This window comes from Zalophus californianus, chromosome 1 (assembly GCF_009762305.2).
Source record: "Zalophus californianus isolate mZalCal1 chromosome 1, mZalCal1.pri.v2, whole genome shotgun sequence".
Classification (NCBI taxonomy): Eukaryota; Metazoa; Chordata; class Mammalia; order Carnivora; family Otariidae; genus Zalophus; species Zalophus californianus.
The window spans coordinates 11392293-11532631 of NC_045595.1; the positions used below are offsets into that span (position 1 = coordinate 11392293).

At 50.8% G+C, this 140339-nt stretch overlaps 7 protein-coding genes across 8 annotated transcripts in view; 2 read left to right on the forward strand and 5 right to left on the reverse strand.

The window, feature by feature from the left end:
• The first annotated feature begins 14741 nt into the window (after positions 1–14741).
• Positions 14742–17623, forward strand: LOC113916089 (olfactory receptor 1I1). The gene is given in 4 exon segments (XM_027581951.1): positions 14742–14904; positions 16684–17132; positions 17134–17405; positions 17407–17623. Coding segments are annotated over 4 exon segments (1101 nt in total).
• Positions 17624–27066: 9443 nt separating this feature from the next.
• Positions 27067–33994, forward strand: SYDE1 (synapse defective Rho GTPase homolog 1). The gene is made up of 8 exons (XM_027585133.2): positions 27067–27205; positions 28791–29132; positions 29233–29877; positions 30031–30245; positions 30877–31003; positions 31215–31375; positions 31968–32193; positions 32554–33994. The coding sequence occupies exons 1-8, from the start codon at positions 27118–27120 to the stop codon at positions 32955–32957; spliced, it is 2208 nt and encodes a 735-aa protein (XP_027440934.1). The 5' UTR covers positions 27067–27117; the 3' UTR covers positions 32958–33994.
• Positions 33995–34003: 9 nt separating this feature from the next.
• ILVBL (ilvB acetolactate synthase like) lies at positions 34004–43899 on the reverse strand. The gene is made up of 16 exons (XM_027585134.2): positions 43730–43899; positions 43057–43201; positions 41628–41829; positions 41375–41502; positions 41149–41287; positions 40943–41054; positions 38204–38303; positions 37969–38066; positions 37714–37850; positions 36584–36718; positions 35425–35539; positions 35154–35323; positions 35007–35077; positions 34852–34923; positions 34567–34672; positions 34004–34450 (listed from the first exon to the last, which is right to left on the reverse strand). The coding sequence occupies exons 1-16, from the start codon at positions 43858–43860 to the stop codon at positions 34272–34274; spliced, it is 2040 nt and encodes a 679-aa protein (XP_027440935.2). The 5' UTR covers positions 43861–43899; the 3' UTR covers positions 34004–34271.
• A 23344-nt stretch (positions 43900–67243) lies between these two features.
• On the reverse strand, positions 67244–68501 carry LOC113916088 (olfactory receptor 10T2-like). The gene is made up of 2 exons (XM_027581949.1): positions 68460–68501; positions 67244–68197 (listed from the first exon to the last, which is right to left on the reverse strand). Exons 1-2 carry the CDS (start codon positions 68499–68501, stop codon positions 67244–67246), a joined length of 996 nt encoding a protein of 331 aa, XP_027437750.1.
• An 18381-nt stretch (positions 68502–86882) lies between these two features.
• Positions 86883–119546, reverse strand: NOTCH3 (notch receptor 3). Its single transcript, XM_027586918.1, has 33 exons — positions 119400–119546; positions 116775–116853; positions 113422–113564; positions 113004–113342; positions 112789–112911; positions 112470–112703; positions 111691–111846; positions 111415–111600; positions 110624–110737; positions 110099–110212; positions 109310–109543; positions 109080–109190; positions 108395–108587; positions 108167–108318; positions 107828–107941; positions 107213–107368; positions 105875–106100; positions 105232–105433; positions 104940–105093; positions 104329–104513; positions 103622–103754; positions 103276–103533; positions 103075–103193; positions 102130–102695; positions 100119–100451; positions 98256–98410; positions 97901–98123; positions 96776–96860; positions 94436–94598; positions 93038–93342; positions 92622–92769; positions 89790–89887; positions 86883–88976 (listed from the first exon to the last, which is right to left on the reverse strand). The coding sequence occupies exons 1-33, from the start codon at positions 119512–119514 to the stop codon at positions 87924–87926; spliced, it is 6969 nt and encodes a 2322-aa protein (XP_027442719.1). The 5' UTR covers positions 119515–119546; the 3' UTR covers positions 86883–87923.
• Positions 119547–129790: 10244 nt separating this feature from the next.
• Positions 129791–134540, reverse strand: EPHX3 (epoxide hydrolase 3). Of its 2 annotated transcripts, XM_035726070.1 has the most exons (9): positions 134460–134540; positions 133940–134220; positions 132748–133291; positions 132429–132514; positions 131934–132091; positions 131720–131848; positions 130772–130875; positions 130542–130678; positions 129791–130448 (listed from the first exon to the last, which is right to left on the reverse strand). In XM_035726070.1, the coding sequence occupies exons 3-9, from the start codon at positions 132988–132990 to the stop codon at positions 130223–130225; spliced, it is 1083 nt and encodes a 360-aa protein (XP_035581963.1). In that variant the 5' UTR covers positions 132991–133291; positions 133940–134220; positions 134460–134540; the 3' UTR covers positions 129791–130222. The 2 variants fall into 2 exon arrangements, with proteins under 2 accessions (XP_035581963.1, XP_035581964.1); XM_035726071.1 differs by lacking the exons at positions 133940–134220; positions 134460–134540 and having other exon boundaries at positions 132748–132936; positions 133191–133205.
• Positions 134541–136406: 1866 nt separating this feature from the next.
• BRD4 (bromodomain containing 4) overlaps positions 136407–140339 on the reverse strand; it is a 90257-nt gene continuing 86324 nt past the window's right edge. The window contains 5 exon segments of the mRNA XM_035726073.1: positions 136407–137976; positions 138292–138532; positions 138650–138855; positions 138993–139123; positions 139244–139618. Coding sequence (XP_035581966.1) covers positions 137908–137976; positions 138292–138532; positions 138650–138855; positions 138993–139123; positions 139244–139618 — 1022 coding nt within the window. The 3' untranslated portion in view covers positions 136407–137907.

The window sequence follows — 140339 nt, forward strand, 5'->3', positions numbered from 1 at the left end:
CCCTGCATCAGGCTCCCTGCTCGGCGGGAAGCCTGCTTCTCCCTCTCCCATTCCCCCTGCCTGTGTTCCCTCTCTCGCTGTGTCTCTCTCTGTCAAATAAATAAATAAAATCTTTTAAAAAATAAAATAAAATAAAAAACTCCAAGAAAAACCCATCCTTAAAAAAAAAAAAGCTATCATACCTGGTGCAGAGCAAGATGGCCTGGATTTTGTCTGGTCTCAGGAATTCAGCTGGTTAAGGATCAAACCATTCTGAACACCTACGAACTCAACAGGAGATCAAAGAAGAGAGAAGCAACAGCTCTCTGAACAGAAAAGCAACCACTTTCTGGAAGGTAGGACGTGTGGGGAAGTGAAACCGAGGCGATATTCGGGAGGAGAGACGGCGGGGGAGGGGCCTCCGTCTGCCACTTCTGGCAAGTGCTAGAGCCGCGGAGCACAAAATCGGAACTTTTAAGTCTGCTCCGCTGAGGGACATCACTCCAGTGGCTAAGCAGGGGCTGGATCCATCGCGGGACAGTGTGGTCCCAGGACCCTCGGGGTCACAGAAAGACCGGGGGTGCCTGAGTGCGGCAGAGCTCCCAGGTATCGGAGCGGGGAAGCCGGCTGCAGAGACGGAGCGAGGCGCGGGCTCTCAGCTCGGGGTTGCCATAAACCGTGATCCGGGGCCCAGTCAGGCCACTGCGCCTCCAGCAGGGACCCAACAAGCGGCAGAGCCGGGGGAGACTCCCCTTCCTTCCCGGGGAGGAGCGGCGCGGGAGTGCACTGCAGGGATCTGCTGGGTTTGGAGACTCCACACGGGGTCGGGTGCCAGAGATAGCAACGCTCGGTCACAGGCCTGGTGAGCACGGAGTGCGACCGGAGACCGGGGACATGGGAGTGACTGGCGGCTTTTCTCTGAGGGCGCACTGAGTGGTGGGTACCCGAGTTCTCAGCTCCTATGGGGCAGAGATTGGGAGGCCGCCATTTTCACTCTGGTCCTCCAAAGCTGTAGGTAAAGCTTGCAGGGAACAAAACCTCCGGAGAGCAAACCCGAGCAGATTATTTAGCACCCCCCCCCCCGCAAGGGCGGGGCAATTCCACCTCCGGCAAAGACATTTGGGAACCAAGGCAACAGGCCCCTCCCCCAGAAGATCAGCAAGAACAGCCAGCAAGCCAAGACCAAGTTTACCTATTGAGGAGAACGGCAGAACTCCAGCACTAGGGGAATACTGCACATAGAATTCATAGCTTTTTTACCATGATTCTTTAGTCTTTCAAAGTTAAATTTTTTTAACTTTTTTTTTTATTTTTCTTTTTCCCTTTCTCAAGCAACATCTTATCAACGCTTTTTAAAAAATATTTTTTATTTTTCATTTTTATTTACTTTAAATGGTAAATTGTATGGTATGTGAATTATATTTCAATAAAGCTGTTTAGAAAAAGGGATGAGCACTGGGTGTTACACGCAACTGATGAATCATTGATCACTACATCAGAAACTAATGATGTACTATATGTTGGCTAATTGCATTTACATTAAAAAAAAAAACTTGAGTGCTTTGCAGTGAAGAAAATCAACCATGTGAAGGAGTTCATGTGCATTTCATGTAACTTCTGAAATGATATGATAAAAGGGACACTTCACCTCTGGTGTATTTTTTCCAAAAATCCATAACCCCAATCTAATCATGAGGAAGATATCAGACAAACTCAGATTGGTTGACATCTCATAGGCTGCCCAACTCATCGTCCTCAAGACTGTCAAAGTCATGAAAAACAAGGAAAGACTGAGAAACTATCACAAACTGAAGCAGAATGGAGAGACATGACAATTAAATACCATGTGGTACCCTACGTCGGAGGTTGGAACAGAGAAAGGACAATATTGGAAAAACTGGTCAAACTAAATAAAGTCTTGAGTCTCATTTTTAAAAAATAAATAAATGGGGTGTTTTCATCCCCAATTCCATAACACCATGCTAACGATGAGAAAAACATCAAATAAGGGACAAACCTAAAGTAAGGGACATCTAACAAAATATCTGACCAATGATGCTCTTTTTTTTATTAAAAGATTTTATTTATTTATTTGAGAGAGACTGAGAGATAGAGAGCATGAGAGGGAAGAGGGTCAGAGGGAGAAGCAGACTTCCTGCTGAGCAGGGAGCCCGATGTGGGACTCGATCCCGGTACTCCAGGATCATGACCTGAGCCGAAGGCAGTCGCTTAACCAACTGAGCCACCCAGGCGCCCACCAATGATGCTCTTTAAAACAGTCAAGGTCATGAAAGACATGACAAGACAAAGAAATTGTCATAGATCGGAGGAGACTAAGCAAACAAGATCATAAACAAACACAATGTGGTATCCTGCTTTGAATCCTGGAACAGAAAAAGGACATGTGTGGGTAAATTGGTGAACTCTAAATAAAGTCAGTAGTACTGTGTCAACGCTAGTTTTAACAAATGCACCTGGGTTACATAACATGTTAACATTAAAGGAACAGAACATAAATTCTCTGTATTATTTTTGTAACTCTTCTATAAATCTAAAAGTATCCCAAAACAAAGAGTTTAATGAAAACAAACAAAAATTATAACTGGAGTAGTTTTTGTTTCCCTGACTTAACCCTGATTGCTAAAGAATGTAATCATCACTGAATATAAAGTAGGGAAAGTAGACCAACAGTTTCTAATCTATGTAAATGATTTCAACAGTTTTCATTTGTTGCTATTAGCATACAATGTAATTTCCAAGACATGATAAAAGATTGGCAAATCATAAAATTTTGTGCACTGCTTGCTATTTGTGCAAAGATAATTTTTTCAGCATTTTAACATTTCATTTAAATGTTTTATTGAGATAATATTAACATCCAGCACTACATAAGTTTAGGGCATACAGCATAATTTCTTGACTTACATGTATTGTGAAATAATGACCATAGTAAGTTTAGTTATTTCATGTAGATACCAAGAAAAGAAGAAAGAAGAAAGAAGAAAGAAAGGAAAGAAAGAAAGAAAGAAAGAAAGAAAGAAAGAAAGAAAGAAAGAAAGAAAGAAAGAAAGAAAGAAAGAAAGAAAGAAAGAAAGAAAGAAGAAAGAAAGAAAGAAAGAAAGAAGAAAGAAAAAGAAAGAAAGAAAGAGAAAGAAAGAAAGAAGAAGAAAAAAGAAAGAAAGAAGGCGAGAGACCAGGAGGGAGGAAGGAAGGAAGGGAAGGAGGGAGGGAGGGAGGAAGGAAGGGAAAGGAAAAAAAAGAAAAAGAAAAGAAAAGAGAAAAAAAATTTTTCCTTGTGATGTGAACTCTTAGGATCCACTCTCTTAACAACTTTCAAATACACCGCGCAGCAGTGTTAACTATGGTCCTCACGGTGTATATTACATCCCTAGTACTTATTTATCTTATAACTGGAAATTTGTACCTTTTAATTCCTTTCCTCCAGTTCCCCCTCCCCACATGCCCCACCTTTGGTAACTACAGATCTGATCTCCTTTTCTGAGTTTGGTTTTTGGGTTTTTTGTTTGGTTGGTTGGTTTTTAGTTGTTTTTGTTTCCGTTTTTGTTCTGTCATGTTGAATTTTGACATTGTGCTTAACTGGAGAAGAATTTAAATTTTTGCTCCTAGTGCTTGGGGTTAGAACACTATTGTGTCAAGATGAATTATCATTTGGCCACTCTACACCATCCCGGGTGGGTTTAACTCTTTAATAAAGGCAACATATCTACTCCTTTAGACAGATTTTCTGTGAGGCAAGAAAACTAGGGAACAGATACTGAGCATTTCCCGACTACACCCAACATTTTCCCACTGATTATTCTACAGAATAGGGTGAAGCCAGAGTTGGTGGGAAGACTGAAAGAATAATCCTCCCATCCAAACCACATAATTAAAGAATGTTTGCACACCCAGAAGACGCACCCCTGTAGTTTACATCAATTATGCATATATCCAAATGTGGTTCCTATATTCCAGTTTCCCAAACTTTGATCTTTTGCATGCTACCTTCATCCCATATCTACATATCCCTGCATTCATTATTTCATTGATTTTTTTAAAGGATTCATTTATTTATTTTATTTATTTTTAAAGATTTTATTTATTTATTTGAGAGAGAGAGAGCACGAGAGGAGGGAGAGCCAGAGGGAGAAGCAGACTCCCTGCTGAGCAGGGAGCCTGATGCCAGACTCGATCCTGGGACTCCAGGATCATGACCTGAGCCAAAGACGGTCGCTTAACCAACTGAGCCACCCAGGCGCTCTCATTTTTTTATTTAAAGGCAACAGCTATCCACACAATACAATACTATTTGTCATTAAAAGGGACAAAGGACTGATTTGGGCTACAGCACGAATGAACTTTGAAATGTTATGCTAAGTGGGAAAAGCCCTTATTCTATGATTCGATTATATGAAATGTCCAAAATAGGCAAATCATAGAGACAGAAAACAGATTAGTGGTTCCCAGGGGCTGGAAAGGAAGAAATGGGAATGACAGCTTAATGGGTATGCGTTTTCATTTTGGGCTGATGAACAAGTTCTAGAATTTGAATACACCAAAGGCCACTGAATCCTAACATTCAAAGGGTGAGTTTATGGTGTGTGAAATATATTTCAGTACAGTTGTTACTTAGGAAACTATTATGATAAGTGGAAAGTCAGTATCTCTGGCCATAAATAGGAGATAAGCATTAACATATTATTCAGCCCTGAGAAAGGAAATCCTGCCATTGTGACAACACAGATGGACCTTGAGGGCATTAGGCTAAGTGAGATAAGTCAAGCAAAGAAAGACAAATAGTATATGATATCACTTATATGTAGAATCTAAAAAAGCTGAACTCAGAGAGAGTAGAATGGTGGTTACCAGTGGGAGTGGGGAATTGGGGAGATGTTTTAAAGAATACAAACCTGCAAATAGTAGATAAATAAGTTTTGGAGATTTAATGCACCACATAGTGATTATAGTCAACAATACTATATTATATACTTGAAAGTTCCTAATGATGTATTATATATTGGCTAATTGAATTTAAATTTTAAAAAAAGAAAGTTGCTACAAGGCTAGATCTTAAATGTTCTCACCACAAAAAAAGAAATTATAATTACACAATGTGGTAAATGTGTTAGCTAATACTACCATGGTAATCATATTGCAATATATAAATGTATCAAATCAACACTTTGGATATCTTACAAAATGTTCTATGTCAATTACATCTCAATGAAAAATACATACATACAATAAAATTTTAAATGTTGAAGTATGAACCCCCAAAAGTCATCTCAAAAGTACCACCAATATAAGTTCCATAAAATCTTTCGATACCATGACCAGTATCCTGGTCTATGCCTCTTTGTGCACATGAACAAACATTTCTCTAGGGGAAGAATTGCTAAGTTAAAGGTATGAGCACTTTTATCTTCCATATGTTTACTCATTCACTGCATGAAAATAATTTATCAAGCCCCTATCAACCTATCAAATGTCAAAGACTGTTCTAGGTACTGGAAATAGTGTGGTTGACAAAGCCCCTGATGTTATGGAACTTACATTCTCGTGGGGAGACTGTCAATAAACAGATGACACTACAATATGATTTTGGATAGTGCTGTGTGCAATGGAGGGGGAAAAGGCATTGTAAGGGGTTAAAGAATGATGCAGGAAAGATGATTTTTTATTGTGGTAAAATACACATAACATAAAATGTACCACTTTAACCATTTTGAAGTGTACCATTCATTAACATCAAGTACATTCACAATGTTGTGCAACCATCACCTATATCTAGTTCCAGAACATTTTCATTTCCCCAAAAGGAAACCCCATGATGCCCAGATGGGCGTGGTCAGGGGGGGTGATATTTGAGCAGAGATCTATCTAAAGGAAGAGCAAGTGAGAATCATGTGAAGATCTAATAGTCTTGGCATGCTACCTTCACCCCTTACCTACATACCTCTTCACTATTATTTTGTTAGTATTTTCCTTTAACATAACTCTTTTCTTTTATTACTTAGAAACAAACTGTTACCCATGTGATGGAATATTATTTGGCAGTTTAAAAAAAGAATAAAGAACCTTGAAAACATTATGTTCTTAAAGGGGAGACCACCCTGCGGTTTGGGACCCACAGAGAAGCAAGGACCCACGGGCAGAAATGTTGAAGAAAGAGATTTTAGCTTAACTTCAAGAAGAATCTTATCACCCTACAAACTACCCAATTGAAATCATTCAGCTCTGAGTTTTGAGATCTTCCTCCTCACTGACTCTGAAGCTATTTAAGCAGAGCTCACCCACAGCAATCCACAAAAGAGGCTGTATAAATCACAGGCAAGCACATAAGGAATTCTTCTGCATTAGCTGTCAAAGCAATGCAAACTCTACCAGTCCTACAGGGATCTGTTAAAACTCTAACAAACTGGCACAAAGTTTTATGAACTAGTAGTAAAACTCCTGGTGGTAGAATGATGAGATAAACTGCTACAACCTTTGGAAAGCACTAGATTTGTCAAAAGCTATAAAAATGTTCTCTACTTTTGATCCAGTAATTCCACTTTGGGAAGGTTATCATAAAGAAATAATTCAAAAAAAAAAAAAAAAAGAAGAAGAAGACAATTTTAAGTGGTTATTTCAGCCTTATCTATAATTTTAAAAAGCAACAAAAAGGTTGAGTAAATCATCATTTAAGCACTCCATGGAACATTAAGCAGCCATTAAAGTGGTAATCATAAAGAGTATGTAATAGTGAGAGAAGAAAAAGAGTGAGCACGAAATGTAGGGTAAGAGTAAGCTCAGAGGAAAATAATATGCTCCATGCATTTCCAACCAAGCTCAAAAAACTATGCATATGGGCCAAGAGTAGAAGGAAACCAATTGTGCAAAATTCTCCAAATACAGCATGATTTTCTTACATGAGCTGTTTCCTCTGCCTTGAATGTTCTTACACACACAGACACACAGATGCACACATTCATATGCACACATATAGATTCATATATACACATATGCCCACACAATACACACACACATACACTTCACACACATACACACAAGTACACTATACACATACATAAGCATACATATACAAACACAAGTATATACATTCATATGCATACATAGACATGCCCACCCAACACACATACACATACATACGTACACACATAAGTACACATCCACATACACACTTGTGCACTCATGTGGACTAGGGGCTGAATTGTGTCCTTCCAAAATTTGTATGTTAAAGTCTTAACCCCCAGTACCTCAGAATGTTACTGTATTTGGAAATAAAGTATTAAAAGAGCTAATTAAGGTAAACTGAAGTCATATGAATGGGCCAATACGTGAATAATCCAATATGGCTAGTGTCCTTATAACAAGAGATTAAGACAAGGACAGTTACAGAGGAAGAACCATGTGAGGACACAGGGAGAATATGGCCAGCCACAAGTGCAGGAGAGAGGCCTCAAGAAAAACCAGCTCTGTTGACTCCTTGATCTCAGAGTTACAGCCTCCAGAACTGTGAGAAAATAAAATTGTTGTTTAAGCCATCCAGTCTGCAGTACTTTGTAATGGCAGCCCTAGGAAGCTAATACACACTCACATACACCCACACAGTACAAATACACACATATGTGCACATTCAAATACACATGTGTATTCATATACACATCTGCCCACACAATACACACTCATGTGTACACATTCACATACACACGTATGTACTCATATATACACATATGCCCACGCAATATACATACACACTCTCTTCTCCTTCGAGACCTGACTCACATCACCACGTTTGTGAAGCATTCCCTGACCCTTTCAAGTATATGAGTTGCTTCTTCCTCCAATATCTAACACTTTAGAGACCTCCCTTCATTCATTCTTTCATCCCACAAATATCAGTTGAGCACTGACATTCTTCCAGGAGCTGAGAATAAAGCAGTAACCAGATGCAATCTCTTCTCCCTGGCACTTGCCAGGGATAAGTTATAATGCTTATCTCATTGTATTGGAGCTCTTTGTTTGTATGCCTGTCCCCTTCCTCATGCTATGAGCTCACAAAATATCTACCAAATGATATCTGTATCAGAAGAGTAGGGGACTTGATGGATTTCTGTTGACCTCATCAATAGTTGGATGAATACATTTGCCAAAATGTGTGTATGTGAATGTGTACTTATGTGTTTGTGTATGTATACTTAGGTTGGTGGAGATCCAGATTCTGTGGTTTGTTAACTTGGATTCTTCCAAAAGCAGACACTAAGACAAGATCTTGGGTGCTTATCTCTGTCAGGAGATGGCAGGGGGGGGGAGCAAAGTGTAGACACTTAATCCATCTTTCCTACTGTAACTTTGGTTAACATAGAGAACAACAGAGTAGGTTGTCAAAAGAGGTCATCATTAGAAATGATCTAGCAGAGTTTGGTGCACTGACCAAGGAAGATGGAAGGTTCCGGACTGAAACAGCATGCAGGGCTAGGAAGTTCTGAGTGAGATGCACTGACAGTGTACTGAAAACCCACTCAGGACAAAGGATCGAAACTTGGGAGGTAAGAGGATGCACAGAAACAGTCCTGAGAGACAAACAGCAATAATTATCAATTCTTTTTCACAGATAAAGAAACTGAGACTCAAGAGATGACACCACTTGCTTACATTTTTGCAACAAATAAGGAAGAGGAGTGATATTCTAACTGTGGTCCGCTTGCAAAGCCAGATCTCTTCCTGTTCAGCCCACTGTTGTCAATGGAAAAACCTAGAAGTGCCTGATTACAGCAAGAAATCCTTAAAGGACTGTGTCCCTAGTGCTGAAATGGCCCAATACCCCCACACACATCGCGCCAAAGGCATCAGCCTCTAGAAGCCCAGAGGTACAAAGTTACAAAGTCAGAGGTACATGGTAATTGGCCAGCTTTGCACAGTAAGGTGTGCCTGCCACCTGCAGGAGAGCCAGGACACAGCCTTGCTCAGTGCCCTTCTTTACAACCATGACTTCTACCTATGAGCACCGTATTGACCGACAGCAACACCCAAAATTAAGGAGAAGCACAGTCTGAAACTTTCTACTTTGCCTCAAGTGAATCAATTCCTCATTGACTATATATGTGGCTATAATCAATCAAACTGATGAGAATAGCCATTCTCTTTCCCTTTCCACCCAGCTAGACATTACTCCTTCTTGGCTAGATCTGACTAAGGGCTAGGACTTTGAGAATGCAACACTGTCGGTTGAGATCTGGGGCAACATGTCCTGTGCTGGAAACACAAGCAAGCATGCTGAGCTCAAGAAACCACCAAGGAACTACAGTGCAATGACCACAGGCACTTTTATTGAGTGTTGACTGTATGCAATAACTGCCCTATGCACTTTACATACATTGTGCCATACAAACCTCACAACCTGCCTACGAGGTGAGTAATAGTATTATCCTCATATCTCAAGTGAGGAAAGGAAGGCTCAGTTGTATTTAATTACATCTCAAGGATCTCACATCCACATCCACCAAGTGGCAGAGCTAAGGCTTGTCTGAGTTTAACCACTATACTTTTCTGCCTCTCAACATTCCCAGAGACCAACAGGCATATACAGGAGAAGGTGCCTAGTAGCATGGAAATAGACCAAACAGACTGAGCTCTACCATCCTCCAACTGAGTGACTGAACCAAGCTCTCACAGAGAATGTTTATTGAGCACTTATGATGTAGATGCTCAGGCCTTTGGAATATTTTATTTATGACGCTCACTCAAACACTGGGTATCAATTTTAGGGATCCTTTCCAAGAAAAAGAAACTCAATTCAAAATATCTTACCCAAGTTATACTGCAGAGCAGTGAAAAGAGGTAAACTACTGTTATACACAGCAACTGTAATGACTCTCACAAATACAATGTTAAGTAAAAGACAACAGGAAAAAAATTATACATGACTGTGTTTATTGTTCAAGAAAAGGCACACTAATCTAAGGTGTTAGAAATCCAGAAAGTGGTTATCTTTGAAGAGAAGAGATGAATAAGAATGTGGAGTCATAGGGGCGCCTGGGTGGCTCAGTTGGTTAAGCGACTGCCTTCGGCTCAGGTCATGATCCTGGAGTCCCAGGATCAAGTCCCACATCGGGCTCCCTGCTCAGCGGGGAGTCTACTTCTCCCTCTGACTCTCTCCCCTCTATCTCTCATTCTCTCTCTCTCAAATAAATAAATAAAATCTAAAAAAATTTTGGAGTCATAAAGGGGCTTTGGGGTACTGAATAGATGATTGATATAGATAGATGATAGATGGATGGATAGATGATGATAATAGATAAATAAAATATATACAGTTTTATATCTAGTTTCTTACAAATATGTGTATATAAAATATATATACTAGTACATATATAGTTTCTTAAAAGCTTAAACATACACTTACACAACCCAGCACTCATGTTCTCAGAGATATAAAGACGTATGCCCACACAAAAACCTGCACATGAATGTTCATAACAGCTTTATTTGTAATAGCCAAATTGGAAACAACCTTTTGTGAATAACTGGAAAACACATTACAGTTTATCTATACCATGGATACTACTTATTCATAAAAAGGAAGGAACTATTGATACATGCAACCACTTAGTTGAATCTCAAGAATATTATGCTAAGTGTAAAAAGCCAAGCTCTATCAAAAGCCTGCACACTGTGTGATTCCATTAATATATCCTGTTGGACGTGACAAAGTGTGAAATAATATGTGTACAAAGTATTCTTTTTAGCAAAGACTGGAAACATTCATCAAAAGAAAATTGATAAAAAAAAAAAAGGAAAATTGCACTCCTGGGTATTTACCCCAAAGACACAGATGTAGTGAAAAGAAGGGCCATATGCACCCCAATGTTCATAGCAGCAATGTCTGCAATAGCCGAACTGTGGAAAGAGCCGAGATGCCCTTCAACAGATGAACGGATAAAGAAGATGTAGTCCATATATACAATGGAATATGACTCAGCCATCAGAAAGGATGAATACCCAACTCTTGCATCAACATGGATGGGACTGGAGGAGATTATGCTCAGTGAAATAAGTCGAGCAGAAAAAGTCAATTATCATATGGTTTCACTTATTTGTGGAACATAAGGAATAGCAGGGAGGACATTAGGAGAAGGAAGGGAAAAATGAAGGGGGGAAATCGGAGGGGGAGATGAACCATGAGAGACTATGGACTCTGAGAAACAAACAGGGTTTTAGAGGGGAGGGGGGTGGGGGGATGGGTTAGCCCCGTGTTGGGTATTAAGGAGGGCACGTATTGCATGGAGCACTGGGTGTTATACGAAAACAATGGATCGTGGATCACCACATCAAAAACTAATGATGTATTGTATGGTGACTAACATAACATAATAATATTAAAAAAAAGAAAATTGGTATAGATTGTGGCACCATCTACTCATGGGAAATAAAGAGCTGTAAAAAAAAATTAAGGCTATGAAAATACCACCAAAATAAATTAAGTAAGGGGTAGACTCTGGAAAACAGTATGGAGTTTCCTCAAAAAGTTGAAAATAGAGCTACCATACGATCCAGCAATTGCACTACTGGGTATTTACCACAAAGATACAAATGTAGGGATCTGAAGGGGTACGTGCACCCCGATGTTTATAGCAGCAATGTCCACAATAGCCAAACTGTGGAAAGAGCCAAGATGTCCATCAACAGATGAATGGATAAAGAAGATGTGGTATATATACACAATGGAATATTATGCAGCCATCAAAAGGAATGAAATCTTGCCATTTGCAACGACATGGATGGAACTGGAGGGTGTTATACTGAGCGAAATAAGTCAATCAGAGAAAGACATGTATCATATGACCTCACTGATATGAGGAATGCTTAATCGCAGGAAACAAACTGAGGGTTGCTGGACTGGTGGGGGGTGGGAAGGATGGGGTGGCTGGGTGATAGACATTGAGGAGGGTATGTGCTATGGTGAGCACTGTGAATTGTGCAAGACTGTTGAATCACAGATCTGTTCCTCTGAAACAAATAATACATTATATGTTAAAAAAGAAGATAGCAGGAGGGGAAGAATGAAGGGGAGGAAATCGGAGGGGGAGATGAACCATGAGAGATGATGGACTCTGAAAAACAAACTGAGGCTTCTAGAGGGGAGGGAGTGGGAGGATGGGTTAGCCTGGTGGTGGGTATTAAGGAGGGCACGTTCTGCATGGAGCACTGGGTGTTATACGCAAACGATGAATCATGGAACACTACATCAAAAACTAATGATGTCATGTATGGTGATTAACATACCATAATAATAAAAAAAAATGTAAGGGGCAGGAGATAAGATGAGTACTGGGTGTTCTGTGCACTGATGAATCACTAAATTGTACCTCTGAAATTAATTTTAAAAACACTAAAAAGAAAGTAAGAAATGCAAGATGTAGAACAGTATTATAGTATGCTACTTTTATGTACGAAAAGAGGGGAGAACGTGCGTGTGTGTGTGTGTGTGTGTGTGTAAAGAGACTCTGGAAGGTTACATAAGAAATCATTAATAGGGGCAATCCATTGAGGGGGCTTGTTCAGAACTGGAGGGACGGGGACCTAGACTGTACACATTTTAAAAGAAATTTTTTTAAAGACAACAGAAAGCCAATGGAAGAGAAGGTAAAAATAAAAGGATTCCAGGAGATAGGGGAGCAGAAAGTAGGGTCATGATGTGAGCAACCCAACAAAGGCTCACCAACATTGTTGGTGGCAAGAGTAGAACAGAGATTCCCTAATCCCCATGCAAAGTGTACTTGGTAGGGTTAATGAAGACTGAGCCCTTCATGTGGCTGACAGGAGGGCATCTTTTTATTATTATTATGTTATGTTAATCACCATACATGACATCATTAGTTTTTGATGTAGTGTTCCATGATTCATCGTTTGCGTATCACACCCAGTGCTCCATGCAGAACGTGCCCTCTTTAATACCCATCACCAGGCTAACCCATCCTCCCACTCCCTCCCCTCTAGAACCCTCAGTTTGTTTTTCAGAGTCCATAATCTCTCATGATTCATCTCTGCCTCCGATTTCCACCACCCCTTCATTCTTTCCCCAGGAAGGCATTTTTAACAAGGATGTGGTTTGAAGTCAAGCACAGCATCTGATCTATGACAGGTGACAGGAAGTGTTTGATAAATTCATTCATTTGACCTTATTGACTTCTGACTTTCTAGGAGCTTTCCTTGGCAAACCAGACTGCATAATTCTCTTCCTTGTTGAATTCCCATCATGATAGAATGAATGAAATGACATTGATTCAGGCATCTGAGTGCCCTGTGGAGGGTTTGGACCACCAGACTTCCCTGCCTAGGAACTGCTATGAGGCTCAGTCTGGACTAGGAGAGGATTTGGCAGGGGGGAAGGGGAGTGTTCAGTGAGAGTGAATCCCTGGTGACTTTTCCATCTCCTCACCCCTCCGTCATCTGAGAGTGCACATACCCCAGGGAATAAGCCACATGTGGCAAGAATAGAAACAAAACAATTAGCATTTTCTTTCTTAACACGGAGCCATGGGGATAGAGTCCCCAAGAGCCCCCCAAACTGTAAATATCCTACTGCGTCCCTGGCCCCCTGCTCACCTGCCCCAGGCGGGGCCAACACATCATTCCCCCCACCCAGACATCAGACTTGCCCCAGCCACAACTTGAGTGGTCTCCCTCTGCCCTTCCTGAGGGCTTAGCATGACCTCAGGACCTTCTAGAAGTCAGTGGAGAAGGAGGTTTGCCAAGACCATCCTCTTGGTGATACCATCCTCATAAGTGGGTGAGGGATGGGGAAGGAGAGTGAGCTGGACGGGACTGGGAAAGGGGAAATCCTTCCGTTTCTGGATACCCAGAGAGAGAAGTGCCTGAGACCAATTCTACACCCTCTGAGTGGATAGAGGGCACAGAGGGCACACCCTCTGTAGCAGGTCATGAGAAGAAAGAACAGTTAGAGTCTGCAGTTGAGGGACACCCACACAAATGAGAGAGATTGAAAAACAGCTCTCTCCACTGTAGGTGGTGGTTCTCCAGATGTGGTCCCCTGCCTAGCAGCATCAGCATCCCTGGGAACTTCCTAGAAGTGCTGATTCTCAAGCCCATCACAGACACTCCAGGGCATAGCTCCAGCCCTCTGGGAGACACTGATACAGCTCAAGGTTGAGAACCACTACTCTAGTGCACCCAAGGACTTCATGTCAACACCCAAGGACAGCTGCACATGTGTTGCCAAGAAGGAACTCTCAATAATGTATGCAACCCAGAGGAACCTAAGCATCACCTTACAAGGCCTCAAACAGAACTCTGAAAAATCACGATAAATAGTAAAATGTTTGGCTAACGATCTCTTGAGGTTACCAAAGAGGATATTATGCTGTTTCCCTTCCTGAAAGCCCCCTTTCAACACCTCTTCCACCTCCAGGGGTCCTGCTCTTCATGGCAGATATTTGCATCCCTCCCCTTGTTCTCACAACACCTCAGGGTCACCTATAACCTCTCCTATACACACCTATCTACCTATTGTGTTCTCCCATATACATCCTGATCCCCCTTCAGCTAACCTTAAGTCTTTCTGGAGACCAGCGTTCCTTGGAAGGCAGAGTGATGATAATTTTAGATGCTTGTGATTGAATGGTTTTCCTAGCAAGTATTGACAGCAGAGTTTAGCTTTGAAATGCCTCTTCTCATGAAGCACACTCAGAGAAGCAATGGCATGTGAAAGAATAAAAATAAATCTGTCCAGATGGGACATGATGCAGGTGCAAGCTGAGGGCCCCCTAGCATCGCTCTCAGCCTGGCTCCTCGTGGTCAGGTGTGGCCAACACCATCTCCCTCTCCTGGATGTTGAGAGACCTGCACATAAAGAACCTGTGACTCCTAAGAAGGCTCAACACTCTGCGTTGGTGCAGTCAGGTAAGTGCCTGGCTCTTGGTTTTGGCTCAGGTCATGATCTCATGGGTCTTGAGATCAAGACCCGTGTCAGGCTCTGTGCTCAACACAGAATCTGCTTGAGTTTCTCTCTCCCTCTCCCTCTGCTCCACCCTCCAGCTCACTCTCTCTCTGAAATAAATAAATAAATCTTTAAAAACAGAAGAAGAAGAAAAAGAAGCCTCAACACTCTAAGATATGGTCACTAAACACCTCTGTTGTGTTCTTGTCCTCAATTGCCTTTAAGACATGGGGACCTAACCAGGTAAGCAATGAGTTAAAGAAGATCCTCTCTTTGCTGAAAGGAGTCAATATTGAGGTTTTACAAAAACGTGGTGAGTCATGCCATGCTGGGCTTTTTCTATATCATCCCTGTATCGTAAGAGAAATATGTGGCACCTAACACACTCTCTATAAATGTTCACAAGTGAAAGGAAGAATCACTGTGCACACCATAGGATGGAGACCTGGAAAGGCAAATGCAACCAGGCTTTGGCAGTCTCATGTGAATGGGATAAACATATGCTTTCTTTGGGCTTTTGACATGAAGCTGCTCCTAAGTCCCAAACTGCTGAAGCCAAAGCAGAGAGGAGTTCAAAAGTCACCTCTGATTCTGCGGATTAAAATGGCCAAGGATGAACCCCCAATTCCCTTCTAAGTATGTGGGGAAATAAAACCAGGGTCATACCCATTAGCAGTGTTAAATGGGTGAATGAGAATATTATCACAACATGCCTACATGTGGACATTTCTTTAAATGTTGGTCTCACATTGGTCACTATTTTCATATCCATTCATAGCAGAGTGTTCTTTTATAAACTCACTTTTTTGTCATCATATTTCTTACAGGAATAAGCACATGGCACACTTTGCTTTCCATCAAACAGGCATTTGGGTGTATTTTTGTCATTTTTATGAAACCATCCAGGCTCTGTCTGGGAGTTTTATTTTGAATAAACTTCTTAAACAGCTGTTTGACATGCCATAACAATGTATATTTTCCTGAGGGCAAAAAACTCTTTCAATTTCTAGTAATAGCCTCTCTAGAACATAAGAAAATATAAAAAATGTTGTCCTGCAAAGCTACTACTAATGGCAAAATATACTTCCAAAATACCATTAGCTTTAAATCTCCAGATACTCTTTTTTACCATGAAAGTTTTCTTTAAAATCTCCATTTAACCAGCTTTCTGGATTCATCCATTGTCTCTATGTCCTCCTGAGCACGTATTGGGTGCTGTCTCACAAAGAATGAGAGGGGGTTTAGTGTAGTGATGATGTGGCAGAAGATCATAAAGTGCTCCCAAATAAATTTGGCCGTCATTGGAAGCAGAGGAAAAGTGTGATCTGTCTTTGTATCCTTGGTCATTAACCTGAAATGCATGCGAAAATTGTATCGTGTGAAGGAAGGATGAAATGGACGGAGGGGAGAAAAGAGAGAAAGATGAAGGGAAAGAAAGACAAGGAAGAAAAGAGGCTGATCAGGTTCCCTTTCCCTGTGCTGGGTTTCAGTTTAGGCTTGATTCAGCTTAATTTTGTTTTCTGCGAAGCATTGCTCCACTGAAAACACAAAGTTGTCTCTAAACAACTGAGTTAGGTTTTTGAGATGCAAACTATCTCAGGCACGGATGGGTTTGTTGGGGAGAAACAGAAACCCACAGATTTTCACAGAACTCTGCAATCTCGGTGGGGGGGGCAGGTCTGGAACTCCATCTCTGACTCCCAGCTTTGTGTTGCTTTCCTCTCCCCTTTTTTCCTTTGCAGTAGACACAGGTTGTCCATGGAACCAAAAAAAACAAACAAGAGTCTCAGAATTCCTCCTTCTGGGACTCACAGAAAAGCCAGAACTTCAGACTCTCCTCTTTGGGCTGTTCCTCTCTGTGTACCTGGTCACCATCTTTGGGAACCTGCTCATCGTCCTGGCCATCATCACAGACTCCCGCCTCCACACGCCCATGTACCTCTTCCTCTCCAAACTGTCCTTCGTCAATACCTTCTCTTCCACCACTGTCCCCAAGATGCTGGTGAACCTTTGGACCCAGACCCAGGCCATCTCCTTTGTGGGCTGCCTTGCTCAGATATACACCTTCCACCTGTTTGGGACCATGGACAGCTCCCTCCTGGCTGTGATGGCCATTGATCAGTTTGTGGCCATTGTCTACCCTCTACGCTACTCAGTCATCATGAGCCCTTGTGTCTGGGGGTTGCTGGTTGGGGGGGGCATGGCTGATCACCAATCTCCAGTCACTCGTGCACACCTGCCTCATGGCTCAATTGACCTTCTGTGCTAAAATTGACCGAACCCCCCTCTTCTTCTGTGATCTCATGCCCCTGTTGAAGCTCTCCTGCTCTGACACACACACCAACGAACTGGTGATTTTTGCTTTTGGCATCATCATGGGCATCAGCCCCCTCTTGTGCATCCTCCTCTCTTACACCTGCATTTTCTGGGCAGTCTTCAAGATCCCTTCTGCTCAGGGCAAGTGGCTCGCACCTCACTGTGGTATCACTGTTCTATGGCACCATCTTTGCTATATACTTGCAACCCACATCTCCTGCCTCCTCCCAGAAGGACAAGGCAGCTGCCCTGATGTGTGGAGTGGTCATCCTCATGCTGAACCCCTTTATATACAGCCTAAGGAACAAGGACATGAAGGCAGCCCTGAAGAAGCTCATCGGCAAAGCAGTCTCCTCTCAGTCCTAGAGTAGAACAGTTGTTGGGTACTTAGCATGTTCCAGAACCACTGTTGGGTGGTGGGAACACAGAGATATGTCCCATCCCTTTCCTCAAGGTGTTCAGAATTGAGTGGGGGATAGAGATATGTAAATAAATCATTATGGCACACCATGGTAAGTGAGTCACAAAGACGAATGAAAAACTGTGGGAACCCAAAGGGAGAGGTGTGCATGTTCCCCATGATTTCTCTTCCCCATGAAGATCAGAAGGCTTCAAAGAAGTCTTAAATTGGTCTTCTCTGGGGTATTGAGCTTATGGGATTGCTACGTGGGTAATATAGTTGAACAAAAGATTGGCTACACCATTTTTTTTTTGCTACACCATTTTAATATTGATAAAGACAACACATATTAGCCAGTTACATCACCATGCTTCCTAAGGGACCTGAAGAAGGACAGTGAAAGCATCTGTTGAGATTAGCTCACTTATTATTCGCTTCAGCAGCCACCAGCCTTGGCTTCACGGGGACCTTGTAACCACCTCTTGTGCCCATGACTATGGGGATCTTTGTCATCATCAGGCCTCCTGTGTGCACCTTCCCCACCCCACCCGCCATGTATTGGATCATAAGAGGCAATGACATTTGGCTCCCAGGTATTGTGATTCAACAGGTTGGCACTGAGCCCTGGAATCTGCCTTTTTAAAAAGCTCTCCAGGTGGCCCTGAAGCAGGGAGTACATAGACCTCTGTCTAAGGACACAGGCCCTTGGACTAGCTGCAGAGTCCATGTGTTTCTTGTGATGTCCATCACCTGACTTCGAACCCAATCTGATTCTACAGGCACAATTGGAAACAAGCAGATAGGATGGACTGGAATGCACGGACAGTTAGTGTTGGGAGGTGAATTGTGTCTCCAAAAAAGATGTGTCGAAGTCTAACCCGCTAGGACCTCAGAATGTGACCTTACCTGAAAATAGGGTCTTTACAGAGATAATCAAGTTAAAATGAGGTCATTAGGATGGGTCCTGATCCAATACGACTGCCAGTCTTATCTAAAGGGAGAATTTGGACACAGACACAGGTTCTACAAGCCAAGGAGCGCCAGAGATTGCCAGCAAACCACCAGAAGCCAGGACAGAAGCATGGAACAGATCCTCCCTCACAGTCCCCAGAAGGAACCAACGCTGATGATACCTGATCTCAGACTTCTGGCCCCCAGAACAGTGAGACAATACGTTTCTTCTCCAGTTTGTGGTGCTTTGTTATGGCAGTCCTAGCAAATGAGTACAGTGAGTTTAGGAAGGGCTGGCATCATGCAAAGACCACATGTCCTCAAGTCCATGACTCACTACATGTCTGGTTAATAGTCTGGGTTACAACTGGAGGAAAAGATGAAGGATTTAAGTTGTATGGATTCATTTTCTGGGTCTCAGTGGGATGACAATAATGACATTTATTGCATGCTGGGCACGTGCTAAGCCCTTTGTATGCATTATCTCATTATATAGTAAACAACCCTAAATAGGTGATATAAGTTCCTATTTTACAGATAAGGAAGCTGAGGCTTGCAAAATGAAACTGCCAAAGTTCAAACAGAGGACGCATCCCAAAGTCCCAGATCTTAACATCACATGATATTGTCTAGATATTGGAGCCTAGAGCAAGGATGTGCAAATTATCACCCTCCGGCCAAATCCAACCCACGGCCTGTTTTTGTATGGCCTGCAAGCTAAGAATGGTTTTTATATTTTTAAATAGTTGGGGGAAAAAATAAAAGACTATTCTATGACAGATTAAAATTATATAAAATTCTAATTTTAGGGCTCACAAAGTTTTATGGGAACACACCCACACCCATTAATTTATGTATCATCTACAACTGCTTTCAAATTACAGAGCAGAGTTGAATAATCTTGACAGAGACTCTATGGTGCACAAAGCCTAAAATATTTACTGTCTGGCCATCCACAGAAGGAGTTTGCTGACCCTTTTCTATAGAAGAAGATACTGATACTCAAGTAGATCCGTGAGCCAGAACATCAGCATCATGGGGATTTTGCTAGAAATGAAGACTCAGACACCATCCCAAACCCCTGAATCATAGTTTTAACAGCAACCCACAGGGCTTATATGAGCCTTAAAGTTTGGGGATCACAGGGATATGTGGGGGGTGGAAAGAAGGACTGTAGAGATATGGGACCCAAATAGGCCTTCAGTTCAGAGATAAAGGAGAACCGGACTTGGGGCATTTTTCCATAGACATTTTCCGTTTTTCCCTACCATAGGCATGGTCCTGGAGAGGAAGGTCCCAAAACCACCCCAAACGCTTTGAAAGAATTACAGCTACAGCTTGATGACATGGCCACCAGGTGGCGATAGTGCTGTTCACAAAATGGATTCAAAGCTTCTCTATTTCAGAAACATTTATCCGGGCTGTAAACCGGCCCAGTTCCCCTACCGCAGGGGTAATCGTCCCCGGGGAGGCAGAGCATGTGCAAAGTTCCCGTGGTGGGACGGAGCCTGGGTTGTTCAGAGAAATCACGGAGAGGTGTGTCCCCAGCCTACAGCAAGGGGAGTGGGGTGTGTGGGAGGTTATGGGGGACAGCAGGGGTCACCACGGGGATTGGTCCACAGGGCAGAGGGGACCATGACATTAAGCAGGGATGTAGGGAGGGGCCCAGAATTAATCCACTCATGAGTCATCCCATGGATTGGGGGTCAGAAAACCTTCTATAAATGGCCAGATAGTAATTATCAGCTTTACAGATCAGACAGCCTGTCATAATGACTCATCTCTGTTGTTCCATCATGAAAGCCACCATAAACAATACATCAAAGAGTAGCAATTGAAACTTGAATTTCATATCGTTTTACATGTCATGAAATAAAGTCCTTTTTTTTTACTCTTGCAAAAAAAAAAAAAAGAAGTGTTGACATCATCAAAATGATTCAGAAAGATTCTCAATGTATATCTACCTTCCATGTGCTTCTCTCGCCCCAGATTGTAGTGGTAAAATAGAGTATGTATAAAATATATTGTAGAAGTGGAACTGCCTGTTCGGGTTTTAGTGACTGGCGTATGTTCACTCCTTTTCTCCCTTCACCCCAGAAACCCTCCCACATACTTGCCTTAGGTTCTAATTTGACTACCTGGCAACATGGGTTCCCAAATATCTCAACTACCAAAATATTTCAACTGTCACCCATAAAAAGGAAATCAGGAGGAAGTTTTCACCTTCAGTATCAACCGGCTGGGCTCCAGGATCTCAGGAAAAAACCTCATTAATTTGTGAGACAGAAAATCCTGTCTCAAATCTGCCATCCAGTGTGAGCTTTCTAACATTACATATAACTGGACACATTAATCCTACGGTTACCACTAAGGCTCCCTTCATAGACACTAGGTTTAAAGTTTTAATTATCAAACAAAATTATCAAAAGTAGCTCATGAAATGTTTTCTTTTGATTTGTTTCCAACCATTTTTTTAAAGATTTTATTTATTTATTTGAGACAGAGAGAATGAGAGAGAGAGAGCACATGAGAGGGGAAAGGGTCAGAGGGAGAAGCAGACTCTCTGCTGAGAGCGGGGAGCTCGATGCGGGACTCGATCCCGGGACTCCAGGATCATGACCTGAGCCGAAGGCAGTCGCTTAACCAACTGAGCCACCCAGGCGCCCTCCAATCATTTTAAATTTTTAAAAATAGTTCATAGTTCAAGAGCCAGATTTGGCCCACAGGCTCTGGTTTGCAAATCCTGGTACACATGGATGGGAGTGACAAGAAGCAGAGAGACCAACAGGGACCAAAGAGTGAGAAGTGGAATGGGCTGAATCCCAGGACCAGAAAATGAAGGGATAGATGGTGCCACAGGAACTTTGCATAGCTAATGCCTCCTCAGCTTTGAGATTCAAGGCAAGCCCCACTTCCTCAGAGAAGCCTCTCACCCGCGCCCTACCCCCGCTATATCAGTTGCCCAAAGACATTCACTAGTCCTCATTCTCCTCATCACATTAGTGACTTTATATTCATTTGTATGATTCTCTGATGAATGTCTATTTCACCCACTTAACTGTGAGCTGAGAGCCGAGAGACCATGTTTTCTTGCTTATCTTGCCCAAATCCATACAGCAGCCACTCAAAATATATTTGTTGACTGAGCAAATGAATGAATGAATGAACAAATGAATGGATGAACAAATGAATGAATGCAGTACAAAGGCAAGACTCTCGGAGGTAGCCTGGGTTGGAACAGAGACATCTAACAGTCAAGATTAAGTTGCTGTGATATGCAGTGTAAACTCACCTTCCACTCCCCCAGCCTCAGTAAAACCTGTCACACACCCAGAAACCTTGGTGAAATCAAGGAGAGAGGCCAGTGCACCTCATCCTAGAAACCAGGAAGAGCAAGCTCACAGTGAAGCTATTTAATTCAGCAGTAACAGGAGACCATGAGAAAATAATCATCTAGTAATTCTCCAAAATTTCAGCAAGGGTGTCAGAAGGGGCTTGAGCCCATTTATCGGGGTCTGAAGGAACAGAGTGACCCTGTCCAGTATTAGAGCACAATAACACTTCTTTCCCTATACATGGGATTTTGTTGGGTGATTCAAAGCAATTTTGGAGACTCAAACACTGAGACTCAGAGAAGGAAAGTGACTGTCCCAAGGCCATATGCTAGATCAGGGCCGAGGGAGTATTCCAATCCAGTGTAGTGTGACCCGAAAACCTGACCCCTCCCTCCACCATGCTGGATGGCCTCCCAGGTGAGTGACTTACCCAAGGTCATGCTGCAGCCCCATATGGGGCTCTGGGGGGCAATAGGTGGATCAGCTGGTGGAAAAGAAAGCCACTTTCAGCAAAGGATGAGAAAGGATGCAGCAAGGCTTCAGCCTCCAGGTCCTGGAGGGGAAGCTCATACTCCCAAATGAACATTTGCTAGGGATTTGGGGAGTCACTCCTATCTCTGTGAACTTGTGTAGTGGGAGGTCCCCAAGACCACCCTCAGGTTCAATGATTCACTAGAAGGAGTCAACAGAACTCAGCAAAATTGTTATATGCAGTTTATTACAGGGAAAGGATAGAGATTAAAATCAGCAAAGGTAAAAGGCACTTGGGGCAGGGTCCAGAAGGGACCAGCCACCAGGGGACCAGATGTCCCCTCCCTGTGGATTCATGTGGACAGCATTTAATTCTCCCAGCGATGATGTTTGACCACACACATTGTATACTGCCAACCAGGGAAGTTCCTGAGTCTTCTTGTCCCGAGAGTTCATCGGTGTTAGTTTCCTACTTCTGCCATAATAAAACACCACAGATGCGGTGGCTTCAACCAGAGAAATTTATTTTCTCAGTTCTGGAAGTCACAAGTCCGAGATCAAGGCATCGGCAGGCTTGGTTCTTTCCGGGGCCTGGTTCTCCGTGGCTGGTAGATGGCCATCTTCTGTGTCCTCATATGATCTCCTCTCTGTGCACACATCCTGTGTCCAAATGTCCTCTTCTCATGAGGACACGAGTCATACTGGATTAGGGCCCACTGTAAAGACTTCACTTGATTTAATCACACTTTAAAGGCCCTATCTCCAAATATGGTCACATCCTGAGGAACTGGGGAGGATGGGGCGGTTATCAATTTGGTGTAGACACAATTCAGCCCATAACAGCCACAGAGACACGGCTGACTGTCCATGTGGCTGACCTTGGTTTCTCAGTCTCTGGCCCCTTCAGGTTAAACTGACACAATGTGGCCCAAGGCCCCCACTATAAGTCACATTGTTAGCATGGCCTCCAGATGTACAAAGAGATTCTTATCAAGTAGGATACTCCAAGGGCTTAGGGGCTAGCTCCCAGGAGCCAGTCAAGGGCCAGATGTTTTTGTGGAAGGGCAGTTGAGCCCAGAGCCCTGGGAGAGAGGAGGGAGGAGCTAAGGAATGACATGGGGTCTCCGCCTGGCCCTTCCCACCCCTGGCCACTTGCCCCAGCTGACCAGTTGGTCACCCCTCTCCAGGCTGCCTCCCTTTTCTCTGGCACAACCAGAGGTCCTGCAATCTGGACACCACGGCAACTCTTGGCATGGCTTGCTGAAGTCCTGGGGTATGTACAGGGGCCTGTCCAGCAGGAGAGCCCAGCAGACCTACAGCTGATGGAAGGAGGGCACTGTAAGGGGGGCTGGAGGCTCTGCTGCACCTCAGCTTCAGCTCCACAGCTGGCCTGCTGGGCTTTGCCAAGGGCCACTGGGAAGCTCTGGTCAAGATATGCTGCCCCACTAACTGCCTGCCAGGTGACGCCATATCCCACCTGAGGAAGCTGCTGCATGGTGACGTGGTGACTTGGCCACCCTCTCTCCCTCTAGCTGCTCAATGCTGCCCTGGTGGACATCTCTGGGCAACCACCTCTTCCTTGGCTCCTGTAAGGATGGACTTTCAGTCAGGCAAGGGCCTCTTCACCCTGGAAGGTGCCTGACACAGGCACAGGGTCACCTGGGAATGACAAAAGTGGGTAGGGAGAGCTGGGAGCCTGCTCCCCATGATCTTCTCCAACTTCCATTCCCAAGAACTAAGGATCCCAGGGAGATGGCAGACAGGAGGCTCAGCCCACAGACACGTGCCCCGCCTCCATTATCCCCACCCCCACAGCCTTGGTAACAGGCGTGGTTATCCTTCCTTTTGGATGGACAAAGAAACTGAGGCCTAGAAAGAATGTCTGCATTTGGGGTCCTCTAGAAGCTGACCCTGAGACAAGGATTCAAGTGCAGGGAGTTTGTTTGGGAAGTGATCCAGGAAATGCTGGAAGGGGGTGGAGAAATGAGAAAGAGAAGGGAAGGAAGTCAGTAAAGAGTGTACTGATATTCAAGTTTCCAGTGGCAGCTGGAGCTTGGTCCCATGGGGACCTGGGGGGGTCGATGTGGAAGATACACCTTCAGTCATCCCACATGAGGGGTGAAGGAGCTGGAGTTCATATCCACCAACCCCCACTGTCTGCCACAGAGGTGCAGAGCTCTGCTCAAACCTCACCAGCCCCCTCCACCTGCATTTCTTCTTTCAACATTTTGCTGGGGGCTAGATTTATCCATCAGGCACCATAAGTACTGTGCATCCTGTCTGCAGCCAGTGAGAACATTTGGGGGAAAGACTTCAACTACCAAAATCCAGACTTCACAAAATGTGAAACTCAGTATTCATAACCATTTTATTAACACTTACCAAGAACTTCTGGTTGCTGAGAAAGAATCATAGCCAACAGTGAATTAAATGAGCTAAATAAATTAGCCAAATGAATGTAACAGGAAAAGTAGGGAAACACTGTTAAAAGAATATTCTGTTACCAAGAATAAATAAATAAGTAAATATAGATAGATAGATAGATAGATAGATAGATAGATAGATAGATAGATGCTGTGTGAGTGGTTTTTAATCATTTGATGTGATATGGGTGGGGCCAAGGGCTGCTCTCATCCCCATATCAGCCTCCAGCTTCTCTGAGGTGCTGGGATACCCTGATGGGCCCTCCTTTTGTCCCCCTTGCCTGGGACTTGTGAACAGGTGTTGTCTTGACCCTGACCTCTTCCCCACTGTCAGCAGCTACCTCAAAGACTCCTGGGGTGCATCCCACCACTCTCTAGCCTGACTCCTCCCGAACACATGTCCAAGAAAAATGAACAGAACCTGAGAGACCCATGGGACACTGACAAGCATACTAACATATGCATAATGGGAGTCCCAAAAGGAGAGAAGAGAAAGGGATAGAAAAAATAGTTGAAGAAATAATGGCCAAAAAAAAAAAAAAAAAAAAACTCCCAGAGTGGATGAAAGATATGAATCTGCACATCCAAGAAGCTCAACAAACTCCAAGTAGGATAAACACAGAGATCCGCTTTGAGATATGTGATAGGCAAACACACACAATCTCCGCTATGCAAGCCTCTTGGCCACCCCCTTCTATCCAGGCCTCTGGCACCTGGCACCTGATCTCTTACTTGAACATTCAGCAATGAACTAGACAGATGTGCATCGGGTGGAGTCCCAGTTTTGACAAGGACACAGATAAACTAGAACAAACACTGAAGCTAATAAGTTCAAGCCATGAGAGTGTTCAAAGAAATGAAACACGATGAGGTAATAATGAGTGGACACTGGTGGCCCTCAAGGAGGGCCTCCCAAGGGGGTGCTTTTGAAACTAAAGGATGAGAAAGAGGCAAATTCAGGAAAACCAGAGCTTCCCAGACAGAGGAGACTACATGTGCAAAGGGCCTGGGACAGTACAGTTTGATGTAAAGGAGTACCAGAGAGGAGGTCACGGTAAGCAATGGGGACGACAAAGGAGATGAAGCTAGAAGTCTTACTGGGAATCTTTATTCTAGGTGGGGTGAGCAGTCATGGAAAGACTGCACAGCAGGGGTGTGTCATAATCTGGCTTCAGTTTTGAAGTCCACTCTTAAAGAGAAGGGAATGTAGGAGTGAAGCAGGTTAAATTTTCCAAGACGGCCACAATATCTCCCATTCCACATCCTCTTCACAAGGTCACCTTGACATAAGGCCCACTGAAAGGGGTGGGGTCTATGTCCCCTTCTCTTGAATCTACAGATTCAAGTGACAGAAGTGACACAACATGACACCCAAGGCTGGGTTAGGAAAGGTAATGCAGCTTCGGTCTTGTTGACTTTCGTGCTGGGTGGCCATCCAATGAAACCTGACCACCCTGACTACTGACCTGCTGGTAGGAAGCCCAGGCCAGAGGGAGAGGCCCATGTAGCTGGCCCTAGTCCAAAGCCTGTGAAGAGGTCCCAGCCCTCAGCTGTGATCAGTTGCAAGCCCTGGGAGTGAACATGCCTGCAGATGATTCCAGTCCCCTATTTGTTGAGTTACCCCTAAACCTCAAAGCCTTTCCAACCAAGGAGCAGAAACAATCAAAATCAGCTCTGTCCTGCCTAAATTCCCTATCTACAGCATCTGTGGGCATCATAAAATGGCTTTTACACCACTAGTTTGGAGATGGTCTGTTAAACATCTGGAGTAACTGGAATTTAGGGGATGGGAAAATTGGGAGAGACCCAAGTGGCATCCAAGAGACTAAAGAAGAGGAGGTGTCATGGAATGAACGGAGTGAGGCCAGGGCTTGCACCAGGCTGGAGCAGTAGGTGGGGGAAAGGGGAGGAAATACGTGCGGGATGCGTTTTGAAGGTAAACCAGAAGAGAACTTGCTGTGTTCGATCACCAAAGGAGGGGGTGGGTAAGAGGGAAGACTAGGGCTCAGGACTGTGCCAAGATATTCACAGTTGGAGCGAGGAAGGCAGCATAGAGCCCCCATCTCCTCCCCACCAGGCCCGGGCGACTACATATCCCAGCATCGCTCGCTCAGGCCGCGGGAAGGGGAAAAAAAAAAAGTTTGGGCCAAGCATTCCCGGAATGCGCTTCCTGCTGGCGCGGAGCGGGGGGCGGGCGGGGAGGTCCGGGTGGGGCGGGGAGGGCGGGGGGCGGCGCGGCCGGAGCCCGGGGCGCGCACTCGGCCCGGCCCGGGCCCCAGCATGGCCGAGCCGCTGCTCAGGAAAACCTTCTCCCGCCTGCGGGGCCGGGAGAAACTTCCCCGGAAAAAGTCGGACGCGAAGGAGCGCGGTGAGCCGGGGAGGCGGCCGAGGAGGGGGCGCCGAACCCCGCCCCGTCCGGGAGATGGTCCCGGAGCTCCAAGGCGGGACGGCTGGGGGGCGAGGGGGAGCCCCGCGGAGCCCCAAGCGGCCCCGGGTGGGGGACCGAGAGCGGGCAGGGGTCCTGGCAGGAAGGGGCTGGGCGGGGGCGGGGGGGGAGAGGGGGCGCGGACCGTTATGTGCGCCTGGCTCGCGATGCCGGCGCTGCGGGCTCCTTGCGAGGCCCGGGAGGGGGCCTCGCCCCTGACAGGAAATGGGGCCGAGACCGAGCGCCTGGAGGGTGGAGGGGAGGAGGAGTTGGGAAGCTGGCAAACGGGCCCAGTCAGGCCAGGCTGGGACACCCTGCGCCCTGGAGACCCGGGACGGGAGATGGGTAGCGAACTCCTGCAGAGGAGAGAGAGAGGCGGTGCATCAGCCACAGTGGCCACCCCCCAGCCCCCTCCCACCTATTAACCAGTGACTGCAGCTGCGCCCACCTTAAGCAGCCCTAGGAAACTGTCCCTTTTAGACGGGCGGGGAAACTGAGGCACGGAGCAGTTGGGTCATTTGACCAGAGCTAATGAAGTGACTTAAACAGCTCTTTGGACATGCTACTAATAGAGACCCCCGAGACAGGGTCCAGGGCGTTGGAAATCAGAGTTGACCAGAGGAGGGAGTCCACCAGCAAACTGGAGCTGGGAGCTGCGTGAGACGGAAACTCCGGGAAGGAAGGAGTTAAAGGAGGGAGGCCTGACGACTCGCCATCTGACCTTCCCCCCCCCCCCCCCATCCTTTTCCAAAGATTCCCAAGGTTCCTAGAGCAGAGAGAAGGGACAGGGGTGCCCACGCACAAACACAGACAGGAAACAGCCCAGGATGTCAGAGAAGGGAGAATGGAGCAAAGGGGAGGCCCCAAGGCGTTGACTGTGGGGATCTGGACTGGGTTGAGAGACAGGGCCCACTCCAGGATGGGAGCAGAGTCTAGAAGACAGGCAAGGGGTGGCGGGTGGGGGGAGTGCTGTAGAAAGGGGGACCCCAGCACTAGTTGTCAAGCCTGCTCCTGTCTTCCAAAAGGAGCAAGCCAGCCTTCACTGTTGGCTGCGTGCTTGACCATAACCCGGATGCCTAGGAAGTAGTCCCCATGAGCTCTCTGATGCCTCCCTGGAGGGGGGCATTGAATCTCCCCATTTCACAGGAGAGCACTGAGGCTCAAAGATGGAAAGCAACTTGCCCAAAGCCACCCAGTAAGAAAGGACAGGGCAGAGCTCCATGCCAGGGGTGGGAGGTAGAGCTGAGAATGCAGGGCCCAGGTCTGGAGAAACCCCACTGGACACCTGAGGTTGAAGGGCAGAGGGACACCGTTTGGGACCCCAGGACCTAAGAGGGGGTGGGCTTTAAGCTGGCAACCAATGAGATTGCTGGCCTGTGCCCGCCCATTCCAAACAAACATGTGGAGTGAGTGCCAGTACTGTGTGCACCCCAGCCCTGGCCCCTGCTGGGGAAAGAGCCAACAGCCTGGGGATGCACTGGGGGCAGCAGAGGGGTAGCTGGGTCTCACTCCCCTTGCTCTCTGCCAGGCCGCCCAGCCCAGCGCCCAGAGCCCAGTCCTCCAGAGCCAGAGCCCCAGGCTCCCGAAGGGTCCCAGGCTGGAGCAGAGGGGCCCCCAAGCCCTGAGGCATCTCGAAGCCCAGCTCGGGGGGCCTACCTGCAGAGCCTGGAGCCCAGCAGCCGCCGATGGGTGCTGGGTGGGGCAAAGCCACCGGAAGAGGCTGCTTTGGGTCCCAGGGCACCTGGCAACGGGGAGCCCGCTGGTGAAATCTGGTACAACCCTATTCCTGAGGAAGACTCCAGACCCCTGGCACCTGAGCCCGGGGGACCACAACCAGGCTCAGCTGAACTAGAGGGCCCGGCCTCACAAGGTGAGCACAAGCCTCATACCTCCAGCCCCCCAAGATGACCACAAGCCTCACCCCTGTCCCAAGCCCAGGCTTCTGAACCCTGAGATCTGCTGTTCCCCAGGCACAGCCCCTGCCAGCCCCCCAACCAAAGCCTCCCGCACGAAGTCCCCTGGTCCAGCCAGGCGCCTCTCCATGAAGATGAAGAAGCTGCCTGACCTGCGGCGCCGACTGAGCCTGCGGGGCACCCGGGCTGGCCGAGAGCGTGAGAGGGCTGCCCCCGAGGGCTCCGTCATCAGCCGTTACCACCTGGATAGCAGTGTGGGGACCCCGGGACGGGCAGCAGGGGCTGGGGCCACACGGGGCCCTCGGGCCGGTTACCTCAGTGATGGTGACTCACCGGAGCGCCCGGCAGGGCCCCCATCGCCCACTGCCTTCCGGCCCTACGAGGTGGGCCCATCAGCCCGAGCACCCCCCGCCGCACTCTGGGGCCGCCTCAGCCTACACTTGTATGGGCTGGGGGGGCTGCGGCCGGCACCTGGGGCCACCCCAAGAGACCTCTGCTGCCTACTGCAGGTGGATGGGGTGGCCCGGGCCCGAACGGGGCCACTGAGGGGGGGTCCGGACTTCCTGCGGCTGGACCACACCTTCCACCTGGAACTCGAGGCTGCCCGGCTGCTGCGGGCCCTGGTGCTGGCGTGGGACCCCGGTGTCCGGCGGCACCGGCCCTGCGCCCAGGGCACTGTGCTGCTACCCACAGTCTTCCGAGGTAGGATACCTGGCTGCAAGGGAGGAGCGGTGGGCACAGGATGCAGATCTGCCTTTCCCCCAGAGTGTCCAGGGTGGGGGTGTGGCTTGGAGCAGGGGGCCAGGGCATAGGAGCCTGTGGGGCCAGACCCCACAGATCCCCTTGTGTCTTCAGGCTGCCAGGCCCAGCAACTGGCAGTGCGCCTGGAGCCCCAGGGGCTGTTGTACGCCAAGCTGACCCTGTCAGAGCAGCAGGAAGCACCAGGCACAGCTGAGCCCCGAGTCTTTGGGCTGCCCCTGCCACTGCTGGTGGAGCGGGAAAAGCCCCCGGGCCAGGTGCCCCTCATCATCCAGAAGTGTGTTGGGCAGATCGAGCGCCGAGGGCTGCGGGTGAGCCCCCTACCCCATTCCAGCTGGCCCTCAGACCTATACCCCAGGACACCCAGCAAACAGAGGCCAGGCCTTCCCCACACACCTGCCCTGCCTGGGACACAGCTAGCTCCAATCCCAGCTTAGACAAGGGCGGGAGGCTCCCCTAGACCATAGCACCCAGCCCAGAACCCATAGGTCATCCAACCGTTTAGTAATACATGGTCCCAGATCTTCTGGAGCTCAGAGTCTGATGGGAGAAAAGACATGATTCCAGTGACTCACAAGTGTAAAACTGGGGCTGGCACAAGAGTGAAGAAGCTGGGAGAGCTTAAACAGGATCTGATGCTGGTTGGAGTAGTCAGGAAAGGCTTCCCAGAGGAGGTGACAAGTGAGCTGAGAAGGAGGGTGGTGCCAGGACGAATGATCCAAGCAGAGGGTTTCCAGGGCCAGGTCGTTCAGGCAGCCAGGTGGGGACCCCATGACAGGTGTCAGAGGAGCAGGAAGGCAGCTGGTGAAGCCACAGCCAGCCCCCAACCCCTCAGCCCACTGCCACCCTGACCCAGACCTCCAGACCTCCAGCCCCCACTCCACCCGGTCCTGATCAGTTTGTAGCACAGGCAAGAAGATCTCTCTGTGTCGCCACCCCTAGGTGGTGGGGCTGTACCGTCTGTGTGGCTCGGCGGCCGTGAAGAAAGAGCTTCGGGATGCCTTTGAGCGGGACAGTGCGGCCGTCTGCCTCTCGGAGGACCTGTATCCTGATATCAATGTCATCACTGGTCAGCATGCCCTTTCTGTCCCCTGCCTGCTCCCTATTCAAACTTCAGCTCAAGGGAGTCCCTGTGGCCCCTCTGGGACCTCACCCTTTCTGTCTGGCTTCGTTTTCACTCTCCTGTGCCTGTCCCTCCTCTTCCCCCTCCCAGCCCCAGCTGACCCCTCCGGCCTCAGAAGCCAGGGGTGCCCTGACCAGAGTGGGCCCTGTGTCCACAGGCATCCTCAAGGATTATCTTCGGGAACTGCCCACCCCGCTCATCACCCAGGCCCTCTATCAGGTGGTGCTGGAGGCCATGGCCCAAGGACCCCCAAGCAGGGCACCCTCCAGCACTGAGGGCACCCGTGGGCTCCTCAATTGCCTGCCAGATGTGGAGAGGGTAAGTTGGACCTGCTGGGAGTGGGCAGGACTGACTGGGCTGACACCAGTAGAGTGTTTCACCCACACCTGAGCCCATGATGTGCATGAACTTGTGGCATTGTCACAACCCTAGAAAGTAGGTGCTATTGGTATCCCCACTTCATAGCTATGGAAACTTAGGCCCCGAGCAGTTAAGTGAGTTGCCCAAGGTTGCACAGCCAGGATATCACAAAAATGCAGGCTCTGAATACAGGTCTGTCAACCTACCACAAGGGAGGTTCCTGGCTGTGGGATCCTGGAGAAGTCCTGACCCCCTGTGCCTCAATACCCTCATGGGGTATAAACCCTAAAATAGGACTAATGCTAGCCCTGCTTAATACAGAGAGGAGTGGGTTCAAATCCAAGCTCTGCCATTCCAAAGCTAAGTTGCCTTTGTCCTCAGTCTCCCCTCCAGCAAAATACGATTATAATACTTATATCAAAGCCTTAGCGCAGCCATCAACCAGCTATGAGATCTCGAGTTTCCCCACTCCGGGCCGCCTTAGTCTCCCTTCAGGTTTGACAGGGGGGTCGCTTCACCCGCCTCATGATTCCCAACCATCTTCTCTCAGGCCACGTTGACTCTTCTCCTGGACCACCTGCGCCTCGTCTCCTCCTTCCACGCCCACAACCGCATGACCCCGCAAAACCTGGCCGTGTGCTTCGGTCCCGTGCTGCTGCCGGCGCGCCAGGCAACCGCCAGGCCCCGCATCCGCAGCTCTGGGCCGGGCCTCACCAACGCAGTGGACTTCAAGCGCCACATCGAAGTGCTGCACTACCTGCTGCAGGCCTGGCCAGGTGAGCCCGCCCCTGGCCCGCGCCGCCAATCCAGGCTAGGCCGCCGCAGCGATGCTTTCTCGGGCGACCAATCAGAGTCTGGGACTTCAGGCGTGCCACGCCCCCCCTCCCCCCGGCGTGGACCCTTGCGTAAACCGGTACCTGGTAGCCTCAGCAACCCGTTCAGATTGAGCCAATCCATGCTCGACGCGGTCAGAGGCCCTGCCTCTTGACCTGCCCATCAGAGGGCCGGGTGCCTAAGCAACCAGGTCCAGCTCGGCCAGTGAAATCCCGATGCGGTCGCTGGTCGGGTCTCCCGTCGGGCCAATCAGGGCTCTGGCTAGCTAGGCAGCCATTCACGAGCACCGCTCTTCCCCGCAGATCCCCGCAGGCCCCCGGAGCCTCAGGACCTCGCCCCGTACCTGCGGCCCAAACGGCAGCCGCCGCTGCACTTGCCGCTCGCCGGCCCCGAAGTGGTGGCTCGGCCCCGCGGCCGGGGCGGCCCCGAGAGCCCCCCGAGCAATCGCTACGCGGGCGACTGGAGCGTGTGCGGACGGGACTTCCTGCCGTGCGGGCGGGACTTTCTGTCCGGGCCGGACTACGACCACGTGACGGGCAGCTACAGCGAGGACGAGGACGAGGAGGCGGGGGAGCCGGCGGGCGCCGCAGACTTCGACGACGACTTCGAGGCGCCCTTCAACCCGCACCTGAACCTCAAAGACTTCGACGCCCTCATCCTGGACCTGGAGCGAGAGCTCTCCAAGCAGATCAATGTGTGCCTCTGAGCCGGGCGGGGCGGGACCCCGGTCACGAAGGGCCGGGCTCCTGGCTGCTGAGGCGGCGCCCCGGCGACGGAGGGGACCGGAGGGGACCAGACCGGTCGCCCCGGGCCCCGGTTGCTGGGGAGTTGCCTAGTGACCAGCCAGCCCGTTGCTGAGAATCATTCCTCGTTTCCAGTGCTCAGTGGTGGGGCATTGGTTGCAAAGCCTGGGGACTGGGGACTTTCGGGACCAGCTGTTGGGGACATCTTTTCTGAGTACCAAGGGCTTCTCCCCTTGCTGCCAAAAGGCACTTCTCCCGCTTGCTGGGCTGGCCTCTCCTGCCCCTCCCCCCTTGGCCAGGGAATCACCTGTTACTGTGAGCATCACCCCGGGATGGTGAACACCGACCCCCCTTCTTCTACACCCCCAACCCCCCCACCCCATCAGTCTTCTTGCTGCTGCCAACCAAATCAGTATTAGCTTTAAGCACCGCACTCTGCTTCTCCCTGCCCTCGAGGGTCCAAGGACTATCATGAGGTGCTATTTGGGGCAGGGTGAGGGAAAGCCCCTATCCTGGGCTCTGGCTGGATTAAGGGCAGCCCAGGGCCTTTAGAAAAATAGCTGGTTTCCCTACCCTGTCTTCCAGGGAAAGCCCCGTGATTGCCTCAAACCAGGAAATGGAGATAGCAGAGTCTGGCCCTTCCCCTCCCCTGTTCTTCCTCCACATCCCTGAAGAAACTGAGCACTTATAAGACCTCCCTTTCGGAGGGGCCCCACCTGAAATGTCAGGCTGGGGGCACTTTGGTACGGAACATATTTATTGCCTCCGTGCGTGTGTGTCTGTGTGTGAGGACTAGTGTGCATGGACACGTCTGGGACAGGTGTATGGGGCTCTTTCAGGGACCTATGAGGGGGAAAGAATTTGCAGTGGCCAGGCACCCTGAAATCCCCAGTAATGGAGCCTCAGTGGTCCCCAGAGTTCCAGTGGGAGAGTAGGTCCCCTCCTGTCTCCCCCTTTTCCCTCACTTCCATCTTTGTGGACAATAAATCAGTATGCACAAGTTCTGGAATGAGTGCTGGGGCCCACACGGGTGGTTTATTCAGTGTGCCCGAGAGGAAGGGAGAAAGGGCAGTTGTGCCCAGAGAAAAAGGCCCAGGAGCTCTCCAGTGCTGCCAGGGAACCTCTCTGAGCTCTGACCGCCCCAGCCCCTGTCTTCAGGGAGGGTTGTAGAGTCACTGGACCTGATCAGCCAAGTCCAAGGCAGGCAAGGAGGAGACTCTAAACCAGCCAGGCACAGTCCAGGGGTGGGAAGGCCAAGGGTGCTGACCCATGAGGCCCTACACAGCAATGGAGCCATCTCGAAAGTCTGTCCTCCCAATGAGGATGTTGACCACAACCGGGTGGCCACCTCGGCACTGCTGTTGAGCATCACGAAGCACCTCGACCACCTGATCTTCTTTCTCCCGTGAGAGCAGCAAGCCCTGAGCCCCAAGTCCCATGGCTGCCCGGTGATAATCTAAAAGGGGAAGTCAAGTGAGATGGTGGCAGGGACCTAGGACACCATGCAGTCAGCCCAGGAGAGGAACGCATGAAACAGCTTCACCCTCTCTCCACCCTACCCCAGCTTCTCACCAGTGTAAGCCAGGCCACAGGCCACATTGCTGCCCAGAGAGGGCACCTGCTCCCGAGAAATCTGGGTCCAGCCAGCATCATTCCCTATCAAAGCAATCACTGGGATCTGCAAAGAAAGGATGAGGCCAGGCCACAGCCTTCAGTTTTAAGGCTTGGCCAGCCAGAGGACAAAGACAGGGACAGGACCTTTGCCAGACAGAAGCAGCTCCCTCCCTAGCCCTGCCCACCCCGATGACCTCTCCCAGAACCCCAAGCTCCGAGCTTCCCTCTGGGCAGCTCGATCACCTTGTGCCTGACGAAGGTGTCAAATTCAATGAGGCTATAGCCAAAAGCTCCATCTCCAAACAGGCACCACACCTGAGCAGGGAACAAGGCTGGTTGAGTGGCTCACTGCCCAGAAAACCCACTCACTGCCCCCCGCCTCCAGCACCCTCACTCACCTCGGCATCCGGCCGGCACAGTTTGGCCCCGAGTGCAAATCCTGCACCAACGCCCAGAGTCCCAAAGGCCCCTAGGAAGACCAAGAGCAGGTGGGTGTAAAGGGGCCTGGACAATGCTAGCTGTCCCACGCACAGGCCCCTCCTTACCAGGATCGAGCCAGGACAGGGGACCACGGGGCCGCACCAGGTGGGCAGCAGTACCCACGAAGTCCCCACCGTCGACCACCAGAATCGAGTTGTCAGGCAGAGTTTCCTCCACCAGCTGCAGTACCCACACTGGGTTCAGGTGCTGGGCTACAGGCATCAACCCCTTCTCCCTGCCATGGAGCGGCACACGTCAGCAGGGCCAGCAACAGAGCCCTCCAGGAACCCACAGTCACACCCCCAGCCCATGCGTCCACTCCACCCCGGTCCCCACCGAAAGGCCTGCTCCTTCTGCTGGTCAGCTTGCCGAAGCTCCTCCGTCCAGTCTGAGGCCCACGTCTGGCCCTTAAGGCCCTCCGCCAGCCTCACCACAAAGGAGCCCACGTCTCCTAGGGAAGGAAGAGGGTACAGCTGCAGGGAAGTGGCCTCCTGCCCTTCCAGCATCAGAGGCCCAGTGACAGCAGGAATCCAGTGGCAACATTCCAGCAGGAGACAAGGAGGCAGGCCGGGGATGTTCCTAGGGCAAAACAGGTAAAACACACCCCAGAAGTCTGCCAGAACCAGGTTAGGGCAGCCAAGGTGAGGCAGAGAGCAAGGCCAGAGAAGTGAACGTTTAGGAAGCACGAAGTGGGTTAGAATCCCAAGCAGCCTTGTTGCCTGCCTCCTCCTCACCCCCCAGATCAGGCAGTGCTGTCAGTCCTGCCTCTAAAACACGTCCCTCCAAACACCTTCATCAGCCAAGCACGTCTCTCCGACCCAGACATGCAGAGTGCTTGTGAAGTGACCGAGAAATGGGCCAGTGATGTACTTTTCATCTCGGTCTTAGAAATGATCCCATGGAGGCTCAGAAGCGGAGTCTGTCTTCCCTGTCTGCTCCCACTCCAGGCCTCGTCCTTTCTGTCCTGGCCCGGGGTTAACGGGCCCCTGGCCTCCACCTGCCCTCTCCGACTCACAGCCTACCAGCTACTACAGTGGACCTGCCCAAACACGAACGCAGCAATGCCACTTCTCCGCTTGATGCAAGAGTTCCGTGTAGCACCGTCAACATGCTTGGAACAATGGGCAGAGCAGAGCACATAAAGGCTGTGGGAGCAGACTGAACAGGGATGGCATGACAGGACAACAGAGGCCTCGGGGGCCCAGGAAGAATATCTCTGTCCTCCAGGCAGCTGGCAGCATGGGAAGGTTTGCAACCACGGGCAAGATCACATGCACATTCCCAGGCCCTCCCTCTTATGCACGCCCCACCATTTGTTCATCCAGAAGCACCCATCAGTCTGAGAGCCAAATGTGTGTCCCTGGCTGACTGGGTGCCACCGGGGCAGGGTCTGGGCTTTGCTCACCAGCACCTGGCTCAAGCCAGCTACAGCAGAGGTCAGAAGACAGGGAAGAGCATATATGTGTTTGGGGCGGTGGGGGTCCCAGGAGCTCACCCTGCACGGCTTCCTGGGGCTTCCAGAACATGTCTGAATTAAGCAACATCTCTTTCCGGTTACGGCTGACAATGATGATCTTGCTGCTGCGGCTGAGGACACGGCCATAAGACAGACGGAAGTCACACACGGCTCCTGGAGTGGGGAATAGGGTCTCAGTGGCTGGAGAGCCAGTGTCCCACCACCTTACTTAATCCACCACAGCAAGCTAAATGCAGAAGGGCCCCCATTCTTCCTTTCTCACTCTACCACTACCGACTGCAGTGACTTCACAGCTCCGCACCCCTCAAATCTGGGCTGGCCTCGGGGACGTGCTCTGGCCCATAGAGTGCGGCAGGTGAAGGCAGGCGTTCCCGAGACCAAGCTTCAAGAATTGTGGCTTCTACTGTCTCTCTTGAAAAACCTTGCTCTCCCATCCCTGCATGTTTCTCATCCTCCACCAAGTGAGCAAGCCCGGGCTAGCCTGCTGGATGATAAGAAAGCTGGACAAAGGGGTAGGGAAGAGTGAAAGAACTCAATTATCCCTGCGAAGGCCATGTCAGCCTAACCTGTAGTCAGCCAAGGCCAAGTATACGTGCCAGCCCAGCCCAGATCAGCTCAGATGCCTTCTTGCCTCTCCACCTACAGACTCATGAATGAGCCCCATCGAAACCAGAAAAGCTACCACCTAACCTCTAGGTGGACCTTAAGAAATGATAAGTTCAAGTCACCGAATTTAGGGATGGTTATTACACAACAGAGAACTGAGAAAATTATTACGTGTGGGGCAGGACTCCAAATACCTCACATGAAAACGTACATGCCATGCGTGTCTGTGCTACAGAAATCCTGTATAAAGCATACAAACGCAAATGCTGAACATAAACACTGCAGGTGCCCGCTATCCGTGCACTCTCCTCTGTGTGAAACTGAGTCCTACAACACAGTGGCAACCTTGCGAGAGTTTGCCTAGGCTTCAAAGTACACGGTCGTCTAAACCCTTGAAAGGGGAAGGGGTGGGGCCCAAGATAAGACCGTGGGTGATTATGAGGGTAGGGTGCCAGGAAGTACCTGACTAGGAAGGTCAGGGTCACAAAGGGGGGGGGTGCCTGGAGGGAGGAAACAGGAAGAGGGCAGAGGCCGAGGCCCACCTGCCAGAAGGACAACGTCTGCTTTCTTCAGGGCAGCGCTACGGTTCTGCTGGATGTGGAGGGGGTGGTTGCGGCCCAGCAGTCCTCGCGCCATCCCTCCCAGGAAGCAGGGGATGCCAAGGGTCTCCACAGCAGCCCTGAGGGTCCAGGCAGAACAGAGGTGAGTGTAGTCTCAAGGGCATGCCCCAGCCCACACGGCAACAGGAGACCAGGGACCAGGTATTTGAGAGTAAGGGCAGGGCTAAGCCTTCTCACCGAAGTTTGTCAGCAGGTGTCGGAGGCAGCAGAGCCTGGCTCCCCAGCACAATAAGGGGCCTTTTGGCTCGGCTCAAGATTTCCATACAGCGCTGAACCTGGGATGAGAGATGGGGCTCAAAGAGCCAACCGTGTGAGTCACCATCAGCCCCCAAGATCAACGCCCCAATACTGACTCAAAGAGAGACCATCCTGCCAGGTGGGGGTCCTCAGCCAGGGAAGAGAAGCAATTCACCTGCTGGGAGGATGCCTGGGGAATGTCCAGAGGCAGAGGGCCCTCAGGCTGAGGCTCCCAGGCTCCTGCAAAGAGGTTGGCCAGGTAATTCTCTAAGTACCTGCAAAGGTGAGAGGAAGAAGCGGTTACCAGGATCAGTGACAGGGGCTCCAGGAGCTGGAGGAGGCCATGGTCTAGCAGGGAAGTGAGACAGGCACAGGAGTGGACCAGGAGAGGCACACGCCAATGGCCAAGTCTCCAGGAGCCGGTTCCCTTCAGAAGCTTCTGGCGACTACCCAACCGGACACAGACCCTCAGAAACAAGTGACACAGGCGTGGAGTACCACGATCAGGGCCACGGACGGCTGCAAGGGCAGCCACATGCGGCTCCTCTTTCTAGCTGTGTGACCTGGCAAGTGACTTAACCTTTCTGAAGTTAAGGTAAAATGTAAAAGGGAATCTCCCTTCCAAGGTTCGCTACCTATCCATCCAGGATATGAAGCACTTTGCGAAACACTGTATCAGTGAGGCTACTAATATCCCTAGCACTCAAGCCACTTTCTCTGGCTCTGACACCTCCTTCTGTCTCTTTACTCATTGGGTCCTAGGGCCCCGACCATCTGTGTGGGCCAGTGCGGGGCCTGGAGACAGAGAGATACCTCCTGCCCAGCTCTGACCTCCCTGAGGAACACTCAGCCCAACCAAAAACAAGACACGTGGGCGTTGGCAGAAAGCAGCCATAGCCTGAAGCTTCTGTTTCTCTTTTAAGGAGGAACCAAGATTGTAGACAATGAGAAAAGGCCAAAGAAGGAACCAACATAAAAAGAAAAGGCAAAGAAAGGACTAGGGGCCGAGTAGGGGGAGCCCGAGAGAGAGGAGGAGAATGGAGGGGCGCCTGGGTGGCTCAGTCAGTTAAGCGTCCACCTTCAGCTCAGGTCATGATCCCAGGGTCCTGGGATCGAGTCCCACATCAGGCTCCCTGCTCAGCGGGGAATCTGCTTCTCCCTCTCCCTCTGCTGCTCCCCCTGCTTGTGTTCCCTCTCTTGCTGTGTCTGTCAAATAAATAAAATCTTTAAAAAGAAATTTTAAAAAATTAAAAAAATAACAAAGAAGAGGTGAATGGAGGATGGGGGGGAGCAGGGCAGGGAGGGGGGGACAGCAGCAGAGAGACTGCTGTCACCGCCACAGAATAAAACTGCTTGACACTTGAGCCTCCCTGACCGGGTCACCAGCCACTTCCTACGTGTTCAGGACTCCTGAATCCCCCTCTGTATTTGTGGATCCCTAACCATGTTGGAGAAAAGATGGGAGACACCCTGCCTCACACCTGATAGGGACACTGGACTCTGACCGTATCCTTATTTAAGAAAATAACAGTTAATTATTCACTCCCGCATTTTACACTATCAAAATGACCTCGTTTTATTCTTCACAGAATCTTAGTCTGGAGAGAAAAACAAGCAACGCTCCCCCATTTTACAGATAAGGAAGGTGAAGTCAAGGAAGATTAAATGATTGCACTGTCCACCTTAAACTTCGCCCTGTGTTATCTCAATTAAACTGGTGGAAAAAAAGAAAGGCTTCACCGTTTGCTCAAGGTTAACACAGCTAGTTAGCCGCAGTCCTGGGATTTGGACCCATCGCTCTGGGCTTTCACTTCATTCATTATAGACAGCACATAGCTCTGTGGACAAAGCACCGAGGGGTCCTCCAGGCTGAATCCTTGTGTGCCAGTAATAAGCTGGGTGACTTCATGCCAGTGATTTGGCCCCCTTGGGGCCAGTTACCCAATCTATGAAACACCCATAATAATACCTTTCCATCTTGACTCAGGGTTGTTATAAAAGACACATGAATAAAACTGCTACCCCGAGCCAGCCCTCAAGGTGCTGTCTCTCAAGGGGGCAACGGCCTGCCTATCCTGGTACCTGCTAAGTATGGCACTCGCTAAGTATGTGGTGGAAGGGGAACGGAAGATGGAAGGGCAAACACAGGCAAAGGGAAGGGATAGAGGGGAAGGAGAATCGACTCTCTTTCCTGTGCTGTCAGCCAGGCCCATCTCAGTGGTGACCAAAAACAGATCTTTTTCATATACCTCTGCCTGGGCTGGAACCCCTTTCTAGCCTCTCAACTGAAAGAGGCCCCCCTCAAGTTTGTAGCTCTTCTAGGAAAACCTTCGAGCTTATCCCTTATCCTGGCCAGATGGAGGTCCCAGCACTCACATGTGATCCATCTGTGTCTCTGCATCTCACGGCCACCACCCGGATCCAGGCCACCACTGCCTCTCATCCCAAGGCCCACCACACCTCCTCCCTGGCTTCCCAGCTTCCACCCAACTCCACAGTCCATTCTCCAAGAGCAATCAGAGAGAACATAAAAACCTGAATCAGGGTATCCCATGCCTCTGCTAAAGGCCCTGTAATGCTTCTCAATGGAACTCAAATTAAAAAAAAAAAAAAAAAAAAAATCCAGGTCCTCCCAATGGCCCCTGCTGGCTGCTCTGAGCTCAGCCCCTGCCCCTTTGCTTACCTGCTGCTGCCACACAGGCTACCTTGCTTTCCCAACCCACCAAGTTTGCTCCTGCCTCAAGACCTTTGCATATGTAGTTCCTCTACCTAGAATGCTCTTCCCATGGCTGCCCTCCCCCCACTCAATTGACATGCAAGCCGATGAATGGTCAAAGGAGAGACAGATGCTGGCAAGAAGTTACAAAAGAGGGCAGGGGGCTGGAGAGGGCATGGTGGGAGTGGGGCTACTCACCAGGAGACCAGTCGACCCATGAGGTCCTTGGGCGGATTGGCTGGCACCACCTCCTTCTGGACCATGAAGTAGGGGTACAGCACATCAATGGGCAGCTCCACAAACACTGGGCCTGCAGAGGGGCAGGGAGGATACTGAGCCTGCCATGGCTCCCTAGACCCAGGACTTAGGGCCTGACCACTGCCCAGCACATGCCCCCCACCTACCTGGGGTGCCTGACTGGGCAGCAGCCATCGCAGCCCTCAGAGTGGGCACGATGTCTCGCACCCTCCGCACAGAAGCACAAAACTTGCACAGTGGCCTAAACAGGGACATCTGATCAATGGCCTGGAGTGCACCCCGGTTCTGGTGGAAAGAGAGGCATCCAGAGAGTCAACACATGAGCCCTCTGAGGCTCCCTGGGGCCCCCACCACCCACCAAGGACAAGGCACCTGTAGGAGCATGCTGGCAGCCCCACCCAGAAGCAGGACTGGGGACTGAGCTATCTGGGCGTTCTTCATTGCAGTCACCGTGTTGGTGAGGCCAGGGCCTGCTGTCACTGCGGCCACACCCACCATCCCTGAAACACAGAATCCATCACAGCCATCTGTGCCCACCGTCCTTGCCACCTCTGAAAAAACTCCGCCCCTCGAAACCTCCCATCCCATTCTCCCCAGCCCTCAGCCCTCTCTGCTCTGCCCTCACCGGTCAGGCGGGCCACGGCATCGGCGGCAAAGACAGCTGTGACTTCGTGGCGTGTGTCCACCACACGGATACCCAGCTTCTCGCAGGCCACCAGCAGCGGGGAAATGTGCCCACCGACCAGTGTGAAGAGGAACCGCACGCCATGGGCCCTCAGCACAGCTGCCACGTTTTCCCCGCCATGCTGAATGCTTGCCTTGTCCACCTGGGCCCACAGAGGGGGAGGAGCAAGATTATCAAGGACCAGAGCAAGGGCACCAGGGCAGGGAGGGAGAAGGCAATCTCGCCCCCCCAAGGAGGGGGGCAGGACAGAGTCAGAGAAAGTCTGATGTTGGTTAGGCACCTAACATACCATGTGCCGGGTCCAGAGCAACAGCACATGTCATCCTATCAGATCATCTGGTGATTATAACCCTTTGCAGCTAAGGTGACCAAGACTTGCCCTAGCAATAGTCAACGTCCCATACAACCAATGCTCTTAAGTTCCCTCTTTCTGTTACACTGCCTGTCTTGAGGGCAGTGGGGCAATCAGGGTGAAGGAGAGGAAAAATGGATCCCGAGAACCTGAAACAGTTTGGCTAGGGGCTACCTGCTGAGATTCCAGAACTGCCTGCCCTCCAGGGCCTGGTAGCCTGACTGCTGATTCCAGCCTGCTAGACTTCCTCCCACTCACTAGGAGGCAAGCCCAGTGGGCAGGCCCAGCTGACTTGCTACAGCCACCAAGCACCTGGCACACCAGCGGCTTGCTGGCAGAGATCATGCTGAGGCTTCCCAGACCCTGCTTCCTCACTGCCCTGCACAACAGAGGCCTCTGCCTTAAACCTCCACAGATCCTCAAGGCTACTAGCCTTGCTCCCGTTGCTCCTGGTGAAGAAAGGAAGGACTGGGGAAGGAGTCCGGGAACGGGCAGATTCCTGAGGGAGGAGCCAAGAAGTTCAGAGTGAGGTCTCTGGGGTCAACTCTTCCCAAAAAGATCACCTATGGCAAGTTACCACACAAGCTATCTTGAGCCTGTTTCCTCTTGTGGAAAATGAGGGCAGAAACAAAAGCAACTATTCAGGGACGTGTTGAGAGGTACATGACAACTGTCACAGCCCCCCCTCAGGTGCCTGCCTTTGGCCCACTCTGACCACACCGGATTTAGGGAGCAGTGCTCTGTGAAAAGGGCTCGTGGCCACTGGGGAACGAATGGGCCGGGCGCTGAGTCAACACGCAGATACTCCAGATTCTCTCTTCCTAGAAGCCAAGTCCAGGGCCTTGTCTGCAACCCGGCAATGGGGACAGGGAAGTGCATAGAATTTCCCGACCGAGCCCCCCCCAGATTAGTCGGGCCTCACTTTCTCCGCCTGCAAAATACGTGAGGTACAGGAAGTGCCAGGAGCTCGTTCCTTCTTTGGCTGCCCCCAGCCCCCGCTGATCTGTGACCCCGCACCTTGTGCATCAACTGATAGAAGAGCCCCAGGCGGTGCGCGGCGCCCAGCAGAGCAGCTACTAGCGTCCCGCAGGCCAAGAACAGCAAGGAGGGGAAGAAGTTCCCAGCAGGGGTGGCGGCCGCGAAAGTCTCCATGACGCGGCACCTGAAAGAAAGGACAGGGCCAGCAACTGGGTGCAGAGATCTTTTCCAGAAGGTACGCCCCCTCCCGCACGGGTGCCGGGCCACGCCTCTCCCCCCCCCCCCGTTCTGCGCGGCCACGCCCCTTACACAGCCTGTCTCCGGACGATGCCACGCATCTAGAGAACCAGGCCACGCCTCCTAAGACGCCAGCCCCCCCCTTACGTCACCACCACCACTGAAACTAGGCCACCACAGGTCAGTGCGGCCAGAACGGCCTCAACATAGCTTTTAACACTTACCTACTTCTCCACGAATTGGCGGGGAGCCCCGCCTCTCTTTTACACCTGGATCCGAATCTCAGCCCCTAAGTTGAGCCCGCACACCTCGCATCTACGTCACCTAGGACGAGGCCACGCCCCCAAGCTAGAGTGCGCCCCTCTCCTAAAGCCAGACTTCTGCCCACTGCAAGCGCCGGAACTCGACCCTACACCCCAGGCCGCGGGTCGAGGTCAGAAGGCTTCTCCCACCCCCGGGGCACTCTGGCCTTCACCTGCGGGAAAAGGCGCTGACTCCAGAGGAATTCGGCGCCCTTCGTGTCACGTGACCCAAGCCCGAGGCCTTTGGGGGGGGGGGGGGACTGGGCCCGGAGCTGTGGCCGTGCCCCTTTCTCTTCACTAACATCAGCGATACCCTGTAGACCGGCCCGACGCGCGTGCGCAGAGCCGTAACCACGCTCTGGGACACAAGCACCTCCTATAAGGACCCTGTCCCTACTGGCCGCTCGCGCACAGGCCCCGCCTTCCCCGCCTCTCATTGGCTCGCCGTTCAGGCCTAACACTTTTCTTTACAAGAGGCCACGCCCCTCGGCGGCTTGCGGGAGCCGAGACCTCCTGGAGCGGGCTTTCCGCGGCCTTCCATTGGCCCCCACGTTTCAGCCTGTAGTCTTCGGGCTTTCCGAGCCCGCCTGCTTTCACACCAGCCGTGCCGAATGCCCCTTCAGATGAGCTGGACGTGATCGTCACAGGCCGCTCCCCAGAAGCCACCACCGGGAACACGTCCTAAACAAGCCCCGCCCCCTCGCTCGTAGGTCCGCCTCTGCTGTTAGCCCCGCTTTCTTTCCCGACCTTTGGGGTTTCTCAGCTCAGAGTGCAGGGTAGTGGACATTCCGAAGCCGGAAGGGCCTGGTTCCAGCCGTCTGGCCTCTGGAAAATGATCTCCCCATCAGCGAAGGGGATGTGGCCAGAACGGCCGCATGAGCCCTCTTTCTATTCCCTCTAGAACCCACTCCAAACGGTCTCTCCCTGCCACTCTATGAGAGCTGTTAGGAGTAGTCCAACAGTCTCCAAGCCGGTCCCTCTCCCTTATATCTCTCATCTGCCCGCTCAAGCCCACTCTCCCTGCCAGTAATTAACAGGATAAAATGCAAACTTCCTAGAAAGGCCTTCTAGGTCCAATTAAATTCCCAAAGCCAATAATGAAATAGTGATCATTACTTTTCATTAAGCACTTATTACATACGAGGGGCTGTTCCATACACTCTTCACATCTACTCATTTAATCCTCACAACAGCCCCGTAAGGTAGTTTATATTATTAATATCCCCATTTACAGATGAGGAAACGGAAGAGGAGGTTAAGGAACTTGCTCAAGGTCACACAGCTTGTAAGTGAAAGAGGCACAACGTGAACTCAAGCACGGCTGCTGGCTGACTGGGAGCACCTCAGAAACAGGTACTGTGCTTCAACCACTTGGCTTCCCCATGCCTGTCACAGGGTGTAACATTTGGGACCCACCCGGACACCCTTGCACTTAACACTGCATTTTATTCTAAGTGAGTTGGAAAGCAGAGAAGATTTTGAACAGCGTAAGTCACACAAAACCTGCACACTGTTATTCATAGGGGCTTTATTTGTAATAGCCAAAAACTGGAAAAACCAAATGTCCCTTGTGAAAATTAGTAAAAGGAAACCTCATTTAAAATGGAGCTGGGAGGCTAGAAGGGGAGCTCGCACGCCCTACCACTCATCATCAACTGCAGACCTAGCAGGAAGAGACTTACCTTGTAAGTCTTGAGAATGCATACTATTGTACTACTCCAGCAGGAGAAAGAAAGGTTCTCCTCCTCCCCCAGCAGCAGCCCAGCTAATGAGGGATGGTGACAGCTCAGCTAATGAAAAGTCACTATTCTTGGAACTCCCAGTTTACTCCAATGAGCTTTTGGGTTATAACAGCTCCTCCCAAACCTCCCTTTTCCTCTATAAAAAACATACCTTGCCTGTGTTCTCCAGATTTGCCTATAATGTTGCTGTAGCTTGTGTATCCTGAATTGTAATTTTCTGCTATCCCTCAATAAGCCCAAATAACTGATGGTTTTATCTTTAAGATTAATGCCCTCAATAGGTGAATGGTTCAACAAGCTGTGGTCCATCCCTATCATGGAACACTACTCAGCAATAGAAGGACAAACTGCTGAAACACAAAACAACTTGGATGAATCTCAAAATAATTATGCTCAGAGAAGAGATTGTGGTTCCCAGAAGGCAGGGTGGGAGGAAGGAATAGAAGGGAAACTGGTCAAAAGGTACAAACATCCAGTTAAAAGATAAATAAGTCCTGGGGATGTAATTTACAGCTTGGAAACCACAGTTAACAATATTGTATTGTAGGGGCACCTGGGTGGTTCAGATGGTTAAGCGTCTGCCTTCGGATCAGGTCATGATCCCAGGGTCCTGGGATCGAGCCCCACATCAGGCTCCCTGCTCAGCAGGGAGTCTGCTTCTCCCTTTCCCTCTGCTGTTCCCTCTGCTTGTGCTCTCTCTTTCTCTCTCTGCCAAAAATAAATAAAATCTTTAAAAAAAAATATTGTATTGTAGATCTGAAAGCTGCTAAGAGAGTAGGTCTTAAAAGTTCTCATCACAAGAAAAAAATTGCAATGATGTGAGGTGATGGATGTTAGCTTATTGTAGTCATCATTTTGCAATATATATGTATATCAAACCATTGGTTGTATACCTTAAAGCATAATGTTATATATCAGTTATACTTCAATAAAAACGGGGGGTGTGGGGGCAAGAAAAGCCAGAACCACAAACATCAGTCATAATTTATGTTTAATTCTGGCAAAGGTCTGTGGGATTGTATGTTGCATATGTTATTATTCCTAGACAGACTCTTGAGTTTCTATTTGAATGTTCTGGCCTTTTACCTTTTGATGAAATCAATGATATTTTTGGTGAAATCGTTTTAAAGAATGAAGATGTTATAAATTATACATCAGATTAATATATCAAATATCAGCATTCCTTATGCTGGTGTCATATAATCCTGACTATTTAAAATTATTTTAATCTCCGAAAACATTTAATTTTTTATGTTGAATGGAATACCATTTCTGTAATAGAGAAATAAGATACTATTAAAAAGGTTTACTTTAAATATCACTTATCCTTTAATTTTAGAAAGGCTATTAACTCTGTGTTCTCAGATTATCATTACAAATCAAATTATGGGGGCCCCTGGGTGGCTCAGTTAGGGTTAAGTTAAGCGTCTGCCTTTGGCTCGGGTCATGATCCCAGGGTCCTGGGATCGAGCCCCTCATCGGGCTTCCTGCTCAGCAAGAAGCCTGCTTCTCCCTCTCCCATTCCCCCTGCTTGTGTTCCCTCTCTCGCTGTGTCTCTCTCTGTCAAATAAATAAATAAAATCTTTAAAAAAAAGATTTTATTTATTCATTTGAGACACAGATACAGAGAGAGAGAGAGAGAGAGAGAGAGCATGAGCAGGGAGAGAGGCAGAGGGAGAAGGAGAAGCAGGCTCCCCGCTGAGCCAGGAGCCCCATGTGGGGCTCGATCCCAGGACCCTGGGATCATGACCTGAGCCAAAGGCAGATGTTTAACCATCTGAGCCACCCAGGCGCCCCCTGGGCAAATTATTTTTAATTGTTGAAATATGTAAGCAAAAAGAAGAGCTTGCCTGCTTTTAGGAAAAAAATAAGTCAACAAACAGACCAAGTAAGTATATTTGATAAGTTTAAAGTTACCATTTTTTTCTTTTTAGAGTAATTCACTAAGCAGTGTAATTAAAACAGAATGAGAGTTTGTGAAAATTTTTATTTTCACTTAGAGATGAAAATATCGGTGATAGTGCCAAACTATATCTAAGTCATAGCCAAACAAAAAGAAACAAAACCCAACACACAGACACAGTATATTAAGATTTTAGAGACTACTCTTAATCTTAGGAAATAAACTGAGGATTACTGGAGGGGAGGGGTGTGGGTGGATGGGATAATGGAGTGATGGACATTGGCGAGGGTATGTGTTATAATGAGCACTGGGTATTGTATAAGACTGATGAATCACAGACCTGTACTCCTGCAACAAATAGTACATTATATGTTGATTTTTTAAAAAACTACATACTGGAGAAAAAAAAAACACTAAAAAATATCCACAAGCTATACATGTGCACACACACACACACACACACACACTCTTATGCTGAGTGAAAGAAGCCAGTCTCAAAAGGTTACATGCTATATGATTCCATTAATATGATATTCTCCAAGTACAAAACCATAGTGAGAGAGGACAGATCAGGGGTTCCTGAGGAAAAAGGAAGGATGTGACTATAAAGGGTGTAGAATGAGGGAGTTTCTGAGGTGATGTTCTGTATCAAGATTATCGTGGCAGTGGCATGTGTTAAAATTCATTGAATTAAAAAAATCTATTTTAATGTATGATACTTTTAAATTTGGGGCCCCTGGGTGGCTCAGTCAGTTGAGCGTCCAGCTCTTGGTTTCGGCTCAGGTCATGATCTCGGGGTTGTAGAATCCAGCCCCACATTGGGCTCCACACTCAGCACGGTGTCTGCTGGAGATTCCCTCTCGCCCTCTCCCTCTGCCCCTCCCCCCTCTCTATCTCTCTTTCTCTAAAAATAAATAAATAAATCTTCTTTTATATAAATAAATTATACATATAATTTCATACATATGTGTGTATAGGGATAAATATTAAACATACACAATGTAAATAAATAATTTTTAAAGATACACTAGCAGAAATAAGTCAGACTGAGAGAGAGAAATACCATCTGATTTCACTTATTTGTGGAATGTAAAAAACAAACAAATAAAAAAAGAATAAACAAACAAAAAGCAGAATCAGACCTATAAGCAAACCAATAGTTGCTAGAGAGAAGGGGGATGGGAGGATGGGCAAAATGGGTGAAGGGGAGTGGGAGGTACAGGCTTCCAGTTATGGCATGAATAAACCACGAGACTGAAGGGTACAATACAGAGAATACAGTCGATGATATTGTAGTGTTGTCCAGTGACAGACAGTGGCTACACCTGCGGTGAGGACAGCGTAGGGTACAGAGATGTGGAATCGCTATGTTGTACACCTGAAACTAATGTAACATTGTGTGTCATCCTCAAATTTTTAAAAATGTAATAAACAGGGGCGCCTGGGTGGCTCAGTTGGTTAAGCGACTGCCTTCGGCTCAGGTCATGATCCTGGAGTCCCTGGATCGAGTCCCACATCGGGCTCCCTGCTCGGCGGGGAGTCTGCTTCTCCCTCTGACCCTCCCCCCTCTCATGTGCTCTCTCTCTCTCTCAAATAAATAAATAAAATCTTTAAAATAAATAAATAAATAAAAATGTAATAAACAAACAAAAGATCCACTAGCATCAGACTGAATTGTTTTTCCTTGAAGTAATCAGTAGCCCTGAGAGAGAATTAGAAAAAGGAATGCATTTCTGCCTGGGTAATGCAAAGTTTTCTTTAACGCCATCTGCAGGAAATGTTACTCTTATGTGCTTCACATTTTGGGAAACAGTGACCTTGCCAGACCTTCATAGCCTCATCAAGCCTATGAGCTCCAGAGACAGCATACAGCCTGAAAATATCCAAGAGAGAAGAGATCATCAGTGTCAATTCCTCCATTTAATGACCTCTGAGTCACAGAGAAGGGGCAGGATCTTCCCATGCCCCCACGAGTGGTTCAGGGGTGAACTAGCACCCAGATCTCCAGATTCTGGTTGAGTGGACAGTGTTTCTAAATGTTCACACAGCCTTTGAGAGGGAGCGCAAGGTGCCCAGAGCTCCTTCTAAATTGATGGGAGCCCCCAAGCCTTGTTTCCATCTGCTTGAGCCAGAGGCAGCACCCCTGGGGCCTCCAATCATCCTCAGGAGGGGCAAGTCATACAGAGCAGCTTCTACATCAGCACCTGCTGCTTCACCTTGTACTTTTAGGTTATGAAATTGGCTTCTTTCCTTCAACCTCATGAGCCAACATCCACTGGCTTCAGACTTTCTGCAGCTTCCCCACCTCTCTGAGCCTTCACAGAATTGAAGAGAGTTGGGGCCTTGCTCTGGACTAGACTTTGCCTTAAAGGAATGCTGTTGTGGTTTGATCTTCTATCCAGACCACTCATACTTAGCCCACATCAGCAATAAGGCCGTTTCGCTTTCTTATTACCCGTGTTTGTTCACTGGACTAGCACTTTAATTTCCTTTGCATCACAAGTTGACTGTTTGGCACAAGAGGCCTCACCTCCAGCCTCTCTCTCTACCTGCAGGCTGCCTTCCTCACTAAGCTTGATCGTCCTAGCTTTTGCTTTTAGGTGAGTGATGTGTGACCCTTCCTTTCACTTGAACACTTAGAGATTACTGTAGGGTTGTTAATTGGCCTACTTTCAATATTGTTGTGTCTCGGGGAACAGGGAGGCCCAAGGAGAGGAGAGAGATGGGGGACCAGCTGAGCAGTGGAGCCGTGAGAACAAGCCCAATTATTGTTTAGGTTTACCTACTTATATGGGCACAGTTCATGGCACCCCAAAACAATTATAGTGGTAGCATCAAAGATAGCTGACCACAGATCATAGTGATAGTGAGAAAATTTGAAATACTACCAGCACTAGCAGAAACTGACCCAGAGATGTGAAGTGAGCAAAAGCCGTTGGAAAACTGGCGTCAGTAGCCTCTCTCGACACAGGATTGCCGCACACCCTCAATTTGTAAAAAGCACGATGTCTGCAAAGCGTGGGGAAGGGAAGCGCAGTAAAGCTACGTGCAATCAAACGAGGTATGCCTGTGCTAAGTTTTTGGTAGTTTTTAGTAATTTGTGAATCATCTGATTCCCAAATCTAAAAGAAAAATGGAAGCATCATACAAAAAATTTAATGTGCTTAACATGACCTTTAAAATACAAATTGAAAAAAAGACAAGAAGAGAAAAGAGAAATTGAATTTCAACATTCTAGGGTCAGCTTTATTTGTAATGGTCAAAAACTCAAAAAACAAAACAAAACGTCCCTCACTAGGTGAATGGCTAGACTGTGCTACAACCACACCATGGAATACTCTCACAGTAACATCTGTTACACATGTATATTATATTATATTGTATCTTATGTTACGTACTATAAAATTGAAGGCAATTATTATTGGCAGAGAGGAGAGGTGTAGTCTTCAAAATGCACCCCACCCAAATGTGTCCCTTCTTTAGTCATGCCCAGAGGCTGAAGGGATTAAAAGAACTTTCCATTCTCAGAAGGAACATTTCAGGAGTAGATAACCATGAACACACAGTATCTAGAAATTTGTCCAAATTTTATTATTCTCTTGGTTCCTCCTCAAATCACCTGAGATGGAAATCTGAGAATTTCTTTGCTCTACTCTCCCTTCCACTTCTCATCCCACATTTCTTTTGGGTCGTGTGTGATCTCTCGGTTCCACAGGGTCCTGGCCCCCAGTGAACTGGTGAAGGTTGCTAAGAGAACACACCATGTGGGACTGAATCCCGGTTTGGGTCTTCATTAGCTGTGTAACAGGGGGCAAGTTTTTTAAACTCTCAGTGTTTCTCATCTTGATTCTTGGAAGGATACAAGTAATGTGTTGCTACTTGTCTGCCAAAAATTATTCTCACCTTCCTCATTTAAAAATAGAACTCCCAGGAGGTGCTGGGCTGGCTCAGTCAGTAGGGCTGTGAGTTCAAGCCCCGTGTTGGGTGTAGAGCTTACTTTAAAAAAAAAAATTTTTTTAAAATAGGACTCCCAAGATGTGGCCCGGCACATGGCGATCCACCTAAAAACCATGTGTCCAGACACCCTTGCTGTCTGCCTCAGGGTCATAGTTTCGGCCAATGGGACAGGAACAGATGTGACGACACTGTGCCCGTAAGAGGGAGGGGCATGTGATCCTTCGAGCCTTACACCCTTTCCTGTCGCCTGGGATGTAGATACAATGGTTGGAGGTAAAGAACTTACTTTGGACCCAGGGATTGAAGACATGGTTTATAAGGAAAGCAGAACCAAGGAGAGGCGGAGCAAGATGGCGGAGGAGTAGGAGACCTAGATTTCGTCTGGTCTCAGGAATTCAGCTGAATAGGGATCAAACCATTCTGAACACCTACGAACTCAACAGGAGATCAAAGAGGAGAGTAGCAACAACTCTCTAAACAGAAAAGCGACCACTTTCTGGAAGGTAGGACGTGCGGAGAAGTGAATCCGAGGCGATATTTGGGAGGATAGACGGCAGGGGAGGGGCCTCCGCCGGCCGCTTCTGGCAAGTGATAGAGCTGCGGAGCACAAAATCGGACCTTTTAGAAGTCGGCTCCGCTGAGGGACGTCGCTGCAGTGGCTAAGCAGGGGGTGGAATCCTCCCGGGACAGTGTGGTCTCAGGACCCTTGGGGTCACAGAAAGACCGGGGGTGCCTGAGTGCGGCAGAGCTCCCAGGTATCGGAGCGGGGAGGCCGGCTGCAGAGACAGAGCCGAGGTGCGGGCTCTCAGCTTGGGGTTGCCATAAACTGTGATCCGCAGCTCAGTCGGGCCACTGCTCCTCCAGCAGGGACCCGGCAAGCGGCAGATCCGGGGAGACTCCCCTTCCTTCCTGGGGAGGAGCGGCGCGGGAACGCACCGCAGGGATCTGCTGGGTTTGGAGACTCCACACGGGGTCGGGTGCCAGAGATAGAAACGCTCGGTCACAGGCCGGGTGAGCACGGAGTGCGGCCGGAGACCAGGGAGACGGGAGTGACTGCTTTTCTCTGGGGGCACACTGAGGAGCGGGGCCCCGAGTTCTCGGCTCCTCCGGGTGGAGATTGGGAGGCCACCATTTTCGCCCTGGTCCTCCAAAGCTGTACCGGGAGCTTGCAGGGAACAAAAGCTCCTGAGAGCAAACCCGAGCAGCTTCCTTAGCCCGGACCGACAAGGGCGGGGCAATTCAGCCTCCGGCAAAGACGTTTGGAAACCACAGCAACAGGCCCCTCCCCCAGAAGATCAGCACGAACAGCCAGCCAAAACCAAGTTTACCGATCAAGGAGAACGGGAGAACTCCAGCGCTAAGGGAATACTGCACATAGAATTCATGGCTTTTTTTTACCATGATTCATTAGTTCATCAAAGTTAATTTTTGTTAACTGTTTTTCTTTTTTATTTTTCTTTTTCCCTTTTTCAACCAACATCTTATCAATCCCTTTTTAAAAAAAAAAAAAAAACATTTTTTTTATTTTTCATTTTTAGAGTCATATTTTATCCCTTCATAGTAGTTACCCTTATTTTTGGCATATATATATATATAAGTTGTTCTCTCTTTAAAATTTTGAGATACACTTTCTTCTAACAGATCAAAATATACCCTAAATCACTAGTGTATGGCTTTGTTCTAGTCTCCTGCCTGATCACATTCTCTCTCTTTTTCCTTTTTTTTTCTTAAATCTTCTTTCTTTTTTCAAACAACTTCTTATCTTATCAAGTCCTTTTATACAATCTTTTATAATTTTCATCTTTACACTCATCTTCCATCCCTTCATTGTATCAACCCTTATTTTGTACATATATGTCTTTCTTCCTTTAAAATTTTAGGAGGCACTTTTTTCTAACAGACCAAAATACGCCCAAAATCTAGTGTGTGGCACTAATCTATGCACTAGCCTAATCATATTTGATCATATTCTGCTTTTTTTGTATTGTTCAGTTTTTGTTGTTATCTTTTTTTTCTTTTTTCCTCTTTCTTTTTTCTTTCTTTCCCTTTCTTTTCCCCTGGTTTCAGGTCTTTTCTGATTTGTATACAGTATATTTGCTGGGGACGTTGTAAACCTGTTAGCCTTTTGTTCTCTCATTCATCTATTCTCCTCTGGACAAAATGACAAGACGAAAAAAATCACCTCAGCAAAAAGAGAACAGGTAGTACCGTCAGCCAGGGACCTACTCAATACAGACATTAGTACGATGTCGGACCTAGAGTTTGGAATCATGACTTTAAAAATACTAGCTGGGCTTGAAAAAAGCGTGGAAGTTATTAGAGAAACTCTTTCTGGAGAAATAAAAGAACTAAAATCTAACCAAGTCAAAATCAAAAAGGCTATTGATGAGGTGCAATAAAAAATGGGGGCCCTAACTGCTAGGATAAATGAGGCAGAAGAGAGAATCAGTGATATAGAAGACCAAATGATGGAAAGTAAAAAGGCTGAGAAAAAGAGGGAGAAACAACTACAGGATCACGAGGGCAGAATTCGAGAGATAAGTGATACGATAAGACGAAACAACATTAGAATAATTGGGATCTCAGAAGAAGAAGAGAGAGAGAGGGGGGCAGAAGGTATATTGGAGCAAATAATAGCAGAGAACTTCCCTAATGTGAGGAAGGAAACAGGCATCAAAATCCAGGAGGCACAGAGAACCCCTCTCAAAATCAATAAAAATAGGTCAACACCCCGACATCTAAGAGTAAAACTTACGAGTCTCAGAGACAAAGAGAAAATCCTGAAAGCAGCTCGGGAGAAGAGATATGTAACCTACAATGGTAGAAACATTAGATTGGCAACAGACCTATCCACAGAGACCTGGCAGGCCAGAAAGGACTGGCAAGATATCTTCAGAGCACTAAATGAGAAAAATATGCAGCCAAGAATACTATATCCAGCTAGGCTGTCATTGAAAATAGAAGGAGAGATAAAAAGCTTCCAGAACAAACAAAAACTAAAGGAATTTACAAACACGAAACCAGCCCTCCAAGAAATATTGAAAGGGGTCCTCTAAGCAAAGAGAGAGCCTAAAAGCAGCAAAGATCAGAAAGGAACACAGACAACATACAATTAACAGTCACCTTACAGGCAATACAATGGCACTAAATTCATACCTTTCAATAGTTGCCCTGAGTGTAAATGGGCTAAATGCCCCAATCAAAAGACACAGGCTATCAGATTGGATTAATAAACAAGACCCATCCATATGCCGTCTGCAAGAGACTCATTTTAGACCCAAAGACACCCCCACATTGAAAGTGAGGGGGTGGAAACCCATTTACCATGCTAATGGACACCAAAAGAAAGCTGGGGTGGCAATCCTTAGACAAACTAGATTTTAAAACAAAGACTGTAATAAGAGATGAGGAAGGACACTATATCCTACTTAAAGGGTCTATCCAACAAGAAGATCTAACAATTGTAAATATCTATGCCCCGAACATGGGAGCAGCCAGTTATATAAGGCAATTAATAACAAAAGCAAAGAAACACATTGACAACAATACACTAATAGTGGGGAACTTTAACACCCCCCGACTGAAATGGACAGATCATCTAAGCAAAAGATCAACAAGGAAATAAAGACTTTAAATGACACACTGGACCAAATGGACTTCACAGACATATTCAGAACATTCCATCCCAAAACAACGGAATACACATTCTTCTCTAGTGCCCATGGAACATTCTCCAGAATTGATCACATCCTAGGTCACAAATCAGGTCTCAACCGGTACCAAAAGATTGGGATCATTCCCTGCCTATTTTCAGACCACAATGCTTTGAAACTAGAACTCAATCACAAGAGGAAAGTCGGAAAGAACTCAAATACATGGAGGCTAAAGAGCATCCTACTAAAGAATAAATGGGTCAACCAGGAAATTAAAGAAGAATTAAAAAAATTCATGGAAACCAATGAAAATGAAAACACAACTGTTCAAAATCTTTGGGATACAGCAAAGGCAGTCCTGAGAGGAAAGTATATAGCAATACAAGCCTTTCTCAAGAAACAAGAAAGGTCTCAAATACACAACCTAACCCTACACCTAAAGGAGCTGGAGAAAGAACAGCAAAGAAAGCCTAAACCCAGCAGGAGAAGAGAAATCGTAAAGATCAGAGCAGAAATCAATGAACTAGAAACCAAAAGAACAGTAGAACAGATCAACGAAACTAGGAGCTGGTTCTTTGAAAGAATTAACAAGATTGATAAACCCCTGGCCAGACTGATCAAAAAGAAAAGAGAAATGACCCAAATCAACAAAATCATGAATGAAAGAGGAGAGATCACAAGCAACACCAAAGAAATACAAACAATTATAAGAACATATTATGAGCAACTCTATGCCAGCAAATTAGATAACCTGGAAGAAATGAGTGCATTCCTAGAGATGTATCAACTACCAAAATTGAACCAGGAAGAAATAGAAAACCTGAACAGACCTATAACCACTAAGGAAATTGAAGCAGTCATCAAAAATCTCCCAAGAAACAAAAGCCCAGGGCCAGATGGCTTCCCAGGGGAATTCTATCAGACATTTAAAGAAGAATTAATACCTATTCTCCTGAAACTGTTCCAAAAAATAGAAATGGAAGGAAAATTTCCGAACTCATTTTATGAGGCCAGCATTACCTTGATCCCAAAACCAGACAAAGACCCCATCAAAAAGGAAAATTACAGACCAATATCCTTGATGAACATGGATGCAAAAATTCTCACCAAAATACTAGGCAATAGGATCCAACAGTACATTAAAAGGATTATTCACCACGACCAAGTGGGATTTATCCCTGGGCTGCAAGGCTGGTTCAACATCCGCAAATCAATCAACGTGATACAATACATTAACAAAAGAAAGAACAAGAATCATATGATCCTCTCAATAGATGCAGAAAAAGCATTTGACAAAGTACAGCATCCTTTCTTGATCAAAACTCTTCAGAGTATAGGGATAGAGGGTACATACCTCAATATCATAAAAGCCATCTATGAAAAACCTACAGCGAATATCATTCTCAATGGGGAAAGGCTGAGAGCTTTTCCCCTAAGGTCAGGAACGCGGCAGGGATGTCCACTCTCACCACTGCTATTCAACATAGTATTAGAAGTCCTAGCCACAGCAATCAGACAACAAAAAGAAATCAAAGGCATCCAAATCGGCAAAGAGGAAGTCAAACTCTCACTCTTTGCAGATGATACGATACTGTATGTGGAAAACCCAAGAGACTCCACCCCAAAACTGCTAGAACTCATACAGGAATTCAGTCAAGTAGCAGGATATAAAATCAATGCACAGAAATCAGTGGCATTCCTATACACCAACAACAAGACAGAAGAGAGACAAATCAAGGAGTCGATCCCATTTACAATTGCACCCAAAACCATTAGATAACTAGGAATAAATTTAACCAAAGAGGCAAAGGATCTGTACTCAGAAAACTATAAAATACTCATGAAAGAAATTGAAGAAGACACAAAGAAATGGAAAAACGTTCCATGCTCATGGATTGGGAGAATCAACATTGTTAAGATGTCAATGCTACCTAGAGCAATCTACACATTCAATGCAATCCCCATCAAAATACCATCCACTTTTTTCAAAGAAATGGAACAAATAATCCTAAAATTTGTATGGAACCAGAAGAGACCCCGAATAGCCAGAGGAATATTGAAAAAGAAAAGCAAAGCTGACAGTATCATAATTCCAGACTTCCAGTTCTATTACAAAGCTGTCATCATCAAGACAGTATGGTACTGGCACAAAAACAGACACATAGATCAATGGAACAGAATCGAGAGCCCAGAAATGGACCCTCAACTCTATGGTCAACTTATCTTTGACAAAGCAGGAAAGAATGTCCAATAGCAAAAAGACAGTCTCTTCAACAAATGGTGTTGGGAAAATTGGACAGCCACATGCAGAAGAATGAAACTGGACCATTTCCTTACACCACACACAAAAATAGACTCCAAATGGTTGAAAGACCTAAACGTGAGACAGGAGTCCATCAAAATCCTAAAGGAGAACGCAGGTAGCAACCTCTTCGACCTCAGCCGCAGCAACTTCTTCCTAGAAACATCGCCAAAGGCATGGGAAGCCAGGGCAAAAATGAACTATTGGGATTTCATCAAGATAAAAAGCTTTTGCACAGCAAAAGAAACAGTCCACAAAACCAAAAGACAACTGACAGATGGGAGAAAATATTTGCAAATGACAGATCAGATAAAGGGCTAGTATCCAAAATCTATAAAGAACTTATCAAACTCAACACCCAAAGAACAAATAATCCAATCAAGAAATGGGCAGAAGACATGAACAGACATTTTTCCAAAGAAGACATCCAAATGGCCAACAGGCACATGAAAAAGTGCTCAACATCGCTCGGCATCAGGGAAATCCAAATCAAAACCTCAATGAGATACCACCTCACACCAGTCAGAATGACTAAAATTAACAAGTCAGGGAATGACAGATGTTGGCGGGTTATGGAGAAAGGGGAACCCTCCTACACTGTTGGTGGGAATGCAAGCTGGTGCAACCACTCTGGAAAACAGTATGGAGGTTCCTCAAACCGTTGAAATTAGAGCTACCATTTGATCCAGCAATTGCACTACTGGGTATTTACCACAAAGATACAAATGTAGGGACCCGAAGGGGTACGTGCACCCCAATATTTATAGCAGCAGTGTCCACAATAGCGAAACTGTGGAAAGAGCCAAGATGTCCATCGACAGATGAATGGATAAAGAAGAGGTGGTATATATACACAATGGAATATTATGCAGCCATCAAAAGGAATGAGATCTTGCCATTTGCAACAATGTGGATGGAACTGGAGTGTCTTATGCTTAGTGAAATAAGTCAATCAGAGAAAGACATGTATCATATGACCTCACTGATATGAGGAATTCTTAATCTCAGGAAACAAACTGAGTGTTACTGGAGTGGTTGGGGGTGGGAGGGATGGGGTGGCTGGGTGATAGACATTGCGGAGGGTATGTGCTACGGTGAGCGCTGTGAATTGTGCAAGACTGTTGAATCACAGATCTGTACTTCTGAAACAACGCAACATATTTTAAGAAAAAAGAAAAAGAAGAAGATAACAGGAGAGGAAGAATGAAGGGGAGTAAGTCAGAGGGGGAGACGAACCATGAGAGATGATGGACTCTGAAAAACAAACTGAGGGTTCTAGAGGGGAGGAGGGTAGGGGGATGGGTTAGCCTGGTGATGGGTATTAAAGAGGGCACATTCTGCATGGAGCACTGGGTGTTATGAACAAACAATGAATCATGGAACACTACATCAAAAACTAATGATGTAATATATGGTGATTAACATAACAATAAAAAAATTAAAAAAAAAAAAAAAGGAAAACAGAACCACTTTACCAGCCCCAAACCAACCACCATCTCGAGACTGTGACATCCAGTTTCGGCTACTGTGTTTTGGAGTCTTTATGTTATAGCAGCTCACACTCTACAATAACTAATATAAGAGTTAATGCCAAGGGGTGCCTGGATGGAGAAGTCAGTTAAGCATTCAATTCTTGCTTTCAGCTCAGGTCATGATCTAAGGGTCGTGAGATCAAGCTCCACCTTGGGCTCTGCACGTAGCACAGAGTCTGCTTGAGCTTCTCTCTCCCTCTCCCTTTGCCCCTCCCCCTCAAATAAATAAAAAAAATCTTTTTTAAAAGATTTTAAAATAAATAAAATCTTTTTTAAAAGATTTTAAAATAAATAAAATCTTTTTTAAAATCTTTAAAAAGAAAAGATTTATTTATTTGAGAGAGAACAAGCTGGGGGGAGGAGGAGAGGAAGAGGGAGAAGCAGACTCCCAGAGGAGCAGGGAGCCCCGACAGAGCCCCAGGACCCTGGAATCACCACCCAAGCCGAAGGCAGACACTTAACCAACTGAGCTACCCAGGTGCCCCTAATTAAATAAATCTTTTAAAAAAAGAATTAATGCCAGAAATGGGGTTCTGCTATAATAAAAACCCAAAGTATGAGGCATTATCTTAATAATCAGGTAGTAGGTCATGAGGACACAGATACAAGGTGGAAAGTTGGTGACCCACGTTATGTTACACAAACCATCAGGTAAAACTGTGAAAGCCCGCATGGCAACCTGTGTGTCTGCTGAGTCTGTAGCCCTCCGGGATGGCTGGAGAAGGCAGACTATTTGTGCATGTTCCCTACTTCTTGCCACTGTTAAGAAAAAGAGGTACTGAGGCAAGCCAAGATGGAAGGGACTATGATAATATTAAGGTAGTCTCTCCCCACGTAGGTTATAATTTAAATTGACTGAGTCTGCTAGTTTGGAGCCTCACAGGGAAGAAGTGATACAAGGTCGCCCGGCGGAGGCAGCGATAGCAAGAGACTGGCCCTTTCTCAGCAGCCGCAAGAAAATGCCAAGGTCCAAGGCAAGGAAATAAATGAGGGCAGCATTCAGGTTTAAGACCTTTTCAGATGGGGGTACCTGGGTGGCTCAGTAGGTTCAGTGTCCAACTCTTGGTTTCCACTGAGGTCATGGTCTCCGCGTCCTGGGATCGAGCCTCTCCTCAGTCTCCATGCTCAGCGGGGAGTCTGCTTGAGGATTTTCTCTCTCCCTTTCCCTCTGCCCCTCCTGCCCAATCACATGTGTGCTTGTGCTCTCTCTCGCTCTCTCTCTCTCTATCTCTTTCTCAAAGAAATAAATAAATCTATCTCAGATGGATGAACCTTGAGGAGATGATGCTAAGTGAAATAAGGCCACAATTTGTCACAAAAAGACAAATACGGTATGATTCCATTCACATGCAGTCCTTAGAGTCCTCAAATTCATAAAGACAGGAAATAGAACCATGGTTGTCAGGGCTGGTAGGGAGGGAGGAACGGAATTAGTGTTTAATGGGGACAGAGTTTCGGTTTTACAAGATGAAGAGTTCCGGACATGGATAGCGGGGATGGCTGCATAACATTCTGAATGTATTTAATGCCACTGAACCGTGCAGGTAAAAAAATGGTTAAGACAGTCGATTTTAGGGTGCCTGGGTGGCTCAGTTGGTTAAGCGACTGCCTTCAGCTCAGGTCATGATCCCAGGCTCCTGGGATGGAGTCCCACATCAGGCTCCCTGCTCAGCAGGGAGTCTGCTTCTCCCTCTGACCCTACCCCCTCTCATGCTCTCTCTATCTCATTCTCTCTCTCAAATAAATAAATAAGATCTTTAAAAAAAAAAAAAAGACAGTCGATTTTATGTTACGTGTATTTTACCACATGAAAGAAAAGGAAACAAAAGAGAACTGTGTGAGAGAAAATCTTTGGCTGTGTTTGCTTGCACTTGGAGCTGCCTGCAGACACAAGGATGGAGCACCAGCTAAAGTTTTTAGAGAAACTGAGAGCCTGTACAAGACTGTTGAGAGAGCGCCTGGGGGCTCAGTCGGTTAAGCATCTGCCTTCATCTCATTTCATGATCCCAGGGTCCTGGGATCAAGGCCCACATCAGGCTCCCTGCTCAGCAGGAAGTCTGCTTCTCCCTCTGCCTTTGCCTCCCCCTCCCCCTGCTCATGCTCTGTCTGTCTGTCAAATAAATAAAATCTTTTAAAATTTTTTAAAAAGACTGTTGACTAGTTGGTTCATAAAACAATACCCCAGGGTTGCACCATGAGGTCCCCAAAACCACAGCAGCAGGAACTGCATTGAGAAAGCTTCAGAAGCGGTGATGAAGGGCAGGGGACAGTGAGGAGCTTCATGGAGGACAGAGCCCAGGACCACGGAAGACAGTGAACAAAGAACTGGCTTATAGCGAGGGGAGGAGCCTAACAAAAATGTTAAGTTGCTAAGTTCAGGGACTTCTGTGTGCTTCCCATGCTTCTGCTGAGGTTTGTTGTTTTTTGTTGTTGTGGTTCACTGTGGTTTTAACATCTATTTAACGCAGAGATTGGATTTTTCTAAAGTTCATGGGCTGCCAGAATGCGAGAAGCCACTGCAGGGCTTGAAGAACAGAGCTCCTATTTCGAACACTATGCAGTAAACAGATGACTCATTAGGCTACATCCCCGGACAAGCATGCTGGATACAAGAGAAGGCACGGTGTGTGCATATTATATGACACTGAGAACAGTGGCACCGGTCCTTCTGGTTCTGCTAGTCTAGGGAGGTGCTTTCAGATCCGTCAGCACTAAGATATCTGCAAGACCAACAAATCCTTCTCTTGCTAGTATCGACTGCCTCTCAGCATAACTGCTTCAACGCCACTTTTCAATTTTAGTTATGGTAAAATACACATAGCATAAAATTTACCATCTTAACACGTAACCCACTTACACTTTGAAGTGTACAGCTCAGGAGTGTTTAAGCACATTCACGGGGTTGTGCAGCCATTCCCACTCTGCATCTCCAGAACTCTTCCTCTTGCAAAACCAAAACTCTGTCCCCATGAAACAACAACTCCCCATTCCGCCATGTCCCTCAGCCCCTGGCTCCCACTGTTCTACTTTCAGTCTCTATGAATTTGACAATATGAGCAGAATCCCCTAACCTTTGTCCTTTTGTGTCTGACTTATTTCATTTAGCATAATGTCCTCAAGGCTCATCCATGCGTCCATGTTGCAGCCTGGGTCAGACTTTCCTTCTTTTTTAAGGCTGAATAATATTCCATCATATGGATAGACCACATTTTGTTTATCCATTTACCCGTCAGTGAACAATTTCTTCCACTTTTGGCTATTGTGGATAAATGCTGCTATGAACATGGGCGTACAAACATCTCTCTTCAAGACCCTGCTTTGAATTCTTTTAGAAATACACCCAGAAGTGGAACCACTAGATAATTCTACATTTAATTTTTTGAGGAACTACCAAAATGTTTTCCACAGCAGCTACACCATTTCACCACTCCCACCAATAGGGCACAAGGGTTCCAGTTTCTCCACATCCTTGCCAACACTTGTTATCTTCGGGCGGGGGGTGGGGGGTGGTTGTACTAACCATCCACATGGATGTGATTGCATAACTTTTAATCCATCATTTTGTCCAGACTCATTCTTTCTTGGATTTTGCCAATGCTTTCCTCAGAAAAGAGAGAAGAGGAAAGCCCTATACTGACACAAACACACATAATAAACTTCCATTTTCCCCGGGAAGGGGGATTAAGGCAGTGCAGTAACACTAAAGGAACACTACAGCCTATGATTCCCAACATGATGTTTGTGTACTATTTGTAACTAATCAGTTTCTAGAACAATCCCCAGGCCCCCAAAATTGTACTAGCAGGAAATGCGCTGAGAAAGCTTCAGGAGTGGCTGTGGGAGACAGAAGACAGTGAGGAGACTCTCATAAGACAAAACTAGATTTGGAAAGAAAATGGGCCATCTTTGCTCTCTATAACTTTTCAGATCCTGCCCCTCAGCCTTGGCCACTAGGTAGTGTGGCAGCAAAGCAAAACATTGTTTCAAACGTCTGTTTCAGTTTGAGGGCTAGGCTCTGGGCTGCAAATATCAGAAAACCAGATGCAAGTGGGTTTAAATGATGTGGACAATGTATTTTTTCACAAGTCAAGAAATGTCATTAAGGACACAGAGTTTTTTCCTCTTTTCTACTCTGCCATTCTCAGATGTTATGTCACAATAGAGATGCAGAAGCTCCAGACATCACCATCTCACGCAGACTCAGACAGAGGCAAGAAAAGAAAATGTTCTTCTCACAACATTTTTAGATGCAAGGAAATTTCAGAATCCCCCTGTGCTGTCTTCCCTCCCATCCTTATCGGCCAGAGCTGAATCATGGGCCCACTTCTACATCACTCTCTAGCAAGAGAATGGAGTTCTTCTAATTGGCTTATAATAATCAAAACTCTCAACTCTGGAGCTAGCAGGGACCCAGCTTCCAAGATTTCCCTGAAACCAAATGAAAACAAGCTTTTGTTAGCAAGAAGTAAGAAGAAAAATAGGGGGCACCTGGGTGGCTCAGTCCGTTGGGCTGGGGGGACTTTTGGTTTCTCCTGGTTTCAGCTCAGGTCATGGTCTCAGGGTCATGAGATCAAGCCCTGTATTGGGCTCCGTGCTCAGTGGAGAGTCTGTTTAGGATTCTCTCCCTCTCCTTCTGTCTCCCCACCCTCTCTCTAAATAAATAAATAAATAAATAATTTTTTAAAGGAAGAAAAATAGATATTGGGTGGACCACCATGCATGGCAGGCTCTTCCAAGAGCTCATTCCAAGGAGAATAAAAGAAGGTCTACTATTTTAACCCCAACAAATATACCGTTCTTAGTTATCTATTAATTATTTGTTATCTATTGCTGCATAACATATTACCCCAAACTTAATGACTTAAAACCACACATATTTATTATCTCAACATTTCTGTAGATCAGGAATCTAAGAAAGGCTTAGCGGGGACCTCTGTGACACAGCCTCTCACAGGCTGTGATCAGAATGTTGGCCAGGACTGAGGTCTCATCTGAACACTCAACTGGGGAAGGATCCTTTTCCTAGCTCACTTATTTGGTTTCAGACTGGATTGTGTTCCTCAAGAACCATTGAACTCAGGGCCTCAGGGCCTGTTGGCTGAGGGCTACTCTCATGGGCTTCTCCAACTCTTGTGTGCAATTTGCTCCATCCAAACCAGTAAGGGAAAGAGTCTGGTAGCAAGATAAAAGTCAGAGTCTTTGTAACCTGACCATGGAAATGACATCCCCTCAATATTTTCATATTTTGTTGGTTAGAAGCAAGTTACTCAAGGGGAGGGAATTACATGAGGTCATGAGCACCAGGAGGTAGGATCATCTTCAAGGCTTCCTGCCATACTGTGCCTTCTTCTGGATTTCAGGACTCTGGTGCTTGACCATTTGTTTTCCCAACTTCTACCTGAACCCTCTCTCCTTCTCTTCTCCTGCTACTGGAAAGGCATTCTCCATGCCACCCCCACCCCTGCTGACACCTTCCTGAAGTAGTCATCACCCTTTTTTTTCTGTAGGACCACAATGGCAGAATCAATACCCAAAGGGATTGAAAACAGGGACTCAGATACTTATACAAGAATGTTCATAGCAGCACTGTTCACAATAGCTGAAAGATGGAAATAAACCAAATATCCATTAACGAATGAATAGATGAACAGAGGGTGATCCATCCATATAATAGAATATTATTCAGCCACAGAAAGGAATGAAGTTCTGGCATATGCTACATTTTGGACACACTTTCAAAACTGCTAGGGGCGCCTGGATGGCTCAGTAGGTTAAGGACCTGCCTTTGGCACAAGTCATGATCCCAGGGTCCTGGGATCCAGCCACACCTTGGGCTCCCTGCTCAGTGGGGAGTCTGCTTCTCCCTCTCCCTCTGCCCTCCCCTACCCACTAATGCTCTCTCTCTCTCTTCCTCAAATAAATGAAAAAAAATTTTTTAAATTGTGCTAAATGAGGAGCGCCTGGGTGGCTCAGTCAGTTAAGCACCCAACTCTTGATTTCAGCCCACATCAGGCTCTGGGCTCAGCCAGGAGTCTACTTGGGGTTTTCGCTCTTCCTCTTCCTCTGCCTCTCCCCTCACTTGTTCTCTCTCTTTCTAAAATAAATTTTAAAAATCTTTAAAAATGTTATGCTAAATGAATAAGGCAGACATAAAAGTATAAATATTATATGATTCCACTTATGTGAAATATCGAGAATAGGCAAACTTATAGAGACAGAAAGTAGGTTCGAGGTTACCAGAGGCTGGGAGTAGGGAGGAATGAAGAGTCACTGCTTCTGTGGTGACAGTTGCAAAAAATTGCAAACATAATTAATGCCACTGAATTATACTCTTTAAAATGGTTAAATGGGGGCGCCTGGGTGGCTCAGTCATCTGAGCCTTCGGCTCAGGTCATGATCCCAGGGTCCTGGGATCAAGCCCCGCGTCGGGCTCCCTGCTCCACGAGAAGCCTGCTTCTCCCTCTCCCACTCCCCCTGCTTGTGTTCCCTCTCTTGCTGTGTCTCTCTCTGTCAAATAAATAAATAAAATCTTTTTAAAAAATAAATAAAATAAAATGGTTAAATGGTGGAAATAATCTCACACAGTTGTAAATGACTATTATTCTTAATTCTGAAGATTAAAATGGTGATAATTTGAAATTGAGTCAAAAAAAGATGAAGAGGGGCACCTGGGTGGCTTAGTTAGTTAAGTGTCTGCCTTCAGCTCAGGTCATGATCTCAGGGTCCTGGGGTCGAGCCCTGCATCCAGCTTCCTATTCAGTGAGGAGTCTGCTTCTTCCTCTCCCTCTGCCCTTCCCCACCGCTAGTGCTCTCTGTCTTGCTCTCACTCTCTCTCTCTCTCAAATAAATAAAATCTTTTTTAAAAAATGGGAGAATTTAAACCAGCTTAATACCATTTTCACTAAGAATAAAACAAACTAAAAATGTTATGAGTGGTTATTCATTCATTCACTCAACAAATATTTGTCAGGTGTATCCAAAATACCAGGCACCATACTATGCACTGGAAATACAGCAGAGAAGAAAACAGAAAGGTTTTTGTGGACCTTACACTGTAGTGGGAGGAGACAAACAATAAACAATAAGATCATCTTAGTGATAAATATTTGGAAAAAATAGTGTAAAAAGAATGGGAAGACAAGCCACAGACTGGGAGAAAATATTTACAAAAGACATATCTGATACGATGGAAGTGACCCAAGTGTCCATCGATTGGTGAATGGATAAAGAAGAGGTGGTATATATAAACAATGGAATATGATTCAGCCATAAAAAAGGATGAAATCTTACCATTTGCAACGATGTGGTTGGAGCTAGAGAGTATAATGCTAAGTAAAATCAGAGAAAGACAAATGGCCATATGATTTCACTCATGTGGAATTTAAGAAGCAAAACAAACAAAGGGAGAAAAATAAGAGAGAGAGAAATCAAGAAACAGACTCTTAATTATAAAGAACAAATTAGGGATGCCTGGATGGCTCAGTTGGTTAAGCGTCTGCCTTTGGCTCAGGGCCCTGGGATCGAGCCCGGCATTGGGCTCTTCGCTCAGGGAAGAGCCTGCTTCTCCCTCTGCCTGCCACTCCCCCTGCTTGTGCTCTCTTTCTCGCTCGCTCTGTCTGATAAATAAATAAATAAAATATTTTTTAAAAATTAAAATTAAAATAAATAAAAATTTTAAAAAGAACAAATTGGTGGTTGCCAGAGGGGAGGGGAGTGGCGGGATAGGTTAAGGAGGTGATGGGGATGAATGAGTGCACCTGTCACGATGAGCACAACGTGATGCGTGGAAGTGTTAAATCACTACATTGTACACCTGAAACTAATATAACACTGTATGTTAAATAACTGGAATTTAAATAAAAACTTTCTAAAAACATATCTGATAAAGGACTGTCATCCAAAATAAAGAACACATAAAACTCAATAATAAAAACGTTCATAGTTAAAATGACAAAATTCATGTTATAAAAGTTTTACCACAATGATTTATTAAATCCCCCTACTTTCCTAGAAAATCAAGAAATCAACTCTAATCATCATGACACTCTATTTTTTCCAAATATTTATCACTAAGAAGATCTTGTTTATTGCTTGTCTCCTCCCACTACGTTTAAGGATGTGATTCTGACAAGGAGAACAAAGACAGTCTGGGGCTGCTGGTTCAAGGCCATCGAGAACCCGGAGCAGAAAACCAGGGTCTCGTGACCACCTAGTACCGCAGGGGATGGCAGAAGGCTACGAAGCGGAACTAACCCAGCAGGGTAAGGAGGAAGCAGCCCTCGCTGCTCGCTGCCAACTCTACCCTGCTCCGCCCTCCAAGGCTTGGCAGGGTTCGTGGCGCCACCTGCAGGTGACCATCTGCACTGCAGAGGGCGGTGCATCCCAAGTCAAAGTCAAAGACCCAAAGACCAAAGGAAGAGGCAGCCGCCTTTCTGGACTTTATGGTGGGTCTCAGCCACTGTCAACTGCCTCATTGAAGAGGCTATTTGATTCAAAGGGTATGGGAGCAGCCCCTATTTTCCAAGGTGGGGGGGGGACTGAGCGTCAGGCGGAACATACGTTCATGAAAAAGCTAGAAGGGGAATGTGGATCAAGTGTCTATTTAAAAATCCCGCGGCTCCGCGCCAGGGTCCTCCTCAGAGCCACCCTCACCTCCTTGTTGCGCAGGGTGTACACCACGGGGTTCAGCAGCGGCGTCACCACCGTGTAGAACACAGCCAGCAGGCGGTCCTGCGCAGGCCTTCCCCCGGACTCGGGCCGCAGGTAGATGACGGAGGCGCAGCCGAAATGCACAGTGACCACGGTGAGGTGGGCCGCGCAGGTGGAGAAGGCCTGGCGCCGGCCGGCTGCGGAGGGGAGCCTCACGATGGCGGCCACGATGAAGGCGTAGGAGAGCAGGATGAGGAGGAAGGAGACCAGCACCACGAGGACGCTCAGGAAGAAGATGGCCAGCGCTTTGCCGGCACTCTCGGAGCAGCTGAGCTTCAGGACCGGGGCGATGTCACAGAAAAAGTGCTCCACGCGGTCGCTGCCGCAGAAAGGCGAGGAGAAGATCATGCTGGTCTCAATCGAGGCCACCGAGAAGCCGGAGCAGAAAACCAGGGCTCCCAGGCAGAAGCAAACTGTGGGTCTCATGATCACCAAGTACCGCAGGGGGTGGCAGATGGCCACATAGCGGTCATAACCCATCAGGGTAAGGAGGAAGCAGTGGCTGCATCCCAGGCCCAGGAAGAAGAACATCTGAGCCCGACAGCCGGGGACGGAGATGGCCTGGCTCTCCATGAGCAGATGAGCCAGCATGTTGGGGATGGTGACCAGCGTGTAGGAGGTCTCGGAGAGGGACAGCACGGCCAGGAAGCTGTACATAGGAGTGTGAAGGGTCCGATCCACCTGGATGATGGTGATGATGGTGATGTTGCCGCTGAGGGTGACCAGGTATGTGAGGAAGAACAGCCCGAAGAGGGTAGTTCTCAGATCTGGGAGGTTGGAGAAACCCACCAGCACAAACTCAGTCACCAGCCAGGTGACATTTTCCTCCTGCTTCTCAGGAGCCTGAGAGGAGAGGACAGAGTAAATGGAATGGGACAATTTCATAACGAATCTGCCATGCATCTGGTACCGGTAGGGTAGGAAATCAACCCTGTTTTACAAAAAAGGAAAGAGACTCAGAAATTATGTCACTTGTTTTCCTAAATATCACCCAGCTAGCCAGTGTCTCTTCAATAGACAAGAAAATCACAGATATGGAAACAACCTGTGTCAGTCAATGGATGAACAAATAAAGATGTGGTATAGGGGCACCTGGCTGGCTTACTGGTACAGCATGCGACTCTCGGGGTGGCGAGTTCAAGCCCATGTTGGGTGTAGAGATTACTTAAAAAAAACAAGGAGGAGAGGAAGGAGGAGGAGGAGAAGGAATTAATATTCCATTGTATTTACACACAATGGAATATTCATCAGCCTTGGGAAAGAAGCAAATCCTGCCATGGGCAACTAACATGGCTGGATCTTGAGGACATAATGCTAAGTGAGATTAGTCAGAGAAGGAAAGACAAATACAGTATGATATCCCTCATAGGTGGAATCTAAAAGAGCCAGACTCTTAAAAAAACTGAGAGTAAAATGGTCATTGCTTAAGAGTCTCTACCAGGAGGGGCATGCCTGGCTGGCTCAGTCAGTAGGGCATGCAACCCTTAATCTCAGGGTCGTGAGTTCAAGCCCCATGTTGGGCATGGAGCCTACTTAAAATAAATTTTTTTAAAAAAATTTAAAAGAGTTTCTAACAGGAGGCATGAATTTCCCAGTAATTCCCACTTGACATGTACAGGGAATTCAAAGTCCCCATCTGATGAGAAAAAAACATGTAAGGGTCAAGTGGATGTGGGAGAGGAATTTACAAGGTCTGCTGCAGTCCGTGTGAAAAGAACACCCCAGAAAGACAAAGCCTGTAACAGTGATATCTGCAATGAACAAAATAACACCTTCAGGAATCTGAATACTAGGGCTATATCATGACTTCTATGGGCCCTAGACACTTCTGCCTTCCCCATAAAATTTTTTTATTTTTATTTAAATTGTATTTAAATAAAATTTATTGAATCAAATAAAATCTAAATTTTATTTAAAATAATTTAAATATTATAACATTTTAAATGTGTATGTTATAGGACTGTGTTGGTATAAAGATGAATATATTCTTCAACCCTCAAAGCTTATTTATTTCTTCTGATCTGAGAAATTAACACAATTTCATGGCCTCCCCACCCCCACCCAATAGTATTGTGGACCCGAGGCATTGTGCTAATGGCTACATGTGTGTTAATTAAATGGAAAGTGACTCTGAAATTACTGACCATTTTAATTCAAATGATGAGGCTTCGGTAGAAATCCTGGATTGGCGATAGCTGAATTGTTTTATGATGGATTAACCTGCTAGCTCAGAAAAAAAAAATACCTATATTGAAATTTTCCTCAGAGCATTTTGCACCCATTTGGAACATGGGACTTTTTTTAAGGAAAATGCCCCCCAATGCCATCTTTCCCTTCTGATCAAGAATTCATTGGCTTAGATAAGCAAAACTCAGTCTTGAGTTCCTCAAATACCAACTCAGACAAGGCAGACAAGGCACTCTTCCCAGGAGAGTGGAGAGGACAGTACTGATTTAGGAGCCACCTAGTGGCATTTTGGGTAACCTGCAAGCCAGTGACTTCTAAGAGGAGGAAAAATGAATGGCTGTACACCTGACAATTCTCATCCACAACAATGGGGCCATAGAAATTGAGAATAATCATTTAAATGTTTTGGAAGTTTGCTGAAATTTTAATTTAGGAAACATAAATTTTACATTTTAGTTCTGAAGATATGTAAAATAGAGAAAAACAACAAAAATGTTCTTGATCAATATTCTTGTTATGAAGAAAAGATGAGTCAGGACCATCGACGAACTTAACAGGAGGGAAAAGATGGTGAGGGAAGGAAGAAACAGGCAGCCATGTCAATCGAGCACAGGGGTGAAAAAGTTTTCTGTAAAGGACCAGATAGTGAATATTTTAGACTTCGTGGGCTGCACGATCTCTGCCATAACTGCTCAACTCTGCCATTCTAGTGTGAAAGCAGCCTTAGACAATGTACAAACAAGTGTATATGGCTGTTTCAATAAAACTTTATTTACAAAAACAGGCAGCGGGCCAGATCTGGTCCTCAGACTGTAGACAAGTAAACTAAAACAATATTCAACTTAGGGGAACTCCAAAGAGATCCTCCGAGGAATCGGCGCTATGATAAAAGCAAAGCCTACTGTAAAATCTGCAGAAACTAAAGCAAAATGAAACTCAAAAACCAAGAATCTTGGACTCCACTTAAGAAATCTAGATCTGGGGGGCACCTGGGTGGCTCAGATGGTTAAGTGTCTGCCTTCGGCTCGGGTCATGATCTCAGGGTCCTGGGATTGAGCCCCACATTGGGCTCCCTGCTCAGCGGGAAGCCTGCTTCTCTCTCTCTCCCTCTACTACTCCCCCTTACTTGTACTCTCTCACTCTCTCTGTCGAATAAATAAATAATATCTTTAAAAAAAAAAAGAAAGAAATCTAGATCTGAGAAAATGCACACTGGGCAGAGACGCATGTGTCTAAAAGAAGCCCCTATACTGCAAATTAAATAGTATCAGAGAGAACATCAGAGCCTTTATAGAGTGAGAAAAATAGAAACTCAATGACCTGGAAGACTTCATGAAGTAATTCGATATGACCATTAAAAAAATGTAATTTCCAGGGATGCTTGGGTGGCTCAGATTGTTAAAGTATCTGCCTTGGCTCAGGTCATGATCTCTAGGTCCTGAGATAGAGCCCCATGTGGGGCTCCCAGTCAGCAGAGAGTCTGCTTCTCCCTCTCTCTCTGCCTCTCCCCCTGCTCGTGCGCTCTCTCTCTCTCTCAAATAAATAAGTAAATCTTTTAAAAATAAATAAATAAAAATAAAATAAAAATTTAAAAATGTAATTTCCAAATATCACAAAGCATTGTTAAATTGAAACAAATGTATAGGCAAATCACAAACTAGAAAAGGTTGTGACCCTAAAATACGTTTGGCTCTTACAAATCATTAAGAAGAAAATGAAAACTTCCAGTTATAAGATAAGTAAGTCATGGGATATAAAGTCCAGCATGGTGAACATAGTTGATAATTCTGTATTGGGCATTTGAAAGTTGCTGGAGAATACATCTTAAAAGTTCTCATCACAAGAAAAAGAATTTGTAACTATGTATGATGGTGATCATGTTGCCATATATAATAACATTGAATCATTATGTCCTACAACTGAAACTTCTCTCTCCCTCTGCTCCCCCCCACTCACATGCAGGCACTCACAGTCAGGCTCTCTCTTTCTAAAAAAAAAAAAGAAGAAGAAGAATCAATAACTTGGGGCACCTGGCTGGCTCAATCCATGGAGCTCTTGACTCTTGATCTCAGGGTCATGAGTTTGAGCCCCATGTCCCGGGTAGAGGTGATTTAAAAATAAAATCTTTTAACGCAGTTCCTGGGTGGTTCAGTCGGTTAAGTGTCTGCCTTCGGCTCAGGTCATGATCCCAGGGCCTTGGAATCCAGTCCCACACAGGGCTCTCTGCTCAGCAGGGAGCCTGCTTCTCCCTCTCCCTCTGCCTGCTGCTCCCCCTGCTTGTGCGCTCTCTCTCTCTCTCTCTCTCTGTCTCTCTCTGTCAAATAAATAAATAAAATCTTTAAAAATAAAATAAAATAATTTTTTTTAATTTTTTAAAGAATAATTGATAACAGGATGCCTGGGTGGCTCAGTTGGTTAAGCGTCTGCCTTCAGCTCAGGTCATGATCCCAGGTCCTGCCTGCATTGGGCTCCTCACTCAGCGAGGAGCCTGCTTCCCCCTCTGCCTGCCACACCCCCTGCTTGTGCTCTCTCTCTGACAAATAAATAAACAAAATTTTTTTGAAAAAGATTTGAAAAAAGAGTAATTGGGGCGCATAGGGTGGCTTAGTCATTAAGCATCTGCCTTTGGCTCAGGTCATGATCCCGGGGTCCTGCGATCGAGCCCCGCATCGGGCTCCCTGCTCAATGGGAAGCCTGCTTCTCCCTCTCCCACTCCCCCTGCTTGTATTCCCTCTCTCGTTGTGTCTCTCTCTGTCAAATAAATAAATAAAATCTTTAAAAATAAATAAATAAAAATTTAAAAAGAGTAATTGAAGGGCATCTGAGTGGCTCAGTTGGTTAAGCGCCTGCCTTTGGCTCAGGTCATGATCCCAGGGTCCTGGGATCAAGCCCCATGTGGGGCTCCCTGCTCAGCAGGGAGTCTGCTTCTCCCCCACCCTCTGCTCATGTTCTCCCTCTTGCTCACTCTCTGTCTTTCAGATAAATAAATAAAATCTAAAAAAAAAAGTAATTGATAAAATGAGAATTCTTATTTATGTGTTTTGCAAAAAATGGAAAACAAGACAGTAAGATTCTAACTGACTACATATACACGCGTTCTTTTTTTTTTTCTTGTATGTCCCAGATTTTCTACCTCAAGTGGGAATGTTTATAACTAAAAGAAACAAAAATTTCTTAGAGGGATTTTTCTTCTCTTGGTAAATTTTTGTATTGTTCTTCAAGAAGTTTAATCAGTCTGGTTTTGACAGAGGAAGCTAAGGGTAGAGATAAAGAGGTTCCTTTCTGAATGTAAAATATGCTAACACCATTTCTGATTAACATTTTTCAACATGTGACCTGAACAGCAAAGGTCTAGTAAAAACTACAGATCGGTAGGTGACAAGGCTTCTTGATAAGCCATGAGGCGGACTTTTTAGGAAGATCATAGGAAGCTGAGTATGAGGACACAAGGGAGTTAGAGGAACCTTTCAAAGTGAGCTGATGCTTTTTAGAGGGAGAAGTCAAACCAGGCTGATGGACTCCCAAATGTTAGTTGCCATATAGGGAAGGGGCCCTTCATGGTATTAAAACAAGCTTCCTCCAACAGTAAGCCAGCCCATCTTGGGCACCTTAAAGAAGGGGACTGAAAAGGAAACCACCCCCCTCAATATACACTCAGTGTAGGAGTCTCCTCTACTGCAATTATACGGCCTCTACTTGCATGCCTCCAGTGATGGGGAGGTCACTATCTGACAAAAAAAAAATCCCCATTACGTAGGGCAGAAATCCTGTGCTCAAGGCAGTCTGTCAGTGACCTGCAGGAACAACAGGGATGAGCCCCGGAATCAGACAAGCCTGAACTTGAATGTTGGTGCCTTCACTCACTCGAGGCAGTGTGACCAAGGGCTGCTGGTGTGACGCCTCCGTGCCTCATCTGTGAGAGCTGAGATTGATCCTGTGAGCTCATGGATAATAGTCAGTTAAGATTCCCGGAACAGTGCTATGACCCTTTTGGTCTCAAACTCCTTGCGAGGCTTTGCACCTCTGGAGAAGCAGGGTCTAGGGGGATAATCTGCTCACATTCTTGCAGGCATGGTACCAGGATTTGAAACCAAGCGTGTCTCCAGATGCTGTCCCTTAAGGGCTGTTTTACAGGCTCACCTTTCATCCTGCTCATGTTCACTGAGTATCTGCTCTGAGCCAGGTGCTGCTGTGGACCCAGCAGGGAGCTAAACAGGAGGCAGAGATCCCAGCCTTGGAGGAGCAGAAGGTTCTAGAGGGAGGGTGTTGGGCGATAAGCAACACACTTGAAAACTTAAACAAGTGAGCCTGTATGTTAGAAGAGAAGTACTGCAGGAAAGAAAAAGCAGAGTACTTAGAGGCTCCTTGAGGGGAAGTGTTCCATGTAGGATGGTCAGTCCCTCGGGAATGCTCCCCTTCCTCCCTTCCTTCCTTCCTTCCTTCCTTCCTTCCTTCCTTCCTTCCTTCCTTCCTTCCTTCCTTCCCTCCTTCCTTCCTTCCTTCCCTCCTTCCTTCCTTCCTTCCCTCCTTCCTTCCTTTTCAGATCTCACCTCTAGGGCTGGGGATGGGCCAGGGTGGCTTCAGCAGGGCGGCCATGGCCCCACATTCGCACTTGAAAGAAATTTTTAAAATCAGCCCAGAGGATATGTGAGGGAAGACCAGGGAGAGGCATCAGCCCGTTCAAAGGCTCTGGGGCTGGGCTGGGCCTGGAACAGGAAGAGCCAAGAGGAACAGAGCGATAGAGGGAGCAAGAGGGGGAAAGGAGGTGAGGCCACAGGAGTGACAGGGGCATGTTGCTAGGGTCTTGTGGTCACAGGGCTGACTTTAGCTCTTATGCCAAGTGGTGTGAGGCCAGTGGAGGATTCTGAGCAGGGAAGGGATGTGACCTGACTCAGGTTTTCCCAGGCACCCTCTGACCATTCAGGGAGAACAGAGTGTGGTGGGGGGGACACAGGTAAAAGTCGGAAGACCAAGGAGGAGGTGGCTGAGCTGATCCAGGGTGAGGGATGATGGGAGCTAGACCAGGGCGAGGACCATGGAGGCAGTGAGAGGTGGCCAATGCAGGACAGGCTGTGCAGGTGGAGCCCACTGGACTTCCTAACAGGTTGGATGCAGGCATGAAAGAAAGAGCAGGGTATGGGAGCTGGCAGAGCTGCCTCAGCAGTATGCTGGGTAAGACCGGTCCAGCCAGGGGGTGGAGGGGACTCTGTCATCTCAGGGAATGCTGGGAGCAGACACACGCTGAGCTGAGCGTGGGGGACGCATACAGACAGGAGGCCCCTCTCCATCTGCTCCAACCCCCAGCACCCCACCCCAGAGGGGGAAGAAGAAAGCAGGAAACCTTTATTTATTTGAGAGAGAGAGAATGAGAGATAGAGAGCACAAGAGGGAAGAGGGTCAGAGGGAGAAGCAGACCCCCTACTGAGCAGGGGGCCCGACGCGGGACTCGATCCCGGGACTCCAGGATCATGACCTGAGCCGAAGGCAGTCGCTTAACCAACTGAGCCACCCAGGTGCCCGAAAGCGGGAAACCTTGAACATGGCTGAAACCTAACCCTACAACAGCTGAGAAGCTGTGACTTTTTGCCTCAAACGTCCAAATTCCGCTTTCCAACTGTGACAGGTGAGAGTGCTTAATCAAACGAAATCAGGTTGCAGGACTAGAAAGTGACTTATTTGCATACCTGAAACCTGAGAAAATTGCAGCCACAGAAAGAACCCCAGGCCAGCTGCTTCTTGGAGAGGGCGTTAGCAGGAGCCCGTGGATGGTGAGTTCTGGAGCTCTGCCCAATGCCACCTTCATGGTGAGGGTGACAGACAGGAGCACATGGGATTAGGATCTACAGTCTTTCCCCTTCCTCTTCCTTTTCTTTGGGAATCCCCACCAAAATAAAAAATAAAATAAAATAAAAAAACCAGGAGCCCTTTCCCCACCACCTTTGAGCACTCACTGCTATATAAATGTGTGCATTTGTGCCCATGAAACTCCAGGGTACGTGTGCGTGCATGTGTGTGTGTTGCTTGCAGGACACACGTGTGCATTTCACACCCCATGTGCTCAGACCACGGTCCCACGGTCTGCTAGCACACCTGTGCATACCAGCATTCTGTGCACGGGTGAGCATCTGTGGCTTTGAAGGGTTCTCCTTGAGGTTCCCCCAGACGTCTCTCCTTCCCTTCCTGGGCAGATGTCATATTCTCCTCTGCTCTACCTTTTGCCATCCACAGAAAACAGAACTGAACACCCTTCGGAAATGGCATCCAAGCCCATCACTGTTGGCTGTTTTCAGGTTAACAGTCACTCTGGCATTTCTCTCTCCCCCGACTCATTTTCAGATTTCACACATAGGGCCAGGGATGGGCTGGAGTGGCTTCTGCCTTGCAAAGGCCCTGAACCCATACTCACCATGGCCAAGGGAGATTCCCACGGTGGCTGCCTGCATCGCTCTCTGCTCACAGCCTGTGAAGGGAGGGGCTGAGGACCCAGATCCTGTTATGCAGGGGGTCCCCAGAGCTCCTGTCCCAGGGGCTTCCCAGCCACTAACAAGCACCCCAGGGCTCAGGCTGGTGATGCCCTGCAGATTTTCTCCCTACTGGAAACTAGAGACCCCAGGGTCTGCTTCCCCAGCCTCCAGGCTCCGATGGCAAAAAGTGAGGGAAGAACTAATTATGATTTATTTTTGTGGTGGAGATCACAAACACACTCCTCACTCCATCCGTGCTCCCCAGTACCCATCAGTGCTCACTGTGTGCTGGGCAAGGCTGCTGCCCCGAGGAAGATGCGTATGTGTGCGCTCAAACACACACACACATGCACGCACACTCCCTGCTCCCAGGGCTGGAAGGAAGAAGTGGATCACTTGATGTTATACAAATGTTGCCCAGGCTTAACTTCTCATAGTGACCCCAGCCCCCTCAATCCCTCTCTCTGCTCTCCCCAGAATTAATAGTCAAATATTTTCTCTGTCCTTCCTCTTTTCCTTTCTCTTTTTCTTTTTTTTTTTTAAAGATTTTATTTATTTGACAGAGAGAGACACAGCGGAGAGAGGGAACACAAGCAGGGGGAGCGGGAGAGGGAGAAGCAGGCTTCCTGCAGAGCAGGGAGCCCGATGCGGGGCTCGATCCCAGGATCCTGGGATCATGACCTGAGCCGAAGGCAGACGCTTAACGACTGAGCCACCCAGGCGCCCCTGTCCTTCCTCTTTTTCTGTACTACCCCCCCAGCCACACCCTAACTCAAGTGCATCATTCTCACCTGGCAAAAGCCTGCAGCGCCACCTCCCTCCAGTCCATCCTCTGTATTGGCCACCAGAACAGAAGGCTTTGGCTGTGTCCCCTCTCTACTCAGACACCTCTGTGGCTCCCCATTGCCACCACAGTAAAGTTTAAAATTCCCCATTTTCACATTCAGGACCCTTGTGATCTGGCCCCTGCTATCTTCTCTAGTTCCAAACCCAGCCATCGTTCCATACAAACTGACATACATCCATTTATCCAATTAATAATAAGGAAGTGAGGTATAGACCCAGCCATTCCAACCTGCTGACCCTTCCTCTGAGATTTCCATGCTGTTTTACATCCTTTTCCCCCTCCCCTCCCCATGCTATTCCCTCAGGAATTTCTTTTCCCCTCCTCCTAGCCTCCTGCAAATTCCTACTCCTCCTGAAAGACACAGCTCTACATCACCTCCTCTAGGAAGCCTTCCCTGATCACTCCAAGCTACCTGCAGCATCTGTACTCCCAGACATCCTGGGTTTCCTCTTCGTACTGTCTGTGTCCTTGTGTGTCTGCCCCTAGCCTGTGAGCTCCCTGGAACTGTCCTCACCCTACCCCACCTTCCAGGAGCTTCAAACCCAAATGATGAATTCCCTCCTTGCCATGGCTGCTCTCTTGCTTTCCAGGGCATCTGCTTTTTCTCCACCTCCATACACCACCCTTTCTCAGTCTTTCTCTCACAGCTCCTAATATTAAAAACTCCCCAGAGTTCAGTCCTAGACCCTCTTCTGTCTCTCTAGCTGAGAAATTTGGTTTTATTTTAAATTTCCCCAGCTTTATTGGGATATAATTGACATATAACATTGTGTAAGTTTAAGGTATACTACCTGTTGATTTGATACATTTATATATTGCAAAATGATTACCACCAAAGTGTTAGCCAACACCACCATCCCATCACATAATTACCATTCCTTTTTTTTTGTGGTGAGACCATTTAAGATCTACTCTCTTAGCAACTTTCAAGTATATAATACAGTATTATTAACGATAATCACCATGCTGTATATTAGATCCTCAGAACTTGTTAATCTTATAACTGGAAGTTTGTGCCCTTTGACCAGTATCTCCCCATTTCCCCCACCTTCCAACTCCTGGTAACCACTACTCTAGTCTCTGTTTTTCTGAGTTCGGCTTCTTAAATTCCACATATAAGTGATATCACACAGTATTTTTCCTTCTCTGAGTTCTCTCACTTAGCATAATGGTTCATCCAAGTTGTCACATAGCACGACTTCCTTCTTTCTTGTGGCTGAATAACATCCCATTGTGTGTGAGTGTGTTCACCCACATACACACACACACACACACACACACACGTAACACTATAAACGATGTATATTGTACATGCAACATACATATACATAGACACACATATGTATCCATTCACCTGTTGATTAACATTTAGGTTGCTTCCATGTTTTGGCTATTGTGAATAAAGCTGCAGTGAATATGGGAGTCCTAGTGAGACATTTAATCTCATGAGTAAAATTTCATGAGTGCACATGAGCACAGTCTCATGATTTTGCATACCTGCTCTAGACCAACAGCTCCGGTCATAGTTTGGGTTCCCCCAAAAGCAGACCCTGTGACAAGGATTCCAATGGAGGTAAGTTAATTTGGGAGGTGAGCCCAGAAAACACAAGTAGGGGAGTGGAGAAAGGAGAAAAGAAAGGAAAACCAGCTACTAAAACATGTGTTCTCAAGCAAGCTCTCACTGTGGCAGTTGGGGTTCATTCTCTCTGTTGATACAGCCTATAACATTCACTTCGGAGGGGTGGGAGAGCTGAGGTATGTAGACACCAAACCCAGCTGGTCATTGTCGAGGGCTGATCCTGGGGGCCTTAATTCCCCAGTAATCCTGGCCCACTGCACATGGGACTAGAGAGCAGAGAAAGCCCTGAGACAAACAGATGTGAGCACGGGCTATTGGAAGTCAGGCTGATGTGCACTGATGTGGTCAGAGCAAGGAGATATGGACAGGGGATACTGACAACATCTGCTACATGTGGTTCTCCCCCTTGGTCTTGAACCACTCCTTCCCAGTCTCCTTCTCTTCCCCAACCCTGACACTGCAGCTGTCCAGGCTTTCATCTTGATTCTCTCCTCTCTCCCTAGCTGATCAGTACAATCATATGGAGTTAAATACCATCCCCATGCCAGAACACCCCAAATCTACACTCTACATCAGTCATTCCCTCTGAACGCCAGACCCATAATATCAACAATCAAAAGTCAATCAACATGAGGAGTGATGTCAGCAAAAATTTCAGGGTGATGACCTCCAAAAATTCTCTCCTTCAGAAAGCAATGAGAAAACTGGAATTGGACAGTGAAGGTGAGTGCACAACCATGTGAATATACTATAATCCACTGAACTGTACATGTTTAAATGGTGAATGTATGAATTTATGTTTAAATGGTGAGTGGTGAATTTTATAATATGTCTCAATTTAAAAATCAATCAATGTGGGGTGCCTGGCTGGCTCAGCTGGTAAAGCATGCAACTTTTGATCTCAGGGTTGTGAGTTTGAGCCCCACATTGGGTGTAGAGATTATTTAAAATAAAATCTTAAAGGGATACCTGGGTGGCTCAGTCGGTTGAGCATATGACTCTTGGTTTCAGCTCAGGTCATGATCTCAGGGTCGTGGGATGTTAGTTATACCTCATAACGTTGAACAAAAATGAATGAATGGATAGAAGATAGATAGATGATAGATAGATAGATAGATAGATAGATAGATAGATAGATAGATAGATGATAGATAGATAATAGAAGAAAGAAAGAAAGAGACAGAGAAAAGAAAGGAAAGGCAGGATGTAGGCAAGGCTGCTGCTCTACCTTGGAACTTGCAATGGTAGAGAGACTTTACCACGCCTTGGCCCCAGAAGGGCCAAGGAAAGGGAGAGAGAATAATTACCCAGACTCACAAAGGGCAGCTAGATGGAGAGCACCACAGGTACCCTGAAGGGGAGGAACCAGAAATACATTCTATTCTCTAATCTTCCACCTCATTGGCCAAAACCAATTGGAAGCCAGAGGATAAAGGAGCCCAATGATGCCACCTACTTGAATCATCATCCCAAGCACAGAACAGCCCCAAGTCAGGCTCTATGCTCAGCATAGAGTCTGCTTGAGGTTCTCTCTCTCCTTCTCCTTCTTCCCCTCCCGCCCACTCATGTGCTATAAATAAATAAATAAATAAATAAATAAATAAATAAATAAATAAATATTTTTTTAATTTTTAAAATAAAATAAAATCTTAAAAATAAATAAATATCAATCAATGTAATCCACCATATTAACAAGCAGGAAAAAGAGAAAGAGAATTATATAACTGTATCAATCAACACAGAAAAAGCACTTGACAAAATCCAACACCCATGCATGATAAAAACTGGTAGCAAGCTAGAAATAGAAGGGATTGCCACAACTTGATGTGCTGCTTCTACAAAAACCTACCGCTAACATTCTACTTAAAGACTAAATGTTTGGGGTGTCTGGGTGGCTCAGTCTATTAAGTGTCTGCCTTCGGCTCAGGTCATGGTCCCAGAGTCCTGGGATCGGGCTCCACATCTGGCTCCCTGCTCAGTGGGAGCCTCCTTCTCCCTCTTCCTCAGCCTGCTCCCCCTACTTGTGCTCATGCCTCTCTCTGTGTCAAATAAATAAATAAATAAAATCTTTAAAAAAAAAAAAGACTAAGTGTTTTCCCCTAAGATGTAAAACAAGGCAAAGCTGTCTCCTTTCACCACGACTATTCAATATCATCCTGAGGTCCTGCCCCATGAAATAAGGCAAGAAGTTCCTAGTCACGACACCAAAAGCTAGGAAATGAAAACATGTGTCCACTCAAAAACCCGTACACATAATGTTTATAACAGCTCTACTCATAACTTCCAAAACCTGGAAAAAACACAAAAGTCCGTCAATGAGTAAATGGTCAAACACACTGCAATACACCCTTGCAATGATGGAATATTACTCAGTAAGAGAAAGAGGAAACTATTGGAATACACAACACCATAGATGGATCTCAAAGATCATTATGCTGAGTGAAAGAAGCAAACTTCAAAAGGTTACAGAATGTATGATTCCATTTTTTTGTTTTGTTTTGTTTTTTTGAAAAGACAAAACTAAAGGGATGAAGAGCAGATCAATGGTTGCCAAGGGTTAGGACTGGTGGGAAGGCACATGACCACAAAAGCGCAGAGTGAGGAATTTTCTTGGAGTGGTGGGGTTAGACGTAAATCTACATATGTGTTAAAACACAGATATGTACACACACACAAAGTAAATTTTATAGTATGTTATACTGAAAACTAAAAATAAAGTTTAAATGGGAAAAAGATCTGAACACACACTTCATCAAAGATGATATGAGTCTCAAATGAGCACATGAAGAGATGTGCTTATTTTTAAATTAAACACAAATGAAAAACACAATGAAATACCACTATATCACCAGAATAGCTAACATTAAAAAAAAAACCTGACACTATCAAGTGTTAACGAAGATGTGGAGCCCCCGGAACTCTCATATATCACACTGGAAATGCAGAATGGTACAGCCACTTGAGGAAACAGTTGGATAGTTTCTTATAAAGTTGACAAACACCATAAAACTTAGCCTTCTCACTCCTAAGAAAAATACCTAAGAGAAATGCAAATATGTCCACCCGATGAATGTTTATAGCAAATTCATTCATAACACCCAAAATTGAAAATTACCAAAATGTCCCTACACTGACAAATGGATAAGCCAATTGCTGCATATCTGTAACACACCTCATGCATACTGTTGTCAGCAATAAAAAGGAAGACACATGATACACATAATGATTGACGTATCTATTAACATGGATGAATCTCAAAAGCATTGAGTTTTAAAAGCCAGATTCAAAAGGCAACACACTACATGATTCCATTTGCATGAAACTCTAGAAAAGGCAAAACTGTAGCGACAGATAGCGGATCCATGATTGCTAGAGCCAGAGATGTGGGAGGGGATTGACTACACAAGGATGTGAGGAAACATGATTGTGGTAGTGGTTTTATGACTGTATGCATTTGTCGAAACTCATCATGCTTTACACTTAAAATTGATTGACTTTATTATATGAGCCTGGGTGACTCAGTTGGTTAAGCATCTGCCTTCGGCTTAGGTCATGATCTCAGGGTCCTGGGATCGAGCCCCGCATTGGGATCCCTGCTCAAAAGAGAGTCTGCTTCTCCCGCTGCCCCTCTCCCTGCTTGTGCTCTCCCTCTCTTTCTTTCTCTCTCTCTCTCTCTCTCTCAAATAAATAAATAAAAATCTTGGGATGCCTGGATGGCTCAGTCGGTTGAGCATCCGCCTTCGGCTTGGGTCATGATCCCAGGGTCCTGGGATTGAGTCCTGGGTCAGGTTCCTTTTTCGGTAGGGGGCCTGCTTCTCCCTCTGCCTGCCACTCCCCCTGCTTGTGCTCTTTCTCTCCTGACAAATAAATGAGTAAAATCTTTTAAAAAGGAAATAAATAAAATAAAAATAATAATAACCTTTAAAAATATATTTATTATAGGTTAGTTATAACTCATAAAGCTGAACAAAAATGAATGACTGGATAAATGATAGATAGATAGAGAAAGAAAGGAAGACAGAAAGAAAGAAAGAGCAGGATGTAGGCAAGGCTGCTGCTCTACCTTGGAACTTGCAATGGTAGAGACCCCTAGGTAGACCCCCTACCACCCCTAGGCCAGAAGGGCCAAAGAGAGGGAGAGGGAATAAATACCCAGACTCACAGAGGGCAGCTAGATGGAGAGCACCACAGCTACCCTGCAGGAGAGGAACCAGAAATACATTCTGTTCTCTAATCTTCCATCTCATTGGCCAAACCCAAGTGGAAGCCAGAGGATAAAGGAGCCCAACGATGCCACCTACTTGAATCATCCTCCCAAGCACAGAACAGAGTCGAGAAGGGTGAGGATAGGTCTGGAGGGGCAAACAGCAGACACACAGCTGTTCTGTCACTGCTTTTTCAGTCAAGAAGTCAACTAGGACAGGGGTGCCTGGGAGGCTTAGTTGGTTAAGCGTCTCCGACTCTTAATGTCAGCTCAGGTCATAATCTCAGGGTCATAGGATCAAGTCTCGCATCAGGCTCCATGCCCCGCAAGGAGTCTGCTTGAGATTCTCTCTCTCTCCCTCTGCCCCTCCCCCCATACACAGACATGCACTCTCTCTCTCTCCCTAAAATAAGTAAGTAAACCTTAAAAGAAGAAGGAGGAGGAGGAGGAGGAGGAGCAGGAGGAGAAGAAGAAGAAGAAGAAGAAGAAGAGGAGGAGGAGGAGGAAGAAGAAGGAGAAATAATCAACTAGGATAATGAATCCAAATGTCTCTGAACTTGGTGGATACCAGTAAAGTCACATGAACATGAATCTTTGAATCTCACCAACTCATTGAGGCAGTGAGCAGGCTTCCTGTTCTCCCACCTGATATCGCTCCCCCAACCATTCCAGGGGGCCCCCAGAGCAGAGAAGTCTCACATGTACTTACAAAAAGTTGGCTCCACCAGACATGGAAGTAGGCTCCCCCCTTGTGGGACAAGCATCTCCAATGCCCTGTTTATATAAAGTCAGGGTTGCATGATAAAGTAAGCAAAGTGGGTGAAGAGAAAGACTTTCTCTCTCCTTTGAGGAGCACTCAGGAAGAAGGATCCCCAAACTTGCTTGCACCCCAACAGATATTTTTGTTTCTCCCCCTGAGTCAACTCATACACACAGCTAAGATGGGCCTCTCTTGAGCCAAGGATTCAAGTGTAAAGAATTTATTTGAAAAATTATTCCAGAAATATCCAGTATGAACATTCCAAAAAGGAACATCCCAGAAAGTCCCAATGAGGAAGAATTAGTTGCTGCTGTGGGCCACTGGACTCAATCCCAATGGACATCCTCTGAGTCTATAGAACACACCTCTGAATTTCCCCCCACAGAGGAGCAAGGAAACTGGGGTATTTATCCATTAACTCCCATCCACCCCACATTCTTTTTTTTTTTAAGATTTTATTTATTCACTTGACAGAGAGAGAGACAGCGAGAGAGGGAACACAAGCAGGGGGAGTGGGAGAGGGAGAGGCAGGCTTCCCGCTGAGCAGGGACCCCCCAATGCGGGGCTCGATCCCAGGACCCTGGGATCATGACCTGAGCCAAAGGCAGACACTCAGCTGACCGAGCCACCCAGACGCCCCCCACCCCCACATTCTTGAGGGCAATTCCTGCCCCACACAAGAGAAAGCTCCCAGGTAGAGAGTTTTAGGGGTCCTGAAACTCAGTCAACATCTGGAATGGTAAGATCCAAAGGGATATATTGGCATGCCCACTATACATCCCCTAACTCAGCTGAAATTCCGTAAGAGCGGAGAGTGGGCCATATAATTCACCATTCTACTCCCAACAACTAGTCCAGAATTTGGCATGCAGTAGGTGCCCAACAAGCAAGCAGAGGATAGATGAACATACACAAACTAAACTTAAGACAACGATGAAAGAGATTGTCTTTCATCTCCAAATCTCCAAAGATTTAGCCAAAGGGAGGGAGGTAGAGTAAACATGTATTAGTTGCTTCCACAGAATGCCTACTTCTGCAAACCTGATTGTCCCTAAATTTACCACCCACCCCCCACCCCCGCTCCAGTTTTGGAGCAGAGACTGATTGCTTTAAGAAATCAGCACATCCCACATCCCATTGCCATAGTAACTGGTTAGTGCAGTGGTGCTCAAAAGCCACACCCCCCACTCCCAGGGGACAATTGGCCATGTCCGGAGACATTTTCCTTTGTCACAATGGAAGGGGAGTGTGCTGCTGGCATCTAGTGGGTGGAGGCCAGGGATGCTGTTAAAATTTTACAATGCACAGGATAGCCCCCATAGCAAAGAATGATCTGGCCCCAAATGTCAATACTGTCAATGTTGAGAAACCCTAAGTCAGAGGATAGATACATTATCCAATTGGGGCCAAAACAAAAATCAACCTCAAAATCAGAAGCTTCTCGGGGCACCTGGGTGGCTCAGTTGGTTAAGCGTCTGCCTTCGGCTCAGGTCATGATCCTGGGATCCTGGGATTGAGCCCCATGTCGGGCTCCCTGCTCAGCAGGGAGATTGCTTCTCCCTCTCCCTCTGCCCCTCCCACCCCCAATTGTTCTCTTGCTCTCTCTCTCTCTCAAATAAGTAAATAAAATCTTAAAAAAAAAAAAAAAAACCTAGAAGTTTCTTGATTCTCTGGAAAGTGCAACATGGTCTATGTTCTTTGCACTTATTTTGCTAACACACAAGTAGGGTTAGAATTGTGTGGGGTGGGAAGAGACGTTAGGTTGGGTCCTATGTGGAGCCTGAGGGTGAAACTGAGGCCCAGAGAAAAGTCTGTAGAGATAAAGAGAAATTCGGCCCTTGTTCACCTCATTGGAGCCACTAGATCAAATCTCCCCTGAAACTGGGCCCCTTTAGCTATATGAACTAATAAATTCCTTTTCTGTTTAAGCCAATTGAGTCGGCTTTTGTGTCACTTGCAACCAAGAGCACTCCCAATGGATAGAGTAAGCAGTCAGCTAGGTGTGGGCGGTGAACAAATGCTTTCCAACTGATCAAAAGGGCGAAACCAAGTTCCACGCAGCAGAGAAAGCCTGGTGGGGGGCGGAGGGGATACACATGCATTCTCCCCTACAACTGCTGCCCTCCAGTAACCTCTAGCTTCCTAATAATACATTTACCTTGCGGTTTTGACACCCTCTGCAGGGGAGGGCTGCCAGGACAGTTCCACAAGGATCATGGGGGGGGGGCCCCCCGAACCCCCCCACCCTACGAGTAGGAGGAGTCCCTTAGATGACGGGAGGCAGCCCCCGGCAGAGACCTCCCTAGCTGTGTGCCGTGTTTTAACCTTATAAAATTGATGAGAACAAAATAGAAAGAAACCTATTATAAAGCAGGTAAATGGAGAAGCTTCCTTTGTATCCCAGGTGTATATTCCTCAACCGACCAAGCTGCAATGTAGAATTGATTTTACAGAACCTCCAGTTCAGGGATGTCTGTCTCAAAATGGCTCCAAATGATTTTATACTGCAAAGTAAAGCCAAACTCCAGAAACCAGAAAAAGAGAGAGAGAGACCGCCCTAGCTATGACCTATGACCCATGCAAGTATAAAAGCAGACAACCCTGACCCCTGGCACAGTTGCCACCTCTGAACCTGCCCGCTCTCCCTTCTTGAGAGTATACTTTCTCTTTAACTGCTATCAAACTCTTGCTTGAGAAATTAGCTCTGAATTCTTTCTCAGCCAAACTCAAGAACCAAGAACGGAGGTCAGCGCGGAGAGGCAGGGAAGGGACCCGGCCAATGACAAAATGACAGGAGGAATCAATGAACATTATCCCATCCTCCTTTCCTGGAGGGTCCCGGTGTAAACACAACCTCGTTTGGGGGCACAAATGATTGCAAGACACGGAAACCCACCCAAGCTGGTATGTGTCTATATTCCGCGATGCAGCATTGTCTCCAGAACCCAAGGGAGCATGAGGTAGAGGTGAGATCCCTGCAGAACCAGCATCGGGCACTTAGGAGGCAATGAATAAGTACCTGTTGATGTCAATGGGATGCATGCTCAATTAACCGGAATTGACGCTCCATCTGGAACTGAGATACTGCCTCCAACTCCCTGGAGCCATCTGAGCACTCATCTCACCTTTACCCTGCATATCAGCCCCACTCTTCTGCTCTGTTTGCTCATCTATACTCACCACCCCAAACTGGCCACCCATATTTCTCCATCTGCCCTTGGCCTTAGAAGTTCCAACAACTGGCGGCTTTCCTAGCATCTCCATTAAAGAACTTCCGGGGCAAGAGACTCTGATTGGCTCACCTTGAGTCAGGTGACCACCTCTGAGCCAATCAGTGGAGTCATCTGCCAAAGGCGGAAGCCGGAGCAAGCTCGCAAGCTAAATAGGTTCCACCCAAGACGGGAGCTCACACACTGGCGGTGGAGATAACAGAAGGCCCACCAGTACCACCGCCCACTTTACCTAGACACAGACCAGTGACGCGGAGTGCTAACTATTCCTTTATTAGGTGGTGAGGGGAGTGGGGGCTGTACAATGCAAGGCCCAGGAATTTAGCTACACAGGGATTGTGACCAGAAGCCACATTACAAAAACAGCCTAAAAATACTTCCATTCTGCCCCGTGGCTGGGCCAGGGGAGTGCCGGGGGGAAGGGGTGCCACCCAGGCGGCTCCTTCCCTTCCTGTCAGTCCCATATTTACAGGGAAACAAAGTGAAACGCACACATCTCCCCTGGTCCTCATGTTCTCACCAGCCTCCCCCACCCAGTTCACCAAGGGAGTGGCCCAGGCTCTAGGGTTGGGGGACCCGGGGCGGGCTCTCTGGGCCAGAAGGGCCCTTCCCCCCGGCAAAGCTATCGAACAAGTTCCATCTGGAATGCAGTGAAGTGAGGGAGGTGGGATAGGAAAGAGGCTCCCAAGTCTCACCCGACCCCTGCCCCGGAGGGTGCGCCCAAGGGTGCCTACTTGGTACACACCAGGGTTGTGTACTCGGTACACAGGATCCCGGTCATGCCTGTGTACTCGGTACACAGAATCCAGCTTGGCCGAATGGGCCCACAGACTCAGCCCCACGGGGGCACTGGGGGGTTTGCAGGGGCAGGGAGTGTCTCCATATATATATTTTGTAAAAAATAATAATAATAATAAGTTTGCTTAAATGAATTTGTTTCTATACAAAATGTAAAAAAAAAAAAATAATAATAATCCACTCGTGTCAGAGTGTAAGGAGAGAGACCAGAGGAGGCAGGAAGGGAAGGAGGGAAGGAAGGATGGGGAAGGGGAGTGCAGGAGGAGGTCCCAGGCTCATCACAAGGCCCAGAGGGCGGGGGTCAGCCCGCACCCCCTATAAATAAAGGAGGACTGAAAAAGCCTAGGCTGGTGACCTATCTCAGTCAGCTTCAAGGGGGGGTGGGAGGGATACAGGAGGGCCGGGAGAGAGAGAAGAGAATGGTAAGGTCTAAAAAGAAAGGGAGAGAGTCAGGATGGGAGATCTGTTCAGCCCCCCAAAATCCAGGAACTGAAGAGCCTTCAGGCCAACACCTGCCTCTTGGGGGTCACTTCCGGTTGGGGCCCCAGCTGGGTCTGGGCCTGAGCTAGGGGGCCTGGGACGGAAAGGGGGAGCGGCTGGGCAGGCAGCGCCCCAGCGGCTGTGGCCGTGGGCCCGGTGGCAGTGGCTGGGCTGGGCGTGGAGTCTGACCAGTCCGAGAGGGAGGGAGGCGAGGGGCTGGCCCAGTGCTCGGGGGACTCGGGGGATGGGGTCAGGTAAGGGTGCTCGCTCGGAACCCTCAGGAAGCGGGCCTTGGGGGGGCTGCCGTGGGCGCCGGCTGCCGGGTACTCCTCGGCGTGTCCCGGGGCCGCCAGGTATGGCGGGGGCCGCTCCTGGGGGGACACGGGGGTCCCGGGGTTCAGCAGCTGGGGTCCCGGCGCCAGCGGCAGCAGGAACGAGGGCCCTGGCGGGGCAGGCGGAGGCAGCCGGGCCCAGTCGAGGGGAACGGCCACGGGGTTCAGCAGACCCAAGCTGAGCACGCAGCCCCCGGGGGGCTGACGCCCTAAACCCGCCCGGCCCGCGCCACCAATCTGAGCCAGGGACACGGCCGTGGCGGTGGCTGCTGCGTAGGGCCCCTCAAGGGAGAAGCCGCCAGGGGACGCAGGGGGCCCACCGAAGGGCCGCGGGGAGTCCAGCGAGTCCACGGGCGACAGCGTGACTGAGCTCTCGGCCAGGGGACCCGGGCAGGCCAGCGTCAGCTTCTTGCCCCGCCCCCGGGCGCCCTGTGGCCCCAGCCCCGCCTTCCCCGGTGGCCTCCGGCTCTTCTTGCCCCCCGACTGTGCCACCTTGAGGCCGGGGAGGAAGGCCCCGGGTGGACAGAGGAGGGGCCCCAGGCCATGAGGACCGTGAGGGCTGCGGGGCCCACTGGGCTGGTCCAGCAGGCGCACGATGTCCTGGTGCAGCCGCTCCTGGGCCACATCCCGCGGCAGCCTGTCCAGGTGGTCTGTGATCTCACGGTTGGCAAAGTGGTCCAGCAGCAGCTTGGCAGCCTCATAGCTGCCCTCTCGGGCGGCCAGAAACAGTGGAGTTTCCTCCTGAAGGGGGTGGGGCACAGAACCCCCGAGATGTCAGCATCGCAAGAGCCAGGATTAACCCCTGGCCAACGTCTCATAGGCCCCTAGCCCCTGGTGGACACTAAGAGGGAAGAATTCACACTCTCCAGCCCAGCAGAGTTGGATGGAATCCCAGCTCTGCTAAGGGAAACTGGGCAAGTTCTTTCTTTTAAAGCACTTTCATCCAGGACCTACTAAGCACCATGCCCCAGAGCCAGGACTATATGAAAGTGAGACACTTGCTTTAGGCATAAAATTTAAGGGGTGTCAAAAACCAGTCATCAAAATAAATGATATTTTAATGCATTACTTTTTAATTTAAGATTATTGCAAAAAAAATCCATAATGAATAAAATATCAAAATGTCAGACTACCCCTGTGCCCCTCTGACCCTCACTCTTCCCATTTATAAAATGAGGAGAGTAATTCCACCTTGCAAGGGTTTTAAAACAATGATCATAACAGTTATGTTTTACTGAGTATCTGCTAAGCATTTTACAAATTTCACTGAATCCTCAGGAGACAAAAGTGAGGTGGGTACTGGTGCTTCCCCACCTCACAGATGAGGACAGTAAAGTTCAGAGATGTTAAGCAATTTGCCCAAGGTCACACAGCAACTGCCACAGGCTTTCTCCTCTGATCCACTGTTGGAGGTTGGTAGGTCCAAATCCTATCCCTGAAACCTGGCTGCAGGCAGGATGAATGCCCCCACTAACCTACCCCACCCTGCTCTTTGCCACATTTAGGGGGTTGTGCCAGGGCTGACTGCCTGGTGAGTCAAGGGCTGGGGCTCACCTTGCTATCCTGCATGTCCTTGTTGGCTCCATTTTTGAGCAGGGCCAAGGTGGCCTCCACATTGTTGACGGCTGCTGCCCAGTGTAAAGCTGATTTCCCTGGGTGGGGCGGGGGGTGGGGGGAAGAAGTCAGGGTTAGAACTGGGTTCATTTGCTAGGATCCCATGGCAGAGGGAAAGGAAGTATCTAGAATATAACCTGGAGGGGGGGGGGAAGACCTGCCACAGAGTGTCTGAACATGTGTTTGTGTCCATGTATGTGGAGTGACTCTCTGTCCAAGGGACCACCGTGTGTGACTGTCCATACACGGGGGGGTACTATGTGGGGTGCTGGTTGTAGCCACCAGGCACATATTGCTCTTTAGATTTAAATTAATTACAACTAAACAGCATAGGTGCCAAGACCATTCAATGGGGAAAGGAGAGCCTTCTCAACAAATGGTCTGGGACACCTGGCTCTCCACATGCAAAAGAATGAAGTTGGATCCCTACCTCACACCAAATACAAAAATTAACTCAAAATGAATCAAAGACTTAAACGTAAGAGCTCAAGCTACAAAACATTCAGAGGAAAACATAGAAGTAAAACGTCATGACCTTGAATTAGGCAAAGGATTCTTAGATATGACAACAAAATACAAGCAGCAACAACAAGAGAAATCGATAAATTGGACATCACCAAAATTAAAATGTTTGTGCTTCTAAGTGAAAAGAAACCCTACAAAATGAGAAAAATAGTTATAAACCATATATCTAATAAGAGACTTATACCTAGAACATATAAAGAACTCATAACTCAATAATAAAAAGACAAAAACCCACTATGTTAACTATACTGGAATTAAAATTTTTTAAAAAATAAAATAAAAAAGACCCAAAAAATGACAAAAACCCAATTTAAAAATGGGCAAAGGATCAGAACAGACATTTCTCCAAAGAAGATCTACAAATGGCCAATAAGCACAGGGAAGCACACTCAATTATCACTAGCCATCAGGGAAATAAAAATGAAAACCACAATGAGATACCAATTCACACCCACTAGGAAGGCTAGCACAAAAGACAGACAATACCATCTGTTTGGGAGGACGTGAAGAAACTGGAACAACTGGAACCCTTGTGCACTAATGGCAGGGACATCAAACAGGGGCAGGCGCTATGGAAAACAGTCAGGCCACTCCTCACAAGGTTCAACACAGAGTGATCACATGACCGTATGACCCAGACCCAGCAATTCTGCTCCTGAAAGTTTACCCAAGAGAAATGAAAACCACACGTCTACACCAAAACTTGTACATGAATGTTCATAGCAGCAATAGCCAAAAAGTAGAAACTCCCCTAAGGTCCATCAATGGATAAACTGATAAACAAAATGTATATCCATACAATGGAATATTATTTGATCATTAAAAAATCACAAACAAAAGTACCAGTCCCTGCTACCGCACTTCATAAACCTTAAAAACAATATGCTGAGCAAAAGAAGCCAGCCAAAAAAGACCATATATTATTGGATTCCACTTATAGGAAATATTCACAGTAGGCAAATCCATCGAGAGAGAAAGTACGTTCGTTAGTGGTTGCCCAGGGCTAGGAAGACAAGATTGGAGGGGGTCAGCTAATGGTGAGAGCTTGTTTTCCAGGTGATGAAAATGTTATAAAATGTATTGTGAGGATAGTGGCACAACTATGTGATTATACTAAAAGCCACTGGATGTTATACTTTCAGTGGCTGAATTGGATGGTATGTGAATTATATTTAAATAAAGCCTTAAAAAAAAAAAGGCAGGCAAAACAAAGGTTAAAAAATTAAATGAAGGCGCCTGGGTGGCTCAGTCGGTTAAGCATCAGCCTTCGGCTCAGGTCATGATCCCGGGGTCCTGGAATCAAGCTCTGCATCGGGCTCCCTGCTCAGCAAGGAGTCTGCTTCTCCCTCTGCCTCTGCCCCTCCCCCCCCAACTCATGCTCTCTCTCTCTCTCTCTCTCTCTCTCTCTCTCTCAAATAAATAAATAAAATCTTAAAAAAAAAACTAAATGAAATAAGACATTTGGCTCTTCATTCCCCCTAGCCACATTTCAAGGGCTCCAAAGCCACCACACTGGACAGCAGAGACCAAGAGTATTTCCATCTTCACAGAAAGTTCTATTGGACAGCAGTCCTCCAGAGCCACAGTTCTCAACCGGGGTGATCCCCCCACCCAGGGGCATTTGCCAATGTCGGAAGACATTTTGGGTTGTCACAACTAGGGAGTGGGGTGCTGCTAGCATCTAGTGGGTCAAGGCCAGGGATGCCAGCTTAGTATCCTACATTGCAAGGACAGCCCTCCGCACGAAGAATCATCCATCATCCCAAGTGTAAATGGGGTAGAGGTTGAAAACACCTGCTTCAAAGGGTGTTTATGAGCATCTGAGTGTGTCTGCAGCCATGTGAGGTGCTCTGGTCATGAGGGCAGGTTATGAATCTGCACCGGCGGGGACCTGGGCCCGCAAGCCGCCTCCACAGAGGCAGTTACATCACGTGGGGATTTGGCCAATGTGCAAACGTAGTACGCCAGCTGTCCAGCAGAGGGCAGCAGAGCAGGTTCTTCTAACAAAGCGGATGGAAATGAAGTGTCTTGGGGAAGGCCACCTTTTTCTAAGTCACTGAGGTGTCATATGGGCTAGGGGAGGCCATAAAAAAAGAAAAAAAAAACATGTGAGTTTAAGTCCATGTCGAAGCCCTATTGTATGTGCATGAGTTTCAGTGATCGGGTCTCAAGATAATTCACATAAGACAGTCAGGGCCCAGGTGATACCCTCTCAGCCTCCACCCACTGCTACTCCCCACAGCTTACCAAGCTCATCCACAGCATTGACATCAGCATGGCTGGCAATGAGCTCTTCCACCATGCCCTCCACCGCCAGGCGGGCGGCCAGGATTAGTGCCGTAGAGCCATCCGCCATGCGGGCATCCAGGTCTGTGGAGCGGTTCCGGATGAGAATCTAGAAGAGAAAGCATGCAGAAGGGAGGGTCATGGCAGAAACAGAGGGACCAGGAGCATCTGTAAGTCCTCTGAGTTCCCCAACCACCTCCCACCCCCCCGTCCCCTAGACTCCATGAAGTTCGGGAAGCAGCTATCTGCCGGCCACCGTATATCACCATTTAACAGATGAGAAAAACAAAGCTCTATTTTGCAGGACCAGGGCTCAAACCCAGGTCTGCCTGATGCCTGTGCAAGCTCCAAAGTCCAAAGGGGCAGGTGCATCTCACCTGGAACACGCCCTGGGCATCCGCGGTGACAGCAGTGTGCAAAGGAGTGCGCCCTGAGTGGTCCTGGGCATTGGTGTCTGCCCCAGCATCCAGCAACCGCTTGGCTGCATCAGCCCGGGCGTAGCGGGCAGCCAGGTGCAGGGCTGTCTCCCCTGTGCGGTCAGTCCGTGCCCCAAGCTGGGCTCCCTGGCAGATCAAGTCTGAGATGATGCTGGCTGATGTGTCTTCTGCTTCATCCTCCTCAGGGGGCATTGGCTCCAGGGCCCCCCCACAGAAGGAGGCCAGCATCAGTGGAGTGAAGCCATCTGCGGGGACCAGGAGTATGTCAAAGGGAGGTGGGCACAGGGGCCTTTCCAGGGACTACTATTGAGGGCACTGCATTAGGAGGAAGTGGGACACATGAGAGCACAAGAGGGAATGGCGTGCGCGTGCGCGCGCGCACACACACACACACACACACACACACACACACACACCTGTGTCAGGTACCCCAGAAACCAACCCAGGATGAGGATTCACAGGCAGCCCTTCCGTGATTTGTCACGGTAGAGGATCCAGGAGGGAGGGAGGGAGGAGCAAGCATTCAGCCTCAGGCAAATTCCCAGGGGTTTACTTCAGCCTGATCCTGAAGGGGGACCCTGGAGGCTGAACTGTGCCTCAAGCTGTAATCCGGCTCCAGGCAAAGGAGGTGTGCCTTTCACACGCCCCCACCCACTGGTAAAGAGCCACCCCAGGGACATAAAATCCCAGGCACCTCAGACCCTGGTAGCCTGAGGAATTTCAAAAGAGAGCCATAGGTGCAGGCCATTTGGAACAAAAGCAAAATGAGCTGGGGGAGGACTACCCTGAAATGTGGCAAAGGCGGATCCAAGAGGATCCAAATAATGTGATCTGCTACCTTCTGCATGAGCATTTGCCCCTGTTTCCCTTAGGGAGCCACGTGCACCCCACTCCCCATCCTCAAGCCCTGGGTAGCGCTAGGGGCCTTAGCCCCGCCCCTTGCAGTTAATCTGCATATTCCAGCCCCCAGGGCACACTGATTAATTGAGGGATGGGCACGTGACTGCAGCCCATCCAGTCAGAAGTCATCCCGGGACGTCTGCTGGTGCCGCTGCGGGTCTGGGCCTGTGGCTACCGTGCCCCCAGGGGAAAGCCTCCCCGGGCTGGAGCCACGAGGCCGTGAGTCCTGGACCCAAATATCCGTGATGCTTCCAGTTACCAGAGCCAGTAAACTCGTTTGAGTTGGGCTATCATCACAACCCAGAGTCCTGATTAACACACACCCCCACAGACGGATGCTGGACACACCCTACTCTCCCCAGAACCCAGACCCAGATGCAACTTTTCAGAAGTAGGATGGGGAAAGGGCATCCTTGGAGGGGAGGCCCCGTGGCTGACCTGGGCCTCGCACATTGACATCCATGCCATCAGCATCCACATCGCCCTGCGGGGGTGTCAGCGCCATGGCTGGTGCCACACGGATGTCTGCGGCAACCAGGTGGTGTTGGGTCCACTGGCGGCAATCCACAGCATCCTCAGCCCCCACACAGGGCTCCTCTACCTGAAGGCATAAGGACCAGGGCTCTCACAAAGAGCTGGGAGAGAGATAGTCAGAGGGACAGTCTGGGCGCCCTCACAGGTTCCTCTCACGGAGGTGCGCACTCACAGCCCCAAGAAACCCTGAATATCCGGCTTCTCTTATACATACGGAAACAGGAAATTGACATACTGGAGCTCACAGAACTCATAAAAGGAAGAACTGGGATTCTACTCTGGGTTGGAAGTGGGGAGGGCTAGGAACCCAAGGAGGTGATCAAAGAAGAGACACAGAGCATAGCACCTGTCAGCACACGCCTGTCTATACACTAGACATAACACACCAAAAGTGAAGAGGACCGTCCCATGACAACTGTATCAAGAAGAATAAAATACTTAGAATTAAATTTAACAAAAGAAACGCAAAACTTGTATTCTGGAAACTATAAATCACACTGGTAAAAAAAAATGTGGGGGCGGGGGCAGGTGATCCTTTATGGATCAATTATAATCTGAGAAAAGGGTGATTGGCTGGGAGGGAAAGAGAGAAGCAGGGGGAAGCTCTGGATACCATGTGGGGCTCCTACCCAGTACCATGAACATGAACATGAGGTATCAGGGCAGAATAGTCATACACAAATGTATTGATTTACCTTCACAAGCATGGGCCCTGGGCCCCTGGCAGGAGCTTGATAGAGTTCAGGCTCAGGGTCCAAAAGGCATAGTGATGTTATGAAAACAGGACGGGTGTATTCTTAACTAGCCCGCCAGGACATTTAAGAGCCTTCGGGCACCAAACACAGCCTGATCAAGCCAGACCTGAGCTTAAGGACCCAGGTAGAGAGTTGAATTTCATGGAAGGGGAGAGCCAGGTGATGGGCAGCTGTCCCATCCTCCCTGACCCTTTCTGGTTAGCTGTCCATCAGCTGGCAAATCACACGAGAGCTCTGAGCTTCTCATTAGCAAAATCAGGATAATGCTGTCATTCTGCAATCCGAAAACGCCATCAAAAACATATTGCGCTATCTACTTAATACCCACTTTGGGATGAGAAAGAAAAAGAAAAGCCTGAGGTGAACAGATTTCTTCAGGTGTCAATTGTAATAGATGTCTCCATTTCACAAACATTAAAATCTAGGCAGGGGGTGCCCCCGGTGGCTCAGTCAGTTAAGCATCAGACTCTTGGTTTTGGCTCAGGTCACGATCTCAGGGTGGTGAGATTGAGCCCCATATCGGGCTCCAAGCTCAGCACAGTCTGCTTGAGCTTCTCTCTCCTTCTTCCTCTGCCCCTCCCCCTGCTTGTGCGTGCACTCTCACTCACTGGCACTCTCTCTCTCATAAATAAAGGGGAGAGGCAGGCTGAGAACTGCCTCTAGGCAGGGAGAGGCAGCAGAGAACTGAGGTGTATATTAATAGCTGCTTTATAGGGTCCTCATAAAAATGAAATAAGATGCTCATGTGTGTGTTCAAGACATTCAGCAAGTAGAAAGAAATGCTAGCAGGAACCTGTTACAGACAGAACGGTGCTCCTCCAAAAGTCAGATGCTGAAGCCCTACCCTCCAACATGATTATATTTGGACGTAGGACTTTAAGGAGGTAATTAAGCCGAAACAAGGGCATAAGGGTGGGGCCCTAATGCAATAGGGCTGACATCCTTTTAAGAAAAGGCAGAAACACCAGGGCTCTCCCCCTCCAGGCACATGGAGGAATGCCGTGTGAGGACACATGGAGAAGGCAGCTGTTTGCAAGGCCAGAAGAGAGCCCTAACCAAGAACCAACCCTGCCAGCACCTTGATCTTGGACTTCCAGCCCGCAGAACTGTGAGAAAATAGGGATCTGTTGTTTAAGCCCCCCAGTCTGTGGTATTTCGTAATGGCAGCCCAAGCTGACTAAGAGCCCATGGGTGTGGCCCCAGCAGAGGACATGGTGTTTAAAACCAGCTAGGAGCACTTTCAGCCCGGGCACGCTGGACAAAGTTGGACCCAGCAGAGAGAAAGCAGAGTCACTGTCTGGGCCAGGGGCAGGAAAACCCCCACCCTGGCCTGGGAGCAGGGGCCTGGTTAAAGAGGGGCACGATGAGGCAGATGCCATGACTGTTCCCCCAGAGCCGAGGAGAGCAGAGATTTCCCCTGACTCTTCCCCTGGCCATTGGGGCCTCCACCCAGGACCCTGAGGGCAGGGGTCAGAGAAAGGGGCAGAACCTTCAGTCGCTTAGCCTCTGGGCACTCCGTGTCCATCCAGTCTGTGGCCACCTCCCCCATCAGACTCTCGCTCTTGGCCATGTTCCTGTGGGGACAATGGGAACGGGGCAGGGGAGAGGAGACAATGGAGATGGGCAACCTGATAGGCGAATTTGGGGTGGGATCAGAGAAGAGCTCCCAGAGGCCAGGTCTGGGTCTAGGGTTGGGTTCTGGGGTCCTGGGTCAGTAGGCACAGGAGACAGGGTCAAGATACAGGGTCCAAAGAGAGCATGCAGGATGAAGTCAAGGTCGCAGTGGTGGGGGGGGTAGTCAGGGGTTATGATGGGTGGCGGCCAGGGTCTTAAGGTGGAATTGGGGAAGGGACAGGAGTGGGGTCAGGGGTCAGAACAGTGGGCTATGGGATAGGTGAGGGTCACAGGCATGTAGCAGGGATTATAGAAGATGACATGAGGATGCAGTTGTCCTCGCCACAGGTGAGAGATGCAGCCAGGATCAAGGATGCTGCATTGAGGAGTAAAGAGGTCATGGGGTCACGGGAGAGGGGTAAATTCAGGGGTTAGGTCAGGTCAGGGTGGGGTTGGGGGTCTTGAGGGACACATCAGGGAGTTGGAGGCGAGGCCCAGGGCCAAGGCCAGGATTGAGGATCATGGAGAATGAACGCTGAGTTGGGGGTGGAAAGAGGGTCAGAATGGGGTCAAAGGTCAGAGTGAGTTAGAGTCAGAGGTGGTACTGGGGGGTCATAGAGCATAGGGTCAGGGATCAGTGAGGGGTTGAGGTGCAAACAGGGATCATGAGGCCAGCAGTCATGTGGGAACAAATCTGAGAATGAGGGTGAAGTCAGAGAGGCCAGGATCAGGGCAGGGTCACGGTGGGGTCAGAGTAGGATTTGAGTCAAGGGAACTGAGATACAGGAAATGGGGTGAGGGGGGTCATGAGTCCGGGGTGATCCCCAGGGATCATGGAGTCAGTTAGTGGTCAAGGAGATGAGCACAGGCGTCTGGGCTGGGGTCTGAAGTTAGGGTCCGCTTGGGATGAGAGGTCAGAATCGGGTCAAAGTGGGCTCAAGGACTCCCAAGACCCCCCCCACACACACACACAGGCATGGAGAGTGGGCAGGGTCCTTACTTCATGCCCAGCGCATCTTGGCCCACGGGCTCCCGCCGGCCCTTGTGGCCGGCAGCCACATCCTTGTGGAGCGCGAAGCCCTCGGGGAACCAGAGGGTGCTGTGCTCGCGCTTGCGCCGGGCGACCATGACACCCAGGACGAGGATGACCAGCAGGAAGACGGCGCTGGCGGCCAGCAGGGGAAGCAACGGCACACTTGGCTCTGGCAGCTCCAGCGGCTCCCCTGTGGGCGGGAAGCGGGGGGGGGGGGGGGGGGGGGGGCAGGGCTTCAACCACAGGCCAGGGCCCGCCCCCCGCGGAGCCCCGGCTCCACCCTCGCCTCCCACGGGTGGCGGGGGGGGGGCCCGGGCCTCACCCCGAACGGCACGCAGCGGGTACGGGAAGTCAAGGCGCTCCACGGCCGACAGCGCTCCCAGGTAGTCGGCCGCGCTCTGCGCATCAGGGAAACAGTGGTCATTCTCGGGCGACTGCAGGCACAGCCGGTTGTCAATCTCCAGCATCACCACAGAGCTGCAAGGACACGAGGGAAGGACAGGCGGGTTCCATGGGGCACCTGCTGTAAGCCAGGCACAGAGCCCCATCCCAGGGACTCAGAGGAGTCCTCTCCTCTCACCATGTTGCCAGGGCCCACCTGCCCCCAGTCTGGCATCCAACCCACCACGCCCCAAAACCAGTCTTGCTGTGGCCACCAGTGACCCCTTGGCCACGAATCCAGGGGGCATTGTTTTCATGTCAACATCTCTAGTGGATGCCGTTGGCGCACACCCAGGTCTGCAGCTTCTAACAGCTGACGGCCGCCTCTTCTCCAGAAAACTGACCTCAGCAAAGTGGGGACCTCTTCATTTGGGAGGTGACACCCCTTAGGGCAGCCCTCAGCCCATGACTGGCGGATACAGGGTATACAAAGTGGCCCTTTAGAGGGCGCCTGGGTGGCTCAGTCGGTTAAGCGTCTGCCTTCGGCCCAGGTCATGATTCCAGGGTCCTGGGATCGAGCCCTGTGTCAGGCTCCCTGCTGAGCGGGGAGTCTGCTTCTCCCTCTCCCTCTCCCTGCCGCTCCCCCTGCTTGTACTTTCTCTCTCTCTAACAAAAAATAAAAAACCTTTAAAAAAAAAAAAAAGCAAAGTGGCCCTTCTGTCTCAAGGGGGAACGGACTCTAGGGTGCTATTCGTGCTCTAGAGCTCCCTGAGGGATCGCGCTGAGGCCAGACTGAGACCCCTTCCTGCCCCATCCTGCGTCCCTCATCCCCTCTCTCCTGAGAGCACCCCTTCCATGCGGCACATACATCTGACTCCCCATCTCAGACTCTCCAAACTCCCTCTTGCCTTGAGATCCCTAGTGCCGCACGGCCCAGTTCTCCTGCTATCTCTCTGGCTACTCCTCCTCTTTTTTGAGCTGATTTCCCTCAACCAATCCTTAGGTCTCAATGTCCCCAGATCATTCTTCTGTCCCCACTTCTTTGAGTCCCTCCCATGGCTTCAACAACCCTTTTATCTTTCTTGTGCATATCTTCAGCCTCTGGCTGTCTCCTAGGGGGGAGGCTCCACGATACCCCCAGACTCCTCAGATTCTGCAAGCCTGAATGTGACCCCTGTTTATCATCCTGTGTCCTTATCTCGATGAGACCCCCCCCCCGGCCCCACCGCCCCCAGATACCCTATCCCCACACCCAGGGAACATCCAGGGACTGGTAGGTCAGCCACCCGACTCCATCCACTCCCCCATTCCAGCTGTCCCTGTCAGAGCCCATGTCCTCTGTCTCTAGAATCCAGCCCTCCTCTGTCAGGGGCCCCCTCCCTGCTCAGAGGCCACACCTCCCTTCTGGCCTCTCTCCCAGGCCACCATCAGGAAAATTCTGTTTTCCATTTCTAAAAAAAAATCAAAAACTACACATGCCCTTAACCACTCTGCTCCCCAGAGGACCCTTGCCGGTACCCGGAGGCACTTCTGGTTGTCACATCTTGGGGGGACGGTGGGGGGTGGAGGCCAAGCACGCTGCTGCTGAGCATCCGGTAGCACACAAGACAACCCCCTACAGCAAAGAATGACTCAGCCCCAAATGACAGAGGTGCTGAAGGTGGGACATGCTGGTCACATCACCAGGAAGGCTCCCCAAGATGTTAAGGGAAGTGAAACACCCAAGACCTGATGAGCAGGGACCCTCCCCTCCCAGATCAGCACCCCAAGGAACCTCACGGCTCCTCCAGGGTGGAGCTCTCACCCGATCACCTCGGGGGCCAGCTCCCGCCTGTTCCGGGATTCGGAGCCAGGACCAGGCCGGTGGTAAGGAAAGACCATGGCCTGGCCGTGTTCGTCCAGGCGGAAGCGCAGCGAGGTGCGCAGGATGCCGCTGAGCCGCTGCAGGAAGTCGGCGCTGGAGCGCAGCAGCTCCTCGGGCGGCAGCAGCACGGTGAGCACCAGCACACCGCGGGCCAGCAGGGCCGGCACCTCGCCCGCACAGTCCAGCCCGTCCCAGCCGCACTCCTCCGTGTTGCAGCCCTGGTCGCAGCGGCCATCGGCAAAGTGGTCCGCACAGTACTTCTCGTACACTGGGCTGAGGGAGGGGGGAGTGGGGTCAGGGTCATCGAACACCCCTTCACGCGCACGGGAGAGCACCCAGACTCCAGAGACACAAGGGGGACAGACGGTGAAAGCACAGAGAGCTAGAAGGCATCCGAAAGGTGTCAGGGCTTCTGCAAATCCAGTCGTTCCTTCAGAAACTAGTCATAAATAAATATTGACAGATGCCCGCTGTGTGTTGGATGCTGCTATAGGCCTCCAGGATATGGCTCAGACACAAATCCTTGCCCAGGAAGAGGAGGCATTCCAGTGGGCAGAGACAGACATTAAAAGAGATGAATGAGCAGCAGAATACACAGCATTTCAATTACACATCAGTCAAAGCTAAATATAAACACACACATACACACACGGTGCTACATGGAATTAAATGCTAAGGAGAAACATAAAGCAAGGGAAGTACTGGGGGAGGCCAGGGAGGAGCTCACTGAGAAGGGGCTGCTGTTTGAGCAAAGGCTTGAAGGAGGTGAGGGAGGAGCCATGTAGCTTCCTGAGGGAAGAGGGTTCCAGGCAGAGGGAACAGCAGTGCAGTGCAAAGACCCTGAGGTGCGTCCAAGCCTAGGGTATCTGAGAAATGGCAGAGGCCAGGGTGTTTGGAGCAGGGTGGGTGAGGAGGAAAGTGGGGGTAATAAAGACAGGGAGACAAAAAATGAGGGAAGCGTTCTAGGCAGACAGAGGGACAAAAGAGGCAGAGCACAGGGATGGACCGATGGAATGCCTGGGACGGAAAGACAGCACTCATGAATAGACAGAGACAGGGGCAGGAGATGGGCAGGGAGGGACAGGTAGGGGCATGGACAGATGAATGGGCATATAGGGAGGCAAAAAGGGTGAGTAGATGGACAGAAGGACAGACAGAAGAGGTACATGGATGCACATGGATGAAGAGGCACAGATGAACAGACAAATGAGGCACATGGACAAACTGGCATACAGTCAGACGGATGGACAGATGAGGCCCAAGAATGGACCAGAAGAGTGTAGGCAGGGGAGCCTGGGAGGCTCAGCGGGTTAAGTGTCTGCCTTCAGCTCAGGTCATTATCCTCAGGTCCTGGGATCGAGCCCCAAGTCGGGCTCCCTGCTCAGCGGGAAGCCTGCTGCTCCCTCTGCCCCTTCCCCCCATGTTGCGCTCTCGCTCTCTCTCTCTCTCTCAAACGAATGGATAAAATCTAAAAAAAGAAGAAGAAGAAGAAGTAGACAAACATTTGGGTGTACTGAGGGACGAAAGGAATTCACAGATGGACAGAACAAAGCCCAAAGATGGACAAACAGGACATAGGGAGAGACAGATGGAGCGCACAAGCAGAAAGAAAGACAGACGGATGGACACACTGATGGACAAACAGGTCATGTCTTGTGTGGACGGAGGGACAGACAGCAGTGGCACATGGGCAGGCAGATGAGCCGCACAGACAAACAGCACTCAGACAAACAGCACTCAGACAGGCAGACAGGGTACACGAAGAAGCCGAGGGGGCCAGTGAGTGGACATCCAACAGACAGTCGAAGGGTGGACTGACAGGCCAGTGAAAGGGCGGATAGGGCGGGGCCCACGGATGGGCAGGTGTGGCACACGGACGGAGAAGACGCAGACCGAGGCGAGCGGTCAGACAGACCGGTCAAAGGGACGACAGACAGACGGAGGGGCTCACTTGCAGGCTCGCTCGCGGCCGCCCGCGCGGCAATCGAAGTTGTCGTAGAGGCAGGCTGGCGAGCTGCAGGCGGGGTCACAGCGACTGTTGTTGAAGAGGCGCCAGCACTGCAGCGCCGCGCACTGCCGCCAGGGGTCGCCCACGCTCAGCGAGCAGTCGCCGCCGTCCCAGCCGCAACCCGGGCTGTTGCACTCGCGGTCACAGCGCTTGTCCCCGCTCTTGGCCTCGCAGGCTGCGCTCGGGCACAGAGGCTCCTCCGGGGCCTCGGGCGCCGCCGCGGGCGCCTCGCAGCGCGCTCCGGCCCAGCCCGGCGCGCACGTGCAGCGGAAGAAGGGGGCGAGCGGCGCGGGGCGGCAGGAGCCACCGTGGAGGCACGTGGAGGCCACGCAGCTGGCGTTGGCGGCCACCGGCGGCGACCCCCGCGCGCCCCGGCAGGCGGGCCCCGACAGTCCGGGGGGACAGGCGCAGCGCGGCCCACGGACCGTCTGCTGGCACGGGACGCCCGCCGGACACTGCAGCTCCCGGCAGGAGCGCGCCACCCTCTCGCAACGCGGGCCCCAGAACGGCTGGAGATGGGAGATGGGATCCGGTTGGAGAAAGAGAGGGGAGGGAGGGATTTGCAAGGGAGAAGAGAGAGAGGGGAGGATAGGGGGTCAAGGCTTGAGAAGGTTGAGCCTCCAATCTCCCCAGGTCCCGCCCAACCTCTCCCTTGCCCACTGAAGGCCCCACCTTGCAGAAAAGCCCCGCCTTCCCCAGGAGGCCAGGTCTCCAAACCCCAGTGCCTCCTCCCCCGCCCCACAAAGACACACACACTCTCTCTCTCTCTCCAGGTATTTTCAGTATTTCTCAGGAACCCCCTTCCCTTCCACCTCTTCTCCCCTAAAGCCACGCCCTCTAGCGAGGCCACGCTCGCACTCCTCCCCCAGAGACACCGATGTGACCTACCGGAATGCAGTGACAGGTAAATGTCAGCACACCCCCAGGGCCTGGGCTGGGACGGCACTGGCCTCCGTGCTGGCATGGCTGGGACTCGCAGGGAGACAGGACAGTCTGACAGCGGGGACCTAGACAAGCAGGAGCTAGCGGATCAGCCACAGTGTAGGCACACAGGCAGGATCCCAGGGCAGCTGCCTCTCCCATGCTTACCTGTGAAGCCTGCTCGGCAAATGCAGTGGAAGCCCCCACCTGGGTCCTGCAGACAATCCCGAGTGTGTGCATCATGGCAGGCACCCGGGTGACACTCATTGATGTCCGCCTCACAGCGCAAGCCAGTGTATCCGGGGGGGCAGGTGCAGCGGAAGCCACCCACCAGGTCCACGCAGGTACCATTGTGCAGGCACCGGGGGCCCTGGTCCAGGGGTGGGCCTGGGCCACAGTCATCCTCATTAATCTCACAGAGCACGCCTTGGGGAGGGGAGGATGGGGGGGAGCAGTCAGGAGGGGATGGAGACCCAGTCTCCCATCCTGTCCCCCAACCCTAGCCCTGGCATACCCAGTGTTCCTGGGGGGCAGGAGCAGAGATAGCGGGCCACTAGGTCAATGCAGAAGCCACCGTGCTGGCAGGGCTGGGAGGCACACTCATCTACATCATCCTCACAGTTGTCCCCCATGTAGCCAGCTGGACACTGCAGTGATGTGAGACAGGGACCTCTAAGCCCAGAGGGACACAGATACTCCCCATGAAGACACAGAGATCACAGGACCAAAGGACATACAGTCTCATCCGACACACAGAGGAATGCCCTGTTTGCAGAAACACACACACACACACAGTACAAGGAAACACACCCACTCACAGAGGACACCCAGACACAGAGAGTTAGAGACACAGCCAGTGCAAAGGGACACACACATACAAATGCACAGGAGAGACATCCAGATGCCCAGATGTACCCAAGACACATACAACCAGAGATGCACTCGGACACCAGCACGTGCATTCATACCCAAAAGATGGGGCGCACAGAGGGATAGATACATCCAGGAAACAACCAAAGACAGAGGCACACCCAGACACACAGAAAGTCCTCAGATCAACCAAGAAATACACCCACAAGATTATACCCAGAGACACAAAAGCAAAAACCCAGACATGCCTAGGGAGACACACCCACACCAGGTCACAGACACACGGAAATGTGTGTGCAGACACACCCAGCATGACCAGCTCCCCTCTCCCCGACTCTGGGTGCCCCTTACCTCGCACACATAACCCCCCACATAGCCTCTGCAGGTGCCCCCATGTTGGCAGGGCTGGGCCAAGCAGGGGTCCACCTCCTGCTCACAGTGGCTGCCCGTGCGGCCTTCTGGGCACACGCAGTAGTGGGAATTGTCCTTGTCCACACACCGCCCACCTGTCTGACACAGCTCTTCCAGCCGTACCCCTGCGCAGAGGAGAGCCCGGTCAGGCACGGATTTGCCCCTCCCTGCCTGCATCGCTCACAGCATCACGGAACATCCCTGCGGCCATCAGTCACCAGGGCCTCACGCACACCCCATCGGGTTGTCACACAAGCCCCCGCCCAAACTGGCACGGGCTCAGTCACTGACACACAAACACATATCCACACCTTTGCTGCGCGCACTAGCTCAGTCACACACAGCATCACCGACATCATCCCAGCTACCTCGTGGTGACCGTGACACCATCCTGGCCCTGACCAGCTGTGCCACGTTACACATCCACCAACACTCAGCCACACACCCCATCCCGCCTGTATGCTCTGCCATAGCCTTACTGTATTCACATTAGCAAGATGTGCACACACCCGCTCCGGAGCCCCACACCCAGCCTCTGTGCTCCCCCTCACCGATCTGGGCTGCGGCCTCCCTGCAGGGCACACTCCGGATGTCACAGAGGCGGCCGCTCCACCCCGGGGGGCAAAGGCAGTAGAAGGTGGCCCCGGTCGGGGCACAGCGACCCCCGTTCTGACAGGGCGCGCGGCTGCACCAGTCTACCAGCGTCTGGAGGCGAAGGTGTCAGCGTCAGCACTCGAGGACCCCCGAGGAGCCGCACGGCAGCTTCTCCAGGGTCTCGGGCAGGCCCCTACCCCAGAACAGCCCTCCAAATTCTTCCCCCAGGCCCCCGGTGACCCCGCCCACCTGGCACTGCGCGCCAGTGAAGCCCTCCGGGCAGGTGCAGCGGAAGCCAGGGTGGGCAGCAGTGCAGACGCCCCCATGCAGACAGGGCCGAGAGAGGCAGGGGTCGGCCTCGTGCTGGCAGTGTGCGCCCGTGTAGCCGGGGCGGCACTGGCAGCTGAACGAGCTCACGCCGTCCACGCAGGTCCCGCCATGGAAGCAGGAGCTGGAGGGGAAGGGAGGGACGGGTCAGGCTCCGCCCCCATGCAGGCCCCGCCTTCCTGGCCCTTCCTCTCCCCCCCCCCCCCCCCGGCCCCCGTGGAGAGGGCACTCTTCTCTGACCCCTACCCCCCTACCAGAAGCCAAAGCCCCAGCAGAGGTCCCGCCCCTTCCTCTCCCTTAGCCCCAACTTACCAAGTACTTCAGACCTAAGGTGGGAGCCACGTGGAGGCCCTGCCCTGGCCTGACCTCACTCCCTTAGGAACCAGTGTCCCTAAGGTGACCTCCAAACAGATGCCCTGACCCTTCCCGGACACTGCTCCATCACGAATCAGAGCTGTGAGGTGGGTGCCATGCCGAGAACCCCCTTCCTGTCCCCACCCCTTCTCATGTTCCACACCCCATCCGACGCCAGGGTCCCTGAGCTCCCGGTAGAGGCCCCACACACCTGGGGCTGCAGTCCGGTAGGTCCTGCTCACAGTGGAAACCTCCATAACCAGGTGGGCAGGTGCAGGTAAAGGAGGCCACGTGGTCGGTGCACGTGCCCGGGCCACAGGGGCTGCTCAGACACTCGTCCACATCTCGGGCACAGTGGGGACCAGCGAAGCCAGGGAGGCAGGAGCACGAAAAGGAGTCCACGCCATCCTGACAGGAGCCACCATTCAGGCAGGGGTCTAAGGTCCAAAGGGAGAAGGCCTGGTCATACCCCTCGCCCCCCATCAGCCCAGCCTGACCCAGCCATGCCTCTCATAGCGGGGAATCAGGAGGAAACCAGGCTTAACTGGGAGGGGCACATTTGGTCAGGGGATCAAATTCTGTCCCCTCTGTGGCCTCATCTCCTCCCTTATCTGGAAACCTCACCTATGTGCAAGGAGGAGGGGGATAGGGGAGCCAAGCACATGCTGTTAGTTGTGTCTGTTTAATTGCTGGGCACAGCACAGAGGGCCTCCTCCAGACCTATGCCCGCCAGTATAGTGGCCACTGGCCATGTGTGGCTATTAAGCCCTTGACATGTGGCTGACCCCAAATGGGAGGTGCTTTAAGTGTAAAATAAACCCTAGATTTCTGATTTTGAAGATTTAGTATGAAAAAAAATGAGTGTAACATATCTCAATAATTTTATAGTGAGTACATGTCAAAATCACATTTTATATAGTAGTTTAAACAAAAAATATATTATTAAATTTAATATCTTTTTCTTTTTTTTTTTTACTTTTTCAATGTGGCTACTAGAAAAATTTTAAGTATTCTATGTGGCTTGCGTTACCGGTCTATTAGTGCTCCGGGAGGACTCACTGGGGGCCTATTATGTCATACTTGACACATAATGTTAACTTGCTTGTTGCCAGAGGCAGTCTACGGGCTTCAGACAGACCTGTGCTCCAATCCCACCTCATCCCTCTTGCTTCATGACCTTGGGCAAGTCACCTAACCTCTTTGGGGCCTTGGTTTTCAAAAATAAAATGGGAAGGGGCGCCTGGGTGGCTCAGTTGGTTGAGCGACTGCCTTCGGCTCAGGTCACGATCCTGGAGTCCCGGCACTGAGTCCCGCATCGGGCTCCCTGCTCAGCGGGGAGTCTGCTTCCCCCTCTGACCCTCCCTCCTCTCATGCTCTCTCTCTCTATCTCATTCTCTCTCAAATACATAAATAAAATCTTTAAAAAAAAAAGAATAAAATGGGAAAAGTAAGAGAAGAATGAAGATGAAAGCTCAGTGCTGGGCGCACAGTACGGGCTTGAGGAACATGTTCTCTAGAGCAGCACCCCCGGGGGCTCCCCTGAACTCACTGGGATCACAGTCATCAATGTCCTGATCACAGGAAGGGCCACTATATCCCCTATGGCAGGTACAGCTGAAACTCCCCTCCAGGTTGGTGCAGGTACCGCGGGAGCCACAGGGTGAGGGGCCAGCACATTCATCCACATCCTGCTGGCATCGTGGGCCTGGGGATGGGGAGCAAGGTAACATCTAGGGTTAGGGGGTGCAGGGTAGGGCCTGAGAGTACCTGGCATTCAGGAAGAACCTGAAGGCTGAGGTGGGTGAATACGAGATATGTGGTCATTTGCCTCTGGGTGTTTTGCACCTGCGGTTCCCAAACTGCCTTCCCCTTATTTCAGTGGGTAGTGAATGCATTCTGATTGCGGTCTGCCCCTCCAGGAAGCTGTCCCCAAACCCTCCGCCTGAGTCCTAGCTTCCCCACCGCCATATCCCTTCGTCTTCTCCAGAACTGACCACACAGGCTGCAGGTGTCCGTGTCCAGCTCGGTCCCTTCCTAAAAAGAAGCCCCCTCAAAAGACAGAGCCAAAGGTACATTTCCCTCTGGGTCCCCAGCACCACCCAGTATGCAGCGGGGTGCAGAGGAGGTGAAGGAGAGGAGGAGGAGGAAGGAGCAACTGGTGTACCTTGCCAGCCAGGGGGGCAGGAGCAGACAGGCAGCTGGCCCGGGGCAGACTCGCAGTGGCCCCCGTGCTCACAGGGGTTCGGGGCACAGGGGGATGGCAGCTCACACTGACGGCCTGTGGTGGGCAGGCAGAATGAGACAGTCTTTGACAGATTCTTTGTCCCCATCTCCCTCCAGGGTCCCCACCTTGATACCCACCTCCAAAGCTCCTGGGGCGGGGGGTGGGGGGGAGGAAAAAGAAAAAAAAGGCAAATGTAGAGAAGGGAGAGTGGAGCAGAAAGGAAATGAGCAGGAAGAAGTGGGGAGGGAGAGCCTGGGGTAGGAACGTGGGGACACACACCCTGGACACCAGGGGGACAGGTACAGTGGAAGCCCATTCCATCACTGGTGCAGGTACCGCCAGACCGGCAGGGCTGGGATTCACAGGCATCTCGAGCAAGGCTCTGGCTGCATCGGGGACCACTCCAGCCAGGCTCACACACACAGTGGAACCTGGAGGGGAAGGCAGTCAGGGAATGCCCATGGGCAGGGAGGCAGCAGGGGTTCAGGGGCTGGGGAGAAGCCTCACCCTCCGGGCGCATCGTGGCAGACACCATGACTGCAAGGTTCTTGGGCACAGGGATGGCTCGGGGGGAGGCAGAGTGGGGGCAGGGAGCCAGGAGGGCAGAGGCAGCGGAAGCCATTTTCCCCATCCATACAGGAGCCTCCATCACCGCACGGACTGGACGCACACTCGTTGATCTCCATGTTGCAAAGGGGCCCTGGAGAGCACGAAGACAACTTCATCCCAGGACAAGGGCGATGGTGCCAACGGGGAAAGGCAACCTTGCCGAATTTAGCACGACCTCACCCTTGAGCAAGAACAACCTCATCTTCATAACACATCAGCTCTTGTACAAATTAAGACAGCCACCTCCTCTATCCAGAGCTGCCTTGCCCCAGATCATACTCGTCCCCAAACTTACATGAAGTCACTTTCATTTTCCCCAAGGATTACTTTGGCCCCCTGCAGAAACACCCCCATCCCTGGGACTGGACACCCTCATGTGTGTTCCAAGATAACCTTGAGCTGATATGGGGACAACCTCAGGCCAACGGGAGAGATTACAACCGCAGGGCTAAGTGTGGACAATCTCACTGGACAAGCGAACGCAAAGAGAGGAGCAAACTCAGCCAAAAATAGGGTGATTTCACCCTCACCCTCTCCCTCTCACCCAATAAAGACCCTCTCCCCATGGCAGCCACTTGCCCACCTGTGAAGCCAGGCTGGCAGACACAGTCATAGCGGTTGATGCCATCCCGGCAGATTCCAAAGGTGCAGGGGTTGCTGGCACAGTCATCAACGTTCACCTCGCAGTTCACTCCTGGGGAGGGGGAACACCGCAGGGGTTGCCACCAGTGAGGCCCACAGGGGCACCATTCCCAAGCCCTCTGTGCCCTTCCAGATGTACTGTTTCTGCCCCAGCCCAGCCTCCAGCCCCACCTGTGGTGCCGGGAGGGCAACGGCAGAGATATTTGTCCACCAAATCTAGACATTTGCCTCCATGGCGGCAGGGCTGGCTGCGGCACTCGTCCACCTGGCTCTCACAGCGCGTGCCTGTGTATCCCGGGGCGCACGCGCAGGAGAAGCTGGCAATGCCATCCACACAGCGCCCATGGTGGCACGGGTCCGGGGAGCAGTCGTCCACGTTGCGCTCACACAGCGTGCCCTCGAAGCCTGGAGGACCAGAGGGTCAGGCTCCACCCACGTGCCAAGGTCCTGCCCACAGCTGTGGCCTCAGCCCAGTCCTGGCCCAGCTCTACCTCAGGCCCCGCCCATCTAGCCAGCAGGAGGTGGGCTCAATTCATGCCCCACCCTCTAACTCCATCCAGCCACAAGCTCCAGGACTCGCCCTGGCCAAGACACTTCCACAGATAAATCCCATTCCCAACCGTAACCCCGCCTCCAATCCTTATATTATCAGCCCTGTTCCGCCTCACTCTCCACTCTGGACTGGAAATGGGGACACATGGGAAGTGCCTGGAGATAGAGGGATTTGGACACGCCCCCCTCTACCAAGATGCATCCCCTCTCTGCCAGACCCACTGGCCCCACCCCTAGTCTCACCACTGCTTACATCCATCATTGGCTCGGTCCCCTGGCTCTGTCATTGGCTCTACTCGTGCCTTGCTGAAGCCCCGCCCCCCAATTTTCCCCAAGGCTGTTATTTGCCTTCCCCCTCCCTTGCCCCGCCTCCAGACTCTTTCTAGCCTGTCATTGGCCCTCTCTCACCCTCCGCGCAGCGGCATTCGTAGCCATCCGGCTGGTCCACGCACTTGGCTCCATTCCGGCAGGGTGTGCTTGCACACTCATCCACATCCAGCTGACACATGGCCCCACTGAAGCCTTAGGGTGGGGAGTGGGATGGGCAGAGGCCCAGACAGGGTCAGAGAAGTCACCCCCTGCCAGCCCTGCCTTGTTTGAGTGGGATGAGTGGGATGATCATTTACTTAGTTTTTTGTATGTGTGGTTTTTTTGTCTGTTTGTGTTTTAAGGAGGCTCCATGCCCAGCGTGGAGCTCAACGCAGGGCTTGAAATCACAACCCTGAGATCAAGAACTGAGCTGAGATCAAGAATCAGATGCTTAACCAACTGAGCCGCCCAGGCGCCCCAACTTAGTTTGAAATTAATTTCAATGTTTTTCATAGTATGTGGTTTCTGTTATGACAGTTATCCACTAGCATGGTCTTATAGGCTCCCCTAGAGCCTTTGCCTCTGCAGGGACCTTTTTCAGGCTCCCTGGCCCAGCGTCCTCACCCGAGGGGCAGGTGCAGCTGAAGCCGTTGACTCTGTCCTTGCAGACCCCACCATTGACACACGGACTGCTTTGACACTCATCCATGTCCACCTCACAGTAGGTGCCTGTAAAGCCTAGGGTGTGAGAGAGGAGGATTAGAGCAGTGGGGCTTAGCCTCTTCTATAAAGGGAGAGCAAATGGGAAGGTACTCCCTTTCCCACCCATGGACAGCTCCCCTGAGCCTTGCTTGGCTTTGCCCCCCACCCCCCAGCCCAATCCCAGAGTCAGCTTTTGGCCTCATGAGTGGCCTCATCCTCACCCCACTGTGGATCCAACTGGTCCAAGGCTTATGTGATTCCATATGGGCCTTGCCTTCAGACCACCCTTTTCCCTCTGTAGTCCTCACACTATACCAGGTCCTCAGCTACCAGCCCCAGGGCCCACTATAGCCTTGGGCCCAGCCTGAATCTGACCCCAGCGTTAGGGAAAGATGGTCTGCAGGCTCCACCTTGACCCACTCCAGCTCCTGGTTCCGCCCTCATATCATCTCCCGCCCCACAGTGGGTCCTAAGGCACAGACTCCACTCCCAGCCCATCTGAGGTTCTACAGACTCCATTTGACCATGGCCCTAGCCTCGCACAAAGATTTTGCTCTGGCCCAGCCTCCACCTCGTCTCAGGGTCCCGTTCCAGACACAGTTTCACCAAGAAGGGAGGAGGGGGTGTGTGGCCTGCAGGCTTCCCTTGCCTCACCCCCAGCCTCAGGCTCCGCCCCAGCCTCACCCACCGCTCCGGCCACACCCACCACGCACCTGCCATGCAGATGCAGGTGAACTGGCCTATGCGGTCGAGGCACGTGGCCTGGTTGCGGCAAGGCCCGGATAGGCACTCGTTGACGTCGGTCTCGCAGCGCGGGCCAGTGTAGCCACGGCCGCACTGGCATAGGAACGAGCCCTGTGTGTTCACGCATCGGCCCAGGTGCTCACATGGGTTGGCACCTGCAGGAGTAGGCATCGCCACTGTGAGTGTGGGTGGCTAAGGACCTGCCTCTCCTCTCCCTCCCAACTCTCAGACCACACCCCCCTCACCAATGGAGCACTCGTCTACATCCTGGTCACATGCCCCACCGGTGAAGCCTGGTGGACAGGTGCAGATGGCCCGGCCATTCACGGGGTTGGTATCGCAGATGGCATCTTCGTGACAGGGGTTACTGACGCAGGCGTCATCCAGATGACACAGAAGCCCTGAAAAGGGGTAGGCAGAGTCCAAGGGCGGACCCTCCAGCTCTGCCCAAAGGTCCCACATCCCCCACATATCATTTTGTGTTTTGTTTTTATTAACCTGCAGTGTCTTTAGTAGCTATCTTCCTGAACAATTTATGATGAAAATTTTCAAATGTACTGCAAAGTTGATTCATACGCCCACCACCTAGATTCAACTCTTGTAGAGCTTTACCTATTTTTTTATTTTTCTGAACCATTTGTAAATGAGTTGGGAACATCCACATATTGTTTTAAAATCTGTAGACACCTTCTCTGATTATACACCCTCAAGCTTTTGCTTCTGCAGTATCCTCTGCCTGAATGCCCTGCCCTCCATAGCCAAGTCCCCCTCCCAAACACTTTCCCTGACCTTTGCCACTTGCAAAGGTCCCGTCTCCTTCTCAGTCACAGGACAGCTCTCTGTTCCCATGGCTACTGCCCTGGACTGTGGGCCAGCCTCTGCTTAGGCCCCTCCCAGGCTCACCCTGCACCCCAAATCTGGCCTCCAGCATAATCATTCTAACACTCGAGTCAGACTCCATCCCTGCCCCCACTGCAGAACCATCGAGGGCGCCCTGCTGCCTATAAGGAAAACAGCCACTCACCAGTCTTGCCCATGGGACAGGCACAGTAGAACGAGGCCACACGATCATGGCAGGTGGCCCCATGGAAGCACACAGCTGTGGCGCAGTCATCGATATTCTGACTGCAGCTCTCGCCTGTCCAGCCATTGACACACACACAGCTGTGGCCACCCAGAGTGTTGAAGCAGGTGCCCCCATTGTGGCAAGCGTTGGGCTGCAGCTGACATTCGTCCACGTCCTCCGTGCAGAATTGGCCTGTGGCACACAGACGCACCAGTCCACACCCGCTGCTTGCCCACCCAGGGCCTGCCACCTGGCCGTCGCCAGCCCTGCTGCTCACCTGTCCATTCAGGAGGGCACTGGCAGTTGTAGGTGTTGACGCCATCCACACATGTCCCCCCATTTAGACATCGGTGCCCTGGGCAGTCATCCACGTTCACTTCACAGTTCTGGCCCTCGAACCCTAGCATGGGAGGGGGACGCAAAGATGGTCACTGCCAGGCTGGCCAGCTGTCTCTGCGCTCCTGCCGCCTCCCCAGGGCACAGCTCCCTCACCAGGAAGGCAGGCGCAGTCATAGGTGAGATCACCACTCTGCCTACATGTGCCCCCGTTACGGCACGGCGAGGGGGCGCAGGGCACCACGGCATTCTCACACAGTGGCCCCGTGTAGCCAGCTGGGCACTGGCAGCGGAAGGAACCAGGCGTGTTGAGGCAGGTGCCACCATGGCGGCAGGGCCCCCCCACCCGGCACTCATCCACATCGCTTCGGCAGCTGCGGCCCTGGTAGCCAGGCGGGCAGGAGCAGATGTAGCGGCCATCGGGCCCCACTGAGCAGCGGGCACCATGGGTACAGGGGCTGCTGAGGCAGGGGTCCGGCAGGGAGCAGTCGGGACCTAGAGGGACCAGGAGAGGGTGAGCTTGGGCCGCTCACACCCTTGCCTGTCTTGGGCTCCCCTCCAGATCGTCCCTTACCTCGGAAGCCACGGGGGCAGCGGCAGGAGAACCGGGCGGTGCCCGCCACCACGGAGCTCTGGCAGACGCCGCGGCCAGCACAGGGGCCCGAGTGGCAGGGGTCTTCCAGCTGGCACCGCTCGCCCACCCATCCTGGTGGGCACCTGTAGGCAGAGATAGCTTAGTACAGGGCAGTACTAGGGTGGTACCGGGCAGGTGCATCCCAGACACACATGTGACAGGCAAGAAACACACAAGCAAACAGCGCAACAAGCAGGCACACCAGTTCATTCATGCAACCAATATTCAGAGTACCTACTGTGTTTTTAGCCATAGGAATACAGTCGCAAATACATTAAAAGTCATCCCCACCCTCTTTATACTCACAGCCAAGTTGGGCAAAGAGAAGATACACTAATAATGAATTATATAACACGTCAGCATGGGGCGGTAAGGGCCATGAAGAGTTCAGTGGGTTTTGAGTGATGGCCCCAGAAAAGAAATGCCCATGTCCCAGAACCTGTGATTCTGACCTTATTTGGAAAAAGAGTCTTTGCGGATGTAACTAAGTGACAGATAGCAAGATGAGATCATCCTGAATTTCCCAAATGGGCCCCTAAATCCATTGGCAGAGGGAGATTTGGGAGAAGGAGGAGAAGGCCATGTGGAAGACAGAAGCAGACCCTGCAGTGCTGCACCCACAAGGCAAAGGAGTGCGTGGAGCTGCCGGGAGGTGGAAGAGGCCAGGAAGGATGCTCCTGGAAGGCCACTGGAGACGGTGTGGCTGCCAACACCTGGATTTCAGACTTCTGGCCCCCAGAACTGTGAGAATAAATGTCTGTTGTTGTAAACCACCCAGTTCTTGGTGGTTTGTTATGGCAAATGCAAAGTCTCAGATTCCAGAAGACAACCACTCAGGCACACACACACAGACAGACTCAGAAACATACACAGATAACACATCGGGACAGCCAATTCGACATACTGGCCTGGCGAACATTCAGACCCAAATCCACAGCGCAGTTCACAGATGGGTAGCTCTCATGTGGACAGACAAATCCTCCACTCCTTTCCTGGAGGCACATACAACCCTTCCCGCCACCGGGAGGAGGAGGTGGACACCAATGCCGGCGCCCTCTTATTGGGAGAGAGTCCTCCGGCCTGCAGACCCTTCCCCAAACCCACCAAGGCAACCTTGAGTAGGAGGGAAATAAGGCGGTTGGCCTTGGGACTGGAAACCTCCGGAGGGACACTGGCGGGGTGGGAGGGAAGGGTTTGGACTGGCAAGAGGGTCCAAGGCCCCACCCCCGACGCTGCCCACCCCTCGCGCGGTCCCTCCCTCTGGCTCGCCCCAGTCGCTTGGGGCTAACCTCAGGCAGCTGACTCAGTCCCTAGCGTCACCCACAAAATCCCCCCACCCCGGCCCCCAGCGAAACAGGCCAGGACACGGCAGGGCAGGGGTGCCAACGGCGTTAAGAAAGGAAGGCCAGGCTCCCAGCCCCCTCCCCAAAGACCCGCAGGGCGTGGACGTCCGTCACGACTGCGTGCCGAGAGGGGGCGCGCTGCGCCGGGCGCCGGGGACTGCGGGTCCCACTGCCAGGCAGGGCGCGGCCGCGCGGCCCCCTCCCGACGCCCCGGGCGGGTTCCCACGCTCTGCGCCCCGCTCCCCTGCCGACCGGTCGGGCCGGTTCCAGCCTCCGCCCGCGCCCCGCCTCACAGCCAGGGCTTCGGGGGAAACGGACAAGGGGGAGAGCACACTTGGTTGGGGGTCAGCGGGAGGGGAGGGGAGGGGCTGCGGCGAGGACTGGGAGACAGAGACGACGGCTTGGGAGGCTACTCTGAGGAAGAGGCTAAGGGGGATCCGAGGAGGGGTAACATACTGGGGCGTTCCTGAAAAGACACGAGTATTTAGAACCTTGAAGGCGATTGGGGGGCCCGTGGGGAGTGGTTCCCACGGCCCAGCTCTGGGAACAGCCCGCTCCACTCCGGGGAATCCGGGCTCCGGGCAGCCGCGCGCGCTGGTGATTCACCTGTTGAGGGGCGGGGCAGCCGTGGCAGCATTCACCTGTCGGCTGTATTCCAGGCGCAGAGCTCCACTGCGCAGGCGCCCGGCCCCGCGGCTCCGCCTCCCAGGTGAGTGGCTCCGGATAAGGTCACACTTTCCCCCACCCCGCACCATCGCAGACTCCCAACCCGAGGAACCCGCTCGGCCAGGCTAAGCCCCCACCTGGTGAGCCCAAGTGGGGCTCCAAAGTGCGTGTGTAACTTCAAAGGGGCTCTCCGGGATCAAAATTCACCCCAGGCCCGCCCAGCATGGCACACATGTAGTTGAATAAACGAATACATTAATGAATCAATCAATGACTACTATTACTAATGACGATATTATAAAAGGAACCAAGCATTTCCCCAAAACCTTGAGACGTTCCCCTTTGTGGCACATATTTCCTGTGCCCCTACCATTATTAATCATCATCATCATCATCATCATCATCATCATCATCATCCCTATTTATGGAGCAGTTACTGTACGCTGAGCACCAAGCTGAGTTCATCATATGAAGTGTCTCTTAATCTTTACAATCAACCCCATAAAGGAGGAACTATGATTGCCCCATTTTCCAGTTGCAAAAACTGAGGTTCAGAGAGCTCAAAGCACCTGCTCAAGGTATCCCAGAGCCCAGAATTCAAACTGAGTTTTGTCTCCCTCTGCTCAGTTCTTTTCCCAGCTTCTGCTCAGCAACTCCAACCCTCTGCCTTTCCCTGTATCATCCAACAACTGAATTCTTGAACCCCTTCATGGGTCACAAGCCAGGGAGAAGCACCCCTATTTCACAGATGCAATGAGATCCAGAGAGAAGTGACTAACCCAAGGTCAGAGAGCAAGACAGTGACAGAGCAGGGCTGTATTACAGGTCCCCTGTACCCCCACCACTAAATGTTGAGACATGGGAGGATGCAATTGGTGTACCCATTACTGCCAAGCCATTGGTCCCTGAAGATCTGTTGATTGAATAATAACTGCCTCCCTCAGAGGCTTTATACGCGACCTCAGGCAGCCAAGAACTCTGTGAAGTGGGGGTTAGTGTGCCTGTTTTCCAGACCAGGACACCAAAAGCTTAAAGGGTTTAGGTCCCAGGCAGTCAGCAACACAATGTGGGATCTGAACCCAGGCCAGACAAATTGCAGAGCCCCTGCTCTTAACCTTCCTCAGTTCTTAACCCTGCTCGATTCCAGTGGGGAAACAAGAGGTTACCCAAGCCATACACATGTAGGAAGGGGTAGAGGCATCCATGGTGGACACAGAGGCAAGGGGAGAAGACAGACAACTTCCCCACACAGGACCCACTGATGGCTCAGAGCCAGGCACTCACAGGCAGGCAGCCTCCCGGGAGGGCAGCTGGGTGCAGCGACCTCCATTCATACACGGGCTCCCGTCCAGGCAAGGGGGTGCTATGTAGGAACAAAGGAAAGCGGGGGGTCAACCAGGCACCCAGGAACCCTCGCTCAGAGTGACAGAGCCCATCCTTCCCTCCCCCAGGCAACAGCTGCAATGGGCTGGGGGTGTCTCTGTGGGTGCATGGAGCCCCCGCATCCACAGTTCCCACGGCCCCCCGCCCTGGCCCCAGCTGTTGGGGCTGCAGCTGTCCCTGCCAGCTCAAGCCCTGGGAACCACAAGGCAAGGGCGGGCAGGAGGAGGTGCTGACTTGTGCCAGATGTGGGGACTCAGGAAGCTGCCAGAATGGGGGGTGCAGAGGCAGGAAGTGAGGGTGCTGAGCGTTAAAGGGAGGCCTGGGGCTGTGTGCCCAAATCCCAGGGTAATGGAGAGGGCAGGGGCAAGGAGGCCTGGGGCCATGGGTCTTTCTTGCCCTGATGTCGGGCATCTACTCCAGCTGGGCAGAGCTGCATGGTGCTCTGGTGAGAGGGGCCAAGGCCTGTACCCCATGCACAGCCAGCACTGGGTGGTGCAGGGATAGGGTGTGGGCTGAAGGGAGGAGCATCCTGCACTAGGCATGTGCTGCCCTGTCCAGCGTCCCCATCCCTGCGGGCTGTGTCCCTCTGGGGTGTGGCAGTCTAACTGTCCTGTCAGACTGGTCTGGGGTGCGGCTGGGTGTGAGCTAGTGGAGAACTGTGTGTGCCGGCAGGTGTGGGGCCTCTGTGTGTGTGTGTGTGTGTGTGTGTGTGTGTGTGTGTGTGTCACAGATAGAGATGGAAAGAGAGAGATGGAGGGAGATAGAGAAGAAAAACGGAGACCCAAAGAAGGAAACCAGAAGCAGGCTGACACAGAGAGGCTGAGATGTACAGAGACAGAGAGGGAGGGACAGAAGTTGAGCTGGACATGAGAAGAGGACAACATGGCATGTGTCCCCTTCCTCAGGGGACAGGCAGAGACAGCACACTACCACCCAGACAGGGGCCTGTGGGGGTTTGTGAACTCACACTAGGAGCCACGTGATGCAGACTGTGGGCCTCGCCAAACTGTGGGCCATGTGAGTGACATGTGTGTGTGCTTGAAGTACACGGGTGTCTCTGTGCATGCTGGATCTGTGGTGGGTGCCCGTGCATGTGAACCGTTTATCTGGTATACAGCTGTGTGTCTCTGCGGGACCAGTGTATTCTCAGGTGTGTCTGTGGATGGGTTGGATGTGCCTGTCTGCGTGTATAAACTGGGTGCAGGCATGCCTTGGATCTGTGTCTGTATGTGTCTGAATGTGTGCAGGCAGCGTGTACAAGGCCTTGTTGGGCTGGTGATCCCTGAAATGTATGAACATGTGTAATTGTATGTACAAGTATGTTAGTGTGTGAGCTGCGTATCCATTCTGCGGGTGTAGTGCGTGTGCGTGTGTGTGTGCACGTCCCCATCTGCATGTGTCACCCAGGGCTGTGTGTGCCTGAGAGTGTGATAGGCCATGTGTGTGTTCGCCGGCCCCGCGGGGGCGGCAGCTCCTGCCCGATCCTGCCCGGTCGGTCGGGCACCGGGCTGGGCGGTGCAGGCCCTTCCTTCCCAGCGCCGAGCCCCACAGCGGCTCCCCGGGACCCCGGGCCAGGGCCGCTCGGCCCGCGCCCCTCTTCCGCCGGCCAGGCCTCCCTTGGGGGTGTGCGCCCCCGCAGCCCCCGCCCAGGCCCCGCCGCCCGTCCCGCTTTGTCTGGCAAAGAAAGCGCGAGGCCGGCCCGGGGGGGAGGGGGTGTCTAGACGGCGCGGCCATTGTCCCGAGCGGGGGAAGGGAGAACGGGCAGGGGGAGGGGCGGGGGGCCCCGGCCGGCTGGGGAGGGGCTCGGGCTGCGGAGACGGGGCGCTGGAGCTGGAAAGGAGCACGTGGGCTCGCGCCCCCCGCCCTCCCTTTCCCTCCCCTCGCGGGGGCGGGGTCCCGTGGCCGCCCGGTCCCGGCGGCCAAGGGAGGGAGCGGGGCCGCGGGCGGGGAAAGGGGCGCGGGCGCCGCTGTGGCTCCAGCTCCTACTCCGGCTCCGGGTCTTGCGGCGCTCCGGCCTGAGAAGTTTTTCCCCGAGTTCGGAGCTCCGAGAACTTCGCGCCCCCTCCCCGTCCCCCGCCCGGCCAAGCCAGCCCTGGGTGTGTAGGGGGGCTTTTGTGCGAGGGGTTCCCAGCCTGGGGGTATTGGGCTCCAATCGTGACCTTCCCAGGACTCCAGACCGACGTGCATTGGGAGCGAGCCCCAGACTCTTGGTCCCCCCGATCTTGCGTCCCTGATCCCCGCACCTCAAGCTCCCACTCCCTCATTCCTTGGTCCCTTCATCCCCAACTCTGATCGCTCCTGAGCCCCTATTCTGCGGACCTCTGGGGCCCTGCCCCCTCCCCCCATTGAGCCCCTGACCCCCGGGGACTGGCACGTAGCCCCCGGGCTCCTGCTCCCTGCCCCAGCTCTGGTCCTTAGCTCCTAGGCCAGCCCCCCAGCCCCAGACTCGGGTGTCCTTAAACTCCGCTCTTACCCTCCCCCAACCCACCCACCCCCAGTCCCTCCCGCTAGGTCCCAGCCCCTCACCTGCAGCCCCGGGCCCCGCTAGCAGTAGCAACAGGGGCAGCGCCCGCACGGGCGGCAGTGGTGGCGGCGGCGACATCGGGCGGCGGCAGCGGCGGCCCCGGGTCCCCGGCCCCATGGCGGCCGGCCGCGACCCTCCCTCCTCCCTCCTCCCTCCTTCCCTGGGCTCCGGGCGCGTCCCGGGCCAGCCTCCGCGCCGCCAACTTCGCCAAAGTGAGGCTGCCGGGCCGCCCCGCCCCCAGCCCTGGGCGGCTCGCCCCGCCCCGGGGCCGGCCCTGCGCTCCCCCGCACCCCCCCACACCCCACCTCCCGGCCTCCCGGGGTCTCTGCCCACCCTCCACCCACACAGCCTGGGACCCGCAGACCTAGGAAATTGAGGCCGGCCATGCGGTGAAGCGTGGGCTGAACCCTCAGTGACAGACACACCGGCTTCGTGAACACCCCAGCTCCCAGCACACACTCAGAGCAGGGGACACAGAGCCAGGGCACAAATACAGACGTCAGATACCCTGAAACTGAGGCCAAGCACGTCCTGAGGAGCTCATGCACACACAGCTACCATGCACAGATGCAGACTACGCAGAGAGCTTCATGGGGACTTCAAATATAAAACACAAACCCAAAGCTCAGGCCCGGCGAGGCCTTGAGCCCAGCACAGCATTTGCAGTCTCAGACCTCAGACACACATTAGGAAGGACACTCAGGCATATGGGCAAACACACACACACACCTTCTTACTCTCAGCTCTCCTAGAAAGCTCCTCACTACCCTGTGTGAACTCCAAAGGTCCATCCCAGCCCCCAGCCCCACCCATAGCCTACACAGCTTTGCAGCTCAGCCTTGCTCAATTTGATCAACTGCCTTTTCCAAAATCAGACATGCTGCAAAGCTGCGGAGCAGCCCACTCTGTCCCTGTGATGATAATGGCGACCCCCCAAAGGCCCCAAGCCCAGGCCTGAGGAGCCCTCAGTCTGGGGAAGAAAAAGCTGGACACAGACCCCTGTCCCCCACCCCCAGCACTATGGGTTCAGAGCTGGGCCAGAGGGAGGGACAGAGTCTGGGAAGGGTATATAGAGGGGTCCGTGAGGGCTTTGCCTGAGGGTAGTTACTTATTTGTTCATTCATTTATTCAACAAGTAGGTATGAAGCTCCAGCTCTATGTCTGACTTTGTTCCAGGGGCTGAGGGTATACCTTCCTCCCCCAGAGAGGGCTTCCCAGAGGAGGGTCCAGTGGAGCTCAGCCAGGAAGGATGAATTAGAGGGAAAACATCCCAGCAGAGACAAGGCCTGCACCCACAGGAGGGAGCAGAGAAAGGAGAAGGAGTGGACAGGCCAGGGGTCACACTGGCTGGAATGAGGAGGAAGAAGGAAGCCAAGCTGCCTCCCTGGTATTTGCTGGGTGGTGAGGCTACAGGGGGGAGAAATGGTTTGGGGGGTGAGGTGTTGAATCCGTGGAGCCTGGGGGTCACCCATGTGCAGCTGAACACTGGGACTGAGCATTGGGGAGGCCATAATGGGAGATAGTCACAAGGGCACCCGGAGATCTTCAGGCAACTTTTAACCTTTTTATTTTAAAATAATTTCAAATGTAGAATAACGTAATTTCCATATACCCTTTGTCCAGATTCACCAACTCTTTCCACACTTTGTCACATTTGCGTTATAATCATATATATATATATATATATATATATATGGACACACAAACATATCTATCTATCCATGTGCTTTTTAATTTTTTTAAGTTTTTATTTATTTTGAGAGTGAAAGAGCCTCTGCAAGCAGGGAGAGGGGCAGCGGGAGAGGGAGAGAATCCCAAGCAGACTCCCCGCTGAGCACATCGCGGCCCAGAGATCATGACCCGAGAGCAGAAACCAAGACTCAGACGCTTAACTGACTGAGCCACCCAGGTGCCCCAATGTGCCTTTTTATTTTTGAGAGCAAACTGTGGATGTGATGTTCCTTTACCCCCTAATACACCACTGTGTGTTTCCTGAGCAAAAGCGCACTCTTACCCAAACAGACCACAGCTGTCCCCCTTAGTCCATGTTCCAAGTCTTCTGTTGCCCCGATAGCATCTTCTATAACATGTTTCTTCACTGGCCCAGGATCTAATCCCTGACCATATGTTTCATGAAGTGGTCATGTCTCTTGGTGTCCTGTAATCTGAATCAGTTCCTCAGCTTTTCCTTGTCTTTTGTGATATTAACATTTTTGGAGAGTGGAGATCACCTGTTTCACAGAATGTCCCCCAGCAGGCCAATCTGTTGGTTCCTCCTGACCCGGTTCAGGGTGTGTGTCTTTGTCCGGAACCACAGAGGTGATGGTGGTCCTCTCCGGTGCCTTGTATCCGGAGGTACCTGATGTCAGTTCCCAACACTGGTGATGTTAGAATTTGATCACTTGGGGGAAGTTGGCTAGGTTTTCCTACAGTTGAGGTACTATTCTCTTCCCATCCTCCTCCCATAATAAATCAATATCAATATCATGTGGGGAGATACTTAGACGATGTGAATATCCTGGTGCCCATCACACCTTCACCCGCTGGTTTTGGCATGGACTAATGATTTCCTCTGAGGTTTTTTTTTAAACTGAGATAAAATTCACATACCATAAAATTAACCACTTACCATTTTAAAATGTACAGCTCAGAGACATTTAGTGCAAGCATCACTTCTATGTACTTCCAAGACACTTCCATCACCCCTAAAGGAAGCCGCATTCCCCAAGGGCAGTCACTCTCCAGCCCCCTCCCCCAGCCCCTGTCAGCCACCAATCCGCTTTCTGCCTCTAAGGATTTGCCTGTTCTTTTTTTTTTTTTTTTAAGATTTTATTTATTTATTCGAGAGAGTGTGAGAGAGCGAGCGAGAGTGAGTGAGGTGAGGAGCAGAGGGAGAAGCAAGCTCTCTACTGAGTAGGGAGCCTGATGTGGGGCTTGATCCCGGGACTCCAAGATCATGACCTGAGCCCAAGGCAGCCGCTTAATTGACTAAGCCACCCCGGATTTGCCTGTTCTAAACATTTTGTGTACATGGAATCAGGCAGTGTTGGGCCTTTTGTGTCTGGCTTTTTTTCACTCAGCATAATGCTTTTAAGGTTCCCCCATGTAGCATCATTCTTTCTCATAGCTGACTAATATTCCATTGAATGGTTATATCATATTTTGCTTGTCCATCCATTAATACGTTAGATGATTTTTAAATGCTGGAAGAGGAAGAGGGGAATGAGGCAGAGAAGTACTGTTAGCGAGAAAGAAGAAGCATGAAGAGCCAAGGGTGCAAGTTGAATGATTGGCCAGAGCCTGGTCTGGCGGGTATAAATAGGCCAGCCCCTGGGGACAGGAACTGAGGATGTTCTGCCCCTCCCCCATCTGGATGCAGCTCCCACGGGGAGGGAGAAGCTGCCCATCTTCTGGTGACTTGCTGGAGGCTTTCTAGAGGAAGAACTGAGGTCTTCCTAGAACCCAGGTCTGAGTGACTCCAGGCCACATGGAGTGTGAGGGGTGGGGTGGGGTGGGGTGGGGCTGGGGATTGGGCAGCGAAAAAGACAAAAGTTGCACAAGAAGGGGTGCAGCCTGATTCACAGTGAGTGTGCTGAGTCAACAGGCCCTAGGGCAGGTGCAGCTTCAGGCCCTCCCCGTGCCCAGCACCCCAGGAGGAAATCCAAGCCCCCACCCCACCCCTGGCTTTGCTTTCAGAGCCCTTAGCCTGTCCGTGCCCTCTCCAGCCCTCCCCGCCATCACACTGAGTCAAACTCCCTCCTCACCCAGCAGGCCTTGCACCCTCATGGCCTTTGCCCACGTTCTTCCCTTGGCTGGGACACCCAGCTAGTTAAAAGGACCTTTTTGCTTTCCCCCACCCCAAGCAGGATCTCACAGCCAATGCGTTCTCTTCAAAAATGTATTTTCTTCTAATTATAGGGAATACTCTGTTATTTCCCACACATGCCACGCCTTTGCCCATGCTGGTCCCTCTTTCTGACATGCCTTCCAACCCCCCCCATTCCTGTACCGGGGGAACTCCCGTTTATTCCTCAAGGTTCCAGCTCCAGGGGTACCTGGGTGGTTCAGTCCATTAAGCGTCTACCTCTGGTTCAGGTTATGATCCCGGGGTCTTGGGATCCAGCCACGCCGGATCCCTGATCAGCTGGGAGTCTGTTTCTCCCTCTGCCACCACCACCAACCCCTCACACTTGCTCTCTCTCTGAAATAAATAAATAAAATCTTTAAAAAAAAAAGGAAGGAAGGAAGGAAGGAAGGAAGAAGGAAGGAAGGAAGGAAGGAAGGAAGGAAGGAAGGAAGGAAGGAAGGAAAGAAGGAAGGAAGGAAGGAAGGAAGGAAGGTAGGTTCCAGCTCCAGGAAGCCCTCTCTGCCCCTCCAGGCAGAGCCCCCCTGGGCTTTCCCAGTACCCTCCTTCCCTCTCTATCAGTCTTATCCATAAGTGACTGGGATATCTGTGTCCTGCTCTGTATCCCCACCTAGACCAGGAGCTTCCCAGGAACCAGGCATCATACAGCATGGTGTGGACACAGAGGGGGTGACATGGGAGGTTTTGGTGACTCAGGAATTGGCTGAAGGAGTTAGGATGCCCAGACCACTCTCTTCAGTACCATTCTAGAGGTCTGGGGTCCAGAAAACGGTCTGGGGGTCCAGGGGCAAATGTAGGGGCTTCAGGAGGTGAGCTAGCTCCAACCCTGACCCATCTGAGAGTAGTTACTTATTTGTTCATTCATTTATTCAACAGACCACTCAGACTTTTTGCTGGAATGGATGTCCTAGGAGGTGCTGAGCTCCCCATCAGAAGGAGCAACCAAGGAAACCGGACCCACATTTTGCTAGACAGGAAGTCTAGTGTCTGTGACTCTGCTGATCTGGTGGCCTCTGCTCTGTAGCAAACAGAGACAGAGAGGGAGCAATAATAGGGAAAACACAGGCGAGGCCAGCATTGGGGGGGGAATGGGCACAAAAGAAAGAAAGTCTACAGAGTGCCTACAGTGTGTCAGTCCCTTTCTGAAGTCCCCATGACTCAGCCCGCAGGATGTAGATTCCTGGCTCCAGCTTCCTGCCGCCCTCCAGCCACAGTGGCAGAACCAGCCCAAGGTGTCAAGGTCCTTGGGGGACAGGAGAGTCTGGAGGGACCATTCCCACAGCCTTGCAGTGGGCTGCCACACAGTTCCCAATGTGGTGGGGGTAGGGGTGAGCTCAAGCCCTCTCCCCTGCCCCTGCAAGCCGCCTTGGCCCAGGACTGCATTTCTCCTCAATGAGCTCAGTCCCCAGGGACACAGGACCTGGGGCCAGGCCAAGACACAGCTGCCGGGCCCAGGGCCGATGACCGGGAACCTGAGAACATGCCCTCGGCTTCTCCTCCTGGGACCACAGTCCTGCCCTCAGCACCAAAGCTGGGGCCAGGCCCTCATGCCCAGGCAGTGGGCCATGGGAGTCCGACAAGAACCAGCAGGACTGAGGGCTGCTGGGTGTGGGCCCTGGGCAAGAGTGGGAAGGCCGGACTCCAGGGGCCATTGGCTATAGACCCAACCAGTTCTTTCGGCCCCTGCCTCCCTAGGGCCCTCTCATTCTCCAACCCTCTATGGCTCCCTACTGCCCAGAGTGACACCGTCCTCACCTTACCAGCTTCACTTCTATCTCCCAGCTTTCCTGGTCTTGGCACGGGTCGCACCCACCGAAGGGAGCACCTTTCTCATACCCTGAAGACTCCTTTCACCTGGCAGTTCACTTGGACCCTCCAGCTCTTCTCGCATTCATTCATTCATTCATTCATTCATTCGACAAATGCTACTGACTACCCACTTGGTGCCAGGCCCTATTATAGGCGGAGGTGACAAAGAGAGAGCTGTTCCCTGCCCTGTTGGGGGAGACAGACCAGAAACAAGAAGGCCGACAAATAAGAACCATAGAGTGTGACACGAGGGAAGGGGAGATTTCAGTGTCAGAGGCAGGACAGGCCTCACTGAGTTAGGGGACATTACAACTGAGACCTGAAGGAGGAGAAGGAGCCAGGCAGGAGCAAACAGCCAGAGGAAGGGGATGCCAGGTAGAGGGAATGGCAAATGCAAAGGCCCAGCCAGGGGAGGAAGGGGCAAGTGGATGAGAGAAACAGCGACGAAGCCAGGGTGCTGGGCACAGAGTGAGCGAGGGGTGGGAGGTAGAGGAAGGTGATGCGGGCCAAGTCTCGAGGGGCCACAGAGGTCTGGGCTTCTATCACAAGCACAGTGGCCGCCACTGGAGGGTTTTAGCGGGGAGAAGCTGATCTGACTGAGGTTGTAGAAGACCACTCTGGAAGCTCCGCCTTCTTCTCTCCCAGGGGGTCGTCCCTGAGGCTTCACACCATCTCCTCAGGGCTTGCATGGCCTCTTCATTCCACGTGATCCTCCCTGGCTCCCCACCAGATCCTGAGCTCTGTGGGCATCTGTCTGGCTTGCTGCTGAATCCCCAGTGTCTAGCATAGAGTCTATTTCACAGTAGGTCGAATGAATGGATAGACCAAGCACATCTCAGTGCAGAGCAGGACCCAGGAGCTGGGACCTGAATGTGCCCAGTGCCAGCCCTTGAGTCCCCATTAGATCAGGTCGAGGTCAGAGGCAGGGATGGGGGCTGGTAGGGCTTCTCGGAGGAGGAGAGGGGGTGAAAACTGAATATGGAAGAGAGTGAAGAGAAGGGAACTCACTTGAGTTGAGAAGCTACTGGCCCTGCAGCTCTGGGCAAGCAAAAGGGGAGGCCACCCCCCTCCATGCCTTCTGGAGATGGTGGTTTCCCCGTCTTAGGACCCTCCATTGGGTGGGACATCCACTGGATCTCTTGGCCTCACGGACCCTGGGCTCAGACCACTCTAATCTTCCATGTCCGTGACCTTACCCCAGACCCCATCTCCTCCTGCTCAGGTCTGAACCATGATGCTCTGATGTCCCCGGCCTGTCCTTAGCCCCCTGGCCCTTGAAGCTTGTCCTCTTTCCTGTAGGTGTGGTACCTGTCTTCCTCCTCCCTAGTTCCCCAGGGCTTTTCATTACCTCTTCCCTTGGCCTTAAGTTGAGGTCGCTTCCACGATAAAGTGAAGTTCGCAGGAATCCTCAGCAAATACTCATCTCACATCCCCCCAACCCCCAACCCCTCTCTCCCCTGCTTCTCTGCACATGCCTGGCTTCATTCTTCCCCTTCTCCACTCCACTCCGTGCCCCCAGAGGCTGACCTCTACAGACTGCATCAATGGACAGCCTTGTCCTCTGGCGTCCAGGTGGGTTTGGCCAATAGGAGGCACTGGCAGAAGATGAAGCCAAAGGAGAGAATGGGATATTAATCCTCTTGCATCCCTTCCCATAGGGTCACCTCAGGCTGGCTGTATCCCTTGACCAAAGGCCCTGTGCACATAAATCTGTCCCTGGGTTCTAACATTCTTCTTTCCCCTTGTCTGGTCAGGGGGACCAGGAGAGGGTAATGGCTATCCATGGGTGCTCACCCCTTTGGTTTCCCCAAACCCTGCCCACTGTATACGGTTCCTGCAGCAAACCTGCCTCAAATTACTCCACTTGAATGCGCCACTTATTTCCCCCGAGGGCCCCAGCTGGGGTCCCCACGCTTCCCTCCTCACTCCTGCTTCCGGGTGCTCAGAACATCCAAGTCCTGCGTCCTCAGGCCCCACTCTCAGATTCCCTCCCTCAGGATGTGTGTGGCTCAGTCCTCGCAATCTGTCAGCAGCCTGTGACACCATGGGCTGCGCCCCCCCCTCCTTGACACCACCACCACCGCTGCTGGGGCACCACGCTTGCCTGCTTCCCCTCCTAACTCTGGGGTTTCTCTGCTCGGCCTGTCCCTTAGATGTTGGGGCCCCAAGGGCTGGTCTCCGGTCTTTTTGTCTGCTCTGTTCTGGGGCGACTTTATCCTCTCCCAGCGTCGGCATCCCTCTGCTGACATCCCCCACAGACACGGTTGCTTGGCCATCTTTGTCTTTAATCCATAGATGTGTCTAGGTCCTTGCCCCAGGGATTCAGGCCCCTTCGACTGAACATGACTCAAACCTGCTTCTGGCCTTCCCTTCATATCCGCTCCTCGCCCAGAGCCTGGATTTGGGCCTCATCCCTTATTGCCTGAAACATGCCCATCCTCCTTCCAGGCCTCCTGACCCTCAGTCTTCCCCCTCTGGTCCTTCCCGCTCACCAGCCCCCAAGTAAGATTCCAAACACACAGATCTGTCCGGAACCCTCCCCTGCTGGCCCCCATCCTGCTGGGAATCAAGCTCCCCGCCTGATGTTTGAAGTCCTTTGCAATCCCACGTCCTCCCATCCCAAAATTTCCCCCCAGTCTCGAGGAACACAATCAGCTATGCTTGGAGGCTTGTGTGGGTTGGAGCACATCCTTGTAGGGTTTAGCTCCAAGGCTGCCTCCTCCAGGGAGCCTTCCCTCCCACTCCTCAAGTGCCCTGTTCCTTATTCCCCTTGAGCCCGGCTCCGTCTCCCCCGCCCCTCTTGGTGCTCGGCCAAAGGCTTAGAGCTGGTAGTAGGGACAGATGAACGAGTGAATGACTGACTGACTGGAATGAATGAATGAATGAATGAATGAATGAATGGTGCAAGGTGATCCGGAGGCAGGAGCTCAGAGCAGGGAGAGGGAGTTGCCGGGACTGGGAGGGGCCTCAGCCGGGGCCACCCCGACTCCGAGCCCTCCAGGTCCCATCTCCCGCTCAAAGGGTTGCGCGCGCCGAGCCCCTCGGCCGGGAAAAAGGCGCGCCCGGATTGGCTCAGGCTGGGAGAGGCGGGCTTCGGCCGAGCCACGAGTCTCTATTGGAGCACTAGCCAGGACTCTGTCCAATCACCGCGATTAACTACTCCCCCCACCCCCACCCCCACCCCCAGTCTCTGACTCCCTCCCGCCTGCGGCAGAGGAGGCGGAAGACGGCGCCTTCTAGTTGCCCTGGCAACCGTCAGCGGACTCGTCGCCCCGGCAACTGTCCGAGGCCTCCCGTCAGCCTTCCCTGGGCCCCTTCAATCACCCAGACAACCGCTACCCGTTCCGGTCAACCAACAGACCTTTCCCCGTCACCCTGGCAACCGTCGCCAGACCCACCGCCCCCTGGACACACCGCCCTCATCCTGCCCTCAGGACTCCTCGCCCCAGGCTCCGAGATGGCGGGGTCCCCTTCCCCTCCGGCCCATCTCCTCGACCCTAGGGGGACACTGCTCCTACCCTGGCAGGGATAGGGGGGGCTTCCCGGGGTGGGTCGGGCGCTGGGGGTCCCGGCTCCGGTCGGGCCTAACGGGCGACCCCGTGCTGAGGCTGTGCATAGCCCCCTGCCTGTCTCCCCGCTCGCTCGCTCGCTCGCGTGGGACCGTCCAGCCACAACAGGGAGCTTTTCAAAATGCAAGCCATGTCCCTCCCCTGCTGAAAACCCTCCCCTGGCTCCCCTTGGGAATAGAATCCAAACTCCTCGCAGCCCCTGGCGGTCCGACTGTGTGGCCTCTTCTTCCTCGCTCTGCCCGAGCAGCCGCTAGTCCCCACATTGTTACCCCAGGAGCCTAAGCTTATTTCTGCCTCCGACCTTTCTACTCACTGCTCAGAAGTGCGTCCCCCAGCTACGGAAGCCTTTCCCGAGCTGTCATACACTCACATAGCTCTCCATGCCTGTTCGCTGCTAACTCCGCAAGGGCCTAGATCAGTGCCTGACACACACGATGAGTTGAAGGGGACAAGAGAGGACAGAGGGGGATGACTAGCAGGCTGGCCCACCCCAGGAATAAGAGAATGTATTTCTGAGGTTGCTGGGCCCCAGAGAGATTCATCATGCAGCAGGTCATGACACTGTCCCCCAAGGCCAGGCAAAGGCTGGGGAGACAGAAGTGCTGTCACCAGCCAGGGATGGATGGTTCATCCTCTACTTGTACCACCCTCATCTGGAGGCTGGAGCCAAAGGACCCCAGAAAGAATCAGCAGAAACGGTGGTTCATCTGGAGAAATTCCAGGAGCCGGAGAGGCAGGTCTCAGACCTCAGATGATCATTCAGGGAGCTGGTCCCTTCCTGGGCCAGTCCAGAATCTCACACATCCATCCTACCAGAGCCTAGAGCTGTTTTTCCATGGATCGGGGATAGGGGTCGCAGGGATCTTTCCCAGGCCGCAGCAAGAGAATTGAGCTTAAGAGGCCCGGAGTCACGACTGGAGGGAAGATTGTGGGGGCTGCTCAGGGCCCGAACAGACAGGAGCCTAGACGCCCAGCTGCTTGCACGTGAGGGTCCTCCCTTGGGGAGCTGGTCGGGAGCCAGGTGTGGATACCCCTATTCTAGGAGTACCCTTCTCAGCACTGTCCAACTGAATGCTTTATACTGCTGTGGCAATTGAGCCCTTGAAGTATGGCCAGAGTGACTGAGGAACTGAATTTTTAATTGATTTTTCTTTTCATTACTTTGCACGTAAATTGAAGCAGCCCGATGTGGCTGCCAGTACCCTATCGGACACAGCAGCATTTAGCTGAAGACTCGGATTGCAGAGGAAAGCCAGGGACAGGAAGGTCAGAGTCTGTGGTTGGTGCTGCTCTGGGGTCTGACACTGGCAAGAAGAGTAAGGCCCCAGGGGAGAGGTGAGGTAGGACGCTCCGAATCTAGCTCCGGAGAGCTGTACCTGGCTCTCGAGGACTGAAGTGCTTGTTCACCTGCACACACACACACGCACCTGTGTGTGAGCCTATGGGCTGGTGCGCCTGAGGGCATCCACAGACGCCTTTGTGTGTAGCCTAGAGTTCCACGCCTGTGCAAGATCCGGGAGTCCACCCTTGTACGTACGCCGTGCGGCCTCCCAGGTGCACATAGGCCAGCAAGCGAGGGCCACTAGTCCAGCAGGTCTCGCAAGAAGGCCCACATGTACTCGTGCATCTCCCTGGGGTTGCTCTGTGGAATCCAGTGCCCCATGCCCGGCAGGATGTGGGCCTCCAGCCGGCCCGGCACAAAGCGACTGCTGATGGCTCCCACCAGCCCCTGATCGAAGTAGGTGTCCTTCGCTCCCCACAGCAGGAGTGTGGGTGTGGCCAGCTCCTGGGGCTCCAGGGGGAAGTTCCTATGGCCAAGACACAAACAGACAGAAGAATAACCGCCCCAAATCCCTGCCCCCGCAAGTCTCCTGAGCTTTCTGCCCTGGGTCTGGTCTCACCTGAAGAGGTTTCGGTAATAGTTGAGGGGCCCAGTGAGACCACCAGGCTGTGAGAAGTCATAAAGGAAGGCCTCGAGCTCGTTGGGGGTTAAGTGTGGGATGCCTCTCTTGCGGTGTGTGAGGGTGGTCTTCAGGATCTGGGTACACAACAGGACTGTGGCTTCAGTGCCCATCCTGCCCAGGCCCAACCCACTACCCTCCACCTACCACCAGCCTTTGCCTCACTGCACCTGGAAGTCAGACATGGACAGTAATTTCTCAGGCAGCCAGGGAAGCTGGAACAGGAATACATAGTTGGAACGGAAGAACTGGCCGATGTGGCGTATAGAGTAGTCTGGCGGCAGGGGAAAGGCAGATGTGAGGCCTGGGCCTGGGGTGGCCCCACACCCCTGTACCCCTACACGCACCCGGATGCGCCAACACTCAGGAATGTCATCGCTGCCTGAGCCCGTGAGGACACTCGTCACTCCTCCTGGCCTGGGTACCCTCTTTCCTCCCTGCCGAGTTGTCACTGTACCCAACAGAATGGGGGTACCTCCCTCCACAGCTCCCAGGAGCCCCCAAGAGCCACTCGTGTGATTTCCCCTGCCCAGGCCTGGATGCGTTTCAATATTTACTGAGCACCTACTGGATGCCAGGACCTGTTTAAAACCCTGGAGACACAGCAGTAAATGGAACAGAAAAAACTCCCTTGCCCCTGGGGAGCTGACAGTCTAGATAGAGAGAGACGAGAAACAAAAGCAAAGAGGGAGAGAGAGAAAAAAGGCCATATCACTGTGTCACTTCGACTATGATACTGGGAATTAGAATCAGGTGAGGTGACAGGCATCTCACGCTATTGCAGTTGCTTAGTTATCTATACCTTTCTTGCCAGAAGAAAGGCATTGAACCTCTCTTGCCTCAGTTTCCCCCAACTGGACCACGAAGACAATAACACTTTCATACGCTCGGGAGGCTTGTGTAGGTTACTGTATGCAAGCTCCTTGTCAGAGCAATGGTTACCTGTAGGTGCTCAAAACATGTGAGTCACTCCTAAGTGTACTGTCATTGACTGTAGACTGGGTGGGTCATGTGTGTCCCCAGCCCCTCGAGTGTTGACTGGTGGACAGGGAAGCGTAGACACAGACACAGGCTCCTTCACAGAGGCTTATCCCAGCACCCTGGACTCTCCAACACACCTTGGTACACAGACATGGGGGCAGCGCTGACAATTACCATCCGCTCGACCAGGGATGGGTAGTAGATGGAGAAATTCCAGGCGAGGAGCGCACCCCAGTCATGGGCTACCAGGATACACTTGGAATAACCTGGGCGGGGGCAGAGGAACCGGTGTAAGTGAGATGCCAGGGAGAGGCGAGGCAGGGTGAGGGAGGAGGCCAGGGGTATCCCCACCCAGGCCCAGGATGACATCCTGGATGTCCGTCATCAGCAGGTCCATGGTGTAACAGTCTACATCCTGAGGCGCGTCGGAGGAGCCGTATCCCCGTAGGTCCACAGCCACCACGTGGAAGCGGCTCTGGAACTCCCAAAGCTGGTAGCGCCAGGAGAACCTGTCAGGTGTGTGGGGAAGGAGGCTGTCAGGGTCCGCAGGCTGCACCTCCACCCTATGCCCAGCCCTGGGCTTCCCAGAAAGGAAGATGGGGGAACCCCAGGCTGAGGGCAAGCAAGGTCACCTGTACTCTGTATCCAAGACTTCTTTGTCCCATATCCCTTCAGGGCCTCCTCCTGTAGACAGCACCCCTGTCCTCGAGCACCCCATCTGGATGCTTTGTGACCCCAATCTACCCAGCCCACGTGCCTGCCTCCTGGATGCCCTGGTGGTCCGAGCTCCACCTCCAGCTTCACCTCCAGCCTTGTGTGCCCCAGGACCCTGGGCTTCAGACCTACCAGTTCTCTGGGAAGCCGTGCAGAAACAGCATGAGGGGCCCATTGCCATGTCCGGCGGAAACATAGTGCAGGCGCAGGCCCGAGCTCTGGGGGGGCACAGTCCGAGACCTGGGGAACCCTTCCTCGCTAGGCTTGAACACCCCAGCCACGTGCAGACCCAGATTTGGATTCAACCATTTGCTGTCTGCACACCCCGCCCGCCCCAGCCCTACAGGGCCCGACCTCCCGGGCTACTCGACGCCCCCCCCCCCCCCCCCCCCGACCAACACCCGACGGCCACACACCCCTCCCCCCTGCCCCGGGGCGCGCGCGCGCTCACCTTCAGGGTCAGGAAGCAGTGTTCGCCCAGGGTGGGGTCGCTCAAACAGGCCGGTGGGGTGCTCCGGGGGCGCCCGCAGCAGCCGCGCCGGGGCCGGCACAGCACGTGTGTGAACGCGATGCAGCCATAGACGGCGGCGGCCACCAGGGCGGCGGCGAACACGAGGCTCCACATGAAGGCGCGCAGCAGCTTCAGAGTGAGGCGCGACGGCGCCAGTAGCGCGGTCACCACCAGCTCGGGCATGTCGCCGCGACCCGGGACGACTTCGGCGCTGCCTTTGGGGGTGTGGGCGGGGGGGCGCAAGCAGCCGCACGGAGGCGGGACCCGGACTGGGGAGCCCACCGCCTTTGGTCTGGGGCCCCTCCGTGCCTTCGAGGCTTGAGGAACGCTCCGAGAGAAGAGGCGGGAGGCTTAGACCGAAACCGCCACTGCAGACGACTCACCTAAGTACCAGGTAAACACCTGGGCGCGACGGCGACAGCGAACAGGATGGGGCGAGGGGATGGTGCCTGTGAGGACCGGGCTTCGGTGGCTGGGGAGGAGCCTTGGGGAGAAGGGTTGCGAATTGCGGGCGGGGCCTAGGCAGGCTCGGGCGGGGCTTAATAAGGGGCGGGGTCTAGTAGGACTCCGGCCCGCGGTGGGTAGGGATCTGAAGCGTAGGGGGAGATTGATATGTGTACTAACGTGGGGGCCGGAGGGGTACCTGGGTGAAATGGGCGGAGCCTGAAGCGAAGGGGCGGAGCAATGCAGGGTAGGTGCGGCCTACGAGCCAGAAACTTAGACCCAACTTGGCCTAGAGGCGTTGGAGGACTGGGGCGTGGCTTAAAGGGTGGACGGGGAGAGGGTGGAGCCCAGATGGGGCGGGGCCTGAAGTTGGGCGGGAGAAGGTCCTAAGGCTGGCCCGGAGGGTTTGGGTGCGAGGGCTGGGCCAATAAGCTGGGGGTCAGCCTGGGTCCGGGCCAATGAGACGGGGGGCGGGGCCGGAACCTAATATGGCGGGGAGTGCGGGCCCGGAAGCGGAAGGAGGGGGACAGGTAGTGCTTTGGCTGGGATTAGGAGGGAGTCGCGGGCGGTCGCCGCAAGCCGAGGAGGCCTGGGGGGGCCCCCTGCTGCCACCCTCTGAGAGCTCCCCTTCCTGGAGCGCGCGACCCTGTCCTTGGCCTGGCTGGGAGAGACCTAGCAGCACCCTCACCCAGGCCTGGTTCTAACGGCGGGTCCAGTTGGCCTCGACCCCGCGCCGGCCTCGTTAGTCCAGCGGGCCCGTCGTCGGCCCGCCCCTACACGGCTGTGATTGGAGGGCGGTGGTTATTTACGTGCGGGCGACAGGTCTCGCCCGGCAGCCAATCGGCAAGTGTTGAGGCCCGGGGCTCCGCCGGTGCCGACCAATGAAGACCGGGAGACTCTTGGACTTCTAGAAGGCAAGCCCAGCCCGGGAGCTGGAGGACCGGGCCGGTTGAGCCACTGGAACTCTGTCTGAAAGAGGAAGTGGGGCAAGGTCGGGCGAGAGGCCCGACCCGGCCAGCTTCCTCCTCCTGTTTTGCAATCTTCCCCCAAGATCCTGAACATTTCAGGGTCACTCATCGTTTAACCCGTATAACACCCCCATTAAGTGTAGGTACTATCATCACATCCCTGTATTACAGACCACGAACCTGAAATTCGGGGATTAAGTCACTTGCCTAAAGCTACACAGCTTGCTGAACAGGACTTACAGAAAAAAGCAACAATCTCGGGCTCCACCTCTCCTTCCGCCCGGAGGCAGCCATCGGAATGCTTTTAGCTTTCTTCTGGTGGTTATCCAGGTATCTCGCAACGCGCTCGTGTGGCTATTTCCTGATGACCAATTTGGGGCATTAAGTATTGCATCGACTCTGTCATCATCATTGGACAGGCCCTACCCGTTTTTGGTGTTCCTATTGGTTTAAGTACTCCATTGTTTTCGTCACCTCCCATTGCTAATCTCATCTTTGTCTTGTTCCGGCTGCTAAACATTACACTGTCCTGGGACCATAATTAAGTCTGTGGGTTCCTAGTAAAGGGGAATGGTGGTTTATGTGGTTCCGCCTCAGTAAACAATGTATATCTCAGCGTCGCGTAGACGGCTATGATTACACGACCAGCATTGTACTAAGGTTTGTTCTGCCTGTACTTAGTACCTTTCTTTTCTTGCACGATTAGCCTGTATCATAGCTTTGGTTTCGTTTACACTTTCCATCAAATCAGTTTTCCAACCACTGGATGATCGCGGTATGCCTCCCAAGTCCTCTAACCTGGCCACATGGCTAGTGAGTGTCTGGGGATCTCCCTTGTTCCTCTGCTGCACAAAACTCACTCTCACCATCCCCCTACCCCCAGCTCTACCCTCAAACAAAAAGACAGCGGCAGTCACAGGATGGTAATTTTATATTCAGTACAAATGTTTATTTTTGCAATGAGAACTGCACAAAAAAAAAAAAAAACTTTAGTATATAAGTGAAAAGTCTACGAATTCCCTTCTACAAATGTCTAAAGTGTTTAATACAAGTCTCAGATTCACTGACATAATTATTGGCCAAGCGATCCGTGCATACAGTACAGTGGGGGCTTGTACACACCTCTTACTCTTGTATAGGACTAAGATTTCTAGTACTGTGGGAGGGAGTGGGAAATGGCCAGAGAAATTAAATAGTAGATCCAAGTTCTAATTACAACCCAGTTAGAGAAACACCCATCAGGAAGGTGTGGAGAGGGCCACGGCAGAGTTAAATCTTTAGAAGGTGCAGACAAAAACCATTTCTCCAGCTAAACAGTCGGACCTGGCCTGGGGAAGTTACCAAACAAAACAGGGAACAGAAATGAGGGGGTGGGATGAGATGGAAGAAACCCCAAAGAACCAAAATGTAAGTCCCACTTGAACCACAGTGGCACATGAGGAAGTGCCTGCTGGGGCGTGGGGGCAGGGGCAGGGAGGCAACTGGGGACCTCTGGCTGGATGCCTGAACTACACCCTTGCCAGGTTTCCCAGATCCCAAACACAAGATGATACTAGGGCTTTTCTGGTTGAAAAACAAAGGGGGTAAGGGTTAAGAAACAGTGCTAGAAATGTTTCAGTTTGTGTCGGGGCACACATAAATGATACACTTTCATCTTACATCCTAGGGACCACTCTTGAGTGCTGCCCTTACCTTGTGGCACGCTGGTGGGCACACGGGCAGCCACATGGCGGGCTCTCTTGGAAGGGAATGTGTGGGTGCGTGTCTACATGCGTGGGAGGTGAGGATCCTGGTTGGTGGGGGGGGGGTGTACACTTATCTAAGAACATCTGGTTAACCCTGAGCTTAAATGAAAGGAGTAGTTAAGGTAGAGGCAGGCGAGGCGGGAGAAGCGGCCCAAGTCCTCTGGTGAGTGCGGGACCAGGATGGAGGAGGGCAAGGGGGAAGAATACTGTCTGGAGTTTGGCCAGGTTCTGCTGCAGCATGTCACCCACCTAGAAGGCCAGGGTCCACAGGAAGAATGGGTACCTGGGCTCCCTGTCACAGCTTCAGCTTGGTCATGGAAGATGGGCAAGGTGGCCCCTGATGGTAGTTCTTGTACAAAGGTGGTTGGGGATCCCGGGGGGCCCCCTGGGCCTAGCCTAGGCAACAGGTGGTTCACAAAGAAATGTCAGGAAGACGCCAGCATTAAAAAAGAGAGATGTGTTTATTCCATGATCAGTACAGACCAAATGCATATTCACCGTATGAAAGTCAAACCAGTCAGTGACTCCAGAGTTTGGCCAACACTGAGGCACCAGCGTCGTGGTGTAGAGTGGGTTCTCATGGCACACGTAACCTCACCAAGGGCTCCAATTATAAAATTAAAAAAAAAGGGGGGGTGGGGGAAGGGGCAGCCGGCTCGTCAGGCTGGGTGGGGAGCCTCTACCTCAGGGGTCTGTGCCCCCCCCCAGACCCCAGTGCCTGCCTCGTCCCCTGGCCCTTCCTTTCCTGGTATTTAAAAAAAAAAAAAAAACAAAAAAAAAAACACAACTCAAACAGATTTGACATTAAAAACAAACGGGGGGGAGGGAAAAAGAAAACATGGTTTATAATTAAAAACAGACTAATAAAGTTTGAAACTGAGTAAAATATAGGCAGTTTTTTTTTGTGTTTTGTGTGTTTTGTTGTTTTTTGTGGGTTTTTTTTTTTGAGTTTTTTTACACCAGTTTGGTGGAGTCACCAACAAACTTCAAACAAAGATATGCCAACTATGTTCACTACACAGTACAGCCACGGTCACACACTACCCACAGCGCGGTGGCAGCCGCCGCTCAATGAGGAGACGATCACACCATTTCGGAGATAAGCAGTGCCATTGTGTCTGGAGGAGAAGAGAGAATTAAAAATAAAATAGAATCCAACAAAAAATATATATATAGAAAAAAAAAAAAAAAAAACCCAGAAACACAGGTGGGAAGGAACTGACTTTGGTTGGTGGCCTCACTCACTGGGCGAGGCCGGCCCACACACGCGCGTGTGACAGTCACCTTGCTCCAAATTGCCATGGACACACACACACCTCCACGGCACTATTCCCTTTTGCACAAGCGAACACTTACAGAGAGCGGCTCTCAATTAAAGGCTTGTGGGGGAGGGGAGGGGTGGGGTCTGTTCAAGGCAAAGTCAGTGCCAGCAAGGGGGTGGGCCGGCGCCCTCGCCCGCCTCCAGCTCGCTCGGGCCTGCCCTGGCCTCCTGGGAGCGGGCGGTGGTGGCTGGGGTGTAGGGGAAGGACTCCTGGTGGGCAGGACGTCACGAACGTCACGTTCTCAGGGACAGAAAACCAGTCACGGTGGCGGCAGCAACAATGTCCTGTGTATACTGTGTAGACATTTGGCGGAGAGCAGGACCTCTGCCCCGCACGCAGGGACGCGCGGCTTGGGTCTGGCCAGCACTTGCTCGTGGAGAGGCGTGCTCTGAGCCGACGTCCTGCGAGGGGGGTGGTGGGTGGCGGGACGTCCGGCTGGCTGTAAGGCAGACAGGCTCTGCGATCCTCAGCTGCCCGTCAGGCCTGCCCTGGGCACAGCATGCAGGAGGGCCAGGCCCGGAGCCACCCCCTTGCCGCTGCTACCGCCTCCACTGCCGCCCTAACACTATGGAGAGTCAACGTTTCGCCAGAAAATCAAAGTCAGAAGTCACCTAGGTGCTCTCAGAAAAGATTTTCTTCAAATATTGACAATAGATCACTCTGGAAATTCATGTCAATGGTAGCTGCCATCTGGAGGGGAGAGGAGGGAGGGAGGGAGGGAGTGAGACTAGGTGCCCTACCCTTACTGCAGCTTCCAAGCTCCCCCGCCCCCAGCACTGGCCAGGCCCTCGGGGCCCCCACACCCAGAAACCTCCCAACACCAAGCCTGAGCCACCTGTGAGAGCCCGAGGCCAGCACAGTGCAGGCCAGCAGGAGCCCCGAGCCCGGGAGCACCCCCCCTCACCCCCCCCTCTCAGAGAGTGACTGCCTTCACCCCCAAGGTTCCCGGGTCCCCTTTCCAAGCCCCTCCAAGGCTGGACCCTCGCCCAGAGGTCCCCGACTCACCGCCTCCCGGCGCCTCCGCTCCTGCTCCCGCTTTCGGGCCAACTCCCTCTGCTGGTCCAGCATGGACTGGGGCTGGGAGCTCTGGGCCTGGGGGGCTGCGGCGGCGGCCACGGCAGCGGCCTGCTGCTGCTGCTGCTGCTGCTGCTCCTGCCGCTGCTGCTGCTGCTGCTGCTCCTGGCGCCGCCGTGCCTCCTCGTGGGCCCGCCGGGCCTGCTCCAGCGCGTCCTCATCCTCTCGGCTCCTGGGCGCAGCAGAGCAGGGCAGAGCTGCCAGTCAGCACAGGGCGGGCGGGCGGGGGGGGGCGGGCGCGGCGACGGCAGCCCCCGGGGGCCCCAGGCTGCCCACAACCCCAGCCCACCTCATGCGCTCCTGCCGAAGCCGCTCCTTCTCCTTCTCTGCGTGCTCGGCCTGTGCCTTCAGGGCCTTCTCGCGCTCCTCCTTCTCCCTGGCGGCACGGCGGAACTGCTCAAAGCTGTCACTCGAGGACTTGGCTGTGGAGGACGGGGTGGTGGGATGCTTCTGCACCAAGCTAGCCCAAGAGCCCATGTTCTTGATTTTCAAGTCCTGCCAGACAGAGAAACCACAGGGTGGGTGGGGGGTCGGGCTGCACCGAGAAGGCCACAGCCTGAAGGCACCCCCCCCCCCCCCGCCCCCAAGGTGCCTCCCTGGCATGGGGACGTTTGTGGACTCACTGTTCCTACCTTTTTGGGTGCAACTGGCGTCTTCGGCTCCTGTTTCTGTTTGTCCTTGTCGGAGGCCCCTGGTGGGGGCGCATTCTGCTCAGGGGGCCGGATCACAGGCCTCCCGACATCCACAGGCTTCATCTCAGGCCCTGGAACGCAAACCACTTGTGGGCCTGGGCCGGGGCCCATTCCCCCCTGCCCCCAAGCCCAGTAGGGCGGAGTCAACCAGCCCACAGAAAGCTCCCGTCCAGTGCACTGAGGGCACTCACGTTGGGGCAGGTGAACGGGTGCCTTGATGCTCTCTGGGTGTTTAGGGGGCTCTGGCCGCAGTGAGGGGCTGAAAGGCTCGCTGCGAATGATGGGTGAGTGGATCTTCTCCTCCTTCACCACCACCAGGGGCTGGGGCTGGACCACAGAGGCCGCACGCAGCTCCTGGGATGGCACAGGCACAGTGGCCGGTGAGGCAGGTGGGTGCCTCTGGCACCGGCCCACACCTGGCCCTGGGGGCTGTGGCCCAGCCCTGCCCTTTACCTGCTTCTTAGGCTGAACGTTTTGCTGGGGTGGTGACTGGTGGGTTAGGCTCTGGAACGGTGGCATCTGGGGGGAATGTATCATAAGCGGGGAGGGGGCTTCGCGGAGGTGACCTAGGAGAGGGGACAAGGAGCATGTCAGCAGAACTCGTGTGGACATCACTGGCCTGGGCCCAGCCAGGTGACCCCCTAAGCTGGGGGGAGACCCACACTGGCTGAGCCCCAAGCACATCAGGCCCCTAGCTCAGTGTATAGCAGGGCTTCATGGAGCCATGAGCTCAGTCCTAGTGTCTGATGCCCCTGTGTGTCAGAATCATCGGGAACCTTTGAGAAGTGCAGATCCTGATGTAGTTGGTCACAGGTAAGGTCTGGGCCTGAGTACTTTTTAAAAGTTCTCCAGATGGTTCCACGGCATAGCCTAGGTTAAATATAAGGGACATCAACAGGATGCCTGGGTGGCTCAGTGGGTTAAGTGTCTGCCTTCGGCTCAGGTCATGAGCTCAGGGTCCTGAGACTTTTTTTTAAAAGATTTTATTTATTTATTTGACAGACAGGGAGCACAAAGCAGGGGGAGTAGCAGGCAGAGGGAGAAGCAGGCTCCCTGATGAGCAAGGAGCCCGATGTAGGACTTGATCCCAGGACCCAGATCATGACCTGACCCAAAGGCAGAAGCCCAACCCACTGAGCCACCCAGGCGTCCCATAAGAAAATAAAATCTTAAAAAAAAAAAAAAAGGGACATCAATAACCTTACAACCTTACAGAACAGACAGCCTGAGCTCCCAGCTATCCCTATATATGGCTTAACCTGCCTGCTTGGACAAATGCTTTGGGAC

What these genes read in the sequence shown, in the direction of transcription:
- SYDE1 (XM_027585133.2), top strand. Translation starts at nt 27,118, where the DNA reads ATGGCCGAGCCGCTGCTCAGGAAAACCTTCTCCCGCCTGCGGGGCCGG. An exon ending in GTCGGACGCGAAGGAGCGCG is followed by an intron (nt 27,206 to 28,790) that starts GTGAGCCGGGGA and finishes GCTCTCTGCCAG; the next exon opens with GCCGCCCAGCCCAGCGCCCA. An exon ending in TGATATCAATGTCATCACTG is followed by an intron (nt 31,004 to 31,214) that starts GTCAGCATGCCC and finishes CTGTGTCCACAG; the next exon opens with GCATCCTCAAGGATTATCTT.
- ILVBL (XM_027585134.2), bottom strand. Translation starts at nt 43,860, where the DNA reads ATGTTAGTGAAGAGAAAGGGGCACGGCCACAGCTCCGGGCCCAGTCCC. An exon ending in TCTATCAGTTGATGCACAAG is followed by an intron (nt 41,830 to 43,056) that starts GTGCGGGGTCAC and finishes CTGTGGGCCCAG; the next exon opens with GTGGACAAGGCAAGCATTCA. An exon ending in CAGAAGGAGCAGGCCTTTCG is followed by an intron (nt 35,324 to 35,424) that starts GTGGGGACCGGG and finishes GCTCCATGGCAG; the next exon opens with GGAGAAGGGGTTGATGCCTG.
- LOC113916088 (XM_027581949.1), bottom strand. Translation starts at nt 68,501, where the DNA reads ATGGGCTTGAACTCGCCACCCCGAGAGTCGCATGCTGTACCA. An exon ending in GAGAGTCGCATGCTGTACCA is followed by an intron (nt 68,198 to 68,459) that starts GTAAGCCAGCCA and finishes CTCTCCTCTCAG; the next exon opens with GCTCCTGAGAAGCAGGAGGA.
- NOTCH3 (XM_027586918.1), bottom strand. Translation starts at nt 119,514, where the DNA reads ATGGGGCCGGGGACCCGGGGCCGCCGCTGCCGCCGCCCGATGTCGCCG. An exon ending in CTGCCCCCCTGGCTGGCAAG is followed by an intron (nt 107,369 to 107,827) that starts GTACACCAGTTG and finishes CCCCATCCCCAG; the next exon opens with GCCCACGATGCCAGCAGGAT. An exon ending in TGTCAATGTGCGAGGCCCAG is followed by an intron (nt 93,343 to 94,435) that starts GTCAGCCACGGG and finishes TGGTCCCCGCAG; the next exon opens with ATGGCTTCACTCCACTGATG.
- EPHX3 (XM_035726070.1), bottom strand. Translation starts at nt 132,990, where the DNA reads ATGCCCGAGCTGGTGGTGACCGCGCTACTGGCGCCGTCGCGCCTCACT. An exon ending in CACGGCTTCCCAGAGAACTG is followed by an intron (nt 132,092 to 132,428) that starts GTAGGTCTGAAG and finishes CACACCTGACAG; the next exon opens with GTTCTCCTGGCGCTACCAGC. An exon ending in TATTACCGAAACCTCTTCAG is followed by an intron (nt 130,449 to 130,541) that starts GTGAGACCAGAC and finishes TCTTGGCCATAG; the next exon opens with GAACTTCCCCCTGGAGCCCC.